The sequence below is a fragment of the Idiotropiscis lumnitzeri genome, chromosome 6 (assembly GCF_059441095.1).
Source record: "Idiotropiscis lumnitzeri isolate Australia: NSW breed Sydney's pygmy pipehorse chromosome 6, RoL_Ilum_1.0, whole genome shotgun sequence".
NCBI classification, from domain to species: domain Eukaryota; kingdom Metazoa; phylum Chordata; class Actinopteri; order Syngnathiformes; family Syngnathidae; genus Idiotropiscis; species Idiotropiscis lumnitzeri.
The window spans coordinates 18,593,849-18,738,027 of NC_142396.1; the positions used below are offsets into that span (position 1 = coordinate 18,593,849).

At 39.7% G+C, this 144,179-nt stretch overlaps 6 protein-coding genes across 11 annotated transcripts in view; 2 read left to right on the plus strand and 4 right to left on the minus strand.

Annotated features, from left to right (window-relative positions):
• Window positions 1-1,803: 1,803 nt before the first annotated feature.
• On the minus strand, window positions 1,804-5,094 carry LOC148335498 (uncharacterized). Its single transcript, XM_088297412.1, has 3 exons — window positions 4,994-5,094; window positions 3,822-4,012; window positions 1,804-2,297 (listed from the first exon to the last, which is right to left on the minus strand). The coding sequence occupies exons 1-3, from the start codon at window positions 5,009-5,011 to the stop codon at window positions 2,189-2,191; spliced, it is 318 nt and encodes a 105-aa protein (XP_088153538.1). The 5' UTR covers window positions 5,012-5,094; the 3' UTR covers window positions 1,804-2,188.
• A 4,494-nt stretch (window positions 5,095-9,588) lies between these two features.
• Window positions 9,589-46,252, plus strand: fa2h (fatty acid 2-hydroxylase). The gene is made up of 7 exons (XM_088299449.1): window positions 9,589-10,039; window positions 37,290-37,409; window positions 40,957-41,099; window positions 41,262-41,362; window positions 42,414-42,586; window positions 44,002-44,254; window positions 45,560-46,252. The coding sequence occupies exons 1-7, from the start codon at window positions 9,752-9,754 to the stop codon at window positions 45,625-45,627; spliced, it is 1,146 nt and encodes a 381-aa protein (XP_088155575.1). The 5' UTR covers window positions 9,589-9,751; the 3' UTR covers window positions 45,628-46,252.
• A 4,295-nt stretch (window positions 46,253-50,547) lies between these two features.
• On the plus strand, window positions 50,548-65,466 carry ano10b (anoctamin 10b). Its single transcript, XM_088298159.1, has 16 exons — window positions 50,548-50,671; window positions 50,760-50,837; window positions 53,274-53,521; window positions 53,713-53,886; window positions 54,175-54,312; window positions 55,693-55,809; window positions 57,621-57,737; window positions 58,264-58,602; window positions 58,805-58,987; window positions 59,143-59,198; window positions 59,276-59,350; window positions 59,480-59,644; window positions 60,046-60,237; window positions 60,303-60,440; window positions 63,442-63,558; window positions 64,526-65,466. The coding sequence occupies exons 1-16, from the start codon at window positions 50,595-50,597 to the stop codon at window positions 64,547-64,549; spliced, it is 2,238 nt and encodes a 745-aa protein (XP_088154285.1). The 5' UTR covers window positions 50,548-50,594; the 3' UTR covers window positions 64,550-65,466.
• A 664-nt stretch (window positions 65,467-66,130) lies between these two features.
• Window positions 66,131-83,148, minus strand: snrkb (SNF related kinase b). The gene is made up of 5 exons (XM_088298160.1): window positions 82,953-83,148; window positions 80,719-81,035; window positions 79,946-80,340; window positions 70,467-70,608; window positions 66,131-68,284 (listed from the first exon to the last, which is right to left on the minus strand). Exons 2-5 carry the CDS (start codon window positions 80,937-80,939, stop codon window positions 67,270-67,272), a joined length of 1,773 nt encoding a protein of 590 aa, XP_088154286.1. The 5' UTR covers window positions 80,940-81,035; window positions 82,953-83,148; the 3' UTR covers window positions 66,131-67,269.
• Window positions 83,149-89,969: 6,821 nt separating this feature from the next.
• On the minus strand, window positions 89,970-110,701 carry wt1a (WT1 transcription factor a). Of its 5 annotated transcripts, none has more exons than XM_088298762.1 (9): window positions 110,191-110,701; window positions 107,588-107,710; window positions 105,047-105,149; window positions 101,957-102,040; window positions 97,331-97,430; window positions 95,023-95,167; window positions 94,278-94,367; window positions 92,223-92,306; window positions 89,970-92,021 (listed from the first exon to the last, which is right to left on the minus strand). In XM_088298762.1, the coding sequence occupies exons 1-9, from the start codon at window positions 110,663-110,665 to the stop codon at window positions 91,900-91,902; spliced, it is 1,326 nt and encodes a 441-aa protein (XP_088154888.1). In that variant the 5' UTR covers window positions 110,666-110,701; the 3' UTR covers window positions 89,970-91,899. The 5 variants fall into 5 exon arrangements, with proteins under 5 accessions (XP_088154888.1, XP_088154887.1, XP_088154890.1 ...); XM_088298761.1 differs by having other exon boundaries at window positions 92,214-92,306; XM_088298764.1 differs by lacking the exon at window positions 101,957-102,040.
• A 19,321-nt stretch (window positions 110,702-130,022) lies between these two features.
• Window positions 130,023-144,179, minus strand: part of ccdc73 (coiled-coil domain containing 73) — a 51,619-nt gene continuing 37,462 nt past the window's right edge. The window contains exons 5-22 of one of the 2 annotated variants that reach the window (XM_088299490.1): window positions 143,243-143,314; window positions 143,087-143,158; window positions 142,266-142,301; window positions 142,029-142,103; window positions 141,116-141,154; window positions 140,308-140,443; window positions 139,656-139,735; window positions 139,378-139,500; window positions 139,190-139,249; window positions 138,897-139,001; window positions 138,200-138,259; window positions 137,944-138,048; window positions 137,116-137,287; window positions 135,353-136,875; window positions 133,478-133,568; window positions 133,234-133,370; window positions 131,587-131,669; window positions 130,023-130,489 (exon numbers count right to left, since the gene is read on the minus strand). In XM_088299490.1, the coding sequence (XP_088155616.1) occupies window positions 130,327-130,489; window positions 131,587-131,669; window positions 133,234-133,370; window positions 133,478-133,568; window positions 135,353-136,875; window positions 137,116-137,287; window positions 137,944-138,048; window positions 138,200-138,259; window positions 138,897-139,001; window positions 139,190-139,249; window positions 139,378-139,500; window positions 139,656-139,735; window positions 140,308-140,443; window positions 141,116-141,154; window positions 142,029-142,103; window positions 142,266-142,301; window positions 143,087-143,158; window positions 143,243-143,314 (3,132 nt within the window). In that variant the 3' untranslated portion in view covers window positions 130,023-130,326. Of the gene's footprint in view, window positions 130,490-131,586; window positions 131,670-133,233; window positions 133,371-133,477; window positions 133,569-135,352; window positions 136,876-137,115; window positions 137,288-137,943; window positions 138,049-138,199; window positions 138,272-138,896; window positions 139,002-139,189; window positions 139,250-139,377; window positions 139,501-139,655; window positions 139,736-140,307; window positions 140,444-141,115; window positions 141,155-142,028; window positions 142,104-142,265; window positions 142,302-143,086; window positions 143,159-143,242; window positions 143,315-144,179 lie in introns of both variants that reach the window. The other variant, XM_088299489.1, reaches the window with a different exon arrangement.

A 144,179-nucleotide genomic window follows, 5' to 3' on the forward strand; every position in this document is an offset into this window, starting at 1 on the left:
AGAGTAGCCATGGACATCTGTGAATTTAAACAACATAACTACCTTGTAATCTCGGATTACTACTCAAGGTTTATTGAAATATTACACCTGCCATCTACAACGAGTGCACAATTAATAAAAAGTTTGAAAACCGTTTTCGCGAGATTCGGCATTCCAAGTGAGATTGTGAGCGACAATGGTCCCCAGTTTACAAGTGCTGAATTCAAGGAGTTCGCTAAACAGCTCGACTTCCAACACTACACGTCCAGCCCTCATCATCCACAAGGAAATGGACATGCAGAAAGAGCAGTGCAAATAGCTAAAAGGATCCTGAAGCAGGAGGACCCTGTCATGGCTCTCATGTGTCATCGAGCTACTCCTTGTTCCACGACAGGCTACAGCCCAGCTGAGCTGTTGATGGGGAGAAAAATTAGAACAACACTTCCAACACTGGAGGAGAACCTCAAACCTAAGTGGCCCAGCAGGACAGATGTGGAGGAGACAGATAAGAAGGAAAAGGCTAAACAGGCTCACTACTTCAACCGTCGCCATGGAGCCAGAACTTTGCCTTCTTTACGTCCAGGTGACCAGGTGCTTTCCAAATTGGATCACGAGAAGTCATGGTGTTTGCCGGCTGTGGTTTCATGCGAGAGTACAACACCTAGGTCCTTCATCATCCGGACGCCACAAGGAGCAGAACTGAGGCGGAACCGCCGTCACCTCAAACCTGGGCCAGTTCCCCAGCCAGTCCCAGCAGCATCCGAAGACTACAAGCCGACGGACGTCCACCCTGTCAACACCGGCATAGACGACAACGTTCCTGTATGCCGGAGCGAGTCGACATCCTCGACTTCCCCACCTACTCGGGTGGTGACCCGTTCTGGACGAGTGTGCAAACCAGTCGACAGGCTTGACCTGTGAGACTGAGACTCATGGTCTTTGGGGGGGAGAAAAAAAAGAAAAGAAAAGAGAGAGAAAAAAGGGAAAGAAAATAAAATGGAAAAATGAAAAGAAAATTGCTCATGCTGTTGGGATTTGTTTGATTGATGCATATTTCAGGTTAACTTGTTTTCTGAGAGGCATCTTTACTTTTTTGCATTTTGCAGCCCAGTTGGGGAAAATGTGTGCTTGTTTGATGTTATTGAAAATATTTGATGTTATTGAAAATAACACAAAAGAGGGGAGATGTCATGTAATGGTACTAATTTTGTATTTGCGACGGTGTTGCACCTTTACGGTAACTGAGTGTCACAGTTGTCTCGCAGGGGGTCTCGCGAGATTGTTCATGCAAGTGCGGGCAGTTGTTGCAGTGGTATCGCCATTAAAAACGTGTTACTAGACAAGAGCCTCGTTGCCATCATTTACACAAACAAAACAAAGCTCTGTACTATGAGACAAAATTTGAGGTAATTTGTACAAGTGAGTTTCAAATATGCCGCTGCTTGACTGAAGGGAAAGATGCCCACACTGCCGGGCAACCGGACTGATTCCACGCCCCTGTCGTTACTCAATAGACTGCGTCACTTTAAGACTTAACATTAGCAGCACACAATAAAACCAGTCTATTTCTTTACATTTTCCATTTAAAAAAATATTTTTTATATTAATATTTTACAATACAGTGCTATTTTCATGATTAAAACATAGTTCTTAAAAAATGCATTGTTTTGATTTGGGTCGGGAACAGCTGGTATTTCAATTAATTTCAATTGAGAATATTGATTTACTCTCCAAGCAGATTGAGTTAAAGAAACTCATAAGTAAAGGAACCATTGTATTTGAAAGATTTTTATACATAAAAAATGTGCGACTGACTGCAGTCAATTTGTCAATCAATGTTGTTTATTTCACACACTTTTTTTTTGTTTTTTTACACAATCAACACTGCATCCAACAACAACAAATGATTGCCACTAAATTAGCTTATTAGTTCACCCTAAGACCAGCAGATCCATTTATGTTTAGAACATTAGTGTATCTGATCGGATGATGGTTTGCAAACAAAACAAAGTCATTACAAATGTGACCACATCACTGGCATGCTTGGTACAACAGGGAAGTTGATTTTAAATTGGCTGTACTTGAACAGTTTACCATGCTGTTGCTGCATGGACATTTTCAAAATGCCTTTTTGCGATTACATTCAGTAGGATTTAAAAAAATAAAAGGTTTCTGCAGACGGAAAATGCGGTCATCGAGGGCTAGTGGATCAGCAGGCACGTTTAACATTGCGCTTGTGTCTGACACAGTTCGGGATGCATTTCCTCTCTGACTTGGTGCCGCAGGAGACCGCTGCCGGGGCTGTGCATGCCTGTTTCCTGTAAAGGAAGAGAAACCGGACACAGAGGCTGAGAAATGAGAGTACCAAGTGTGATTGAATGTTTGTTGTGGTGACATGACATTGTTCAATTATTTACTTCACACTCCCTTGGCTTCAACCAAATACACACATGTGTGTATATGCTGTATGAAGGTGTGATCACAGTGCAGTTTGGGGAAGTCTGAACCAACACAACTATGCAGTTTATTACACATAGAGAAAGGTCATAATGCATTTCCACTCAGAATATGGTATAGTTGTCTGAAAAGTTAATTTTAATTCTTTATGTAGGAAATTGCTACCCCTGAACATAGATACACTCACACAAATGGCACTCTAACTAACCCTAAGCTGCCCAACACTTGGCATGACGAGTCTTACCGAGCCCAAATGACCACTTAACAGGGCCTCTTGCTTATCACCAACTCAATACAAGATTCTATTTTGTTTGGCATAGGCCAGCCGCCAGAGGTGTGAAACTCATGGGCCCACATTCATCCCAGTTAGATTTCAAATGTATGTGTATATATTCATGGCTTAAAAAGATTTTTCAAAATAGTATTAATAAATAAATGAATCCACCCATCCGTTATCTGATCTGTTTCATCTCACTAGGGCCGCAGGGTAAATAAATAAATAAATTAATTAATTTAAAAAAAAAAAGATAATTCCAAACGAAGGCGGCACAGTGGTAGCTCGTCGGCCTCACAGGTCACCGGTTTGAACTGCATTAACTATGCATATGGAAACGCTTTGTGCTTTGTGTAAAGTAGGCTGCGGTATGCACTAAATAGCTGTAATCCGTCAATGAACCAAGAAGAAGGAGGATCATTATTGTATTTAAAGGTATGTGGGCAGTTGTACAAGTATGCGCAGAACATGAGGAGAAACTCATCATCTCCAGAATGAGATTTGGGCATTCTGGCTTAAATAATGTGTTATTTTTAAATGAAGAAAAATACCGCTGGCTGTGTAATGAATATTTGCCACCGACATTACAGACAAAAGAGCATGTACTAGAATCACGTGTTGAGCATAATTAGGCAAGACAACAACTAATCCATGAGCTAAGAGGTCAGAAAGTAGCTTTGAATAGAGACGATATACTGCGTAGTTCTTGTATGTTAAGTTTTACATTTCTTTTTTTATTTTTTGGAAAGAATAGGGTTAAATATTAGTCTATGAAATAGTTTTATCCAGAGTGCGAGCAATTTAGATTGGATTCTATCCTTGGCAATAATGCAACACGGGATCGTGGTTGAAGTAAGACATTTTAAACTTTACTAATTAGTTCTATCGCTATGGACCGGATTGGATTACCTGAATGGCCAGTTCTGGCCCGTGCCGCATGTTTGACACCACTGGCATAGTCAGTGAAAATTTGGCACAATCAAGCGTTATCCACCATTCAGTTACTTAGAGTACATATTGTTATGCATCATAAATGTGTTTTAAATCATAATCTCTGTAACATTGTTGTTACCATTCATAATTGATTTCACTGACTTGAAGCGTTCCTAACCTGGCAGCAGCAGCCTCTCTTTTCCTGACCTGTCTCATCAGCTTCAGCATGTGACAGATCTGCCGCAGCGTCATGTTTGGAGCGTGGCGAGGCAGGCGGGGTCGTGGGGCACAGCGAGGACCCCGGTAAGTCAAGAGTGACAGATAGTTGCTCCGGGGCTGAACGCTGCTGTGCGCATAGCAAGATGCACACTGGCAGAACAGAAGAAAGTGCAAAGTGTTAAAGGGGAAATTTTTCTCAAAATATCATCCAATACATTTGTCATCCTGCATTGTTTGCACAAGAAACTCTGCTCGTGGTACATAGAGCGTAAGTACTCGATTTCAAAGAATATTAAAGACCATGCAGCTGTCACTTCATTTGTTCATAAATGAATAAAATAACAAAAACTTATTTTTGTTCACCTAATTTTAAGAACATATAATTCATCCCCAACAATATAAAATCATTGAGGTTATATTTACATAGTCAGATTTGAAATTTGCTAGCCTACTCACAAAAAAACAAATGTCTTACATTTTTCTCATCTTAGTAGATAAATACTGATTCTTAAATGCTCCATTTGATGTATGGGGCACAGCTGTTTTTTTTTGTGCGTTTTTGCATAATATTCATGGTTTTGATAATTGTGATGTGATCTCAGTGCTATTAAGTGTTGAAAGTCCCGACTGAAGCATCAGTTACCAGATACGTGACGGCCTGCCACTCATGGTTGTAAATGAAGTTAGTAAATTGGAACCACAAAAGAAAACAAACAAATGTGGTGTCGCCCTTTTTTTTCTAATTACTTCATTCTGTGATAAATGAGTAAACTACTCCAATAGCAAGTTATATAATGCACTAATATGGCCCTCCCTTTTGCGTGCATAGCGTGAATGGCCCTAGACTTAACCACCTGATCCAATAGAAACTTAAACCGCCACTCTTTTACAGGACCGACACCTGATCATGTTGCGCACTAACAATTGCTTAAACATTCATACAGTACAATTACATACACGGCAAAGATGTGTTCGAAAACAGATTATTCCACACTTGACTAAATAAGACCAAATAACTTGTTCTGACTTTAACAAACATGAAACAGGAAGAAAAAAAAAACACCCCCCGTAACATCCGAATCATATTAAAAAAAGGTTTTACATCAGCTGATTGATAGCACGCCTACTTACATGGACGACAGTAGTCATGATGATGATGATGAGTTAAGGCTTGAGTAAATAAAATGCATGCTCTTTTATACATAAACACATGAGCAGGAGAGAAAATCAGCCAATCACCCTTTGAAACAAAAGTCCACCTACCTCTGACATCACCACACACACACACACACACACACACACACGCACACACGCACACGCACGCGCACGCTCACACGCACACACACTTTAGATTTCTTCAGGTTACAGCCACTGACACAAACTGTGATGGAGAGGTCTTTTGTTGTGAGGTGTACTTTTAGAAGCAGCTGTAATTTAGAGGATCAGGCAAAAGAAGGAATGGATAGCAGAGAGGAAAGGAGATGGTAAAAATGCGCTAATGGGAGATGACAGCAAGGAAGGAATTTCAGAATGGAGGTAAAGAGGACAGCTGAGCTGGAGAACACGGGGGAGTGTTGCTGAGGCAAGGCAGCGTCACTCAGTGTCAGGTGTCATCACTGAACAAAGTGATGCATCAGGGCGTTACACATTGTTTGTGTTACTATCAAAAGATCATTGATCAGTAGATACCAGAAGAACAGCGACAGTCTCATGTTGAGTCGAAAGCCAAAGAATAGAAACGTGTCTTCAAACGTCTTGATGCCTTGAACGCTGCAGTTAGATCCAACAAGTAGTCTCCAGTGTCATTTGCCAGGACGATATCTTTCAAAACTTGTAGCTGGGCTGACTCTGTGCTATGCATCTTCCGACTGGATCATCTCCTTGACATTGTGTTCAGCCAAGAAAGATCTTAACTGCTTGTGCACCACCTTTTCCAGAATTTTAGAAATAAAAGGCATTTTGGAAATGAGTCTAAAATTTGACAGCACACCTTAATCAAGGCCAGGTCTCTTCAGCAGGGATTGCACCGCGGCATGTTGGGGGACGACAACGCAAGACAGGCAGCTGTTGTTAATGGCCAAAACCGATTCGCCAATACTTGGGAGAACCTCCTTCCTTTCTTTGTGTGTTCTGATTGTGTTGTTACATGATACAAAACACATGATTATTGTTTTCAGCAACAGTTTTATTCTTGTCAATTTCAAGATAAACGGCCTGCCATAAATCTATCCAGCCCTCAACCCATTATCCCAGCTGCGTCTCCTCACAAGGGCCATGGGCGTGCTGGAGCCTATCCCAGCTATCATCGGGCAGTGAACAGGTGGCCGGCCAATCGCAGGTCACTCATGGACAAACCCATGCAGGCACGGGGAGAACAAACTCTTCACAGGACGTCCAAAGCTCAGAAACAAACCTTGCACGAGGTGGAGTGCTAACCAGTCGGCTGTCACAAATCACATTTTGCAAACATTTGTTTAAAAAAACTGTCATTATTTTTGCATTCATTTCAAAATCTGAATTGACAAACTGAAAGACATGCGTGCGTATAGACTTTAAATATATCTTTAATATAAAAGTCTAATATACTTAATGTTGTTTCTACAAAAAAGTCATTGAAGTGCCTTTATAAAGTTGTAATAATGCATTTAGTAATATTGATGCACAAAAAGGTTGTTATGTCCGAGATGATCGTTGGCATACTTTTGCAGAAATATAACAAGACAAGGGTACAGTGGGGGCAACTTTCTCATGAAGTGATACATTTACAGTTTCACAGAATAAAACATTATATTTGGTATTTGTTGTTTAAATTAATCACGTTCTCGAGACTCGTGAACACACAACATTGCGTATGCATATCCTTTCAGAAAAAGGCAGAGGCTTATTTTGAAGTGTCTCAATATTAAAACAGCTTGCCTGGAATTTAGTTCTTCAGATCATTCAAAAAGGATTTCACTTCAACACAAAGTTTAACAAGGAGGCCTTTACAACAGATGCCTTTAGAGCCACGCACCTGTCTCTCCTCAACCCACTAATTACGTCACTATTTAAGCCTCCTTCACTGACTACTTGTCGTCGGTGCATTACCCTTTTTGATGTCACTGTTGCCCTTTTTGGATTTCACTGTCGCTCTTGGTTCATCGTTCATGCTTCATGCTTCATGTCTCCTCGTCACGGTCGCTTATCCCCGGTTCCTGTCCCTGTGTCATAGCCCTGTTTAGTTCTGCCCAGCCGCGTTTCGTTCGTCTTCATTGTTTTGCAGTTTGTCACGTTTGTTTATTCCAAGTACCTTGTTTGCCTTTCGCTTTTGTTTTGTTAATTAAATTCCCTTTAAGTTACCCTTGCCTTGGCTTCCCTGCATTTTGGGTCCTCTCCTACCTCCTCCACCCGCTGAGCGTAACATGTCATTTTGTATTACATTGTGTTATTGCTCTAAAAATGTTCCTCTTTCCTTAAGCTGTATCGAATATTTTTCTTGCTATTCTTTGTGTATGTTTATGTTTATATTAATGCTTAGTGCATTGTTCGTGTGCCGTTACCAACATTTTGAGTGTATTTGCTTACCCAGCTTTAATACTATGATCACGTTCTCCTTTATGGTATTTGATGTATATACTTATATTACACATTCATGTGCATTCATTGACTTACTGATAAAAATCTAATAATATCTAATATATAGTTAAAGCAACTGATCGTGTAGTCACCACACTGTAGTGGTACACCCGCCTGTCTTGTGTGAGGGCAGCATGGGATTTCCGCTCAGTGATGTTATCTGTGTGTGCCCTGTGACTGGCTGGCGACCAGTTCAGGGTGCAGAGTATCTTTTTCCTGAAGTCAGCTGGGATACGCTCCAACGACCTCTTGCGGAGCTGTATAGGATGAAGTGGTGTTGAAGATGACATGACACTTTAGTTAAATAGACAGTGTGTAGAATGTATGGATTATATATATATATACATATATATATACATATATATATATAAAATTAATTTCAGTGATATGCAAAATAATATGTTGTATCACATTAAAAAATATTTAAAAAAAATATATATAAAAAATATATATAAATATGTATAATTGCTTATAATATTAAATAGAACGTGCATCCCCTACAATACAAGAGGCAGCCATGTTTTGTCCCCATTTTTTCTGCTACGCAAACATCAAAGAGAAATTCACCAATCACAAAATTTAAAAGAATTAAATCTATCCATCCGTCCATTATCTGCTTCGCTTCTCCTCACAAGGGTTGCGGGCGTGCTGGAGCCAATTCCATCTGACATCTGCAGGAGGCGAGGTACTCCCTGGACTGGTTGCCAGCCAATCGCAGGGCACACATTGACAAACGCTCACACTCACACCGAGAGGCAATTTAGAGTGTCCAATCAACCTACTATTCATGTTTTTGGAATGTGGGAGGAAACCGGAGTACCCGAAGAAAACCCACGCAGGCACAGGGAGAACATGCAACCTCCTCACAAGAAGGCTGGAGCCGTAATCGAACCCTACACCTCTGCGCTGTTTAAATACAGCTTAAAAAATAAATTCAAAGGTTCAGTTTATGTAAGTATTTGCGTATCAATACTCGGGATCAGTATCAGTGCGTACTCAAGAGTTAATAACTAGTACTGGGGAAAAAGTGGCGTCGAACATTCCTATATCTTCTTCCACAATTAACTGTATACGATCACTTTCACCAAAAGTCGCAAGGAGGCGCTGTTGGACCGAATACCGGACCCAAAATTATATATAGATATGAAGCGCCAAAGCGAAACAATATATTACGACACTATTCACGTTGGTTTGTAGGGTACAGCGATGTATTTTAATGTTGAAAAGTCTTCCACGGGGTTCTCGTGGAAAGGAATTCCCACAGAGACAGGAAGTCAGCTTCCAAAGGCTGGATGGAGATGAAGCTGACAGATGTGGAAACAATAAATTGGACAGAGCCCCCACGGGTGATACTGCTAGGGAACGTAAAAGTTTTCCCCCCTTCCATACGAAAACTCGGCCACTATTTACACCAAAAAATGTATTGTAAAGAATAATTTGCGCACTTTGGCTCTGTCGATATAACAACTGCGAGGACGCTAACGGTGAAAAGTGCACAACGTAACCATTGCTCATCTTATTTTCGAAATATATCTACATTTCAGTTGATTTTATAAATACAACGACGCTTACTAGTACAATATGTTTTTATTTGCTTCTCCATAACTAGGGCAATACAGTAGAGTGATAATGGTTAAAAGAGAATTTTCAGACCAGTTGGATGCATAGGTTGAAAATCTGAGGGCATTTTCCTAAAGCCTCGTTCGCTTATAAAGTAGAGCATAATACACTCCATGACTGACGCCATTTCCATTGTCGGCGCTTCGATCCCGTCTAACTCGACGAGCTGCTGTGTGACTGGCTCCGCCGCTGCCTCCTGAGCAACAGGTGCGGTTCGATGTCATGCTGCATTCAAGTACTGCAGGGAATCACTAGTTTCTTTTAAATTGTATTACTTAAAGACGCACAGACGTCCCTTTAATACCTAGTAAAAACAGCATTAAAAACAACCAAACAAAAATATGAAGGTGGCAAATTGAATGGATATTCGAATTCAAGTGGTCGTAAGTTGACAAGCCGCGCATTTTCCGGTGTACTAAGTCTTGACCTGACATTTGTCCGATCCACTGAACGCCTCCCAGACCCCGCCTGCCAACTTTATCCTGTGTGCGTTTGTCTTGGAGCGTCTGGGTGTTAACTGCCAAGTTGAACTCTTTAAAAAACAACAGGCCTTCGGTCAGCCGTGGAGGTCTTTTTCTTTTCTTTTTTCCCTTTTTTTACCCTACATACTCCCTTTTTTTCGGTACAGGTGGATTCTGCATCCGCACTGGCAGCATGTCTCCTTCCACATCCCCCCGGTTCTTCACGGAGAGGGAGGTGACCCGCCACTGTACTAAGGACTCATGTTGGGTGCTCCTCGGGTCGCGGGTGTACGACGTGACCGCCTTCTTGCGGATGCACCCGGGAGGGGAAGCGTTGATACTCAGTAGGTCGGGTAAAGACGTGAGCGGGGAGCTGGAGGGACCCCCGCATCGACACTCGGAGAACGCCCGACGGTGGATGGAGCAATACTACATCGGAGAGTTGGACCGAAACAGCGACAACGACGCAGACGAGCTTCAGGTAAGCAGCAGCTGTTTCCTTAGAGCGCGCTTGGCTGACATGAGCTGGCCTCAGAAAAGCAAACCAACTTGACATTACAAGCCTGACAGGTGCATTGCACATTTTCAGCCATGTTTCCAGCAGTGAACGTCATTAATTCCCCGACCTTTTACCTGCTTCCTCCATGCTCCATTCGGGCGTACTGGTTTCGAGTACAATCGAAACCAGTATTCCCCAACCATTATTGACCCAAGACGCACATTTTACATTAGTTTAAAACATTGTGGTGAAAACTGATTAATTAATGCTGAAGTTTCGGTCTAATATTTTACTTAATATGTTGCTTAAAAATGTCAAAAATTTTAGACCAATTTCTAGTGATACACGTGATGAATTTCCAAGGCATCAGGGACGGCTCTAGGATTTTTTTCTCTCTCCCTGGGCTAAAGGGGGGCTTGACTAATACATTGGTAATCTGAGAAAATAATGGAAATATATTTTAGAATATCAAATAAGAATACTGGAGGGGCTTAACTGGAGCTACACCGTTTGCTGAGAGGACGATAGGCTCCCCTAGCCGTGGTGTAGTGCTATCCCTACATGGCACAATGGTTGGGAATCACTGCCGGATATCAATTGGACCTGTCATTTACAAAATGCATCACTTTCCCCAAATAGAAATGTTACCCCTTGACAAGTGCGACACCGCCTACCAGGATGTTAGATGACGAGCATTAACATGCACTCACCTGTGCTGGCTCCCTTTTTGGCAAAGTCATCCATACGAGGCCAAAAGTTCCCTCTTGAGACAATGTCCACTCCTTCTTGTGTAATAAGAACTACTGGATTCTCTACAAGACATGTGTGTCCATGTGAGTGTACAGTCACAGGCTGCTAGTTTCATGACAAAGCCAGACAAATAACAAGGTCTCTGTGGATGCATAAAAAGTCTTAAAAAGCATTGAACCCATGAATCTAAAAACAAGGCCTTCGTTTGCATTAAATTTTCTTAAATGAAGCCTTCAAAAGTCTTAACAGATCTTAACAACCGATGAGTAGGATTTTGTTATTGTAAATGGTCTCAACTCTCCAAATGAATTAATATTCTAAAAAAGAAAATACAAAATGAGTCTCATAGTAGGCTGACACAATCACAAACCAACCAAACAAATTATGTTCTTTTCGTTGAAACTCTTAAGGGCAGAGGCACTTGTATATTTTATAGACTCAAGAAACTTTGGACGAAACTGGACATTGGGAATATTGTGAAGCTGGTCTTAAATTACATTTCAAATGGAATTTAAAAGTATTAAAAAGTCTTGAATTTAACTTGCCTGTAGTTTGAAGGAAGGACTTCAATTTTGGAAGACTATGTTGGAATGTAGTTAACATCCAGCCACTAATATATAAATCCTTCAACAACATCAAAGTTAGTGAGTTATTTCGAAATATAATGTTAAGTTACAAATACTACAGTAAACGTTACTGTCTAATAGTATAGCACTTAAGTACTAGTACTAAAATTTAGTTTCGGCGGTAACTTGCATTATTTAAATAGTTGTACGGGTGTTTAATGCAGATGATTTCACATTATGGACTTAGTGGGTTTGAATCAGGAAGAAGCTTCGTGTTCGTAAATATACTTCAGTTAGCAATATTTCTTTCAGTTTTAAGCAATTTTACTTTTTATGGGCAATCGTCACTAAATGCAATACAAAGGGGTATTTGTGGACATCAAATTAGTAAAAGTAATATGGGGCAAGTAGGATGACAGGGCACAATAACACCTTCATAAAAGATGTTACAGATTTGCCAAATATCATCTTGAATAGGCAAGGCTTAAGGACCTTTTTTCTTTTTTAATATCATTTACTTTGGACACATGACTTTTGTGGGCGTTTCAGTAAGGCATCAGGGATGGCGTACCTGTTCTCCTCCTTTTCTCTGCTTTTATTGATTGTAGGGGAGGGGACGAGATGTTGGCGAAAGGATACGCACAGGGAAGGATCTGGTTTAAAACGGACATAACGTCAATGAGGAGCAGGGAGGGGCGCTTAGGTGATACCAAAGGTTGGGGGATGGGTGCTTGGATGTTTGGGGGGCAGCGGTGTATGTAAATGATTCAGGTGGGGTGTGTGTCATTGTGGGAGAGAGATAAAGAGCAAAGTGGAGGAAAAAAAACTGGTTTGTCTTGTCCCAATGAGACGAGGACAAAAAGCCAGAAACCCATAGTGTGCTCCTCAATATGGCCGTACCTTAACAGTTTGTTTGAGAAAGGACACCAGGAAGTTTGCATGTACAGGGTGACTAGAAATTGGACATTGTTGTTAGAATTGTTGTTATTGATGAAGTCATTAGGGAGGAATGTTTTAAACAACCTTAATGGGGAGTTTAGTTCTTATTTCATATGTTCCTGATGGTCTCTTGACTCTTCAGGAATGAGTTAAGATTCTTTCTTTCTGTCTGTCTTTCTTTCTTTTTTTTCTTTCTTTCTTTCTTTCTTGCATTTTCCCATTTGTTTCTATAAATATGGAGTGTGTCTAGTCTTGTGTTGCACTGGCATTTACGTGACTTGCCAAACTGTGATTGGGGTGCTTTTTGTGCGTTCCCCGCCAGTTTCAAATAATGGCAGCGTTTATGTTCCGCCTTTGAGTCTGAGCAGCACACTGCCTCTGTCACTGCGAAGTCATGTCAATAACGGTTGAACTTTTGAAGTAGAACAAAGTGTGTAGTCAATGCTGTTGCGCCATGTGTCACACACATATTTTGGATGTTGTGAGTGTGAGATATTTGTGGCATTGTGTCATCCCCATCATGTTTTACACTCGTAACAGTCAGTGGTTACAAAACGTCTACTCGTCTACGTTCAAATGGCAGGTTTTTGTGATATAAAAAAAAAACTAAAGATTGTTATTTCCTAACCATTAATGTGAGTTGTAATCTGTACAACTCTATTGAGAAAAAAACATTTTATGGAGCAGAAGTACAAAATAAGCAACAGAGATGTGGTTACGTGGGTGTGGCTATGACGTGAGATTTGTGCCACAATTATAAGCTCTTAAAACAGTTTGTCAATTGCAATGCATGCACTCCAAGAGAGTATTAGTTCCCTATACTTGCATTGTATGATCATTACAACAAACGGAGGTTAATGTTACTGCATCGACGATACTATTTTGGAGTAGCATCATCCACAAATAAGCATTTACAGTGCACTGCTGGAAGAGCATGAACGATAACATTACACTACATTGCAACGTACAACAACAATGTACATTCTTTGAAAACAATCTTCACTCCCATATGTTTTTAATGGTATTTTTCCTCTTACGAGTTGTTTTTTAAATTTTTTTCTTTAATCATTTGAATTATTTTAATTTGATTTTTAATTAAAATTTATTGTTTTTACTTTTTGTAAATAGGTAAAAAAAAAAAAACAATAATTATGAATAGGCTGACATGAAATTCATACATAGTAATTTGCCCAGCCCTTCCCAACACTTACATGGTTGTATTGACCTCATATTAAAGGTTAAATATTGTATATTTAAAATAACCATATTGCATGTTTTTCCAATATCGAGCAGCCCTAATATGGACTGATATGAAATGACTGATATCGAGATACACTTTTCAACCATGCCGCCTATAAATATACCCTGGAAGACAATGAAACAAGACCCCATTTTTGATTAATTTTTTTTGGGAGTGTAGAAAATATTGCACAACAGTGAGTACCGAACGTCCCTCCAAAAGTAAAAGGATCAGATGAAAAGTGGTCAGGGAGGCTGCCCAGAGCAACAATGACAACAACACTGAAGGAGCTGCAGAAATTTCTGACAAGTACTGGCGGTTTAGAACTGGTGACAGCAATCTCCCGTCTTCTCCAATGGGCAAGGGTGGCAAAAACAAGGCCGTGTCTTAAACATCCATGCCTGGGTTGATTTAGCAAAAACACACTTGAAATTTGTTGCAGTCCAAAGAAACCAAGGTAGAATGTTCTAACCATAATTCCAATTCCACTTATAACTATTGTTTCCTTCTCACAACGATGAGCTCCTCGTGATGCTCCAGAAGCGCTCTCTGAAGAGCACGGCTTGTGCTGTTACATGTGACTGCAAAAATGTCCGTAAGACATGCTGGAAGGAACACCTGAACTTTATTCAAGTTCAATAAGAGGTACTTTCAAGGCTGCAGGTGTGTGTTGATTCTCATTCAACGTGAATTTGAATGTTATTGGTTAATTCTGATCACAGCCACATCCTAGTTTTACTGATAGAAAGTGTGCACAAGAGGTGGAGTGCGATGCCAGAGATTGCATTAGAGAAGGACTAGAGTTATTTTAGTAAAATACGATTCAGGTAAAAGTAAAAAGTTGTCCTCAAAATTGAGTAAGATTATGTAAGTGTTTAATGAAAAAAAGAAAACTCAAGTACTAAAGGTTGAATGACTTCACATCATTTATAGTAGATTGATGATAGCTGATCGATGTCGATTAATCGATAACAGCATAGATGTTTTGTTTTGTTGTCAACTCGTTTTGCTTGCCCTTTGTGTCTCTTTTGTGATTAAGGCCTACATTAATACATAGCCAACCTATCGAAATTCATTTCTTGAACAGCTTGACTGAATTTCCATTTTCTTAATAGAGGACAAGATCTAAGGAAACTGAAATTTGTTATCGTTTACTTTTTATCTATTCATTTGGGATAAATTAGTTCATAGGTGACAACTTGGAAAAACGCCTACTTTTAATGAAGAATATGGCCACGCCCCCCCCCCCTCCGTTCTCTCCATATTCCACTCAGAGTCATTGAAGGGACCAATTACAAACTCTCCTTTGGAAATCATTGTACTTTCATTGCTTATAACATCCAAAAACGGTGATCAATTGGCACCAAAATTCATGTGGACATCCCTCTAATCTCTCCGTGGTTGATTTACATGAGAATGAGGAACTGTGGAAGTGAGCAGAGATACATGCTGGGAGGGCACTGGCGCACTGCTTCTTAGCTGATCATGGTGAGGATGCACAGCATAAAAGCACCAGTCGGGATATTTACAGAGACTGAAGTGGGAATGAATAGACGTGCACATTTAGTTGGATGAGGATTGGCTCTAGTTTTTCGACTGTAGGCTACAACATGCCTTCTTATTCTTTGGACGCGAACATGCTTGACTTAACTTTGGCCTCCAAACACCAGATCGCTCACTTCACTTTCCTCAGTTACGCAGGCTCCACCACCAACTTGTTCGTCCAATCACATTCTGACACATTTATATATTTAAAAAAAAGAGTGAAGATTCTTTGAAATAATGAATTGTTCAAAACTTATTGCCTAACATTGAGTTTTGATTTGATTTGATTTGATTTTGAAGATTTTGATAAGCTCTGACTCACAGACAGTCAAGTTGTCTGAGTGTGATTTGTGATTGAATGTCGTGGGCGGGGCAACAGGAAGGAGGAAAAATAGTTTGTCATGTGTTTACAAAATGAAGGCTTGGGTGAAATGCTAGTAACTGGCAACACAAACCATTAATTTTCACTATAAGGATTAATATAATAAAACCAATTGAAAAAATCGAATCATAATTAAACAATAATTTATCGGCCACACCAGTTCTTGGTTTTGTCATCTAAGCAGATGCTGCAGTATTTTGGTTGTCTTTTCACTGTTACAGGAAGGCGTTTTGTGAATTTGTTGAAATCTTATCTGAGGATTTAAAGCCTTTTCGCACTGCACTTGGCAATATGACGTCAAACAACCCATTCACTTTCGGTTGCAGGGTCAAAATGCCGTAGCCGTAGCATATTTATGCCGTCCTCCATAAAAGCAAACTGATTATCTTTGTGTTGAATCACAATAAAACATTTACTCTCAGTTTTGAATGCAACAATTTTCAACAGAGGATTTAAAGCCTTTTCGCACTGCACTTGGCAATATGACGTCAAACAACCCATTCACTTTCGGTTGCAGGGTCAAAATGCCGTAGCCGAGCCATATTTATGCCGTCCTCCATAAAAGCAAACTGATTATCTTTGTGTTGAATCACAATAAAACATTTACTCTCAGTTTTGAATGCAACAATTTTCAACAGAGGATTTAAAGCCTTTTCGCACTGCACTTGGCAATATGACGTCAAACAACCCATTCACTTTCGGTTGCAGGGTCAAAATGCCGTAGCCGAGCCATATTTATGCCGTCCTCCATAAAAGCAAACTGATTATCTTTGTGTTGAATCACAATAAAACATTTACTCTCAGTTTTGAATGCAACAATTTTCAACATTTTTCCCCATTATCTGCCATGTTGCAACCTGAACCAATTACTAAACCATAATGTATTCTGTTTGTGCATTTTCTGCACTTTTAATTTGATATAATGCCGTTTTTGAATGAAGGAATTGAAATTAAAACAAACATCCATTCATGCATCCATCCTTTGTGCTCATCCAGAGTTGGGTCACGGAGGCAGCAGCTTTAGGAGCTTTAGCCCTCTTCCCCTCTCCCCAGCCACTTTGTCCACCTTTTCCAGCCAGGGCCATCTCAAGGCGTTTCCAGGTCAGCCGGGAGACTAAATCTCTCCAGCGTGTCCTTGGTGGTACCTGGGGCCTCCTCCCACTGGGACGTACCTGGAACGCCTCACCGGGGAGGTATCTTGAACAGATGCACAAGCCTTAATTGAATCATTGGAGATGGGGCGCCGTGGCTCAGTGGTGGATTGGTCGTTTCCCAACCGAGAGGTTGTGGGTTCGATCCCTGGCTGTTGTCATCATGTCGAAGTACCCTTGAGCAAGCAATGAACCCTAAGTTGCTCCTGATGGTATATCATCAGTGGGTCAAGTAAGGCAATTGTCTGAAGTGCTTTGAGTACCAACGGTAAAAATGCGCGATACAAGTGACAGACCATTTTATTTGCTTCTGTCGGTTGTTATAAAAAAAGTATGTTTAAGGGACTTGCACATGTGCAAGGAAGGTTGGGCACATCAATGTAGGCAATGCAGCAAACTGGACTACAGTACAAAGTAAAACAATATAATACATCCATCCATCTTCTGTACCGTTTCTCCTCACTACGGTCGCGGGGGCTGCTGGAGCCTATCCCAGCTATCTTCCGGCAGTAGGCGGGGGACACCCTGAACTGGTTGCCAGTCAATTGCAGGGCACACAGAGACGAACAACCATCCGCACTCACACTCATACCTCGGGGCAATTTAGAGTGTTCAATCGGCCTACAATGCATGTTTTTGGAATGTGGGAGGAAACCGGAATACCCGGAGGAAACCCACGCAAGCACGGGGAGAACATGCAAACTCCACACATGATGGCTGAAGCGGGGATCAAACCCACGCCCGATGCTGTCTCTCACTGTGAGGCCATCGTGCTAACCAGTCAACCACCGTGCCGCCCATAATATAATACAATACAATTTTATTTTTATAGCGCATTTCACAACAGATGGAGCTGTAACAGAGCGCCTCCCATATGGTGTAATATAAATCAGCAGGTAATAAGAACACATATATAATAAGAACTCCACTTCGTCCTCGGTTCCACCAGTAGCGTCTGGTCCACAGACTTGAGGCAGCGGGCAGGCGCGTAGGGGTGGAGGATATCAGAGAGGTACGCTGGGGAGAGGCCATTTAAAACTATAAAGACGAACAGAAGTATTTTAAAGCGAACTCTGGAGTGCACTGGGAGCCAGTGAAAAGAAGCCAACATTGGGGTGATGTGATCTTCCGAGCGACAGTTAAAAGGCGAGCGGCAGCATTTTGGACTAGTTGGAGGCGCTTGAGCGAGGACCGGGTGACTCCAAAGTAAAGTGCATTGCAGTAATCTAGTCTAGATGTAACAAATGCATGGATTACTATTTCTAAGTGCTGTTGGGAAAGAAAGGGCTTTACTTAAGAGCCGCAACAGTTGAATTCAGTCATAAAAACGGTCCTGCTTATACTAATCTCAGCCGCGGACATGAGATCTTTGCCAAGAAAGATGTCACATATATATTTTTACAAAAACATTTTGGGCATAGATAGATGAACAAAGATACCCTTTTGTATAAACTGAACAATTTTTGGAGCAATCAAGTGAATTTGAACAATTCCTTGTGGCACACCTTATGATCTCATGGCACATTAATGTGCTGCTGCAGACTGGTTGTTAATCGCCAAGCAAAACAAATGGGTGATGCTAATTAGTCGACGCGTCTTCCATTTAACGTGGCCAAAGCATGACATTAAATTGCAATGTTAATTTTGGGTGTGATTATTCACTGTTTCATTTCATGGTTGTATGCGAACTGCAGAATCTGTAGCCCAAGTAGCTCATGCATTTTGCTGAGAACAGCATGATGTGGCTCGCAATTTTGATTAAAGGATGACAAAGATGCATTGAACATGAGGCTCTCCCATGATCAGCTGATGCATAGCTGATGGCTTAATGTTGGTCATGACGGTGAGTCACTGAAACATTCCAATGTTGACTTTCCGTAATTGAAGTGTTCTACAATTGACAAAGTAGTACCATTTTAACAATGTCATATATAATAATACTGTATATAATAATCATTTTTTTACAATAGTCATTTTTGTAATCAAGTGTAACAATCTTAATCATAATTAAATTTCGATTAATTGCACAGCCCGACAAATATGTAATTAATTTTCCAATGGGGCCATGCGAAAATCACGTATGGTTGTCGATGGCCACACCAACATGCTCATCTTAATTGTGTTCCATCTTAAGTTAATTGATAAAATAAATATATATCATTACATTGTGTTGTTTTAGTAAGTTGCTACCTGTGTAATCATGATATGTTGTTATGATTATAGAATCAAATGTTTAAAAAAAATTAAAAGTCATCGTGAATCGATGGGTGGACATTAAAACTATATATCGAGACGTGAGAAACCAATTGTACGTTTTTGGAGATCTGAGCCATCATCCACAGGATTTTTTTTTTTGTTGCTTTGCCTTGCAAGTAAATGTCAGATAAAGATGTCTCGGTCAGATATGTATAGATGAGTGTTCATACTGCAGATGTATTGCATGCATATCCGATTTATAACCTCATACAAAAGATGCCCAGGTCGGTTTTGAAAAAAAAAAATAAAAAATCTGATTGTTACTGTTCACACTACATGAGAATAATCTATGTGTTGAATATGGGCAAAAAAAAATCTGAATTGAGCTGCACTGCAAACATATCTTAATTGCTCATGGTCGTAACCACGCATAAAATCAAGCTCTTGTCACCATCTCCCCTTTCATCCCTCTCTCTCTCACACACACACACACGCACACACACACAAGTATCTCGTGGGCGAATGTGGGGGTGGTTCGTGTCTGTTACATTACATAGAGGAGGGATTACAGTCTTATTGCCAGGAGGAAGAAATTGTCCCTTCATCTGCACATCCGGCCTTGGATACAGTGGAACTTCCTGACAGAAGGCAGCATAGATAGCGGTCTGTAGTTGGGGTGGGTGGGGTCTGCATAGATTATGCACCTGAGCTCAATTTTGGAACACACACTTTGAGTGCCCAGCACACTCCTTGCAAAGTTATACACATTTCAAGTCACACTATTCTGCTAACTGTCTGGCCACACTGTCACAGGCAAAAACTGTTTTACAAAACGAGCTCACTTTGCAGTCATCCTGAGCGCTAAAAATAAGCCACAAGTAAGCTGTTGGCAAGGGCGTGGTGGCCATCGGTAATTTCGTGAGGTTGCCCCGACGGTCAAAAAACCCCTCCCAACACCTACTCATGAGGCCGCGAAACAGGGCTGAATTATGGTCCCAGGCCCTGGTTGTCGGTGTTGCGTAAAATGGAAGGAGCAGGAAGAGTGAGAGCGGTTAGAATTTGGTTTCTCTTTATCTCTTAGTGAAATTATACTTTTTCTGGTGTGTGTGTGTTTTGAAATGGAAAATCACAATTTATTTTGTTTTGATGTTTACTGTAAACACCTTGCAATTTAACATGTTGAAATGTGGATTTGTGTGTTTACAACACTTTGACAAAAGTAGCACCTCAAGCTGACATAGCCTACCTTTTGCACAGACAAACGCAAAAGCCAGATGTGGTTTTAATTTTTCCCATCAGCGTGTTACTAATATGTTAATTGTTTGAAACACAAAAATAATTTTTTGTGAGTTAAAGTTAAAGGTTAGTTGAAGTTAAAGGCTTCTTTAGTTAAGCAGGAGAACTTTTTTTTTTTTTCAATTTGATGAAAGTTTTTTTTTTTTTTTTGTGAAGAGTTTGTCCAAAACAGCCAATATACTTACAATAATCTGCTAAGGCTGTCATAAAAAAATGTAAGTGAAAGTTGAGACACCAGTCCCCCATTGTTGCTATCACGATCGAACTGAATAACAACACACGCATATTTATTATTCTGGAGCAATATTGTTTTTATTGTTTCCCACAACTGAGGTTGGGCCTTCCACAATGTGTGTGTGCGTGCCTGTACCTGAGGGCAGGTTTACAATCAAAAGGGGGATCTGTTTACACTGCCAACAACATAGAACTGCTTTATAATAAACAATGATCGTTTACATTCAAAACCAGAAAAACTTAGTTTGTAATGAAAATAAATCAAGGATGGTAAAGTTTATCCATTTAATTGTTCATCTTCTCTTTTAAATTACATACTTTCTTTGTCATTTATGGTATTGGTCATTCTAATTGTAGCCAAAGCCGAGTGTCCAAGAGTTTTTTATTTTTCCCTCCCCAAACTGCTCAGAAAATAGTTTGGGCTGACTGGTTAAAATGATAATCTTATTAAAATAAAAAAAATCCCGTGCTCACTGCTGACTTGGGACGAGCCATGATTGTGACGTAAAAGGAACAATAGCCGATTAGGAAGTAACCTGAGACTCACGCGATTGTCAGACACAAATAAAGGAGCAACAGATTGTGTTGAGTGTTGGCATAACGTGTCTCCATGCATGTCATTCGCCACACTAAAAATGCCAAGGAGAAAGCTTTTGGAACTACACTTTAGTTTTCACCTCATATAACAGTTTTGTTTTATTTTCTGGCAGTCTGGATAGCATGTGGTAGCATTGCACCTCTTAGATTTCAATCTTTGTGGGGGCAGGCTCTTGATTGTGAGCAGTGACGTCATTATGTGTGTGCTGGTGTGCTGTATTGGTGTGAAGTACACCACACGTTAAAGCCGTTGCATGCACTAATTTTCCTCAGATCAGAACGTGTGTACCCTACTTGGTCACTCCAATTGTAAGCGAGTTTGTTTTACTCCTCCAACACCTATGAACACAGCACAGAAATGTATGCTGCTCATTTCTGTGTTATGACAACAACTGCCTATAACATATGTTAATAAAACGCTGCACTGCTTGTATAGAAGAAGAAAGTTGCCAACTGTTACGAAAAGCCTCTCACTGTGGGCGTGCCTCATTTCTTTTTTGCATCAAGTAGAACCAACAGTGGAGCACCAAGCTTCGGAAATGCGCACAGTAGCTGCATAAGTAGGTCAGTCCTTCTCAAATATGTGGCCGTGCCTCTTTTGGGTGGGCATGGTGCGATGCCAGTGGAGTGGGGTTGCTTGTTACCATGGGGAACATGCTTTAAAAAAAACAAAAAAAAATCATTGTGTTCAGAATTACGACTGGTTATACATTAAAAGAAAATGACACCTTTTGACACATTATGTCCTTGTACTGCTGTGCATTTTGTCATGGCTGTCAGATGTGATTGTTTCCCTAATCCTTGTGTCAATTGCAGTCACACCTTTTTGTTTGTGGTGTGTCCCCTTTTGAGTTGAAGGAATCGAGCGAGTCAAGCATATCTACAGATCCTCAGGTGACAATGTTGAAATTACAATCCTCAACATTCCTTGACACATTCTTCCATCTGTATTGAACTTCATTTTTGTCTTATCTGTCGTTTGTGTGCTTAGCAATTAGGAAATTGAGCAGTGACAAGTTGGTCTTAACTCATTCACGACCAGCCCAGTAAAAAAAAAATGGATTTTGACGTATTTATCCGTCAATGGTATTGAATGAGTTAACATGATGGGCATGAATGTTATATTACTTTTGGGCTTTTAGTGTTTGATTTGAACCCTTCTTTGTTATTTCTAAGATTTAAAAAAATGGGCGAACTTGAAGAATTTTGTGGCTGTCCTTTCTTCGGTTTGGGTGTCCAGTAAAAACTCAAGCCTGCCATGAACTGTGAGCTTCATTGCCACTGTCAACATTGAGGCAAGTTTTACATTGCCAATGCCTGAGCGCTTGCCATCCAAGAAAGATGTCTCAGCTTCAACATTTTTATTTTTATTGCGCTCATTTTTAACAAATGATATGTGCAATCACACAGTCCAGACAACAGATCACTTTCAAGGCACTCTCTCTTCCCCGTTATCCGCCTGATCTAAAATTTTTTTCAGTACTCGTTCTAATCAGTCAACTTTAGACTTGTGGGTTGATGTTTAGGATGCGGAAATAAAAATATAAGGTTAATTTAATCATAGCAGCAAGGCCAACTAATTTGAGTCGGAAAATCTGCATTGATTTTAAAGATGTGAATGTCTTGGTTCACGATCTCATGAATCTCAATGTAGCTTGAAAAGGTTTGATGTTGTTGATATTTTGTTCTTCTTATTAAACATAACAGAAGCTGCAAAAACACTTCGTCTTTGATAAAATGCGACATTTTTCAATACTGACAAGCTAATTCATATTGTAAAATGATTATCTACTTTAAACAAGAATACCATATCATAACCCTAACCTCTTGAACTAAGCCGTGCCTCGTCGAGTGGAATCGCAATCCAACTGAATCGAAGCAAATTGAACCGTTCTTCAATCTTGCTGTACCCCGTGTATTGAGATATATATTTCAAATGGACTTTTTATTGGAGAGATGCACATACCTAAAGCAGCCCAAATCATGATCATGATTAAATTGGACTAATTGTGCTACCCACCCATGGCAGACAGCATATAGATGCGCTGGACCACTGGTAGCTGTGACGCGCATTTGAAGTGTTGATCAGTGCTTCCTGCAATTTGCGTTCGACGTCATCGACGCGCGTGCCCGATGGTTGCTGTGCTATTCACTTGTATTTTTATTTTATTCTCTATTTACAAGTCGACATACAGATTTAATATGGCATCTCTATACAATATCTACAGTAGTTTCATGTCCTTGCAACTCTTAATTTCTTATCTATGTACTCTTTTTAAATGTTGTCCCTAGTGTTCAGATGGAGACACCACAGTCGGGTGAACCAGAGTTTACGGAACAAGTTGACAAGCTTGGGTTACAAAAACGTAACCTTTCAAAACGCTTATTTAGGGCCACTATTATATATATGTTTATTTTTTTTTTTTAATTACCGACTCCTTTATTCAGATGAAATCATTTGTCCATGTTGCACAGCATTATCTCATTATGTAGCGCAGGGGTAGGGAACTCCGGTTCCAGGGGAGCTCTCCCTACTCCCTAAACACCAGATTCAAACGTGGGGTACATCAACAAGCCCTGTGGAAGCCTGAAATGATTATTTGCATCAGGTGTGTTTGGAGTAGGGTGAGGTCTCAAACAGGTACGATATGGCTCTCCAGGAACTGGAGTTCCCTACCCCTGAAGTGTGTCAGCAATCTAAGCAATGGAAATGAAATGTACCAATTTTTTCAGGACGAGTGGTCGAATACCTTGTCAGAATTTTGCCAAAAGATTTTTGATGACTTAAAAAAAATATTTGGTCCTCTTTGGATAGAAGGAAATTCAAAACAAATTTAATCTTGGGCACCAAAGTCTTGTCTTTGAAACTCAATGAAAATATACTGTATCTATAATAGTGATCAACAATTTTTCATCTGACCCGATTTAACTGGAATTCTGGTCCTTGGCCAATTTTTCAACATCCAATCAGTCAGCCACAGTCAGTGATCAGTGAAAAAAATGTGTTCTTTTGAAATTTGAAGTTCTATTGTGGTACCTCACACTATTTGGTTTTTAGCCAAAAACAATGACAGTAACGATTGAGAAGTGAAACATTCGAATTTTAAAAGTGTGACATTTTGTTAAAGAAATACATCAATTTTCTTAGGTTGATAACAATGTTTTACAGTTCTGAAAAGTGACATCCTTAAAGGGATTTAAACAAAGTCAAGCGTTTGATTTACTCAAAATTGTAACATCTGTGTTTTTCACTTTTATTGCAGACAAATGATGGCTTCAAATATTGGTTTATCGTCTCCCTTGACTACTAATAATTGGTGTCGGTATATAGGCCCTGAAAAAACTCTATTGGTCTCTCACTAATCTGTAACCACTCCAACTTGGAAAAAGAAGTTTGAAACATTTCATAAATGCTGCAAAATAATGCAAAAGTCATGATTGAAGGTAAACGATTTAACGGAAGTCTACCTGTAATTACTATTTCCGCTTGACAGTCAAAATATTTCTGCAGTTAGTGCAGCAAGACAGTGCCGACATTGTGAACCAACCGGAATCACAAATGGCTGACTGTGTGAATGACTGAACAAATGACATAGTATGGAGCGTTCCGTAAGCATGTGATGCGAATGATTTCAGTACAGCACAAAAGAGATTTCCTTTCACTCCATATTCAAATATCATAAAAATGAACAACAAGCTTTGCAACAGATGAAATAGTGTCATACATACACAGGGTCGAGCATTGGGTTGGTGATGTGGGTGTTAATATATTAATTGGATGGAATGTTGGCAGGCAAGCAAGTCATGGAATGGAATGCGTAGATTTCTGGTCAATCATGCAATTGTCCTTCGCCACAATGCATTGACAAGGGAAACTGCTGGGTGTGTTAATATCCGAGTTGAAGAATTTTACAATTAGTGTCAATCAACTGCCCCAACTTTTATTTGTACCGTTATTGGCCACTACAATAGTCGATTTAATTTCAGCCATCCCCAAAATCACCAAATGGAAGAAGATGATTGGCTGTTGGCTGTAACCCTTCATTAGGGTTACATCGAAAGGCAAAGAAGACTGCAAACTGGATCATGTCTTCAGCATTCATATTTTTCCCAATAGTGTGAATTGTCTCCTTCAAGTCTGAAAAGCAGCTCTGAGTTTGCTCCATGGTGATACATTACCCAAGGTATTGTTTTCCTTTGCTACCATAGAGACTGCCGACATGACACTTAGCGCTCAGATGAAGGCCTCAGGTGGCTTAACTCCTCGCCACAGTTAACACCTGATCAAGGGAGGGACGCTGATAACTGGGGAAAGTCAGAAAGAAAGATTTGGGTTTCTGTATTTATTTATTTGTAATATGTGATTTCGGGGGTTATTTGCCTCACAGGAAGATTCCAATATTTTATCCTTTCCCTGTCATTGATTGAACATCGTTTTGACTGCAGCTTGCATTGCATCCTGATGCGTATTTTTGTACATTTTTTGTCAGATGCTGGGTTGTTTCACAGGGAACTGTTTGACATTACATTGATACTACCTTAAAAATATGCTTTCTTTATAACAAGCATATTGTTTTACAATTGGAATCCTTCACCTTTCTGTAACGTCTACATCTTCCATCTTAATTAAATGATGAAGATCAGCAATTTATTTGTTGTAAAGGAATTGGGTGAAATGACTGTAAAATGATGCGCTTGATGGTACTGCCTCACTTGTTAGTGTCCCGGTAACTTGACACTGTGTGCTCAAGTTGGCTAGCTACAGACAGCCTCTGATTCTTGTGTGTACACATGCAAACACACGCAGCCAGGCTTTGAATCTGGAATACTGGCCATTCAGGTCCGTTCGGTTCTTTTAGGTATGTGACACAAGCACATTTATCTTCAACTCACGTGTAAACTAAACCACATGCTCTTTGTCCGCCCACATTTGAGTAACTGTGACACATTTCCGATGCTCAAATGGATCTCAGTCAGTCATTTAAAAAATGGACTAAATCCAAACACAAACACCTCCGCACAATCCTAAAATAATCGATATATTCATTGTAAGGTATTAAAATGAGTGAGTTACTTTGGAGGCTTTCATTCCTATTATCCATTATGCGTTCAATATTATAACTGAAAACATTTTCATTATATTGCTGATAAATGAATGCAGAAACATCCATGTTTTCATTTCACATTTTATTGTGCAAAAAGTTATATGGCTGAAATAATAAAATATTAAGGTTCAGTCCGCCAGTACATTATTATGAGCAAATTTTGCACAGAAATTTCTCTCTCTCTCTCTCTCGCTTGCTTGCTTTCTCTAGATGTTTTTATTTTTATTTTTATTTTTATTTTTATTTTTATTTTTATTTTTATTTTTAGATTTAAAAGGTCACTTTAAGTCATATTCAGGTGACAGTGCATGTCCAGTTCAGCTGTGCAGTGAATTGGGCAAACAGGCGGAGGGAGTTCGGTAACCAATAGTTGGTTGGCATCCAAGCAGTGCTTATGCACACTTTTCAGTTGTGAGGCAACAATTGAAACCCCACACACGGGTGTCCCATTGTCTTTATTAGAAATGACGACAACCATTGTCATATGTTTCTTACTCTGTCCTTACCAATCAAAGGTTTGACTTTAGATTTTTTTTTTAACCTTGACTGCATTCCTCTGCGTGTTGTGTGTGATGTTTGGTTAATATGTGACTTATAACTGAACACCACATGCCGCTTTGCCTTAAAATATACGGTATGCTTCAAAGTTGAGGGAAATAATGAATAATCTGATAATGTTACAGAACAAGGTCAATGAGAAGGACTCGTTGGGGGTGGGTGGGCGTCGCCCGAAACAACACTGGTTTTCTGTGTCTGAGAAGGAATATAAAAGAGAACAAAGGAACTAGTTACTGGAGAAAAAGTGTGGCGATGAGGCCTCGTACCATCACAACACTGACACTGGAGTGGGCTAACAAGGGCAGAGGAGGAGAGAATTTGGATGGATTAATTTCATCAATAAGTTTTGGGAACGGAAAGAGTGTAAATAATGATCCAAAATCGCCAAATGAAAATTTGCACAACTAATTTTACACTACAAAGTCTATATGAATTTAGATCACCATTCAAGGCTTATGCCACATTGCCCCGAATTTACGTTCTTGGTGCCATCCATCCATCCATCTGCAGAGTAAACTCATTTCAGCCGCTTGTATCCGAGATCTCGTTCTTTCGGTCACGACCCACAGCTCGTGACCATAGTTGAGTGTAGGAACGGAGATCGACCAGTAAATCGAGAGCTTCGCTTTTCGGCTTAGCTCCTTCTTCACCACGACAACCCGATACAGTGTCCGCATCACAGCAGACGCTACACCGATCCACCTGTCGACCTTGCTCTATCCTACCCTCACTCATGAACAAGACCCCAAGATAATTGAAGTCCTCTACTCTGGGAAGGATCTTGTCCCCGACCCGGAGAGGGCACTCCACCCTTTTCTGACTGAGGACTATGGTCTCAAATTTGGATGTGCTGATCTCAATCCCAACCTATTAACACTCAGCTGTGAACCGCTCCTGTGAGAGTTGGGGATCACAGCTTGAAGACAACAGTACCAGATCATCTACAAAAAGCAGAGATGCAATAGTGAGACCACCAAACCGGACCCCTTACTTGCCTCGGCTGCGGCTAAAAAGTCTGTCCATAAAAGTTATTAACAGAATCTGTGACAAAGGGCAGCCTTGGCAGAGTCAATTCCTCATAGGAAATTAATCCAATTTACTGCCGGCTATGCTCTGACATTGGTGGTACAGGACCGAACAACCTGCTTTAGGGGGCTCTGTAACACATCCGACCGAAGTACAACCCACAGAACTCCCCAAGGCACACGGCCGAACGCCTTCTCCAAGGCCACAAAACTCCTGTAAATTGGTTGGGTGAACCCCCATGCACCCTCGTGGACTCTGCCGAGAGTGTAGAGCTGGTCCACTTTTCTGCAGCTGGGACGAAAACCGCACTGCTCCTCCTGAATCTGAGCTTCGACGTCCCAATCGACCCTCCTCTCCAGGACTCCTGAATAGCCCTTACCAGGGAGGCTGAGGAGTGTGATTCCTCTGTAATTGTAACCCTCTGGACCCCCTTCTTAAAGAGGGGGAACACCACCCCGGTCTGCCAATCCAGAGGCACTGTCCCCGATGTCCACGGAATGTTATAGAGGCGAGTCAACCATGACAGCCCCTCAACATCCAGAGCCTTTAGGAACTCCGGTCGGATCGCGTCCACCCCGGGCTTTGCCACAGAGGTGTTTGTTAACGTCCTCGTTTCCTTTTTGGGCAAATTAACAGTAATTCTTGTTCAAGGCCACATTTCTTCGGCACCACAGCATGTTTAAAATGTTGGGGGACTACAACACTAGACAGACTGCCGTTAATAATGTCCAAAACTGAAATCTGAAATATTCTAAAATCATAATGTCATTCAAAAGTGAAATTCTCTATAAAGATAAAAACAAACTTTTTTTTTTTTTTTTCATCTGATATTAATGCGAGAAGTCATTTCAAACGGAATGATTCTCTTTTATTATTTCTATGTGTGGGCGGCACGGTGAGCGACTGGTTAGCACGCTGGCCTCACAGTGCAAAGGTCGTGGGATTCCGGTTCCGTCCTTCCTGTGCATGTTCTCCCCCTGCCTGCGTGGGTTTCCTCTGGGTACTCCAGTTTTCTCCCACATTCCAAACAGAATGAAATTGCTCCACGTAAACACTTCAATCACAATAAAAAAGGCCAAATACAAATAGAAATTGATTCGGATTCACAGTCTCGTTCGAACAAACGTTGTGTAAACGGTTCAATCCGAATAGGCAGGCGTAAATGTGTAATTAACCATCCCTACTACTGTGCTAAATAGACTTATGAACTCAAGTCTTGTTTACATTGATCTGCACCTCAGGTGGCTATAAAACTGCGGTTTTGATTAATGTCATGGCACAAGTACACGGAAGATGGTAATAGATCACGTAACATGTAAACAGTTGACTACAGAGATCTTCAATCATAATGACCAAAAAGTCCCCAAACCCATCTGATGATGATGAGTCATGGCCTATGATAGAAAATAATGATTTTGCTTCCTGCTGGTACAGTTTATCACACCTCATGAAAATGGGTGAGGCAATGCCATTGAGAAGAGATTTTGGTGATTTATTTTTGAAAAGTACCACATAGGATGGCCGAGTGGTCTAAGGCGCCGCGTTCAGGACCCAGTCTCCCCAGGAGGCCTGGGTTCGAATCTCGAATTTCCCCATTGTGGGACTAATAAAGGGAATATTATTATTATTATTATTATTATTATTATAAGCAAATTATCTGAAAATGATCCCAAGTCACACAGAGCCGTAAAGCACCTTAAGACACTCACATTTGCATACCATGCTCATATTTCACACGACAACTGTTTGTCCTCACTCTTTTCAAACTATGTATTTAAATGTGATTTATGCTGGTTTTGTGCGTTTGGGTTATGAGAGGAATGTCTCGCTGCTGGTCACAGCACACATGCAACAACAGTCCTGTTGTTGCAGTCATTCATAAATTAACCTGACGCACTTGCACATTCCCATTTGTAGAAACGTCGCAGCTTTCACAGGGATGAGAAAGGATTGAAAGAGAACATTGAATTTGTCTAAATAATGCAAATACACGCTCTTCTTATCTGATGCACAACTGTTTTGGGGTTGGAGGCAATGGTGAGCTCAGCAACAGTAAACTTGTTTTTCTTTTTTTTTTCTTAATTAAATCAAGGGTCACTCCGAGAGTTGCTCATCCCTGAATTAGAGCGTTGCTGTCTCAGCAATGCATATCTGTGAATTTTTCACATTTTGCTGCATCTCAAATAAGATTCTTCAATTTCTTTGCACTCTTTTTCATTTTTGGTTCTCAGTTTGCAATGTGTGTCCAATACATGCTCTGCATTTTCACATTTGTGAAAGTAGCAGTGGTAGTGGCACTGACCAAACTATATCCTGATGAGCTCAGTGTAATGTCTATCTTTAAATTGGACCAATGGGGTGAAGAGGCCGAGCATGTTTCATAGGCTTCTATATGTCGACTGGTTCCGTTTATTGACTGTACTGCAAATGGATTAATTCATTAATTATTGGGATTGATTGTGTGCATAATCAAAAGGGGATGCGATTGATTTCTGGTGTGTCCCGGGTAATGTACAGCTAGTTAGCAGTGGCTAATGATATATCGTCAGCCTGAGCAAACTGAGCTCACTAATTGTCATACGTTCTACATAATCACTTAGGTGCTACTTGGTGAAATGATTCTGCAGGATTGTTGTGTTGCCTTTTTGGTGGACTTAACTTGCACAGCGGCTTCATTTACACTCATGTAATGTGTGTGTGTGTGGGGGGGGTGCGTGCGTGTGTGTGTGTGGTGTGCACCAGGTTCAAAGTGTGTGCTGAGAGAATGAAATTATGACATAATAAAAATGGTCACCGTTAAGTATTGTTCTCAAACACAACGGATATACTGTTGCTGTCCGTTGGACATCTTGTATATCCAAATACGGTCAAATTATTTAGTTTCAAAAATTTATACTAACGTCCCCACTTGGTCTGTATTTTTTAGGCAGTTTTAGCCGTAAAGTGGTGAAAATAGCTTGATAACAAATAAAAACACACTTCCGATTTTGTTACGCAACTTAAAAAAAAAAAAGCTGTGTGGCGTAATTGTCGCCTCTCTTTAAAATCTGAGTGTTTTTTTTTTTTTTAACAAATGAAAATCGTAAGTTTCTCCGGCTTAATTTGGCCGGTTTGTTTAAAATCCATCCCTGTGACGCTTCGTTGCAGAAGGACCCTCGTGTGTCACGGAGGTAAGTCTCCGTTTCATATTAATATCCACTTAATAGACAAGGTTAGCTGACTCATTGTTTTATTTATTGCGTCACTTATGGCTTTAGACCTTTAGGAAGGCATTTGTGAAGTTGTCGGGCAGTTTGCTTTTGTGAATTTTCACAGGCCTTCAGTACGGTGTGTGCATCATGTGATTGCGGACTTGGAAGTAGTCTTTATCAATGCCAGCGTTAATTTAGGCAATTGGATGTAATTTTTTTTAGGTATGATTACGATTACATTGACATGAGTGTCCAATATCAATATTATATATAAAACAACTCAAAAAAGCAGTGCCTGAGAACTCAAAACGTTTTTTTCTACCTCCTGTAAAGTTGTTATTTTGATAGTGCAGCGACGATATACACATAACGACGGTAAATTTGGTGGGAAAAGATGGACCTGTCGGTGTCGAGCAGAGGCAGACGACACTGGCCGTACTCCCCGCATGGATGAAATGAAGGACACCATCGGCATATCCCTCCACACCGATTGCAGGCACCTGGGCACATTGCCAGTCATCAAGTTTACCCACCACGCTCAACCAATGCATGCTAGGAAGTGTGAGGCTACATGTATATTGACATGTAGAGCCAGCACTAACAAACTAATTTAGAATATTGCCCAGTGTGAGATTAATGAATTATTTTGGACACACATAGAAGGTGTGATACTGAAGTTACTTAGACATTGTTTGTGCTTTATCTGGAAACCTAATCTGAGTGTATTTTGCAAGAGGAATGTTGTTTGTATAGATATTGTAGTGTTTTCTTAGACCACAGAAAGCCATGCTTAATCGTGTGATATGCATACATGAACAGAAGCTCATGGAAAGCAAATGAGTCAAGTTGGGGTTTGTGCTTATGCTCCAAAGGCAGAAGACAAAAATGATTAAATTAAAAAGACATTAAGTCAATTGGTTAATATTTCCTGTATGAGCCGTTTCTGTGTTGATTTATGTTTTGGATTTAAAACTCCCACTACTTGGGAAAGGTGTGGTGTCAATTAGCCACAGGTCTCCATAATCAATGGGATGATGAGACCCAGGTGTTGCAAGTGGGAAAAGCAAAAGGATGTGATGTAGTATGGCTGTGTCCGTGAACGTGGACCAGGTTGGCATCAAGTTTGACTTGATTATGGAAATTGGAGAAAGGACAAAAGTGGGCATTTGGTACTGTTTCGTTTTACATTCACATTGAAGCAGTTAAGAAAATCGCAATTAATCGCAAGTAATACATCTTTATTGTTTAACTGAAAATAGTGGAGCGGACATTTTAGTCATTTAATCACCCGTCAAACCGAGACACCATGACCGTTTTTGATGGGTAAGAGGGTCACTCCATTTCCTTTGTCTCTTTTGTTGTCCATCAGTTTTAACACAGTGACAAAGAAAACTTTGCTTGCATTGCAGGGCATAATGTTAGGATTTATTTATTATTTTTTTTTTTTTGTAGCAGATCACATTACCAAAACAAATGTGACTTTATGTGAACAGAATGTGTCCATTAAGAGACACACATGTTGTGTGACGCAGTATTTATGGAAATCATTTTCGGTCCTGATGCATTTGTGGCATTTTCATGGAATTTTGTGCTTGAACTGAAAAAAAAAATGGTTGAATTCTATTCTATAAATAAATTATATGTGACCTTTGAAATTTCTGTATTCTCCATGAAGTGACCCTAAATTATGATCTGCTCTTTATCTCAGCTATAATTTTGGTGTTTTGTGACAGTATAAGAAATGTACAATAGCTTAACAATTAGCATGGCTTTGCTGTCTTTCTCCTGTTACTACCACTCGTCCTCCTTTTGTGATAAGTAGCATTTACTTACATAAGAGTGGCCTTTGCAATTATTTATGACTTATGTTATGTTGAGCGCGGCACGGTGGCCCGATTGGTTAGCACAATGGCCTCACAATGTGGTGGTCGTGGGTTTGATCCCGGCTCCAGCCTTCCTGTGTGGAGTTTGCATGTTCTCCCCGTGCCTGCATGGGTTTCCTCCGGGTCCTCTCCGTTACTTTCCTCCCACATGCCAAAACATGCGTGACAGGTTGATTGGACACTCGAAATTGACCCTATGTATGAGTATGAGCGCGGATGGTTGTTTGTCTATTTGTGCCCTGCGATTGGCTGGCAACCAGCTCAGGGTGTACCCCGCCTACTGCCCGAAGATAGCTGGGATAGGCTCCAGCAACCCCCGCGAACCTAGTGAGGAGAAGCGGTACAGATAATGGATGGATGTTTTGTTTACACCATAACAATGTTGACCAGCCAGCCATAGATCGTAGGAAGCTGGGGCGCAGCAAAATAGTGGGCTCCAAGCATTGTCTGATACAAACAAACAAAGTGATGGCCAACTATTCAATTTGGGTGGACCTTTTTTTCTCCTGGACTTCATTCATGAAATTCTTACTAGCCAGCATCTGATTCACTTATTGGTCTTTCACCGTGGCGGACTGGCCTGGAGCTTACCATTCAATGTCGGAATTTATTTTTTTGCATTAAATATCCTGAACAATCAGCGTTAAAGGCTTAATGTTCACTGATGTCCCCAGAAAAATATGAACTATCTCTAAACTTTCACAGTTTTCTATAATACAAATGACTATTTTCACGACCATAAGGCGCACTTTAAAGGCCCAAAGCTGCCTTTCTCAAAACGTATGCTAGCATGCATGCTAGCTATTGTTTTAGCGCTGCGGCAATGACTTGATGTATCTTCGTCCAATCTTACTTCGTCCTTTGTTTGCGCTTAATACAGTAAAAGCACATGCAACTGAGAAAGTATTAGGTATTGTGCGCGCTATGGACGTGAAAATACGGTAGGCCAAATGATGTCCATGTTGATGCCCAGCATGGGCTGATTACCAGTTTGAAGGTTTACTGTGGTTTTATAAAGTCAAACTTTCAATAAGCGCTCATACTAGCCGTCACCGGTAATCAGTTTTTCAATAAATTTCTCCTCTTCAGCGCATAATGAAGCAGAAGGAGGGAACAAGGAGGGTGCTGCAAACACAGATGCCTTTTTGCGCTCTTTTGTTCTTATTGTGCATTGCACTCAAAAAGAAAAACTAAAACAAAAGTGTGCCAGCAGGTACAAGTTAGCCCAAAGGACAACCCGAGTAACCCGTGGGCTTGTTCTAGAAATAGCTCACCAGTGATGAGTCACTATAACTTGCTAAAAATAATCGAACCACAAGATCAATGTTAACATTATTTCAATGTAACATGATACATATTTCTCATGTACTTTATATTTTAGATTTTGTGAAAATAAATTGTGTTCACTGGCAAAAATGCAGTTTTTATTCATCCAAATATTTTTAAACAAGGTCATTTTGGAGCTGTAAGTTTTAATATATTGCAGCCTTTTTACTCACAGTTATCATAGAGTCACCCCATGTACACAACAGCTCCATTGTCTCCAGTGCTAGATCAAGAGTGGCGATCCATGGTCTGATCACCCCCCGCTGGGTTGCTCAGGTGGGGGTGTCTGACGATCTGCGACCAGAAAAACCCGTTGACCCTCGGTTCTTCACCGAGGACGTGACCAGGTTCACCATACAAACGGATGGTGAATGACAGGAGCCTGGTGGAAGGCAATTGTGGAAATGAAATGAAACCAAATAATCCAAAAAGATCATTTCACAAAAGCACGTAGCAGAATGTTTTGCATCCCAACCTCATTTTCCTGTCCACATCCAGAATTGCATTGCAGAGTTCATTGTTTACATTGTGATGTCAGTCATCTTCTATGGAGTGGTCTCCTGGGTAGGAGGCATCTCGGGCCGGGACAAAAAGAGACTGGACAAACTAGTGAGGAGGTCCAGCTCTGTCCTGGGCTGCTCCCTGGACTCTGTGGACTCAGTGGGGGACAGGGGGATGACGGCAAAACTGTCATCAATGCTGGACAACCTAGCCCACCCACTCAATGACATTCTGAGAACACTCCACAGCTCCTTCAGTGACAGACTTTTACACCCTCGCTGTACCAGAGAGAGATTTCGCCGCTCCTTCCTGCCAACTGCTGTCAGACTTTTTAACAAGAACATTGGGTCAGGCCTACAAACGGGAGGGCATTAGTGCAATTGTGCAGTCCTAGGATGCAATATATACTACTACTGTACTTTCAGCCAATGGTGTACTTAAATATTGACCAATGATGTATTTTGTTTACCATTACAGTATTCTTATAACAGTACTTCTATCACTGCAGTATTTCTACCATTGCAGGACGTTCACTATTACAGTACTTTTATCATTGCAGTATTTCCTATCATTGCGGTACTTTTACTATTACAGTACTTTTACCATTGCAGTGCTTTTACCATTGCAGTACTTTCATCATTGCAGTATTTTTCTATCGTTGCAGTACTTTTACTATTACAGTACTTTTACCATTACAGTATATTTTATCATTGCAGTACTTTTTACCATTACAGTACTTTTATCATTGCAGTATTTTTTATCATGCAGTACTTTTCTATCATTTCAGTACTCTTACCATTACAGTACTTTTATCATTGCAATATTTTTATCATTGCAGTATTTTCAATCATTCACTAGTTTTTATCTTTACAGCGTTTCCCCCTCTGTATAATGGACAGGCATTAGGAGTGTTTCCTTACACTTAGATACGTTTATACTGTGTATATTTGCATGCTTTTTATGAATGTCTGCTGCTGATGTTATACATAAACGGCTACTTTACGCCGCCGACTCTGTGTGATCTATATCTTTGCTGCTGTAACACCTCAAATTTCCCCATTGTGGGACTAATAAAGGACATCTTATCTTATCTTATCTTATGTGTAAACATAATTCTGGCTCAGATCAGCCAATGGAGTGTACACAACCTTCTCAGAATTGGACGAAATATGGTTTATTTGTTCATCATGATCTTACAACACAGAATCCCTAATTTTACGGACCCCACTCCAGCGGTTTGGGGGATGTGGCCCACCAATTTTTTTTTAGATTTCAGCAAAACGGGATTGGATGCAAACCTTTACACATCAATATCTCGTCATTTTCTAGGGCAATTTTTAAAAGAAAGATATTGTTCAAATGGGAATTCAATAGGTATTCTCAATATTATATGTTATATTATTTTAATTTTTTTATTTTCTTTTATGATTGTGGTATGTTAAGGTCCCTTGACCTTTTGACCTTTGCTTGGACCTAAATCTCACCTTGCTGACCACACAACCTTGAGATAAACTTTCCCTGAAATTCAACCCCCAAAAATTGGTTTTAAAAAAATACCCATGCCAAAAACATTTTGAAATAAATACATTTTTAAAAAACAAAGTAATATTATATGTATGAATGTTTTATATTTTTTTAGTCCAATTATTGTAATGAAATATTTCATGGTTTTTATTCTATCAATGTCATGCTTTTTCAAATAATTATATTGTAGTTTTTCCCCAAGATTTTATAAAATAAGAAACCTTTTTTTAAGCAACCATGTCTATAGTGATTTTTTTCCCCTGACGATTTCTTTTTGAATAGCCTTTGGGGATTCTGTGACGCTCTCCCAACTACATTCAGGTCACTGCAAGTAAAAGGCACTTGAAGCTACTTGAAACACTATATAAAGTTTAAGCTTGATAAAGTTTGTAATATTGTGTAATCCAGTTATAATGTTGCATAAAGGTACATGTAATCACCATACCATAGCATACAGACTATAAGAGTGGTCCCCATCCACAGTACTGGGCCACTTTGGACGGGAGTGTGGCGAGCTGCACAGAAAAAAGAAAAAAAAATTGCAGTACTTTCAATTTATTTATTATTCGAGGCTGATTAATATTTTCTTTTGAAAAGTGACCGGCTTTTCTCAGTTCCATGCATCCATGATGTACTCATATTAAAATGCTAAACGTCTCAGTCGCATTACGCTAATATTAAACCCAGAATCGAGCAAAATGAGTAACAAACAGACCACGTACGAAGCCCGCTCTGCACAATATGCGGTGAGCGGTTCTTTATTAAGTGTTATGCTGAGTTATACCGCAACCTTCATGAGAATAATCGGCTTGGATAATGGCTGAATGAACGGTTCTCACACACTTGTCCGGTGGTGCTTTATGTTGGCGCATTTTAGGTTGACGCTGCTAATATAGTTATAGAAATATGTAACTTCACATTTCTTGTTATATCGACAAAATAGCCCAATTTTTGTATTGCTCGTTCATGTACGTTATTTTTTTTCTGGTGTGTCTGTTGCATTACCGTAGTGACCATATTAAGGTACATAAAAATACACAGTTGATTTCCATTTGTTGTGGTAGCATTTTATTAGTGAGAGAGTGGACAGGTGAGAATATGCCAGTTGATCCTAGTCTTTGGCGAAACTGAAAATGTGTTTTTGGAAAGTTCCTAATGCGCACTTTCTTCTCTTATTTTAACTCTCTCTTAATCAGCTTTTGCTCTTCTTTATTTGCTCCAGAATCTGAGGGAGAGGAAGAACTCCAGTAAACCGACAGAAGAAAAAACGACTGTAGCAACAGAGAAAGATGACGACCAGAATGCTCCATACAATCTCTGCAGCTCCGTGGACCTTGAAAACGTATGAGAACTATTTTCTTTTCAGTTCTTCATTCTGTCCCATTAATGAATGACTCCTGACCTCATGGGTAGCTGGCATAGAAATGTACAAAAAAGTATGAATATCTTACTGCGGCAACTCAAACTATATTACTTCACCTTCCACCTGACATTTTTAATATCAAAACACTGGACTGCATGCCGTTGAACAAAGTGGCCAGTGACGGATTTAAGTGGACAAAGGGGAAATGGCCATCAGGTCATTCACCTTGCCTTTCTTCATCACTGTCCCTGTTTGTTTTTTTGTACACTCTGGATTCTGTCTCCCTCCCTTACTCTTTCCCAACCTTTATTAAGCCAAGCACATATTATTTGACATATTAACAGAAATGTCACGGCACACCAACAAACCAAACTGTCATGCATGTAACCTTCTGCCAAATAGTGAAAAACAATGTAATTGTCCTCCTTTCACTGTATGTTGCTGGCATGAAAGTCCAACAAAAATATATTTTTTTTATCCTAAATAAGTGTTTTTGTAATCCAGTGAAATTGGATAATTTCCAAACAGCACACCAAATGCTTTTTCATCGCACACTAATGTGCCAGGACACACTGGTTAGTAATCAACATAATAGCAAATGTCATTTACACAATTTATTCGATAATGGAACGGGTGACCAATTTAATGGTACAGAAATTACAAACAAAGCCAAAGTGGGTCATCCAGTAGTACTTTGCACATACAAAACCAAGAGAACTAAGAGTATGCAAAAAAGATGGCGGTAGATGCACGGCTAATTAGTAGTGACTTAACTGCTTAAAAAGTGCACCCCGCGCAAACTCCTCGTGCATTGTCATGCGTTCCACATCATCGCTTGGTGCTACCGGTTGAAATGATTCGACATTGCTTTAAATCCGAAATGGTGACATTAGTATGCCTCCTGTAAGATTGCAACGGAACCTCTGGGAAACCCTGACCTTGTACAAACACCCTACTCTTACGCTTACAAAAGCAGCTCTTCGCATCATATAAAACACTCACTTTTGCAGTGTGACGAAAAGAAAACCAGTTTGTCTGGTCACCAGGCATGACTATTTGGCAAGAGCTTGCATCACCTTAGTTTTTGTTTAATTCTTTCATACAGTATGTAGATGATGGCCTCTTATTGTTTGTTTTTAAATGTTCAAATAAGCACTGAAGATGACAGTTTTCCTTCTGCTTGAAATAATAACGGAAGAGTGGCCCGGCCGCTGACGAATGACGGATCGGCAAAATTTATTGACTTGCCCAACCTTGTGTAAAAGTGTCACATCCTGGCAGACTTTCCATGAGTATCATTTATTATTTACTTACCCAGTTAAACTACAATAACTGTAAGTTATAATTGTATTGCAAGCATGCCGTGCTCCTTTAATTTACTTGCGGAAATTAACAGGTGCTGGCAATTTCGAAATTGTACTTGTAGCCAGTTAAAACAGGGGAAAGAGAACACGTTTTAGTATTGTGTGTATGTTTGGTGCACTGAGTATGGAGAAAAGGAAAAACAGAAAGGAATTGGGATAGGATTTGAAACCCCCCAAATTGTTGAGAAGCTTGGACAAGTCCAACTACGGAGAGCAAAATGTTCCGGTGTCTAGTGCGCACAGCATCGTCAAGAAGTTCCCATGGCACTGGAGCCAACCTCCTTGGACAAAAGAGAAAAGTTGATGAAATATTGTAACAAAGAATTTTTCGAAAGGTGGATAAAGAACCGGGATCCACTTCCAAGCAAATTCAAGCTCCCCTGCAGGCGACAGTTACAACAGTCAGTCAGTGTGCACTATCCATAACCATTGAAGTTCAGTTTGCCAACACTTACCTGGAGAAGCAAAAGCCGACAGAGACGCAAACTACTCTCGACCTTCTGCGTATGCGTGAGCGATCTTTCACGAATTAGAGTCATTACTTGGTCTTGGCACTCTTCTGTCCAGCCAACCAGGTCCAAAAAGAAGATGTGAAAACGAGCGACTTGTTGTTCACTTGTTGAGAATTAGCTTCAATTTTCACTTCTGGTTCTTGCCTAGTGCAGTGATTCGCTAGCCAACAGCCAACCACAGTGCTCATCTAACGTGACAGCTCGACCCGATTGTACATGTTGATTTGGCCGAACACGCCCCCCCCAGACACCCCAACAATGGCTCAGATGTTACGATGTTGCGCACTACACCAAACAGACGGCATGTACCGACTGTCGCATTGGTTCGTTGAGGCCTTAATGAGAATGTACATTGGGCAGGTGAGACCAAAAAATATGTTTTTGGTAAAGCACATCACTGCAAAGCAAGGATCATATCAAAACACCTTCGGGGAGGCGTTGCTATGGAGAATTTCATATTGAACTTTTTGATCAGTGGGCCACAACGGGCTCTAAAATTTGACAGAGGGGTTGGACCAGGAACAGATGGATGGAGTGTTTTGGTAACCTCACCTCCTCAAAGAAAAAAAATACATTTAATTTTAAATGAAAATGAACAAAAGCATTACAACAAAATAAAACATTATCATAGTTTATTCATTTAATTATTTTTCAAGTTTGGCGGGCCGAATTAAAACGTTTAACGCCGTAGTTTTCCCACGCCTGCTCTAGAGGAATACATTCGAAGGTCCTTGTAGGCTAAATGGTTAAACCATAGCATTTCTCCCATGATGCCATGAGGTATTGACTTACAAATGTGCAAGTAAAAAAAAAAAACCCAGAAAAAAAGCATTTTTTAGCATTTGGCTTACATTACACCAACACGTTTGAAGGTAAAGCAAACATTGTTTATTTATAGTTTTTAGATTTAATTTTTATTTTAGTGCATGCGCATACCCCGTGCCACATTATGGGAAAAAATGCCAAAGGGAAATCATGCTGTGTGGACGGCTTTGGTGTTTGTGGAAGGCTCAATCGCCATCTCGCACTGATTCCAAATTGGTGGCCGTTACCCGTATTGGGTCCACCTGTGTGGTTCTAGCCCAAGGCCACACAGTAATGCACTATTTTTTGTTGACTATCACATATATCTAATCAAAACAAAATGTTTTTAAACATGTGGTTCTCTTGCACTTTTACTTTCAGTCCAAATTAAGTTTTGTCATTCAAACACTGTAGTTCTACGATGATTTGAATCAACCATTCGCCCTTGTGGACATCACGTTCCCGATGACCCGTGTTTCCTTTGAACTGCAGGCCCCCTTGAATGTCATTTTGAAATCAGTCATGTTTTATGTGGTCACCAGTTCATAGCTGACTCAATCCACTAACCTGAAACATTTACGTTGGCATTGCAAAAGCACTACTGATGAGATTCTGCTGAACGATTTGCTATGTCCCAACTGTGCCTGTGGAATGGGTAAAGAGCTGAGTAAAAATAGTCAATTATTGCCAGAAGCAAATCCGTTTCAATGAAACAAGTTTGGACAAACCACTTGTAATTCCACACAAAGTCGCAGGGTTTGTCCTGCAACAATTCCTAATGTTCTAGTGCCACCTGCTGGTTTCTAAGGGGAATAACGCCCTCTTGCCATGGTCTGCTCCTGTCAGGATTTGGTGGACTGGAGGAAGCCCCTGGCGTGGCAGGTAGGCCACTTAGGAGAGAAATACGATGCCTGGGTTCACCAGCCAGTCGACAGGCCTATCAGACTGTTTGGAAACCCTTTCCTGGAGGCCAGCACAAAAACTTCCTGGTAAGACCGGCTGCTCCTACGTTTGTGTAATCCTTTTGTAATGAGAATTAGTCATGATTGGATGGTTTCCATTTTTAACTTGGTTCCCATTTTCCTTTTTTTTTTTTTTTTTTTAAGAAAATGACTAAGATTATACCTGATGATCACATTTTATCGTGACAGGTACTGGGTGCCAGTGGTGTGGCTTCCTATTGTGTGTTATTTCAGTTGGTCTTGCTTCACCACCTTGGCAAAGGGTGCCACCAGAATACCCATCACCTCAGGTAACAGAGATGCACATGGGAGTTCATTTATCAAATGCCACACAGGCTTGAAATGTTTTTTTCCCCACTTTGTGGAACAGTATTGTGACCTAATGGGTGTAATTTTGAGATTTGTTTATTTTTAAAATATATACATTGCAGGTTGATCCCACGATCCTGAAGCAAGGGTTTTGTTAAACAATAAGATATGACGATATAATGAAAGAACTTTTTTTTAATATAGAATCAATTATTATTTCTTAAATTCACATTTTCTATGGCAACGAACTTTAGTTTCTTGTCTAGAATGGTGCAAGCCTCACAAGTCACAGTTAAAACTCGTGACTCTATCGTGATGGCAAAAAAAAAAAAACATTACTGATGAATTATATATATTTCATACTATATTCATATTCTTTTAACCTTAAAGGCTACTCCGCCCGGCTGACGTACACGGTATCGAAAGTTGCTTCAAATCAGTGTGTATGATTTTCTCTCCAGAATCCAGACACTTATTAATTATCCTGCTATGTTGCTGCTCAAAGTTGGATGTTCTCCCCTTTAATACGGGCCCAGCCAAGCATCTGTCAAAGAACAACAAAAATCACCCAAGTCCTTCATGTGGGGGGGTTAAAAATGCTAGCCATGTCAATATTAGGTTAGCTGAGTATTTACCATGACTTTTCCATCAGAAATGTTGCTTAGTCGCTGCCACGTAGGCGATGATAACCGACTTACCAGGAACTCTGCAAGGTGTTTAGCCGCACTAGTAGCCAGCCAAAGCTCTTGCTAGCTAGCTGCTTCTGCGTGAGTCCCGCAGAGCTTCTTTGACCTCCAACTACTCGCGGGAGGTAACGTGAGCCCAGCGAAGTGTTTTGGGACGGCTTTGCTTTTCAATGCGTTTTAATGAGGCGCAAAAATATTACCTCACAAACTGCGAAACCACTTATTTCAAGCGTTGCATTCTCTAATACTAACATGCTAGTTTATCTCGAATTGTACATGTTCATTGTGGTTTTTTTTTGTTTTTTTTTAACATTGTGTGTGTTTGTGTGTGTGTGGGTCTTCACAGACTTCTCTGTCATGGTCCATAAGTACACGTTCCCACTGCTCTTCATCATGGGCTGGTTCTTGTGGTCATTCATCGAGTACTGCATCCATCGCTTTGTCTTTCACATGAAACCACCAGCTCATAACTACTACCTCATCACGCTACACTTTCTCCTGCATGGACAGCATCACAAGGTACAAGCAATCTAAGGCATCAAAACACGAAATCAAAAGTGAAGTCAAGTCCAAAAAGTTCTTGACAATAATATGGTCTCTGCGCCACCACCTAGTGTAGGCCATTTTGCCACGTGCCGTCGACTCAAACTGACATCACAGCTTGCAAACATCACTTGACCCAACTAGTGTTGCACCAAGCATCATACCATGAACTTCGTCAGCAAAAATGACACAATACCCTATTTCCCAGATACTGGTACCTTTTAGGGCCCCCCAAAAAACGTGAAGGCACTCCAACTCTGTTGTCAGACCTGCGCAGCGGTTCTGCCGTTGCACAGAATGAGGATGCTCAGCCAGTTAAATGCTTCTCATGTTAATGAATAACTAGCTGACGGTTGAAAAAAGTCCGCCGGATGTCCACGGATGAGTGTTCATAATGCAGACACACCGCATACATATCCTCGCCAAAATGTATGAAAGAGGTCCAGGTCGGATTTGAAAAAAGAAAAAAATTCCAACATAGTGTTCACACTGCATTTTGAGCGCGTTCCAGTACTCGCGTAACAGACAAGACGACGGCGAGATTGTATTTTAACCATATAAAACCATGATCACAAAACCGAGACACGAACAGTGGATTTAGTGAACTGTTCCGCCCCTAACATTAACCTTTATCCTGTTATAATTGTCATAATTTAACAATCCGAGCAGTTTGTGTTCTTATTTATTCTAATGATGAATTAAATGATTCAGAACCAAAACTCAGTATAAACGAGTAAACATTTTAAAGTACGATTACGATGACGTCACTACAGCTGCAACTGCAGCTTGGCCATTCCCATTGAATTGTCTACATGATTGTTTGATTAGCAAAAGAAATATACCACCCATGTGAATCTGAATAATATTCTATCCTTTTTATTCCAATTGAGGCGTGTATGTGGAGCATTTTCATTCCGTTTGGTCATTCAGATTCTTTCTTAATCGGAATACATGCCTCCATGTAAACTCGGCTAGTGTGTCACCTTTTAAAATGTTGAAACTGACTTGTGAAAAGCCACATATTTGTTGCTCTCTGCTTTTAACACTAGATAGCAAAGTAAAACGACATGCTTACACAAAGATCATGATGTCATCGAAGCACCTCGTATTTTATATTGACTTCAACAGAATTCCTAATTTTCTGACTTGTTTAATTCATTTTGTGTACTTAATCCCAAATTTGAAACACTCTCTGAATCTGGTACCTGTCTGTAAATAAGGTTAATGTGCTATGTTTGTTTCCATTTGGTTTATTGACGCATAGTAACGATATTGCAACTGCACACTTGGGCACATCAGTGAGCGTTTAGACATTTTTAGAAGTTAGCAAGTACATCAGCGACTTTTTAACCCTGTCTCCATCTTTAATCATCTCTGACCTGTCTCCGCAGTCTCCATTTGACGGATCTCGGCTGGTCTTTCCACCCGGCTTGGCTTCCTTCATAGTTGGGACGTTCTACACCATCCTCAATAACCTGCTGCCGGAAGTTGTGGGCATGTCCATGTTTGTCGGAGGACTGTGCGGCTATGTCGTGTACGATATGATCCACTACTACCTTCACTATGGGTCACCCAAGAAAGGCTCTTACATGTACAGCTTGAAGGCCTACCATGTTAAACACCACTTTGAGCACCAGAGATCAGGTGGGCACCACACAACAAAGTCACATTTGCATTGATTATTAAAGAAGTTTTATTTTGGAATATTTTTTATTGTAATGACGAACACAGTATTTCAGACCAGTGATATAACACAGTGCTAAATGGCACACCCAATTCAGGTTGTTCTGGTGTTGTGCTGGTGCATTCACACCAAGCAGCTAACTATAATGCAGCAACAAAAAAAAAGGTTGAAAAAATAAGATATTCGCTATAAGAGAAAAACAAGATTTGTTCATGCAGAAGAAGGCTTCAGTTTTCAATCAAGGCCTTTAATATGTGACTTAATAGACAATAAAGTCAGTAAATGGTGTCTATTTGAATTTTAGCACCTTCCACAGTTTCTATCTTAAGGGAAATTGAGGCGAACTACAGTTGTTGTACTTTCATCAAATGAGAATGCAAACATGAAAGGCAGACTGTAAAATATTAAAAGCTTGTGCAATTGCAGTAGAGGAACAAAAAAATGACCTAGTCATCTGCATAAAAAAACAGGTATTGACAGGTCATTGATATAAACAGAAAAAAACAGTGGACCGACAACAGATCCCTGAGGCACCCCTTTAGAAATATGAAGAAAGGAGGAAGACAACCCAGCAAAGTGTTTACATTGCATTCTCCCTTATAATTAATTTGCAGCCGGCAGCAGAATCATAAAGACCAATTTTACGGAGTCTCCTGAGCAAGGTGCCATGATTGAATGTATCGAAGGCCGACAAGTCAATAACGAGTGCCATACAATGTTTTTTTCTAACAGTCGCCAATCTCAGCCAGATTGATAATGTGATAAATATGCCATAAACTTCAAGGTGTTCAGCAACTAATTTTTCAAGGACTTTTGCCACAATGCAGATTTTCCATATTGGCCTACAATTATGGAGGACGAAAGCATCACCTCCTTGTAATATAGGAAGAATGAATGTGGTTTTCCACACCAAATGGAAGGACATTATTTGAGAGAGAGAAATTCAAAAGATATGTCTGATATTCTGTAATCAAATCAACTAATGATTTAAGAAAATAGGCATCAAGCTTATCAGGACCTGAAGATTTGCACCATTTTAATTGTTTTAAGGCTTACCTTTACATGCAGTTTCATTGTTCAAGATGTACATAATGATGCAGTGACTTACAATATGAAAAAACTGTCACACTTTTTGATGCCCACAAAGGACGGTGATGAATTTAGTGTATAATGGGTGTTACATGGATAGGCATTTTTTTTTCATGTGATACTTGTTTTAAAAAGTTTGAGAAGCACTGCTTTAATCCAAATGTTTGTCTCACCAGGTTTCGGAATCAGCACGGCATTCTGGGACCACCCCTTCAACACAGTCATCCCTGATGAGAAATTCTAATCCTGAAGCTCTCCTCTAGAGGGGCCAAAGTACTGATCAAGCACATCTTCCGGTTATGTCTCAAACAAACCAGACAGCCCCGTTTCAGCCAAAATGGAGGATACAGCTTTGCCTCTCAATGTTTCATCATGTCTTCCTATTCCTGTCAGCGCCGCATTCCTTCCTTTTGTGTGTGTGTTGGTGTGTGCATTACCTCACTGTTACAAACCAAATCACCCGCCATCGCTGCTCTTTTAACCACATTGACCTCCCTTGTCAGATCATTTGTGAGTTAGATCGCCATGAGATGCTTCTGGGAGGTGATTGGAACGCAATTTGAACGCAGGATTACTCCAACACTGAGGGCGGTTATAAACAAATCGATTATTGCATCGATTGCTCAACCACACCAACTCCCCCACCCCTGGTAAAATATTTGACAGCGATAAGCAGGCATCTACAGATAATGCTTACCGAGATTGAGGTAAATTAACAATATTCACTTAAAAGTGAACAATATTTTGAGATAAACTTTTGTACAAGTCATTATTTGCTGTTGTCTCGCCGGGTCAAGTGCGTCTCCTCCGATGGCCCGCTGGGCATGTGAGAACCTACTAAAAAATAAGTAAATCAAATGCAAAACAACAATAGACGTCACGCTTGCCTGCTTTCTGTTTAGTTTTCGTTCAAATTTTCCGCGATAGTCACATCATTTTACACTCACACTCATCGATGCTCAGCACGGAGCGATGAGACACAGGCCGGAAGCTATGCTAAGCTAAATTAGCAGGAGAGGCTTTAAAACGTACTGGGCGGTTACGACCATTCAGTGGAAGATACTTGGCCCCTGTAAAATAGTAATGGGGCGTACTAAGGCGAAGATTACGTTTGTTCAGTGTTAATTCACCTGATAACAACGATTTAAAGCTGTTTTGTTGTCGGAACAACCGCCGGCAGGTCACCTTCTGTGTTTAAGTCTCCAATCTCAGTCAGCTCCAATTTGCAGTCAACATGAATCCATATTTTTCTCCCTTGTCAGTCTGGAGATACCACAAACTGTTTGCATCTTAATCTTCATGTATGTATGTTGCGGGAAGAGAATGTCCGCAGTTACAAATGTCTTTGCGGAAACACAAAAGTGGCCAAACATTGAATCCAATTGAATGCAAATATGGATTTAAAAAGTTGCAAAGGCATGCATTTTTGTTTTGACCCATTTTTGTGGTCGACCGAGTTGGTTGAATTAAATTTTTTTATACTTTACAGCACTACAGATACATCTATTGTTGTAGAATACCACGGCTCAGAGTTCATTTAATCAAAAATAACCACGGGGGATAAAATAACAACAACAAAGAATCAAATGCTTTCATTGTTCTCATTCTTAATACATGTTTCCCTAAAATTATGCTTTGAGTGCCTCAGATCAGAGAAGGAGACTAAGGAAGTGATGGAAAGTGCGTGAATGTGCAATGCAGGTGGCGAAAGGCAGGATGGTGGGAAACATTGCATGTGTCGCCTGGTGCAGTGGTCCCCAACCTTTTTTCTGCCAGGGACCGGTTCATACAAGTCCATAACTTTTGCGGACTGGCAACCGGGGATAGATTCCATACAAAAGGAGGTGGGGTGTGCAGAGCGTTCATCGTACGACGTACATGGCTGGTTTTAACTCATTTTGTAAGATTGTGGTTTTAATATTATTGTAATGTGACCAAGACAATTAGCAGCTTGACATGCAAGAACAGAGAAAATCCAGTGACTCGCCAAAATTAAATATTTTTCAGCGTCGAATAATAACTAGACCGGATGTACTGCAAGTGCGGCCCGGTCCAAAGTGACCCATGGCTCGGTACCAATGGTTGGGGACCACTCACCTATTCTCCCAATGGTAGAAGTTTTATCCACAAGTTTGGATTAAATGCAAGTAACTTTATTCTATTGAGTACAAAGTTTATTCATAATGTTGGCTCGAAATGTTGGAAATATCAATGGATATGCACTGTATTTTTTGTAAGTCTATTAATTTCCCCCATTTTCTTTCTTCTTTTGTCAATAACGATGCTACAACAATGTAAAAAAAAAGTATGTTTTATAAGATGCGTTGTACAGCAAATTCTTAGATAACTCCAGCTTTCCATCATCCTATAGATACGAGCAGTTTTTACAAAATGTAGAAAACGATGGATGATGATGTCACCATACGTGCCAGAACAAGTGTGACGTGAAGGAATGAGGTCAGCTTGTCAGTCTTCCGGCTGTGGGGACTTTGGGGTCCAAGCTGTCTGTTTGCATCTTTTTTACATGTTGAATTGGGTCATCTGAAAAAAAACTGCATTGAGCGACTGCTTGCGATGACTTCACAGTTCCCAGGAGGATGACGATGGAGCGACCATCTGACTGGGCAGCAGGAAGTTTCGACAGCTGACGGAGCCTCAAAGCGTCCCTTCTGGGCACCATTGATAAGCAATGCAGAACAAACCATTGACGCTTAATATATTTTGACTTAAGAGAAAATTGACTTCAAGGAAATCCACTAGTTTGCAGAGTGACTCACATTTTACAAAATATTTGCATAAAATGGAAAATGTCATGCACATTATATTTACACTTTGTACCATTTTAAAGATGTCAATAATTGTGGACTAACAGCTTTGTACTCGGAACCGATTCAGTGCAGCAATAACTCTTAAGTGTGTAGTACCACCTGTGTTCACACTGTGGATGGCAACTTATTAGCTCTCCTTCATATCATGTGTTGGTACTATAATAGAAATTTGATCATGTTCACGAATGTCCAATACATGATGAAAGCCTTTATATGAATTTCAAACCCATCTGTAAACCATCTAGACGGCGGCGATGACAACGATGAGTGTAAAAATGGAGGTTGTGCACGGATCATGCCTGTTGGAATAAAGTATTTACACCAATCTTTATATTTATTTGAGCAACATGAAAACAACAGCTTGATTCTGGCAATGGATATTGTACTTACTATTTACAAAATTGTGCATAGTTCCCTAATTTGTTTAACATCTCATATATTTTATGTTGCAATTTAAAAATTCTATGCAAATATATTTGTAAATAAATGTCTACATTTCTGATGTTAGTGTTTTTATTTTTTTCCATTTTCTATAGGCGGCACGGTGGAATACCGGTTAGCACATTGAGCTTGAAGTTCTAAAGTTGTCTGGGCTAGGGGTTTAACCTCAGTGCTAATAAGTAATTTTAGAAAAAAAGGTACACCCTGAACTGGTTGCCAGCCAATCAGAGGGCTAACATAGACGAACACCCATTTACACGCAATCACATCTATGGACAATTTAGAGTCTTACCTACCTGAAGACAACTGGGATAGGCTCCAGCATGCACGCTCGTGACCCAAGTGAGTACAAGCAGTTTGGAAAATAGACGGACGACTGCTACAAATCAAATGGACACAGTTACCTTGTCAGGATGAATGTTTTACTAAACCCAACAAATCAACAAGCATTTTTCAGTTTCTAATTGAATTGCGATATGACGCACACCTTATACCCTTATTAAAAAACTTTTTTGTTTACATGCTAGCACTTTCCACCAGAAATTTCCGAGGAGATTGAGCGAGAAATGTTTTGGGATAAAAATTCGCCATAATTTAACGATGATATAAGATGACGTTAAGTAATTGATGCGTGTCACAAATGCATCGTCCATTCATAAATTATTTTCTCAGCACCCTTTAGCCCCAGGAGACAAAAAAAAAATCCGAGAGCTGTCCCTGCTCTGTTCCGATAGCGTGTCTTTCCAAGCCTCTCCAACCACCAATGTGTACAGCGCATTTTTAGACTGACTTGTAAAAATGTAAAAAATAATAATAATAAAAATGTGGATGGCTATGTTGCTTATGTATTACGTTGAATGTGAAAAACTGAACCATAAAGTAGTTTTTATTTTTGTTTAGTAGCCAAATGCATTTTAAAAATAGCAGCTACATTCATATCTTATATCAAATTTGTCCTTCCAAGGCTTGCGATCCCGCACTTGACAACATCAGCATTCTCCGTTCTTGGATTCATTGTTCAGAGAAAGGCAAGTTCAACTTTCAAAATATCCGTGTACCTATCTGTACGTCGTTCACTGGGGAAAAAGGGGGTTGAATTTACTCAATTGTATTTTGTCAAGTCGTTGAACAAAATAATAACATCGGGATCCAGATACATTTTTGGAAGTAGATTTCATGTCTACTTAGAACATCTGGATTCAAATGACTTCATTTTTTGCACTTGATGAAATAAAATTGATTAAATTCAACCACCATTTTTTCAGTGTAATCCATTTTCATAATCAACATCTCAAGAGTGTCTAATGGATTTTCTAAATCATCCCGACTGACTTTGGGCAAGAGGCACGGTACATCATGGAGTGATCAGCTATCTCAGCACTGACAGGACAGATCAAATTAACAACTTCTTGTGCAAGAGGAAGCGGCTGCCAAAGGCAAGCACATAACAAGCAGAACAGGAAACAGGAAGGAAACACATTTTGTGACAATTGCAATTCGTAACCAACGTTTGGAATGGTTTGGTCTGTATTATTTTAAACTGGAATTACCCACAGCTTCAAGTTTTTGGTTGAAATGGAGACTGAATTTGTTAAGGCAGTGGTTGTCAATCTTTTTGGGCTTGTGCTCCCCGGAACATTTTGTCATACGAGTACCCCCACAAGTAGAATGTAACACAACATATTTAATCGTGAATTTTAAAAAAAAATATATATATATATACACACAAACACACACATCCATGTTGTGTGCGTGAGTGTCTTTGAGAGGGAGACACGGACACTGAAAACCATCTAAGAGACCGGGAGAGCAGTAGGACCCAGGGTTGCAAGAACAGCAGCAGCAATGCGCGAGCAGGCCTTGAGGGAGGAGCCTGAATATAAACCAAACAAGCCTCCACACCCTGCAGTCTCGGGAAGTTCCTCTGCATTCCTACCATTACATGCACACACACACACACACACACACACCCACAAACACACACATAGGCAAGAAAGCTGTGAGGACTCTGTGGGCTGAGTAAGTGTGTGCAGAGTATTCGAGTGTTATTTCTGCTCTTTTTTCAACAAAGCTGACTAGATGAAGCTTTCCGCATGTTCCTCAATAGGAGGGGGTGTGGTGGGCCTGCCGGAGGCCTGCTGGAAGACTGGAGACCAGATACTCATCATCACCCAGGCCCTGCCAGGTGTTGTATTTCTTAATTCATCCTCTTTGTCACTTCACGTCACTTTCTCTTCCTCCTGGCTGTCCATATAATCATCGCTCAAGCTGAATGCACGGCTACCGCAGTCTGTTTTGACTCTCCTTTTTTTGCCTGTCAGTATGTCATTGCATTTCAGTTGGACACATTTCAAGAAACAACTTTCTGTCTATAAATGCATAGCGCTGCACATGCTGCCAAACAATAAAATCCCCAAGTTGTGTTGTGTTGTGTTATTATCATGTAATATACTCACATTGTTGTGTTATTATCATGTAATACACTAACAGGACAGTTAATGTGGCACACTAGCCAAATCAAATGAGCTCCAATGCAATATCAAAGCTCCTGCTTTTTATTGCAAGAAATAATGCCCCAAATTTGTGTTTCTGTAATTACTGCAGTTGTTGCTGTGGTACACATCTGCGCTGCATCATACTGAATGTTCTGCTGAGATGTCAGCCTTTACATGGAGCTAAATAAGCGCACCAATATACCATAACCACTGGATGTGGGACAAACTACGACATCAGTAACGTTATTGGTTAGTTTTCTCCTGTTGTACAGGGATGATGCGAAAAAGCCCAAGTAGGACATTTTTGATAGATAAATTGAGTGGTAATCGCGGTGCAAATGCAATGACCGATGTCTCATAAATCATTATATTGTAATACATAATGTGATTGCCTCGCATTAAAAAAATGGCATGTTAGGTACATTGAAAACTTGAAGTTGTATTTGAGTGCTCTGTGACTGGCTAATGACCAGTCCAGGGTAACTCCCCTCTCTCTCAAATGGGATAGGGTTCAGCTCACCCATACATTAATGCAGGTTTCTACAGTAACAATGGAATGTGTCGGACCAGGGCGGCACGGTGGCCCGACTGGTTAGCACGATGGCCTCACAGTGAGAGACAGCATCGGTCATGGGTTCAATCCGGCTTCGGCCTTCCTGTGTGGAGTTTGCAAGTTCTCCCCGTGCCTGCATGGGTTTCCTCTGGGTACTGCGGTTTCCTCCCACATTCCAAAAACATGCACGGCAGGACGATTGAACACTCTAAATTGTCCCCAGGTATGAGTGCGAGCGCAAATGGTTGTTTGTCTCTGTGTGCCCTGCAATTGGCTGGCAACCAGTTCAGGGTGTCCCCCGCCTACCGCCCGAAGATAGCTGGGATAGGCTCCAGCACCCCCCGCGACCCTAGTGAGGAGAAGCGGTAAAGATAATGGATGGATTTGTCGGACACCTGAAGGTCACTCAACCTTTGATTGACTTCCGAGCCTAAAACATGGATGTTCAAGTTAATTGAAGACTATTAGAAATATGAAACTTTGTTTGTTGGCTGGTGACCCCAGTGTACTTCACCGTCACTCAAAGTCAGCTGGGATTGGCCCACGGTCTTAGCGATGATTCAGTAAAGTTGGATAGGTCTTGGATGGAGACATGTTAAAATGTAACTTGACCTGTTCAGTGGTTTTTGATGGAAATCATTTTTGATTTCAGTAAAATGCCTATTTTTAGTCTTTTCATACAGTGTTTTGAAACACTGGCGTGCATAATAATTTGGAAGTGTGGATCTTAACTTTTCTATTTCCCCAAAAAATCAGTCGGGGGGCTTTTTCCAAAATTGTTTAATAGTGATGGTTGACGGCTTAAAAGATAAAGATAAAAAAGATAAAGATGTCCTTTATTAGTCCCACAATGGGGAAATTTGAGGTGTTACAGCAGCAAAGATATAGATGAAAAATTATGCTAATAGTCATTTGCATCAACTATTTATGAAAATGAGAGAAAAATATCATTTGCATGATTTGGAATGTTGAGCAGACGAGCGGAATTGGTTGGAAAGTATTCAAACACAGCTTTTGTCATGTTTTCACTTTGTGCTCTAATGAAATGAGAGATTTGTATTTTCACTCAATCCACACGCATGATGACAAAATCAAGATAGCACATTTTGTTCTAATTCCCTATAATCTTGAGGTGATAAAAATCAATATTTTTATATGAATGCTACAATGTGGTTGCACTATTTCAAACCACCATCAAACCCCCAAATGACTGCCGTCGTGCTCCTGAGTCCAATCACGAGTCAGAAGTGAAAACAATCGACTTTTGTTGGTCACAAGATTATGACTAACTAGAAAATCATATCCACAGTCTGTTTTTTTTGGGGGGGGGGGGGTTTATGTGCAAAGTCATGATTAAGGACGGCACGGTGGATGACTGATAAGCAAGATTGCCTCACAGTGCAGAGGTCGTGGGTTCGATTCCTGCTTCCCTGTGTGGAGTTTGCACGTTCTCCCTGTGCCTGCGTGGGTTTTTTGATTTTTATGTCAAGTAATTTTGTGAAAGAAGAAATCTGGCACGTCAACTTATGTTTAAAGACTGCTGTTGCTTGTTTCCCCACATTGTTCTTCTCAGTGCCATCATGAGTAAGGCAGGACGTGATGAAGGTGGAGGAAGCATCTCCGAGGAGCACCCTGAGAAGTCACCAAGTGACAAGGCCTCGGGTGCTGTGGCAACGGGGTCAGGATGGACAAAGGTCAGCTGCCCTTGTTGCGTGTCAGAACGGGTTGAGCCCCTGGTTCTGGTGAAACTTGGCAAGAAGGTCCGTCCTGAGACCAAAAGGTGGCTCATTAGACTGATTGGAACGCCTCAGAAAGACGGAGGTGAGGTACTTCATGCACTCAATACATTTGTTTACACAAACATGATATTTCATTTGAAGAGCTTGCCCATTTGTAGAAAGACATTTTTAAAAAAGAATATAAAGTGGAACCTTCAATAAGGCACACATCATTTTGTTTTTGGCCGTAGATTTCAAAATGAGAGTTTGCATAACTGTCTTCCACTCTCCCAGGTGCAGCATTGCTGGCCCACCCAGGTGAGGATGCCACTGGCGACATCATCATGGTCTCTGCGCCGCGGTGCACATTGCTGCAAGCCACCGAGGAGTTGGGTCTGTGTAAGACGTATGACAACGGGGAAATGGAGACGTTCTCGTATGATGACAGAGACAACTTTAGACACTCAGGTAAACCAGTAGAGTGACGCGTAGAGGAATGACGACATAATAAGTGATAGCAAGAAATAGAACTGCACACTTGACATGCTTAGTAATGAAATAATTCATAATGTGAGTAATTGATTGGAGAAACAATTTCAACTTGGTTGGCTTGGTTTTATCGTCTTCAAGTTTTCTGGACATGGTTTTCTGCTTGATATGAACTTGAATGCAGGACTATATCTCTTCAGCATAATGGGATACTTCACAGTTGGAGTTTTCTCTACATTTTTGCCTTTTTCCATTCCTGTTTGACAGACAACATGGAGCTCTTCCTGACGCTGGCTGAGAGACAGTACGTCATCAAGTATGAGCTGGAGAGTCTGCGTGCACGGAGAGATGTGAGGATACCTGGTTTGGATGACAAACACACCCTACAGCACCGAGACAACATCTGTGAGTCCTGCAGGAGAATAAAAAAGAAATCATTGTGGACAATAAACAGTATTTATTCATCGCTTTCAAACACATCACTTTCTTCATGTTTCAAGTCAGGACTTTAAAGTCAGAATTCTGAAAAGAAGTGAAAGCAATGATGTAATGTGCATAAAACACACACACACACACACACACACAAAGCATGCAAACAGTTCGTAAAATGGAAATTGTTATACAAGTGAATATTGGTAAATACATTATATTGCCAAAAAAGCACTTTTTCAAGGTTGTTGTTGCTATTTTATCGAATAAAAGGACTATTCAGATGTTTGAGGCGTCACTGAAGGAAGAATAATTAGTATAATAGTTCCTGTTCAGAAAAATCTGTCAGGCTGCCAATGAAAGTGTTAATATAGCATACAACATCACCACAAGTTAAAACGAATTGTAAACCCTTCGCAGGTGGTCAAGGACAGACATAGCCGCGAGTGCACTTTCAATCACATGAATAAACAAATGAAAAGAAAACAATCAAATAATACGACATTTCACTCACTCAGCATGCAGACTTGCTTAGGGTTAGCCATTTAACAAACCTGAGCCAACATGGCCAACCCTGCACTCTCATATGATGACTGATGCCACTCAACAGGGAAGGTCCCCTCGTTTGGGGCAACACATATGCAAAGTCGCAGATACTACAGTGAAAAAAAACGTAAGGATGGCGACCCCAAGTGGACAAAAATGATCGCTGTACAACACATTTGTATTTGGAGTTTATATAAAGCTTTAAAGTACATATAAAAATTCACAGCCACTACTTTGTGGATTTTTGCCTACTTTACTTTTGTCAGTTGCTGTACCTGTCATTTAATTATATCCATCCATCCATTAACTTAGCTGATTCTCCTCACAAGGGTCGCAGGTGTACACCCCAGACTAGTTGTCAGCCAATCGCAGGGCACAAAAAGACAAACAGCCATCTGCGCTCACACACACACACACACACACCAGTCGCTCCCTGTGTGTAATAATCTATTTGTATTCATTTGAATGTGCTGGGGGATCAATGGCCTCCTTTACAATTTCATCATATTTGAAAAAAGGCTGGAATTCCCCACCCCCAAAAAGCAATAAATGAGTTTCAACTGTCATGACGGGTATGTTGTGCTTTTGCTGTTAAATTTCGGCCAATATCCAGCTGTACAATGCGTCTATGAGTTGCTGATCTCAGCTCTTCTTGGCTTCTCATATTAAATCATGAAAATGCTTCCCTCAGCATCTCTGTCAGCGTGTACCATATGTGACTGTCTACTGTATGTTACTGCACGGTTCAAAATCTTCACTGTGAATGTGTCGTTTTGATGAAATGTGTAATCCTGAGTGGTGGTTTTGCAGGGCAGAAGATGACCTCCGCTGGCGTGATTGTGGACACGTTCCCTCTTCATAACAAGGCAAAACTGAAAGAGCTCAGTAAATGCTGGTACGCTGGGAACCAGCTGTCACAACCACTGGGTAGGTGGGATGTGCATGACTGACACACACACACACACACACACACACAACTGCATTATTTTATTTGTGTGCAATCTAAAGGAACAGGAATGGTGTTTGGTGATATTTTCCACTTTTGTTTACCACAAGATCTTTTTAGTCTTTTGTGCATCTTGATAGTGATCATAAGGTCACAACAGAAGTGGCTAAATATGTTCTTCCATATTGTCTAGAGGTTATCGCTCCTTCTTCTTTTTTAAGTGGAATCATTTGAGGTAGTTGGCCTCCTCTGCTCAGCCAATTACTGTGACGACAAGTCTGGATAAGTAGTAGAAAATGGTTGAACAAGTGGATGCATTCCATTGCCCCCACTAGTAAGATCACAGTGGGGGGGGGGTGCATTGTCCTTGCAGAAGACGGCCGGTCTGTGTGGGAACACTGACGGCTGTGTTTAGTCTTCAGCAGTAGAAACTATAAAAGTGTTTCCTAATGTTCACTTATTGGACGCAACATCAGTTAAAGCTGCACAATTCAATACAGGAGTAAGATCCATCCATATCAAGATTTTGCTTTTAGAAAAAAAAAATCTGCTTTGATTGATGTTGTCAGAGGGGTTACAATTTAACAGTATGTATATCATTGTGGTTTCGCTTTGTAGTGATTTAAGACTGCACAGCTTCATACTTTGAGCTTTGTGTTAAAAAATTAAACAGGGATAGAATGTCAAAAACAGCAGTGCAGCACGATATACTCAATGCCACAGCACCACATGTCTGGATGGTAAGAAGCTGATTTTGTTTTGATAATTGATGCCTTGAGCAAGGCCGTTACATTTAACACCACCGCATTGGCTATTGTCGGGACTGCCAGCTGCCTCCTGAGACTTTACAAAACTTTAGCGTAGCAAAATGTCTGAAAACTACAACTTGTCGCCCCGGGGTTTGTGTGCTCATTCATGCGCTTCTCCGCTTTGGCCTGTGTAAGTGAAGAAGCGACTGGCACCGTGTTTTTGATCTTGTGGAGTTCATCATGGTTTTTGCTCATATGAGCTTTTAAATTTTCACAGATTTAACCACACAAGAGTAGTAATATGCTTTTGAATTTTGGTCGCCGTTTCAGATAACGGAACTGACAAACCAAGCAAGGTTACGACACTTGCCACCCTGCTGTGACGTAGGGAAAAATAGTTGCTAAAGGGGTATGGAAAGTCACTAAATCTAGCAAAAATGTTGCTATATTGGCAACACTTCAGGCTCAAGTCTCCTCTTGCTCATTATCTCGCTCGTACTAGCATCCACGTGTGTGCACATAAAAAACGGAACTTTCAAAATAAACGTAGCGAATATTACTTACATATTAGTCACGACACAATCAATTTTGAAGCGTACATTTTACTCTAAAAAGACTGGATTAGTTAGAGTAAAATGTGATAAATAATACATTTTACTCTGTTTACTGGGACTGTATGTAGTCTGTAGTGGGTTGGATGGGTGAGGCCTGCGGGCTGTACATTGCCCAGGTGTACAATCAAGCTTGCATTTCACCTCCAGGAGAGGAGAATGAAGGGAGAACCCTCCAGAAACAAACAAGAAGGAGGCCGCAGTAAAAGACAGGAAAAGTATTTCAAATGACGAAAGCAACAATCTGGTGAAGTCAATGGCTTTGCAGGCTTGATGCAATTATTGCAAGTAAGGCTTATGCCACCAAATATTAAATGTATTATTATTATTTAATTATTTATTCACTTTAATATCCTTTACTAATGACCGTTCCAATACTCACTTGAAAAGTTGGTGGCTTCATACGTCTTCTTTTCTCTACTTCACCATCAGATTCAGTAAATGCATATTTTGGAAGCGGAGTGGGATTCTACTTCAGCTTCCTTGATTTCTACACTTGGTCTCTGTTGCCACCGGCTGTTCTGGGTCTGTCCATTACTTATTTCTCCAGTAAGTATGTGCAAAACATTTGTTAATCATTATTCATAGTGTTGAGATAGACACATAACACTGAAGTAAATCCCCTCAAATTATTTGTAATAAAAGCTTCTCTGCGCCTCCACTTGTCTAAACATGGCATTCTGATTAATCTACTCCAGGGGTGGACAAACTTTTTGATTGGTGGGCCACAATGGGTTCTAAAATTTGACAGAGGGGCCAGACCAGGTGCCGATGGATGCAGTGTTTTGGTAACCTCTTCTCATCAGAGAAAAAAAAATACATTTAATTTTAAATGAAAATGAACAAAATCATTACAACAATATATCTGTCTTTGAAAAACCACAGTATTTAGGAAATAAAATATTAACAAGGTTTATTCATTTCATTTTCTTCAAGTTTGGCGGGCCTGATTAAAATGTTTAACGGGCCGAATGTAGCCCCCGGGCCATAGTTTGCCTACGCCTGATCTAATCACAGCTCACCTGTTTTCTGATGCTAAGCCATGATTGGTCACTACACTTTGTCTTGTTCTCAGGTGAGGTTCAGAAGGAAGCGGTGGAGGCAGTGGCCGGCTCACAGGCCGAGATCCATGAGGAGGACCACAGACTCACCGTTAGTGGTCACATGTTCCAGGCTGTGTTCAGCATGCTCTGGTCCACCGTGTTCATGGAGCTGTGGAAGCGTCGCAGTTCCTCCACGTCCTACCGTTGGGGCACCCTTCACCTCGCCGAGCGCTTTGCGGAGCCCCGACCCGGTTTCCATGGCAATCTTGGAATGAACCCTGTCACTGGTCGTATGGAGCCGCTGTTTCCTGAATGGCAGCGGGATCTGCGGATGGCACTGGTCTCTATCCCGGTGGTCGGACTGTTTCTGGGTATGACTTGACTTGACGCCTGACTGAGTTGAACATTTTTCAAAATGCTTTTTCAATGAGTTATTATTGCATTTGTTTACGGTTCCCAAGTTACTGTATGTCAAAGTCGTACAGATAGAAACACAATTAGAGAAAAGAATGTGAGGCTCATTCGGGACAAATGAGCATTCATTAATCAGTGAAATTTCACGTGTGTGTGCAGGAATGGTGCTCCTTGGCATGCTGTGTTTCTACTGGGGGGAGAACCAAGTGATTTGGCTCCACGAGGAATGGGACTCAATGGTGTCTCAGACGTTACTCTACGCACCTTCTGTGCTTCACATTGTCTACACGAATGTGCTGGCTACTGTTTACAAAACAGTGGCCCAGTCGCTGACTGAATTCGGTGAGTGAGCAACAAGACTCTTGTAACCATATTTAAAAACCAATTTGAGCCCTCTGGGACCACTTTTTAAACAAGAAGATGTTCACCACTCCGTGTCCAGACAACAAGTTGTTCAGTCACTACTGGCTTATTTAAGCAAAAACCTGTTCTTTCAGAGAACCACCGAGAAGAGTCTGCCTTCCAAACCCACCTGACAGCCAAAGTGTTGGTGGTGAGTTTCCCCCTTTTCTCTTGGACATTATTTCATTACACTGTCTGATGACTCAGCTGTTTTTTTTCTTTCATCAGTTCACATTCTTCAACTACTTTGCAGTCCTCTTCCATATTGCATTCGTCAAGCATGATGTGCCGTTGCTTCGTAAGGTGACGAATGAGCTCCACATTACTGCACTCATCAGCCACATATGTCCAACAAATGAAAATCTTTTGTGAAAAATTGAAAAAAAAAATGTAGTCCGTTGGCCCACGTGAATCCTTTCTGTCTGTGTGTAGCGCCTGGCATCTTTGCTGATCGTGACCCAGTTGGTGAACCAGGTGACAGAAGTGGTGGTCCCCTTCCTCGTGGACCGCTTCGTTAGCGCCCCCCACAGGACCGAGAGTGAAGATGACCCAGAGGAGGACAAATTTAGGAACCAAATCACGCTGCCAGTGTTCCCTGTGAGTGCCCTTTTTAAATATGAAATCATGTTGGTGACAGAAATTACTGAATGGGGACATCATATATAATGAAAAATTAACTTGACTAGTATACAAATAGTTGAGTGTGTAAATTCGAACGGAGTAAAACAAATTCAGGGGTAGTAGGGTGTCGCAGTCAGAAACACAATGTCCCCCATGGTTGTGATGCCGCTGCTATCATGCAAAAGCCAAAAGGTAAGCAGATAACAGTTTTGGAGTTCCGTTGGCTGACGCATAACCGACGTGAACTAAAATATTTGATTTTCTTGTGGTAAAGTTGTCAGTCGGGTTTGCTGAGTTTGCCTTGGGGGTGTGTAGGCATAAGGTGGCCCCATGCACGGGAAAGTAGACAAAGAATCTGACGTCATGTTTTTCACCAGGGTCTATTTGCAGAGTACATTGAGCTCCTGGTGCAGTTTGGCTATTTGAGTCTTTTCTCGTGCGTCTATCCTCTGACGGCCGTGCTCCTGCTCATCAACAACGTAACGGAGATCCGCTCCGACGCCTACAAGATCTGCAAACTCTTCCGCAAGCCATTCTCCGCCCCCGTGGCCAACATGGGCGTATGGCAGGTCAGCAGATAAGACAACATACGCACTTGGGACTAGACAACTGGTCTCATTGTCTTGTCCTGCAGATTGCGTTTGAGATCTTGAGTTTCGTCGCGGTGGTGTCGAACTGCTGGCTGCTGACACTGTCGCCACAATTCCAAAGGATGCATCGGGAAAGCGAGATGAGCAGCACCAACGTTATGCTGATGGCCATTTTGGCTGAGGTATGAAGGCTCCTCATACACAAAGCCACACAACGTCCATCCATCCATCCATTGTCTATGACGCATGTCCTCACAAGGGTCGCAGAGGGTGGAGCCTATCCCAGCTATCCTAACTGGTTGCCAGCCAATTGCAGGGCACACTTAGACGAACAACCATCCACGCTCACACTCATACCTAGGGGCAATTTAGAGTGTCCGATCAACCTGCCACGCATGTTTTTTGGAATGTGGGAGGAAACCGGAGTACCCAGAGGAAACCCACGCAGGCAGGGGGAGAACATGCAAACTCCACACAGGGAGGGTTGGAGCCAGAATCAAAATCAAACCCACGACCTCTGCACTGTGAGGCCATCGTGCTAACTGACTTGTGAGTGGGCAGCGTGGGATCGGTTCCCACTCAGTGATGGTATGTTTGTGTGCCTTGCAACTGGCGGGTGACCAGTTCAGAGTGTAGTGTGCCTTTCGCCCGTAGTCAGCTAGGATAGGATCATATATATATATATATATATATATATATATATATATATATATACATATATATTGGATTCGACTTACACAAAAAATGTCACACAAAACAGCATCTCAACAGCCTTTCTAAAGGATCAAATTGGAGTAATATAAAAAATATAAAATGCCAACAAAGTGTAAATGGAATGGGTCAAAATAATGGCCTGTCACACCAATGTCGTTATGGTTACTGAGAGAAGTCCAGCAACTGGCGACTGCTTCCGCGTTCTCCGCTTCCTGCAAGTCTTGAGTGCGGGTTGCAATTGATTTTGCGTCATTTTTACCAATTATTATGATGCTTTTAGTTCTGTAAACCGGCGAAAAAACTCCACACAGCAAGTGCAGGCGTGTCCTAAATTTCGAGTACTTGGCGTCTGCGCTATGTCATAGGACTACATTGTTTAGTATGCCAAGATGAGTCTTAATTGCTCGTTAAAAAAATTGGCGGCGTTAAAAGGGGGTTGGATTAATCCCATTAATAACGCGTTTTTCTGACACCTCTAATTAATATATATGCTCCGAACATTAGTGGCACCCATTGGCCTTTGCCCTCCACATTTTCTCTAGTTCTTCCTTCAGCCCTTGGTATTTCTGTAGTTTTTTGCGTTCCTTTTTTGCAGATGTTGCTATTATTCAGGACTGCTACATCTATCAAAACTGCTATCTTCTGATGTTTATCCACAACCACTATCTCAGGCTCCTTGGCTACCGTTAGCTACAGTTTGTCAGTCTGAATCTGGAAGTCCCACATGATCTTGGCCTGGTTGTTCTCAACCACCTTTAGAGTTGTCTACTATCTTGATTCTGGGACTTCTAATCTATATTTGGTACAGATGTTCTGGTACAATATTCCTGCTACCAGATTATGCTGCACCATGCATGTTTTGCCTGCCAGCATTTTAGACCCTGTTGGGATGTGCTGCAGTCTCTGGAGCTTCTTTGCACAGCCTACATTTATTGGTCTTGTTTTTAGGGCCTGTTGTTATACTGCAATTACTAATCTTAAATTTATTTTTGAGTCACCCAATCCTCCATCAAGCATCTCCAGTTGGTCCAACCAAAATGCTGCTGCTTGCTTCTTGACTAATACTTGGAAGAGGGAGCACATAACTCCTACTCTGACGTCCCTTCACTGGCTCCCTGTACATTTGAAAATTATTTTTAAGATTCTATTATTTGTTTTCAAATCTTTAATTGGTCTCTCCCCAGCGTACCTCTCTGTGCTCTCCTCCTTTACGCACCTGCCCGGTGCCTCAGGTCCGCGGACCAGACGCTATTAGTGGTACCGAGAACGAAGCGAAGGCTCAGAGGGGTTCGAGCCTTTTCCGTTGCCGGTCCCTTTCTTTAGAATGACGTCCCGCTAAATGTTAGGCAAGCCCCCTCGCTTAACATCTTTAAAACTCATTTTTATTCTTTGGCTTTCGACTCAAATTAGACATGGTTTTTGATTTAACCCTTTTTGTGCTTTTTACTTTCTTTCTTCATTATTAATTTATTTTATTGTTTGCTTTTCTAGGACTTACTTTAGCACTTTGGATACAGCGGTAGTTGTCTTAAAGTACTTTATAAATACAGTAGAGTTGAGTATTTTTAGAGGCCTGTTGTTTTCTCCTGGATAGTGCCCATGACGCTCACTAGTTCACGACCCTCCTGTTTCCGCTTTGTGTACAGCCTGAGAATGCTGGATTTAAGGTTTGAACTCTCTGCATTGTAAGGAGCGTTCTTATCTTGCTGTCAGTCGCTTGCAGCAGCCAGGGAATTATGCCAGAAGGGTGTCTGATTACTGGCAAGGTATAGGTGTTAAATGGCCTGCATCCCATTCTTGCCATTCAAGAGCCTCACCCTCCTTAGGTATTTGGCGGTGGCCGCCCTACGAGCTGCCTCTTCATGATTGCTATTTGCCTGTGGAATTCTAAGGTATTTGTAGCGTCCTGCACATCTGATACGCTTGCCTTCAGACTTTTGATTGTGATCATCTTCCCTTCCTTAGATATCATTCGCCCACTCTTAACTAGTCCGAATTAAATTCCAATGTCATTGTGAGATGAATCAGGGAGTTGATGTCGAACTCTTTCTTAGCATTCAGCTTGATGTCATCCATGTAGAGGAGGTGGCTGATTGGTGTTTGATATTTCTATCAAAAGCCACTCTTGGTTACAACCTGACAGAGTGGGTTCAACCTAATAGAGGGTATCCTGCATATGCAGAACAGCAGCAGGGACAGAGCATCTCCTTGGAAAAATGCCACATTTGATGTTCACCTGGCTTTGTGTTGGCCTCCAGAATTGTAGTCGACAGCTTTATTGAGTTCTTGATGGAGGTTCTTGTCCTGAATCTTGTTGATGTTACCAGTTCCAAGCATTTCAGTATATATATATATATATATATATATATATATAAATATATATATATATATAAATATATATATATATATATATATATATGAGGGGTGTTTTGAGTGTATGTTCAACTGTGTTATCCAATGTTTTTGCAGCATGTTCTCATCATAGTCAAGGTGATTGTGGCAGCCCTGATTCCAGACGAACCAGGCTGGATCCGAAAAAAGAGAGCCCGCAAGCAGTACACATCCATGCAGGCTTTACGGCAGCAGGTCAGCACAATTGTGGTCTATTCCGTTGTTACTTCAAAACAAATGATCCTGATAGAAGTAGTCTGGAGTTGATATCGTTGATCACACCGTAAACATTAAATTACTGGCAGCAAGGACACCAATCCAATAATGTTCTGTTTTATGTTACAATCCACCCACTGTAATTTGTTTTAACAGTATAGTACTGTAGTTTGAATTAAACTATATCAACACAAGATGAGAGTGGGTGGTGTGGTAATTTTAAACCACATCTACCTCTATTTATTTTTTACAGTATATTACTGTAGTTTGGATTACAGGACATATCAGTAGGATAACCGTGTTCAGGTATTTTTACAGTAAATGCCATGCAGTTTAGATATTAACATTGATACTCTAGAGGCAATAAACTACGTATGTAGCCACAACTGCCCAGATGCAGGCTGACGTAAGTGTGGCCACCGATAAGATCACCACCAAACATTCACACCCAACCGTACACCAATGTGCGTGACAATGAAGATAAGGTTGTCTTGCCCAAGGACACGACGACACATGACTCAAACAAACCAACAGCGGCCCCTTTGGTTATTGGACGACACGCTCTATCTCCTGAGCTACGGCCGAATCGGAGTTTGTATTTAATTGGGAACATCCATGTGGGGCCGCTGCCTTACAGGATAGTCGACTGGGAAAAATAGCTATTGCGACTGTTACGCAATGGTATTTGTTGATAATGTAACAGAGAGAGACCCAGAAAATAGAAGTACCCTGCATAAAATCTCTGTTATTCCAAAATGCCATATTTTTGGGAAACCTCTTAAATTCAAGATGGACATCTTAATTTCTATTACATCTTAATTGTGTTATATTAGATTGTATCATGGGGTTGTATAAAGACCAAATCAAAGTTGTCAATGGTCTTCAATGTTTAGCTTTTTGAGGTTTAAGTTTAGCCTGTAAAATGTATTCTTGCTTTCTCTTTCAGAAGCTGCCTTCTGAGGAGTCCTAAATCGCTTTCAAAATGTGGGGCTCAACCAGATCAGAATCTCTGAGCTTCAATTGTGCGATGTTGTGCCAGCATACTCATAACATAAACCTTTAAAGGTGCCATTTTATACTTTGGAGACAAAATTATTCAATTAAAAAATGAATTCATTACAAATTCACAACACTAAAATGTCTGACCCCAGTTTTAGATGAGGAAAAAGCTATTCAATTGAAAAAAAAAATCCATCAGATTTGTTTTGTTTTGCAGTGAGGAGTTGAGTAAGGCCTATTATAAAAGTTCAATAATATGAAGGGCCTTTTGAAATTTTATCTATTTTCTTCCTTATATATGTGTGTGTGGGTGTGAGAGTGTATCAAACCGAACTGTGGATTTTATGAACTATATACATACATATATATACATACATATATATATATATATATATATATATACATACATATATATATATATATATATATATATATATATACACCCCGTGTTGGTTGGTTGTCTAAACGGCAGTATCTTTGTCTCCAAAGTTCCAATTGGCAGCTTTAAATCCACCAAGCTTGCAATCAAGACGCACGGTGCTTCTACAACATACAGTATGCGCTCTAAGTTGCACATTCATATCACATGTATGGTATGCTCACGCAGAATTTAGAATGTTCCTTATTTGTCTATTTGTCTCAGTACATGCAAACCGAAAGTATACATATTGGTTGTTGTTCTGGAGTTGCCTTGAACAGTCAAGGGCTTGAGTGAGGTGGTTAAAAGTGAGTGTAAGTCAGGGAGATACAAAAATAATATATTGGTGCATATATATTAGGACACGGTATTATTGATAAGATTTCTGTTCTTTTCTCGTTCAAGTTGACTACCAATAGATAAGATAGTCAATTGGTCAATAAATATCTTAGTCAACAGTAAACTGTTGTTTAAAAAAATTCTATCTGAGATAGTACTACAAACTATTTGTGATTTTTCTGCTTTGGTTATAACAACAACAACAGAATGAGATTCTGTGTTTTGGTACTGATGTTGAAATCTCGCCCTAAAAAAAGGGGGCGAAAAACAACTGCTGAAATGGCCACAAATATTACAAAAAGTTGATCATGTTGTTGTCACATAAAAAAACATTCTTGGTTAAATGTTAATAAGCTAATGGCAATGAGGAAAAACCAAAAGACCACTTGAGCTCTGCTATTCTAAACGTTATTTTATTTTATGTGAAGTGTGCTGTCAAATGCATATAAATTCTGTATTGTGCCTCTAATGACTGCTTGAGTGAGCAGTATTACCACTAATTTGCCTTCTAGGACATTGTGCAATTCACCCTTCAGTGCTGACAGATGGACCACCATTGCTCATGGCACCTCACTGTTTACAAAAAAAAAAAAAAAAGTTGTAGTAGTTGTTCCACATCCAGCCACCGTTGGGCATCGACAATATCAAGTGTCCTTCATCTGCATGTGTTGATTTGAGATGGCAATGAGCAATGTAGTCAGGCTGTCTGGCCGTGTGACCACAGACTGCATCACAATAAAGACACAAATCAAGAAGACTGTTTTTCTTCTTCACAAACGACACTGAGCACATCGGTTACATTGATTTAATAAATTTTAATAAATAAATACAGAAAAATAAGTACATGGCTCCAAGGAGACTAATCCAAAGCAGTAGACAGAACACACCAAAGATGGGGCAGGCTGCAACTGTACAGGAATAAACTCTTCTATATTTAATCTGGTCTTGATAGAAATTTCACGCTTTCAGTGCTGCTGAAATAAGGATAATCAGATTCCACGCTTATTCTATAAGCGGGGGGGGCGTATGATCTCTGGTTGGATACCCAATTTAGCCGTTAAACTAGAAGTGAACACAAATAAGCTGCTCTGCAGGCTACAGGGACATTATATATCTACTGTACAGTAGCTTATTCTACAGCTTTGGCCCTTGTCACTGTACAAAATGTATCTACATTAATCATCGTCGCCTCAAATAAGACATGAGTGGATGTGAATATACACCAAATATACATGTAGTGACTCCTCTACCAATATGTAACCCAGTTCATATTCCTAGATGTACAGTAGGAAGCTACCAAGTACTGTACTGTGTGCAACCAAGGTAACAAGACAACAGCAGTGTCCCGCAAACGCCAAGACACGATATGGAGGTATATGGTGATAAATAACAGTAACAGCATGCACAGCAAGTCACATGGTTCCCATGACGATGAGTGGCAAACGTGCGCATCCCAACCACTCCAAAGTGTTGGTCGCGTCCTAGTTGTAACAACGAAAACTAATACGGCGAGTGATCAACGGATGGAACATTAAAAGGACAGAGAATGATACAATCATCTCAGTCTGAGGCATATTAGAGCGTATAGCATATATTGGAACATATTGTAACAGTCTCTCAGCTTATAATAAGAGGTTTGTAACCAGAGAAGCGGGTTGTGCAAAGGGAAAAGGAACAAGTGCTTTTTTTTTTTTTTTAACTTCCATGAAGCCTTCATTGTAGGCAGCTCATGAGGACAGTCTTCTTCTCTTCCTCAGCGTGGGTGCAGTGTGCTTGCTACACTTACAAAGCCACAAAGTGGCTGCTGATGGACTACACGCAAGCCAATGTGCTGGAGACAAACTGGAGCTTAACGTTGGGTTTGCTGCTCAAGTGTGCACTCGAAAGTCCTCTGTAGTCACACTCAGTCAGCTGCGAGTGTGTGTGTGCGTCATTCAGAGCACATGGCAACAGTTGTATTGAGCCAGTGGGAGGATCTTGGCTTTGTTGTTTGTGGGGATGTTGAAGGCCAACGCTTTCTCACACAGGGGCAGCTGGAAGAGGCGCTCGCGCAGCTTGATGCTATGGCGTTTCCCCGCGGGCTCCATCCTGGCGGCGGCGGCATTGGCGGCTTCGTCCCAGGACCCCGTCGCATTACGCGACTGGGATCTGTCCGTCACAAAGTCGTCCCTGGCGCCCGCGTCCGTCCTCTGCTCTCGTTTCCCTCCGCGGCTTGTCTTTTGTTTCTTGGCTGTTGTGGAGGTGGCGGCTTTGTTGAAGTTGTTGTTTGGTTCCGTCTCTTGGTGGGGGGCTTTCTCGCTCCACCCCTGGCAGCATGGCACGCTCAATGTGGCCTCAGCCTCACACGAGGCGGGGGGCTCCGGTGCGTTACTCACGAGATTGTCTAAGTGACCTACCGGTTGGTATGAAATCACACCTGCGCTTTGCATGCGCTCTATTTCCATGTCTGGTCCATCCTCCTCTTCCTCCAACTTCTCCTCCAGACTAACTCGCTCTTCCTCCCTTTCCTCTTGATCATCCGCACCTTCCAGTGCGATCTCAGTCTCCTTCTGTGGCTCAGTTACAGACAAAGACAACAGTCCTTCACACTCTTTGGCCAGGTTGCTCTCCTCTTCTTCTTCCTCCTCCTCCTCCTCTTCCTCACAGATCTGCAGGAGAGCCGGGAGGTTCTTAGCGACGCGAGGTTCCTCAACCGGTGGCGGGTGAAGCGAGTAGCTTAAGTTGACCTGACGAGGCGCTGGTAAGGACTGCGGCTTGGCAGCGAGCAGGTCGCCGCACTCGACCATTCGGGAGAGCGGCGAGGTCGAGGAGAGGGCCCCCGAGAGCCAGTGGGGAGGGGCCTCTGGGCTGAGCAGCACATTGTCCAGTCCCTGCAACCAGTGGTGAGCCTCAATCTCCTGCAAAGACGCTCGGACGGATGGATCCTTCTGGAGCATCCTGGAGATCAGACTGACAAAGAAAACACAATCAGTCAGAAGGGTGAAAAAAGTGAATAGCTGGTGTCATTCATCCAAAGTGCAGTTTTGCGGGGGCCTGACCAGTTTTTCCAATTAAACAGCAATCTATTCTTGTTTTGTCATGAAACAGTAAATCCTGTCCAGTGTTGGAGTGATTTAGAATGACGTCCTTGCGCTTTTTGTCCACTAGAGAGAGCTCAGAGTCCCTTTAATCCAGTACGTGCAGGGGTCATAATATATACTACAACAATTACTGGGTTATACATTCCCAGTTTCCATTTTGCTCCATCTACTCTAAACTTGATAAAGTAATAAAAATTGCTTAGGGGTAAGCAAAGAATTTCCATACAGAGTGAGAGAGGTATTCATTTTTTTGTTTCGGTTCCGTGGCTGGCAGGCTGTCTTGGACTTCCTGCAGAGTGGGCAGGCTGAGGGAAAGTGAGGGACTTGCTCTGGCATACACTTGCGACTTCCCCGGCGCAAGAGAATGGGAGGGACAGAGGGGCTGTCCACCCGAACACCGGCGCAACACCCGTAGGCATGTCGTGGCTGCCGGTTGGTGTGGTGGTGGGGTTGCTGGTTGGGACATCCTTCTGCCTGCAGTGGCCTGAGGGGGCTTTTTTTCAAAGGTTGTTTTGTTTTTTTGAGCGTGTTTTATGGTGAGCGTTTTATATAGGTCAGTTCATTAGTTATTTTTCATTTTATTTTTTTTAATCAATATCTGTTTATTTTCATGGAAACATGGCTTATTTTTATGATTAATTTGAGTTAAAAAAACAATGGCTGAAATTTTAATTCAGATTAAGGAGACAAAATAATATGATTTTCATAACGTATTTTCCAGACTATAAGCCGCTACTTTTCCCCTAGATTTCGAACCATGCGGCTAATACAAGGGTGCGGCTTTTCTGTGGATTTTTCTTTCACCGGTAGGGGCGCTCTGTCGTTCAGAAAATATGCGAAATAAATCTCCATTTTTTTTCTCTTGGGTCTGCTGTTTTAAAGTTGGCAAAGTTGTTGCCGTGTTAAAAGGCACTGTTTTAACAATCTGATTATGTACCTTTAAGTGCATTCACAGTACATACTCGTTCTGTACATCCAGTAAACAACTATTTTTTTTCAACATAGAAAACTGCGGCTTATAGCCTGGTGCGGCTTGTATATCGTATATTGTGTTCATGTGTCGTGAACTCAAATGAATGTCATTCACATTTGTGGGTGGTCCACACAAGCTCATGAGATCTGTTACGTATATCCTCAAGGTTGTTCTGTTCTACTGAGACGTGCCATCATGTGACCATGTGAGCGCAGATTGTGTTGGATCAGATCTATCCCGCAGTGTTTGTGGTCAAACAACCAACCACTGGGCTGAAAACATTTATACTTACTCAAGTGGAAAATAAATGAAAAGAAGCTTACGTATGCACATCAGTGCTGTATGTCAACAATGTACAGTACTGGACATTCTCATTTCGCTCCTCCCGAAGGGGCATTTGTGAAAACACCACAAATGACAGTTATTGGACCCATTTTAGCAATGTGTATCTTTGCACAGCCTTCACTCTGTTGAACACATGTCTTTTATGTCGCCGACTTATAGGAGAAGAATGTCCATGTCCGAAGGAGGACACAATGTCTTTCACATACATTTGGATTCCCGCATGGTAAATAAGTAATTGATTCATTTAACTTAGGTCTTGTCTTTCTCATGGTTTGTAATCAGAAATGAACACATCTTCACATTGAGGCACAAAAATACTGTCTACATACTGTTACAGGAAAAAAAATATTTGGGTTAATAAAACAATCATTCATTTAGGACCACTTTGGAATAAAACTTTGTTATACATTTGTCATTTGCACTGTACAAACTGCAATGAGTCATGGAAAAACTAAAACTTGTGTTGCTGCCTATTCAAGGCAAGCGACTGCTGAGTGTTTAATGAAGCATGTTTGTGTGCAGCCCAGTTGGAGCTCTAAAATTATTTGCTGAAACTGATGAGATGATTTTACGGTCACTAGCTATTTAACACAGGGTGGCACATATATTCGTTAGAACCTCAGAAGCCATCACTTAAACATGAATACATGTAGTACAAAGATGAGACAGGGTCATTTTTCTTTGGTAGCGGAGAAAGACGACAGTTGACGACATGTTGTGCATGTGTACTCACTGCCTGCAGTGGCCTGAGACATGGTCAGGGATGGAGTAACGACAATCCAGAATCATCACGAGAGTCTCACTGTCGTTGGCCTCTTGGAAGGGAGGAACCCCGCACACTAACATATATAAAATGACGCCAAGAGACCAGATATCTGCAAAACACAAAACCGAATCAATTGGCAGGATGTCACGCAGAAGACAAGGCAAGGCAGCTTTTTTTTTTTTTATATATAGTACATTTCATGCAACAAGTAATTCAATGTGCTGCACATAACATTGAAAAGCATTTACAAACAGAAACAAAAGAATTAAAAACATTTAAAAGCAAAGTATAGACATAATAAGTAGCTTCCTACTATGAATTTACTCTGAAAAAATGAGAAAGGTGAACTTAACATGTGGGTTTAAGATTTTTGGCATACTTGTGACACACCCACAGACAAACATGCATACACACACGCTTTCTGGTGCGGGCAGTGTATGCATTTCCTCTTGTGGTCTCCCTCCCTTTCCTTCCTTTTAACATCCGCATCGTATACACATAGACACACACAAAAACACACACACGCACGCACACGCACACGCACGCAAACACTAACGGCCAGAAAAGAACACTAAGAATGACTTACAGACACACACGCAAACATGCACACACGTCTGCTATGATGTGCTATTTTGAGAATGATCTTTCTTTTTGCTCTTTGTTTTGGTCCTTCCTTCTGCAAATAAGAGTTCATTGCACATGTCCTGCTTGATAGACTTTATGTAGATGATCGGAGTAAAACAGGCAGAATTTTTTTAAAAAGCAGTGATATAATGTGAGTTGTCATGACATTGCCCTTTCAAGGTTACTTTATATGAACCGGAAAATGCAGGAACCAGTCGAGCGTGTCCTTTCCGGTGCAGAGGCTCAGCTTATGAAAGGCTTATAAAAATCATGGTTGGATTTGCTGGTACAGATCAGATCAGATAAAAGTGAATACCTTTCTCCCTTGAGGCGTGTACAAAATAAAATGTTTAATTTCAGCATCTTTAAATATGCAAAAGGGAGGAAAATGATGACGCTCTATGTGGCTGACCGTCACTATCTTTTGTGTCTTCAAGTTTATACAATGAGCCATCAAGGACCATGAACTGTCATAACAACATGATGTAAGAACAGGAATGCACAGAATTGGGTTGTGTCCAAAACTGTGTTTGCAAACAATTCTTCACCTTCAAGAACGAAACGCAGAATGATTTCTGCCGCTGTCCAATACATATTGGCTTACAAGCATGTCGGGCAGGAGATAATAAAAACTAAGGATGAGCGACTACCGATACCAGCGTTAATTTAAGGTGTTTGTGGAGGTTGCCAATACCAGCCAGCAAGACTTGGAAAAAAAAAATACAAAAAGCAAATCTGACATCAAGTAAGTCCTCCTCGGTAGTAGTTGGTCCTATACCGCGGCCAGGGTTGCAGACTGCCCCTAAATGATTACAATATGCCACAAAAATTTAGGACAGTGCAACTAAAATGTTCATCTACCAGTGCAACCAAATGAATTTACAGATTTATTTATACATTTTTTAGAATTACTATTCTTGAATACTTTTTGTTGCTGACAAACATCTGTGTCACACTTCAGTCCATTTCTCAGTAATATTGTGAAAATGAGGAGGACAAACACCATATATCCGGATGGTAAACTGCTATTTTTTTTTCCCACGCTTTGAACCCCAGGGCGATGAATTTGACGTGGTTTATTTATATTTTTTTTACTGATGAGCTTCAAGCAATGTATGTACCCATAGTCAAAGAAATTCCCAAAGATGTCACTGTTTTGAGTTCGCCCTCATGCTAAATATGAAGGCTGTTAGAGACTATTAGCAAAGTGTTGTGTGTGCGAAGTATAACACAACTGTGTAGGAGCAAATATGGAGGGTAAATAAGAAGAAAATAAGCATCTTGAGTTTAATGTGTGCCACCAATGCTGGCAACGGACAACATCACCTGAGTCTTGCCAATATGTAACAAACGGCTTTCCAAAGGCTACACTGCCACGGGCTTCTGTGCACTGCTGCCTGATGAAGCTTGTCAGCGAAATGGCCTCATATGACAAGACAACAAGAGAGAGACTGAGAGCTTCTGGGATGCTATTGTGTAACTAACTACATTTGACATTGTTTGGGGTGGAGGGAATCCCCTACTAGTGTTCAGGTAAATACCTTTTCTTTTTTTTTGTGACCTCTTTTTTCGCAAAAACCCCACGTGAAACATGTGGCTATTAATATATGTACAAATGTGTGTTATGGCTAAATGTAGCTGTTGCAGTTTTTAATCAAGTGTGTTTTATAGTCCGGGAATTACGGCAGTTAGTTTGCAAGTCAATTGTGAGTTTTGGCCCATAAATCTTCTAATTGTGCCCCTAAAATTTAAGTCTGGGGCTCCCCTTACTGCACTTCTAGTATAAAAGTTAGTTTTGAGTTTGTCACGTCAGTGAATCATCATCAGCGTAATAAAGGTCTTTGTTCACATTTTATTTAGTCATTGTGTTCAGTGAACGTTTATAAATCAAAAGAGCTAGAGGCGTCAGTCCTCGGTTTTAGTGAGTACTCAAGAGTGAAATTTGTGCTCGTTTTGGTAAAAAAAAAAATGGTATGGAACATCCCTAACCAAAATACCATGTAGCGGCCGTGTTCCTAATCAACGACCTGCACTCAAATTCACAGTCAACGATACATTCATTTGATTTTAATGTACTGATATGAAAATAGAAAACACAGTGGGTGACTCATTTCCACACACCAGCACACTGAACACTCCCGTGTGCAATAAAAACACAGCCATTGTCTGCCATTACTGTCCAAACAAGCATGCTCAGTCATCGGCGCACAATGTACACAGTCACGCTCGTCTCTGTTTAGAGAACACTTATGCAACAGGGAGGAGAAGCCACCGAGTACTGTCCTTTTCCCAGCTCGCAAGGAAATATCACGCATACACACTGCCGCCGCCATTAGTGGCCTGCTGACTACTCACACAACGAATAAACTGATAGGATCCTTATTTTCAATAGTACAAATAGCTATCAATACTCGGATTGGACTGTGTTTCAGTGCCCATTGGCTTATCTACAAATCATGTTTACCGCATTATGCAGTATTTCTGCCATAGTGCAACTTGCCATTGATAGACACTGCCTAATAATAGTCCCTTGTCTTTCAACTTTTGAGCATATCTGTCCGAGACAGACTTGCACACTAAGTTACAAATTTTGCACCACGAGATCAACTTGAGGACATTCAGCTACACAGTAGGTGCTAGAATTACAACGCTATGAAAGGCAAATTTGTTGGGATTTCTTGCGGGCAATTGCTGTCACAAAAAAGACTGAATGAGAATCGTCGAATTTAACTCATTTACGACCAGCCCGGGGGAAACGAATGCACTTTTTGACTTCTATATCCGTCAATGGCAGTGAATGAGTTCATTGGAAAAAAACATCGGACCGCTGAAAAGAATCCAGGGTAAAGTCAGAGAACAAAACGCTGAGCAGGATATTATTTTCCTTCACTGCATCTTTCATCCAAGGACTTACTGTGTCTGTCTGTATCACAGCTATAACATGTGGATCTAGTCGTAAAACTTGACAACTTTCTACCAGCAAGGAAGCTTAATCATCGTCAGATCATTACGTTCTTGGTGGAACGCAATGCGGATCACCAGGTCCTACTTTACCATTCTCATAACCGCTGGTTAAGTTTGGGAAAAGTGTTTCAGTGGATCTTAAAATCCAAGATGATGTTATTCTCCAGACAAATGTCAAACAAATCTTTTGCTCATTTTCCCACATTAGAATGAGGCCACCCAAAACACGATTAAAAACTGCAAATCACTGCAAAACCTGCACACTGCTGTTGGTTCGCTGATTTAAGAAAATAAAATGACAATTCACTTTAGCTGGTGTACGGGCTCCTGTCACAAGACCCTAAAAAAGCACCAGAGGAGCTGCAAGTGGAACAGATTGATCTCCAGGCCGACTCTGCCTCAAAGGAGAAGTTAGTCTCTTAAACTCAATTGACTTTTATGCTTCAATTAACAAAGAAACATTTTCGAAGCTCCGGAGGACACCACAGAAGATGCTGATGTTGCTCGGCTCAACCTTTTGTGTGTGGGCAGACACTCAGCATCATGAACATCAACAAGGACCGTCACAGATTCGAGTTAACTAACCAACACCTCAGATCTACAGATCTAGCGAGAATTGTCATAATTCTAACTCCAGACTTTGACGCAGATTTTTATTATGTTATGAAAAAAAATGTAAGTTAAGTGTCAAAGTGCTCTTTTAATTAATTTACGCACAGCAGCGGGAACAGAAAATGAGGAGTGAACAAATGTTCAACGTGTATTTTGTTAGGTAAATTAGGTCTTTGAAACAATGTGACTTTCGCAAATATGGATGCCGACATGGCTGTATTTTCAATTCATTTTTTGGGGGCGGGGCGTGAATATTGTGGAAAAACCCGCAGAACACTGAAGCGCAAAATGTCGAGAGAACACTGTTTAGGGTATTAAGATGAAGGCAAATGAAGCATTAATTAACACGAAAGAGTTTATTTCTCTTCTACAATTACAGGTTTACATTTACTAAATACAACATAATCCTGCCACACATATGTGGCGTAAACATATATGAATGTAATACTATACTGTCGAACAACCTGAAGCGCAGATTAGAAATCGAAAGGAAACAAATAGGTCATGTTTCATTTTGCATGAAACATGAAAAGTAAACAAGTGGTCTGCGCTTCCTAAACACTAAATTTATCCACTGTAAATCGATAAATACGATATACAAAATAAAAAATAAAATGTAGCCAACTCCAGTCAGTAACGTCAATGTGGTAAAGTGTGGGGAAATTAAGATTATACCTGATTGTATCACAAAACATTTTCCCATTTTCAAAACCCTGTAGCAAGCGGTGGAGGCGAGACTTCATCGATTAAATGACGAGTAATGATAAGCAATAATCATTTTGTATATCTATTGCAGCTTTTGCGATGAGTAAATTGTGTTTCATCAACTCACAATGATATTGCAAATGTAATTCATCTGAAAGGCTGACAGCGATGGAGCAAGGAACTCTGCCGCACACGCTCGTTTGTTAATTTTAGTGCTGTGTTTTAGTGTTTGGGGCCAATGGAAAAGCAGCAACTATATCACTTTCCATTCACTGACAGATTTAGTGCTTATATTACTAACAGCCTCAGTATCATAACAATGACAACACAATAATGGAAATTAAAAAAAGATCAAAGGCATCGACTACGGCACAACCATTTTAGGCTACACTTACTCTGTGGACAGTACTGGGCAAAGCAATGTTTATCTTTGTCAATGACAGAAAGCCTTGTTCACTAACTTGCGTCTTTTGCTCATCATCATCATCACCTGTTTTCTTTAGCGCTTACATACAGGGACAAAGATGGCACGAGTCCAAGGTAGGATACGTACCGGACTGATTCCATGTCAATCACACATTCTCACTCACATTCACAATATTCAAGTGGAAATGTTTTTTTTTTTACTTTTTGCTGTGAGGCAACCATGCTAAAAGCTCATTCCTCTGCTATTACAAGCGCACAAGATATTTAAACGAGTGCTCTCAAGCTGCCAAGCATGTTTTTGGAATGTGGGAGGAAACCGGAGTACCCGGAGAAAACCCATGCAGGCATGGGGAGAACATGCAAACTCCACACAGGGAGGGTTGGAGCCAGAATCAAACCCACGGCCTCTGCACTGTGAGGCCATCGTGCTAACTGACTTGTGAGCGGGCAGCATGGGATCGGTTCCCACTCACTGATGGTGTCTGTGTGCCTTTCGCCCGTAGTCAGCTAGGATAGGATCCAGCACCCCTGCGACCCAATGCAGGATGAGTGGTGTGGATGGTGAAATTATAAATATATATATATATATATATATATATATATATATATATATTTATATTTAATCATAATTAATCACATTTTTTCATTGTTAACTCGTAGTTATTCGCACATTTTATTCATTGTAAAAAAAAAATCCCTATATCTTTTGTCCCAATATTTTATTGAATTGTAATACCTTTAAAATATGAGAATTGATTTTTTTTTGTTTTTATGCAAATACCTCTTTTTTTATTGAAAAAATAAAGCATTGGATTCGACTCACACAAACAAAGCCACACAAAACAGCATCTCAACAACCTTTCTAAGGGATCAAATTGGAGTAATATAAAAAATGTAAAATACCAACACAGTGCAATGCAAACACGCAGTGGCCACCCACTTAGCTATGGCTGCGGCGAGTCTCTTTTTAGTTGATCCACCGGTTTCTGTCGCGAATTATCCATGGATGCCTGGGTTTGACAAGGGGCTGGAGAATTGGCATCAGCGGTGTGCTTGGCCATCAAATGGTATTTTAAACTGAACGTGCTCCGACGGGGAGTTCAGTTCACAATGGCAAGACACACAAATGACTTCACTCTTATCAATGACACCATTAGGTAACTTTTTTTAAAAAAAATTGCCGTTCAGAATTGAATTTGTGTCATTTTTACCGCTGGCCATAATGATTTAGTTCTATAAAACGGCCAAAACTCCGCACAATCCTAAATTTCACGTGCTTGATGTTTTTTCCGGTCTCGCAAGATCCGGTAAGGTGTTGGAGTTTTTCCAGCGTCAGCGCTACGTCATAGGACTACGTTGTTTATTAGGCCAAGATGAGTCTTAATTGCTCATTAAAAAAATTGACGCCATTAAAAGGGAGTTGGATTAATCCCATCAATAACGCGTTTTTTCTCACACCTCTAACACAGATGACAGGACTACATTCGTAAAGATATGTTCTGAATTAAACAGCACCCCTTTGAATATGTGCGTAAAGACTGCTTTAACAGTCATCTCAGAGGAAATCATTGGTAGAGCTCTCACTTGTGATTAGCATTTAAGGTATGCATTTTGATAAAAGGGACCATTGCGGCTCGCCCTGAGGACCTAGCAATTGAATGTACAGGTGGACAATATGTGATGCAAGTCGCGTCTGCTCGCAAAAGTCACTCATTTCGATGTTCAAATAGTGGCGTGAAAACTCAAAGATGCACGACTTTTGGGATATTACCAGTTGTTTTTACACTTGCATGACAGTGGAAAATGCGACTGGAAAAAAATGCCTGTTGTTTATAAAAGTTTAATAATGGCTGGAATGCATTCTTGTTTGAGTCATTGATAGTGTAGTGGTTTTTGAGTACCTGCCTGACAGGCACCGTGGTTTCAGTTCCCAATAGGTGACAGTGTGGAAGTGTGTGTGAATAGTTGTCTGTCTCTACATGAAGGCTGTGATTGACAGTGAGCTCATTCTAAGGTGCAGTCTACCTCATGCCTGAAACTCAGTGGAATATTTTACAGCTCCCCAAATAAGCATTAATAAAAATGGATGAATGGATTGTTTCCTATTAAAAAAATGTGTTTCTAAATCTAAAGAAACTACTAGCGTCAGATTGTGTTTGACTTCACACATTTTAAGTATCTGCAACAGGTTTATAATAGCGTTTAATTCTAATTTTTAAATTAATTATTATATTTCATATATACACATATATACACATATATATATATATATATATACACACACATATATATATACACACACACATATATATATATATATATATATATATATATATATATATATATATATATATATATATATGTGTGTGTGTAAGATTTTAGAACAAGTTCGTGGGTTTTTATTTTTTGGAAAATGCTTTGTTCAGGTTTAGTTTTTAAATACACCGGTATATATTAAGTATTTGAGTCCAACATAAAAGGTCACAGTAAGTATTGTGTAATAAAGTAAACTACAATTATCAAACAACTGTTCAACCTTCCTTCTTCTATAATAATAAACCCCAAAAGCTCGAGTATAAAATTAACTGACAGATGAAAACAAAGGACATTTTATCGATGATTACAATTAGTTTTATTTAGTTTTCATTATTTTTAGAAGCAATATACCGCTTCTATTTTAAATCCTTGTCAACAATATTTGTTAAATTTTAATTTCAGTTATTTCATTAACTACAATAATCCTGATGTGCAAATGGTTGTAGACCATTACGCAGGAAAACATCACCTTCCTATCTGAAGCAGACTTATTTCGGTTCTGTCTGCAGCTTCTACGATATATACATATCTTGGAGTCAATGAATGTTGTAATGTACATCCATCTATCCATTTTCGACCATGGGTGAGGCTTGAGAACAACTTCCACAGCAGACACACGACATAGAAGAAAGGCGCAACCTTCAGATTTGAACCTAAAACCTGATTAATTCGCTTCAGAGGACATTATACCAAAAAACATCAAGGACATCCATTTCCTGTTCCCAAAATGTGCCAACGAGTACAATAAAATCCTTCCACAAATGAGAAACACAGAGAAAGCACACACTCACACTTCCTGCAGTGTTTGGCTCTACTGCAGAACGTGCCCAGTTGACTGGCTTGCTTAGACTGACCCAGATACGCACGCTAATCCCTTGCAGAGACACACACACACACACACTCACCCCAGACATGTTACACACAACCACACAAGCAGATGAATGTGAAAGGACAAATAGTACGAGGACTCCCGATTTAGGACATGAGGCATTGAGAAGGAACACGTCGACGCAAGGTCAAGGGAGCGTTAAAAAACACTCTTACAGACACAGTGACCGAGAGGAAGTGTGACATGCTCATGTTAACATAAAAAAAATGAAATTGAAATCCATCCTATTCTTGACCAACACATCACCAAATTCTCTATTATCTATTTTCCTGGAGCGAATGTTGCACCCTTCTGCTGTATCACATTCACACAGTAGTGCTAAAATTCTACTTAGTGATCAGCAGGCAGTCTCTGTGATGTGTGATTTTTCAGTTCTTTGTTCAAAAAAAAAAAAAATACATTGACTATTAATTAAAGGTCTTAGAAATATGTCAGTCAAAATACAAAAAGGATCACAAATTATAGCACACTTAACATTTTTGAAACACCGGTTCAAGTTGCATTGTTATGTGGGGCTGTGATTCAGTCGAATGCAAAGTGACAACTTCTCTGTCACCTCATCAGTGCAGCACTAATATTTGTTGTTCAAAGCGCAAGATAAAGAATACATGACTGAGTACTGTTTTATTGTCTGTTTACATCTATTGCTGCGCTGTTTGTGTTCGAGCCACTGCTTGACGAAGGGTCAGTGCATCGCAACATAGATGCTATTCAATGATAATATTAAGCTCACACACTAAAATAATATACAATGTGTAATTCTCAGTTTCATGTTGAGTTTGAAAGTTAACCTCAACTTGGTGTGCCAATAAACACCTTGAAGACTCTTTTTGGAATAATTTTTCACTCGTATCTGCCAAGCTGCAAAACAAAAAATGAAAAGAGTATGGTATCCTCAAATGAGTCTTACCCACAGCTGGAGCATCATACTCTTCTCCCAGCAGAATCTCAGGTGCAGAATACGCCAGGGAGCCACAGCTGGTGGCCAACATGGTCCCAGGTTTGAATAAGTTACTGAAGCCAAAGTCTGTCAGTTTTACTGCCCCTTGTTGTGGAAAGAAGACCACATTCTCTGGCTTTAGGTCTCGGTGCACCACGTGGAGTTCGTGGCAGTACGCCACGGCGCGCACAATCTGGGCAAAATGGCGTTTGGCAGTGCCCTCAGCAACACCTGTCTCATGGCGAAGGATGTAGTCGTACAGATCGCCTCCCTCTGCCAGCTCCATGACCAGGTAAAGGGTGGTGGGTGTGTCGATGACCTCATAAAGCCGAACCACGTTGGGATGTTGCACCCGCCTCATACATCTGAAAAGAATAAAGATAACACTTTGAGCTCATCTCATGTCTCTTAATTGCAAGGTTCCGAGCTCCGAGCTCCTCAAAATATCGGAAAGGAAAAAGGAAAAGAAAAATTGATTGAAATCGATCAGAGCATAAAGTGCACATTTGTGGTGATGGTAAAACATATGATGTGCAGATGCTGTATTTGTGACACGCACATTTGTGACACGCATAAATGACATGACATCATCTTTAGTAGACGTCTAAATGAAATGGCAGCGAGGCGTGATCGTCTCATTAATCCAAAACATTTATAACTCTTCGATGGAAACTCTGGTGGGAGGTGCTAACACGTTAACAGGCATCCACGGTTTATATGAAGATAGCAGAAGCTTTCTCTACCTGACTTCCTGTAAGAGGTGGCTTGTTGCCATGACATCAAGTTTGGTCTTGTCAATCATTTTGATAGCAACCAGCTGCCCAGTGTTGACATGCCGAGCCAGTTTGACCACTGCATAGTGGCCCCTTCCCAAGGTCCGACCCACATGGTACAGTCCGTTGAGATTCAAGCGGTCTGATTTGAGATGTTCTTCTTGGGCCGGGACGTTTTCGCCACACTCCATGTTGACATCAAAAAGGGTTAAATGGATGTAGCACCTTGGAGGTTGTAGGGAGAGGGGCTTGCTTGGTAAAAATCCTCCTTACTGCAAGGGGGTTGCCTAGTAAAGCAAAAAAAAAAAGATGATGAAAAACTTTGTTTTTCCAATTTTGCAATAAGACACGGCATATTTAACAAAGAGTTTAAAACCAAATGTCAGAAATTTTAAGTTATCTTTATGGTCCAAAGCCAGGCAACCACATTTACACCATCACTGAGTGGAAACTTAACCACTGCTGATGAAAATTACACATTCAAATGTTGGCATCGCCTTTTCTTAAACAGTGAAGATCTGAAGGAATTAAAATGTTTTTTTTTTTTAAATATAGTGCATTACAATAAAAAGTATTTAAACAAGGATTCAATAGATTTTGCTGGAAACTAATCCAATAATACTTAGACTGCTTGCTAGGTCCCTTTTTTTTCCCCAATTCGCAAGGATTTCTTTTTTTTTTTTTTTTTTTTAATAATCACTTAGAACAGGGGTCACCAAATCTGGACCTCGAGAGGACCTATCCCTAAGTGTTTTAGATGTTCCCCTTCTCCAACACACATTTTTCAAACTATCAGCTCATCAGCAAGTAGTGCAGAAGCCTGATAACAATCCTGATCATTTGAATCAGGTGTGCTCTAAGAAGGTGAAAAATCTAAAACGTGTTATAGGGGCCCTCTTAGACTGGAGTTGCTGACCTCTGACGCAGAATATGTGCTGTCTATGTGATTCAGTATTCATATATCAGACATGGGTAACTGTAGTTTTGTGGTTTGCCCCAATGTTTTTTGTCATTATGTCAAAAAAAGAAAATACTTACATGGTGCCATGTATTTAATAATATTCCACTGAACACAATTCAAATAAGAGTTGACATAATGAACAGTAGTAAATAGGCTGCACTTTAGGGGGAAAATAATTAATTTACAGATTGTATTGATAATTAAATGCAATAAATGTTTACATATTGTTTCATGAAACATGACGTGATAAAGCCACAATTATGTTTGAATTATTGTTATAATTTGACTTCCCACACTTTGTGAAGTTGTTGTAGTGAAGGCTTAAAAGACTACAAATCAAAATGTTTAGCCAGATCACAACTCTGAGCTAGGTTAAAAACTAAATGCCTTTCATATTAATTCATGCTAAGCAAATTATTTCAACATGAGCCTAATCTATAAAACCAAAACATCTCTGTATCTGGTAATGTTTATCGTAATACAAAATAATGTATTACTTATGTTTGTTCAAAAAAAGATAGGCAGAGAGGACCTTGAGAAAATGATCACATAAGAAATCGCAATCGGAAAATTGAGGGGAAAGGGTCGCAGTTTGATTATTTTTTTTGTCGGAAACATGTCTTGCTATTGAGTCCAACATTTTCCATTGTCTCGTGTGGAATGACGGAACAATGTTGCGCTTTCTCAAATTACACTCACCCAGCACAAATGGCACTCCTGATCAATATTGTAAGAGGAAACCTTAATGTATGCTTGCCCGAGCGTCTGCGTGAACTCCCATGTCAGTTCGACCAAAAATGTTTACGCGGATGATGTCATCATCAGATCTTCCCAAGGGTAGCGAGTCCATCTGACATCACCATCCGTCATTCTTCTGTTCAGCGCTATTTTCTTTCACACGCAAACCTCTCATCATCGCTCTCCATCCTCCTCATCACCAGCACATCACAACCCGGCAGCTTCACTCTTGTTTACATGTGGCGAAAGCTGCCAACAGGCTCAATGGAGGCCTCGTCGCGTTAATAGGCGCAGTATTAATCGTGTCTGGTCGTGGTGTCGCCGAGGGAGCTGCCAACTGTGGTGTCGCGGCCAGCTGTTCGTTTACTTGGCCGGCCCACAACTGCAGTCCCGACTTGGCACATCCGCCATCCTGCTAGCTGGCTCCCTTTCCGCCTGACCAACGAACGCGGCACTAGCGAAAGACGCCACGACTGAATTTACAGAACGACACTGTCAAACTTACCGTCGGCGTTAACATCTCGGGACACACAACCCGCGGGGGGTCCGACTCGCTGTCACCGCCGAACTTAAAAACGAAGAACGTCGTCGACGACGGTTCCTCCGCTTCCTTCCCTCAGCTCCATGTTGTCTTCGCGTGCACACTAAACACTCCCCTCCTCACTGGAATGGAGAACCAAAGTGAAGGCGAGAGAGAGAGAAAGGAGGAGGGGGTAGAGCGAGAGAAATCTAAAACCTTTTCAACAATTATTTGATATCCACCTCGTAATACGTTCTCTGTCCTCTGTAAGACAATTCCATGCGCTAAATCAACTACCCCCACTGGTATAGTGCCACTTTGGCCGACTTGTTCCCAACAACTAGTATGCTACTGTGCTTCACAAATAACTGTATTTGAACTGACGACGACGCATATTTTCGGAACTCTGGGTGACACTTTTTTTTATCATCGTTATCCGATAAATACTAATGAATGAACACTCATTTGAGCATGTATTCAAAATGCCTGATAGCCACCTAAAAGTATCAAGCCGGATGGTCTACTTTTTCAAAAAGCTCAGTTTATGTATTTTTTTTTTATCAGGCAAATCATTTTAGCTTGCATTTTAAATTCGACCAATTTGTTGTAGAGAAATCAATACATGTCTGACATGTCTTGTCTGCTTTCTTTAATAAGTCACCAAGATATAGACATGCAATGCTTTCTGCGAGGCTTTTCATTAGATAAATAATTCGTTGATCATTATATATTATATTTGAATCCATAAGCGCTAGCTTGACTGGCTTTTTCTCAACAAGGCCATTCAGCGGTTACGCCTATACCACACATCCAAAAATTGACACGTCCAGTGCGGCTACACCCAGCTGTGGCGTGTGCCTCCTCGCTGGAGCTTTGGTGCTCTGAATTTTTCAAAATCTGTCCATCCATCCATTTTCTGCACTGCATATCCTCACTACGGTCATGCGCCGGAAAGGTAGATTTTTCAAGTCCAGCGAATTTCAACAAGGCACGGCAACCCGAGTTGTCCTGAAGCTAGCACCTCCAGTTTGCGCATGATGTATGTGCTCATCCGAATTTGACGCCCTCGTCCATCGTGACGTTGACGGCTTTAAGCAGTGGCATAGGCAAACATACTTCGTATGTCTGCACGGGAAGAACTCAAGAAGCAGATTTTGTTCTACGAACCTTGTCAGTTCCGTGACCAAAAGCTGATTTCTGCCTTGAGTAGTGCTGTTACTTCTAACACCATCGCAGTGGCGACTGTCAACCGTGGTGGGGAAACATCCATGCCTGGCTGACCGACGGCTGCCTCCTGAGACTTAGCAAGACTTTACCGTAGCAAAATGTCCGAAAAGTATAAGCAGTCACCATTTGGGTTCATGTACGTATTCATGCTCTTGTCCGCTTCCGCTTGAGTAAGTGGGGAAGCAACTGGTATGTTTTTTTTTTTTTTTTTTTTTAATTTTGTTGAGTTGATCATGGTTTTTGCTCAAATGAGTTTATGTTTGATGCAGAATATTTAGCAGAACGCTTTTATAAGAATAGTAATGTGCATTTGAATTGCTGTGGTGATCGGCTGCCATTTCAGACGACAGAATTGACAAAGCAAACAATATTACAACGCTTACTTCCTTGCTGTGATGTAGACAACTGAGACGGGAAATTTAACAAGCCGAGCTCCAAAAGGGGGCATGCCAATTTGTCATAAATCTCCTCTCCAAAAAGCCCTCAAATGATTTTAGGGTGTGAATTTTAAACTGATGTCATTTTTATATGCATGCCTATGTGCCAATGTTCAACCGGATCGAGTCTCCCTTGAGGGTCATGTATTAGTAATCCTCACTAGTAAGCACGCTAGGCTGCCAGTGTCCCACGAGTAACATTTTTCCTCTACGATTGACGTCTTTGGCCTACTAGTCAGGGACATGCTGTCAAGGTAGGCAGTGCCGCCCGCCAATGCCAATTCTTTGCATGAGTCATCATCATCAACACAGCTTGTCCTGTACAGTCAATGAATAAAAATGATTAGATTCAATTATGCTCCATGTTAGTTCTATGGTCCATGCGTTACATTGATTTGCTTTTTCTTTCCAATAAATATCAATGACTTCATCATAAAAATAACTGAATGTGCATATTTCCTGTTCAAATACATGGGCAGGAAGTGAAGTGAAGCATTGCACGTTCAGTGTCTCCTGTTCCCACGCTACATTGTTTGCAACTCAAGCGTGCACACATACGAGATGTAGCTGTCTGTCTAATACATTTAATGAATGCATCTGATACACACACACGCACATGTATGTATATGTATATGTATATATATATATATATATGCATGTTCAAAAACCCGTCGTGGGATAAAAAAAAAACTACCGGAAAAAGACGTACTGCAGTCTTTCTACTTTTTTTGTGTTGTCTTATTTGTAAGGGCAAAGGTGCATACTAGTTCACGGAACTTAAACTGGATTCGAAGGATCTGGAATAAATGCTTAAAAGGCTTTCCATATTAGATATGGGGGAGCGAGGGTACAAGAAAAAAAAAAGAGAGCCCTTCCTTCCTTCCTCCCTCGTGACGTCAATGCATTCCGTCTCGCTCCCGCAGGCTCAATGAAGTGGTTATGTAACGTGTCTCTGTGTTTTCTCTCCAAATAGCAAAACAGAACACGGACCCAAGTTGAGCCACGATCCCAATACACTTCTCTAGAAAAGCCTGACACAGCCACAAGATTCAAGGGTTTAGGAAGAGGAAAGTGTATCCATTTATAACCTTAAATAGTTGGAAACTTTTAAATTAAAAAATAAAATCATAACATTTGGTAATGAAGTCTGGTGTCCCGAGTAAACGACTTCATCTTTCCATCCGTTATCCAAACTGCTTCTCTTCACTGGGGTCGCGGGGGCGCGATGAAGCCTCTTCCAGCGGTCACCGGGCTGCAGCAGGCGGGGGAAACCCTGAATTGGTTGCCAGTCAATCGCAGAAAACAAACACAGACAAACAAACATTCACACGATCGATTCACTTCTCCATGTCGACCAGTACTAGTACTCTTGTACATGCGGGATTGGCAATTATCAAGTTGATCTATGTTATAAAATTGTGAAAAATATAAGCGAGGACATATACATTTACTGTGGAAAACTGTTTAATGACGTCAAATGCAGCGTATCATGTGATTCACTGCTTTCTTCTTTTTCTCCCACTGTGCTAAAAAAAGAGAGAGAAAAGGGTAACGCTAACAGGGTTGCGTGCATAGGGGAAACATGTTACATAAATGATAATAATAATTTGAAATATTGCGTTTATTAAAACAAACACACATTCCCACTGTTTCAAGAGACATCAACGAAACCAATAATACAAAAAAAGAAATTGAAATTTCATTTTATTAAATTGAAATTTCATTTTAACTATTTTACTTAAGATTCAAGAGGAAATTAGTATTTTAGGGGCTATACAGACCTTCTAGGTATTTTTAAAACTATTTTCAAACATTCTTTTCCCTAAGTTTAGTATTATTATTATTATTATTATTATTATTATTATTATTATTATTATTATTATTATATTTGGTCTCAGGGCAAGTTACTCAGAAACTGCATACTTTAGTATTTTGTATGTGGATTTTTTGGGATGAATGGATGGGACGTAAAATGTCCGCCAATTCTGGAATGACCCACTGTATGAGACAAAAGATGGACTAGACACAATAAACAGCACAGGAGAAGTTTTTTTTTTTCATAGATATTTTTCTAAAACTGAAAATCAGATCTAATGCAAGATACATTTCTCAGCAGACATTCTTTCCTGTGTAAAGACAAATATGTTATAAATAAGGTATATCGGAATTACATTTTTTTTCCACAAAAGTTATGAATACCTTACAAGCAAACACTGTACGTATTTATAAAATGATTAAAATGTGGGCCGGAATGTTGATGCCTGAAAGACAAAAGGCTCCGGCTCAAGCCCTCCTGCGTGCCGTCTGTAAGTTATTTCTCTCTTAGCAAGATTCCTTCCATATTCCCCAAATAAGCACATACTTGATAACTGTGAATTGCTCACAGGTGAGATTGTAAGTGTGAATGGTTGGTTTGAGATGAATGGCGCCAAACATGGCAGTCTTCCCCACACTGGGGTTGCCATGACGACCGCATACATCAGCCACACGGTGGCGGTAGAGACTAAATGACGGACCAGCCTGCATGGTCAAGCTGTCACTTCCCCAGCTTGGACCTTTTTCATGCATTGGGAGTGTTCAGAACACTAAAAGAATTGGGAGTGTTTATTGAAAGTGATACTACTAACCCTTGAAAAGTATCAGTCAGCATATTCTTATTCAGGATCATTGTATTGCATTCAGCACATCGTCAACAAATGTTACCTGTGCGTACATTTCAAATTACAAATTGTCTCATGATCAAATAACTTAAATATAGTTATATAGTTTAAACTAAAATGATAGCTTTTAGGGCAATTGTTTTGTGTGTATTTCAGAATTATGATATTTTATTAAAGACATATTGATTTAAAAGATAAACCTTTTTGTCACAAACATGATGCTGTCATCCATCCATTATCTGAACTCCTTATTTTTTGGTTACTTTGTTGTTGCATTCATTGATACTTTTATGATGCTTTACTAACGCAAAAAGGTGACTTTGCCAGAAATGCTCAAATTTGTCTTCAACATACTTTTTTGCATTGCATAGTGCATTATCAGTTTGTGTCATACAATAAGAAAACATGAGCATCACCAATTAAGACCAGAAAGGAAAAATAATTTCTGGCAGAGAATTCATCATTCATAAAATGAGCACATTTTATCAATATGTGGTTGTTGTATTAATAATAATAAAAAAAAAATCCTTATTATCCTTTTACCGAATGTTGTTGTGTGTTTCTGTCATTTTCAGCGTTTTCTGATAAAGCAGCCAAAAGTACAATACAATCAATAAGTGAAGGAGGAGTGTGTGTGTCCATGTGTTGTATTGATCTTTCTATTGAAATATTTTCAATTTGAGGAATATTATTACTCAAACTAAAACACGATGAAAATAACTAAATAAAATAAAATAAAATAAAAAAAATATATTTGTGGTGTTTCTGTGACTGCATTTTTGTGCCGCTCCTCATATCTGCATATTCAATAAAAAGCCCCGTGAGTTTCCACCCAAAGTGTTTGAGCCTAAAACATGACGTACAATGGGCCTCTTTCACACTCGAATCCCCACAGAAATAAAACGAAAGGATCTGCATATGCACAACATGCAGCAATTGTAGTCATGAATGAATCACACTTCTTAATACTATTTGATCAGGCAGCAATACATGCAACTATTAAAAAAAAATCCGATGGACTCAAAATTTCAAGGTAATAAACTTTGATCAACTTTTGAGTTGGGTAATCTAATCAAATCGTTTTTAATGTTGCTTTTTAGAAGTTGTCTTTTCCACATTTCAGAGCAGTGTTTGTTGTTTTATGTTTTAGTACTCAGTAGTTAGTTTCATGTTTTTCTTTGTATTCCTTTGTGTGTCTTTCGTCATGTTATTGTGTTTGTTGACTCGATCCCTTATGTTGACCAATCAGCTCCCTCCAACCCTTTGTGTCTTATCCAGGTGTTCCTTGTTGTCTCGTCAATTTGTTTGTATTTAGTTTCCTGGTTCCTTTCAACCCTTATCTGTTCAATTTTCTATTGTGTTTAGTTGATTTTGTATTTGAGATCCACTATAGTATCCATCAGTATTTATGTATTTTGTTTGGTAGTGTGCTTTGAAATTAAATTGTTGATTGTGATTGATGTGTTTTGGTTCAATAAAGGACTTCATATTTTGGGTTCAGATCTCGGCTTGTTACACAGGCCGCGCATGTGTTTTTCCTGTGGGGGCCTTAGATTTTGTCAACACATGAATTGTACATCAATTAAAAGATTTCTCGCAGGTGTGAATGGTTGCTTGTATGTGCCACGGTGACGAGTCCATGCTTTTCCTTGTCCCTCACCCAAAGTCAGCTGCTCCAGCTTATCCGGGACACCAGTGAGGACAAGTAGGGTAGAAAATGGATGGAAGGATGGGGAAAAATATTTCCAGAACGTGGAGTCAATCAATGGATATTACAGTGAATTAGGTTTACATACAAGTCTGTAGTCTGCAGCTTTATAAATATATCTAAGAAAGCACTTAATACTTTTTGTAAGTACTTGTTTATGTTAAAGACTTCCCTAAATAAGCTCTCCCAAATGTACAGTACAATATTCTGGATTTTCACATGCGTTAATGACATTCTCTTGGTAATTCTTTTTTTTTTAATATATCCCCCCCCCCCCCCCCAATTGAGAAATTGGATGTAAAAGTGGCCAAAGTCACAGTTACACTGAGCAGCTACCTGGCTTCAAAGGCCTTGAGCACTGAGACTGGACCAAGATGAAAGAGTGACTCTCACACATAAACACACACATAGCAGAGAGAGAGATGGGAGATAGAGGCCTTGTCCGACAGCTGAGATATAGCACAAAGGCCCTGGGGAGTTTCAGGGGAATTCCACTGAGGGAATTGGACATGTCTGATTTACACTAACACTTTGGCTAAACTTGCGATAAAAGTTCACAAAAGAAACATTGCTGGATGTGTCTTTATCCATCTTGCCCTCCATCGATCGCTCTTTGCTGCTTTGTTACTTTCTCTGCAAAACTTGCAAAGATCACATTACTATTGTGAAGCTGAGCCTCAAAAATTTATGGCGCTATAGGAAATGAAAAAATAAGTTCCGTACAAGCAAGGACAGAGTGGGAGAGGAGAGGAAGAAACACAAGGGGAGTAAAAGAGTTGAGAGACGCTGAAAGAAAACATGTTCATTTTTTATCAGCCCTTTTCACCCAATGGGGAGTCAAGGAATGCAATGAAGAATCTGGCCAGAGATAAAGAGAGGCAAGTGGTTGGTACTGTACTGTACTATGTATTCATGTGTGATAATGTATCCGACAATATTTTCAGGAAAAAAAATTCAGGACAGCCACAGAGAGAATACACTCACCGGACACTTTATTAGGTACACCAAAACAGTTCATTGAGATCCATTTGGAGCTGCATCAATACAATACACATAATGCTGTTTTTGTCAACACTGTCAAGTTTTTTTTCATGATTAATCTTGCAATGATACAACGGCATCAGCCTAACACCATGTATTTTTTTTAAATTTTTATTGTAGCACTTTAAAGGGGCAAAATATTACGAAGAGCTACACCAATATAGCGCTTATCTGAATGTCAGTAAAAATGTGTTATCGTAGGAAAGATGGAATGTTTGTTTCAGCAAGTGTACCTAATGTAGTGTCCAGTTTGGGTAAATTAGATGCGGAAAAAATAAGTTTGTTGTCCTGTAGACAGAGTTGAAAAGTTTGACAGAGATGTTCAGCAGTTTGTGTTTGTGCACATTAGTTATGCGTGCGAAGACAAGTTACCGACACAGATTTCATTATTCGCTAATAGAATGACTTAAACCTGAATAAATAAGGACACCAGAGACAAACTGCCCTGGTGTTTACAAGCCAATAGAAAACATTTACATAGAGAGATCATCCTTCTGAGTATAATATTTCACTGGTATTGGCTTTTTACAGCTTAATTGTTATTACATGTCAGGGAAGAAACAAAAATAGTTCCAGGATACATTCAAAGCCACCCCCCCCCCAACCCCAAAAAGTCACATGTCTCCCTCATGGAAAGCTCAGTTCCCATGCAGAATTATTTACATCTTGACCAAGTCATGGTCACAGAGCCAGTGTGACACAACCGACATTTGAGAACATGCACTGTGTAAAACAAAAGCCAAGTCCATTAATATTTACACCCCTACACACAACAGGCAATGTATTGTTGCCCTAAGAGAGTTGAATTGAAAAAAATACTAAATGTTTACATCACAAAAATGACTGCACACCTAACTACAATTTTTGTTTACATTGTGCGACCCAGAAGAAACATTAAAATAGTCTGCTGAGTCAGATGCAAATTCATGACATTTCGGCTGTTTGCCTTTGATACACATCTTTGATGACCTTTTTTTTTTACAGCATTGGAAAAGGTAAACGCATATATCTCTCTCCCTTAAACGTGTTCCAGTGAATCAATCCTTAAAATGAAAATAAATAAGTCGTTTAACAGGAGATATTTACAACAGCGTGACACGAACTGACACTAAACTGAGGGGCATACAATTTATTATTCTATCTGATCCTGACCTTTGACATCACGTGTGAAGAGGGTGTGTATATATATTAGTGGCGTTGTTTCAAAACACTTTGGGGAGACTTAACCATCACCTTCTAGTTACTACAGAGTATTTTTTGTGTGAGCATTTTATTGCGCAAAAAGGTGCATCTTAAAAAAATATTCACTGCTCCATTTCGACTTATATGAGTATGAACTGATCTACTTATTGAGTTGTTCCACTATTAATCAATTGGATTAGCACTGAGCCAGCAAAAAAAAGTTGCCAAAATGTGAGATGACAAAGATGAGTTACCCCATTTTGGTAACTATCGCACTGGACTCTTCAGGTGATGGAAATCTCCTAGCTCAGGTTTAAATTATTTCCATGAGGTGCAACTTTTTCCACAATCATTAAATCACATTTAATGCTCTCGGGGAATACTTGGGTGAAAGTGTGCTTTTATGGCTCACACGTTTTTTTCCTGATTAATTTCTACGAATGAGTCATGTTTATGTTCAGACAGGACTGAGAGCTAATAATTTGAACCTTCACCATAGAGCAGTCGGATTATTGAACGCCCAAAAGGAATGAATTTCACAAGAGAACCCCTTTGTGAGAGGGAAATCCTAAAATGTCCTTGGGAAACCTCAGTATCTCCGGCATTGATTTTGATGAATAAAAGTATAAAAAAATCATCCCAAAGCTCCCGTTTTGCGACAGTGGGTGAACACAGACTCAGATGGCCAGTTGGAGCTTGGTGAGGTTCCTCTGGTGCATGTTGTGGTGCCGCACCAATTCATCACTGCGGGCAAACTTTTTCTGACAGTTTGGCCAACGGCAGTTGAACGGCTTCTCACCTGAAGTGGCAGTGGGAGACGTGTACATGGAAATAAAGGGGAGGGTTAGGAAATAAAAGAATTATTATTACAACATTTTTGCCTTTTTTTTTATCAATGTTGTAGGCATGCATTATCTTCAAATAATATTTTATTGCATAGTGAAAACATGAATATGATGAGGTATAAAAGAAAAAATAAAAGTTTACGCACTTGTTTTACCTGTATGAGTCCGGGTGTGTGTCTTAAGGTGGTCAGACCGAGAGAACTTTCTCTGACACGTCTCGCATTGGAAGGGTTTAACACCTAAACACATGTACAATTTGCATGCACACGGTTGGGAGGTTCACACACACACAAAAGAAATATTCATCGCACACACACACACACACACACACACACACACACACACAGAGGGAGAAAGAAAAATAAAGTAGAGCAGAGACTTGCAGGAAAGCCAATCCAAAGCTTTTTTGCAACGTCATTAAATAGCAGGGGTGTCCACACTTTTCCAACAATCAGAAAAGTCCAAGGATGCAGTGGCTACTTTGACATTACGCATCTTTAGTTTATTGACCATGTGTGTGCAAAGGCATATATATATATATATATGTATATATATATATTATATATATATATATATATATTAATTATATTATATATTACTTATTTTGCACCTTCTACCGTTCTGTCATCTCTAACTAACAATAAAATTAATATGCTCGTCTAAGATGAACAGCACAAAGAAGTGGACTCGCTGGTTAAAAACAAACTAACTGAACCAGAACATTTATTGCTCTCCTATATAATATGAATATAAATTTTGTGACTCAGTGCTTGACCATTTTTCTAAACGTGTTAAAACATTTGACTTAGATTTCAGTCACAGTAATGAGAGCCTCACATTTAAAATTCAGATCGTCTTCTTCAGTGATTTCTTTTTCCCCGCATTTATGGAACATTACTAACTTGGTATTGTTTTATTTCTGAATTCTTAAACCATTAACAGTGATTCTTATAGCACAATTTCCAAAACTATTAATATGTAAAACACTCTTAGATTAGGCAAAATTAAAAGCGCGGACACTGCTTTAGGTTCAACCTCCAAATGATCATTTTAACACACTCCTTGCAAAACTATAAACATTCCTGGCTATTATTAACTCTATTCTGCCAACTGATGGGCCACACTGTCACAGGAGAAAACAGTTTCAGAAAATGATTTCACTTTGCAATCCGCCTGAGCAGTGGAAAAAAGCCTGAGGTACACTAATTAGAATGGAGGGAGTGAGAAGAGTGAAAATTAGACGAGGCCGAGGAACAGGACGTGGGGGTGAAGAAGCAAGAGGGAGAGGAGGTGGACAAGAAGGCGAAGGAGGAAGGAAAGTAAGAGTTAGAATTACAAATGACATCAGAGCTAATAGTGGATCATGTCATCAACCATGGAATGACCTAGAGCACAGGTGCACTTTATGTGGCCTATGAAGCCAAATCATGGGCGTCGACTTCATATTACTTGCAACTATTATTCATTTTTAACAACACTGTGATATAACATGTGAAGTATTTTGTTTTGGTTACCAGTACCTCTTTAAAATTGAACATTGAAAAAAAATTGCTAAACATATATTTACTGACTTCTGATTTCAAAACTATTTATCCATAAATTTGTTGCGTAAATGTGATAATATAATGTGTTCATATATTTATATGGGGTCACAGCTACATCACTCAGTGAATTATTTTTTTTGCAGTCTGTTTTTGGACATGGAACAAAAGTATGACCTCAACCTGACATAACCTATCTTGTGCACAAAGTTTTCATTCTTCCCATCAGTGTGTATTTGGCGCATTGTACGCTTTTATGATTGGTATGATAAAAAAGTCATATATGTATGATATAAAAACATTTTTTATGACTGTTACTATGATGTTATGCCAATTTGGTGAAAAGCTTTTCCTATTTGTTAGAAGAGTTTTGAAAAAATGTACAAACTCACAAAAAAAAGTGCTTTTATGCCTCTCCCTCGAGTGATTGCTGCTGCCTATGTTATGACAGGTCTACCCAGTTTCAAAAACAAGGAGGTTGAAGGAAGATACGCAAGCTTAGGACTGGCCATATAAAATGCCACTTTGGACATGCGTGATCTTCAGAGACCACTTACAAAAAACTGCAATTTACACATAATGGCAGTCACGCAAACAGGCAGGCTGGAGCAAATGGAGAGAGCAAAGAGAAGGAACAAGTAAACTAATAAAGTCGGGCAATAATCAAACCTGTGTGCCTCCTCTGGTGTCTTTTGAGCTGGTCAGAGCGAGAGAAGCCCCGACCACATTCTGCAACGTCACAGTGGTAAGGTTTCTCCCCTGGACAGACAAAGAGATGGTACTGAATGAGGGGATCTCAGAAACTGCTACTAAAAATATTGCAAGTAAACTTTGGTATCAGGAGATGATTAAAAAAAAATCTTTTGATCTTTGTTATTTTAATAGTAGTATTAGTATTTTAATTTGGAATTTTAAAATACATATAAACGAATTAGAGTGTGTCCAGCATCCTGGAACAGATTGTGCTCAACCTTCAACTGCAAGTCAATAATTAGATAAGAACGCAAAAAGTATCTATAAGAAAGCAAATAGTATCGTCCACAAGTGATAATTAAAGGATTGAATATACGGTTAGATTCAATTTTTGATGACAAATGTGTTTTAGGAATATAAAACCAACCCAAAACAGAATACGTATAAAGATGGGGTCTGTAATATAAATTACGATCAGTTACCATGTAAATTCATAGTTTTCAGATTGCGCTTACAAATTTTCAAATTTGAGTATTTTTTTAAACCTTAAACAAATAATAATAAAGTTGCAATGAAAAATAAACACAAAACATGGTTAGCACTTGCTCTAATAAAGTGTGTGTGTGTAGGGGGGGGGGGGGGAGTGAAGGTCTGATAAAACTGACTGAAAAAGGCATAAACAGTTCTTGCATGTGCTAACTTTCAAAGCCCTCAAATTCACCTGTGTGTTTGCGACCGTGCATCTGCAGATGAGAAAGCTTAAAGTAGCGCTTGTTGCAACCTGGGTGTGGACACATGAATGGACGCTTCTCGCTGCTCTCTGATCGAACTATTCCTGGAGCAATGCTGGGCACCCGCCTTACATCCTGCACAGACACACACGCACACACACACACGTGCACACACATGCACATGAACAAAACAAATGAAATGCCTCATACCTGTCAAATGTCGACAATATGATTCATATCATTGGTAAGACTAATCATGTAATTTAATCAGCCTTGCACTCTTGGGATCATTAAAATAAAATGGTCATATTCTTTCTTTATTTTCATTAGATAATAATTAGCTGTAAGGTGACCCCGATTTGACTGCAGCCCAGCGGGAGCTGTTAGTCACGCATTTTAAACAGACGCCTCTCCCAGAGCGCCCCATTAGAACCCTGCTGCTCTCTTCAAATCTCCCGTGGAGGAAATCCACAGGAAATGACACGAAGAACGCAATAGTAGTTGAACAAAAAAAAAATCACAAATTTTTGCTTTTCTGGAGAATAAAGCAAGGCCTTGTCATTATACAGAACCATATGGTTTTCTTCTAGAAAATCTAGTTTAGCTCAGCCCCTTATCAGAGGTTCAAGCAGGCCTTGTCAGTCCAGTTTCTAAACCATGCTAGTAAAGCTCCTGATTCTGATGAGGGTTGATAATCAGTCATCACTATAACAAGGCTGCACATAACATGATGGAACAGAATTCCTTCCAAAATCTGGCGATGAACAAGAATGTGACGAAACGTGGGAACGTCCAACATTCCAGACAGCAGAACCTCAGCCATCGTTTTGGTAGAAAGACTTGTTGAGAAATAAGAGTGAAATAAAAAGTCCTACCTCGGTGTCAAGGGAATTCTATCAAATGTTTTATTCGATTTAAATGTTCATGATCATCAAGGAATGGGAATCATTCGGAACAGTACTAAGAAGGCAAAAACAAAACACCCTTTTGTGATTCTTCACAAGATCCATGAAACGTGGGGTACAAAACAAGTCAGTGCAAGAATCAGACTACGACAGAGTTGGACAGGAACCAGTCAAACCAGTAGAACCGTCACACTGTTTGCACCATCTTCACAAGATTTTATCTGATGAAAGTCTATTTTTCACTTTCAGGATGGCAGAACCAGATGATGTAGTCACTCCAAACAAAAAAAGGCCTGCTCAGCTCCCTGAACTAGTTTTATTTCCAGACGTAACCAATTCAACTTGGTAAAAAAAAAAAAAAATAATAAAGGCTCCTAAGCCAGGCAAGAAAGCCCAATGACAAGGAAACATTCTTTTTGCTGTGGTCACCAGACAGATACAGTCCTAACCTGCAACTCGGATGGGCGACGACCAGATCAACATTCTTGACGTTCCTGCAACTACTTTGTCTGTGCTGTGCATGATAAAGATGATGTCCAATTTTGTCATGGCAAATTCACTAACTCGACCTGTTAAAGTGGCAATTGCGACTTTCACAAAGTCCAGAGAGGAAGTCAGCGGTCTTGGTCAAGCAGCAAATATATGAATCAAGAAAGAATGGGGTGGAAGGTGACGGAATCCCAGGATATTTTTCACCATAGTAAATCCAAAAGATTAAGACACCAGATCACGACTTACGGTTAACGCCGCTTCTAAAGTAGGACTCTTCGGGTGATGATCTTTCGTAGACTTAACATTCATATTCACCTTCACTGAGGGAAGAAATTCCCCTTGATCCTCAAACTCAATAGGAAGAGATGACAAACTTAATCCTGTTACGCAAAGTGCAATTGTCGTGCATTTGGCGCAGCAAAGAGCTGACCTAAATCAGATGGATCGTTCATATTGAGATTGTATGGCAGCAGTTTTTATAAAACACAGTCTCCCAACATTCTGATACAGTCCGCTACTCAACTGCACAAAGACAGTGATGAAAGTTGTAGTCTAAACCGGGTGGAATTCTTGAGAGAAGAAATGACGGCAACAACCTTGAGTCTAAACAGCGGATTGGCAAATATCTCAAAGCATAGTTTCGAGCTCATCACAAAGTCAAAAATATAAACATCATAAAGCACAGTTATGCGTGATGTTCATCACAAGCATCACAAGGTCAACAGTTAAGCAGGAGCACATAATCTGTGCACTGTACGTGTATATTTTCCAACTAAATTCCCACGTCTTACGCTATCCTGATTTGATAGTTTTCGTATACTTAGACTTTGTTCTCACTGAGCATTCACATGTGACATTTAGTGCAATGAAAAGATGCAATGCTGAGTCAGATATACAGTACCTGTATTCCCCTGAAGACGCCATGTGTGTGTATGCGGTACTGCGTGCTGCAGCTGTACACCATGGGCGCGCTGGGGTCACTGTCGTAGCCTCCCGTATGACTGACAACACAAAGAGAAGCGATAAGACTTGAGTTGGGACAAAATCACTTTTTGGGGAAAAAAAAAACGACTACCGTATACTTTCAAATATTGCACAGAGATGACAAAACAATTATGTAACATAATGTACTCACAATGAGTACTTCACACATTTGATTTCTTAGGAGCGTACAAATGGTCTTTTCAAGTTGTTTCTATGTTCCATTGTGTTGACTTCTCAGCAGTTGAATGGCTTATCACCAAAGCACGTCACACGTGAAAGAGTAGACACTTTCATTATGAGACACATCTGCAAGAGTAACCTTCAAGGTCTTCTTGTGATAACATCCACTGAGAGAGCTCTTGCCTTTGAAATGTGTCTATTTCTATCTCTCAAGCAAGAAGATGAACAGTGAATGTCAACAGCATAACAATTAATTATCCACTGTGATCAGATCTTTTTCTAAATGTCTTGATTCCCAGTCATGCTTGTGAGAACAGCTGTGATCGTTGAATGTTCCCTCTAATCAACCAAAAATATTACAAACAACACTCCGTGTATGATGTATTGCAGTCCAACACTACTGCAAACACGCATATTGCAAATAAAATGCCATGATGAGCACTGTCTTTGTAAAAATGGAACCTTGGATGTATCTCTTGAGCAGCCTTGTGTCAACCATCTGAACCAATTCCATCCCAAATCAATGATAATTCTGTAATCCGTTACAGCAGGTAGATTCATCACACAACAGCCTGCTGTTTGCGTTCACACGTTCCCAAAATGACATGCAGCTTGCGTGTGTTTGTGTGACCTAAACTAAAAGTGTGCTCAACTCCCCGATGCTTCCTCTTCCTCCTTCGCCCCATCCAGTTTCTCTTTATCTCATTCTCCTCCATCGACTCCCACCTCTTCCTCCCTCTCATCTCTTCCTCTCACTCCCTCATGCCTCGCTGTATCCCCTATTGATAGAACAGAACAAATGAAAAGCCCGATACGGGACATTTTAATAAACCTTTCATCGCTATATGAAACGGACACACCGATACACTGAAAGTAGACCACCGTAAAAGAACCAATTACTTATTTATACTAACCCATCATGCTCATACACAACTTTATAAATGACATGCACACCCCCACGCTTGTTCATCTGCTATGATGAAGGCCTGCTGACGACGGCATTTGGAGGTCATCATGACTCTAGAACAGTACAGTGTGGGTGCACCTTTGAACTGTATTTTGTTATATATATTTTTTCTTTTTTTTTTTTTTTTTTACAAATGTTGTTTCTACTTGCTGAGTTGGGCTTCAATTTAACCATGAAAGGAGAGGGTGGATGCAGAAGCCTTTCAAAAACTGGACATCAGGATTCTTATCTAGCAAATTAAAGTTTTAGTTTGTCTGTCAGTTTACTTAATGATATTAGCTGTATTTTTAATAATCATTATCTTTTAGTGGCACCCAATCACCATTGCAGGATGGGGGATGGGGTCAGACATAGATGCATGATCTAAGGTGCAAGGCGGTCTTTAATTCCCTCGTCACATGTGCAGCCGACGGCATCATCCGCAAGGGAGGAGCTTGCAGTTTAACTGCCAATATCATGCATTGACCCCAGTGAGTCCATCTTTTCCCACAAGGTCAAGAACGGCGGTCTCAGTTGTACTTTGCCAGCCTGCCTGGATTTGGGTGCAAATGAAAGATGTCGCTAGGATTGACAGAGAAAAGACTTTCCATCACAAAGGTGCAAACGCCCCGTCCCGCCCAATTCAACCAGTGCAAGGTCTAAAAAATACTAAACAAAAGGAAACTCAAACCTTGTTTAAAGTTAGACTCTGCTCTGCACTATACTTATGCTCGACATGAAAGTAGAGTCCTGAGTGTGAAATTAATGCGACTCAGCTCCAAGGTACACACAGTAATATTGTAATAAATAATTTATACATTGTATTACTGTGATGAAGAATGTTACAGAGGTGCAATCCATGAAGTTAACTCACCTTCCACAATCCCCTCACTTGACTTCCCTGCCTTCGCCGGCTAAATCAGGACGCATAGCCAACACCTTAACTGGATTTTTCAAATATTAGCGACCTTACCCACATAACCCTGTGAGGATGAAATTTAAAGGGTGATCTTACCCACTCGTCATGTGTCATGTACTCAAGATGACCAACACAAACAGTGGTGCTTGTAGACTGCCAGATAAATAAAAATAAGAAGAAACAGTTGCAAAAGATGCAAGGATGCAGGATGGCCGAGTGGTCTAAGGCGCCGCGTTCAGGACCCAGTCTCCCCAGGAGGCCAGGGTTCGAATCTCGAATTTCCCCATTGTGGGACTAATAAAGGCAATATTATTATTATTATTATTATTACTAACCATTAGCTGGTAACTAGCTTGCGATTGCAAACGTTTCCCTCTGTCTCTATCCTTGTCATTTTTATTCTGGTGATTGACTTGGGAGCCCCAACATATGCAAGCAATTCCAACTGCAGCATTTGAGTCAGATAACAGCACAATCTTAAGGCCACGTCCTCATTGGCTATCAATCCGTTTTCACGCCACAGTGACAAAGTCCTTGCCTCAGCCAATTATTTTCTATTATCGTGTGCGTTGAAGAGGTTTGATAGATAGTTACAATTGTGAGGTTTTCTGAGCCGAAATTGAAAAAAAAAAAGACGTGACCCAGAGGATAAATTAGTTTGCTGCTCTACTCACCTGCTGAATCGTTGAAGCTGACCAGCAAATCAGAGTAGTTGGAAGCAAAAAAGACAAGTGCAGTTCGGTGGCAAAATACAGGACATGCTACAAAAATGAGGTCAACAGACATTGGCGTCCAAATTAGAATGAAAATCATTGTGGTACCCAGTGGATGATTCACAATTGTTTTAAAGTGCTCCAGACAAAAGCATTTTGCTTTTTTGCTATTTTACACGAAACAACATGATGTAATTGTTATCAAGTAAATCAACACTCATTGTGAGACAGCTTTAAAAAATAGAACTCAATTCACAGATTCCCTGCAGGGTGACAGTCCATATGCCACAGTACATTATCTTGGATGCTTGCTTGTTTTTCACACTCCAGGCTGTGTTTTTGTAAGTGGAAGCCAAGATCGGGCCGCAGTCGGACACTGCCGTTGAGCTACGCAAAGAGGAGTTATTCAAAGGAAGACGGATTTGGCAGTGGCCCAGAAGTATATGCGGCGGGATGAGGGCGGGCTCACTGCATGAGAAACTTGCATCCCAAAAATGAGTGAAGTTAACCATGGCAAATAATATAAACTAAGCCGTGGGTTACTTTGACAAATGCATGTCATAGATATGTTGCTCTGGTGCTGGGAATTGTTTTAAAATTATGTCCAAAATACGTAATGTCGACTGCACAAGCCTGGATCGTTGCTTCAGCCTTCATTAAACAAAAGTCACAAATAGGGTCAACAGATAACAAGATTTTCAGATTCCCAAAATCGGTTTAATTCGATTCACAAGCACCCAATTATATTTGAATTACGAATCACTTTTCACAGATTTGATTTAGTTAAGGTTTTCACTCTGTGCCAATTGTAATTTCATATAGAAGAAGCAATGCTGCAAATAGTAGAGTAAAAATGTGAATATTAATCATGTGCGTTTTATTGAACATGACCTGATCAAAATAATAGTTTTAATAAGTTTTCATTATTAATTAGATTCCAACCTCAGGGCAGGTTATGTAAATAAATGAGCAAAAACACATTGTACTCTCATGGCATTCACATTCTTGTGACTGTCTCGCAAAGATTCAGTTCATTGTTGTCCTTCTGTTTTTTAAAAAAACAAAAACCTCCGGACTTCTGCCGTCAAACTTTTGCCAAATTGCTTTGAAACTTTGCATGGTGTTGAGGTCTCATTTTGGGATAAGATATCGCATGACGCGAGGTGTCAAATTAAATTATGGAAAAAAGTCGATATATTGTTTTTTGAATAAAGATCGGCTCATGAAAAGGAAAATCAATTAGATACGATTTGGCGATTTTTTCATTTCAAAATGCACATTTCATAGTAAGTACAAGTTCTTATATAAAAAAAAACAAAAATGATGCAACACAAATATGAATATGTGTGATATTAGATAATGAATATCTGTCAATCCATTTTCCTCACTATATGTACTTGCAATTGAGTTGAAGCCTATCTCAGCTGACTTTGGGCGAGACGTTGGGTACACCATGACAGCCAATTGCAACAAAATATATTGACAAGAAACTATCCACACTCATATTGAGTCCAAATATGAGTCTTCCCTTACATGCAAGCCCCACAAAGGAAGGATTCAAACTCCCATCCTTCAAACTGTTAGCCAGATGTGCTAACCACTCAGCCACCCTACCACATATGCAAAAACATCGACATGTGCACTTTACCTTCCTGCAGACACCATTTCACTGGATAACATCACATAGTTTTCCCCTCTTGTTTCTGCACTGCGCTATAGATTCTATTTCCCAAAAATGCACCCAATTGGCTGCTGCTTCGTAAAGAGCGATGGATGAGATCCTACCTCTTCAAAGTGGATGCCAGTGTATTGACAGGGTTCCAAATCCCACACTCCAACTGAGAGGTCATTTGAAATAAATTTTCACCACTGTGGAGGACAGACAAGATATAGAAAAAATTCAATCTGTCAATTGCCAGGACTGGAGGAGAGTGAGTGACGCTTTGAGCAGCTTCGTGTTGTCCCAGAAGGAAGCACTCTGGTGACAAATGGCACATACACAGACAGTCGCACTGAGTCACAGTTAAAAGTTAAAGATGATAATCATGTAATCACTCCTCAAGACATTTGAATACACCAACAATATAAACGTGACAAAGCCAAGAGGAATTGAGTGACCTTCAGTGTTCACATTTCTGTACACTGACTCGTGCTGGAATTTCACATGACCCATACACACCACCTGCAGCATGCAAACAATCTGGATAGACGAGTAGAAGCGATACCAAAAGACTGAATAATCAAAATTAATAAAACAGCATGCCCTTTTGATAGCACAAAGCTTGATGTGTAAGCTAAATCATATTAGCCTTTAACCTCGTTCTTGCTGTTCAATGGAATGCAACCCAAAAGCAAGCTGACGTTGTTTACTGAGCTCAAAGTTAACGAAATCTTACAGTACACTACCAAAAAAAAAAAAATTACAAAAAGGTTATGTCCTGATTTTTTTCTTGATTTACTCCCAATATAATATATTTAGTGTGAAACTTGGGTCTTTTTAGTTGAAAAAAAAAAAACAAGGACACTGTTGTATGAATGGCAACAGATTAATTGCAACTTCTGCCATCTTGTGGATGAATATTTAATTTCGCTTACTTTTACTGTACGTCACTGGCATAAATGGTTGAACAAAATATTGGTGGTAAATAAAATCAAAATGCTCCCATCATTTAAAAGGAATCACTTCCCACAGCAGACTCAGTGATCTTTCACAGCACAATAATATAACACTGTACCGTTCCTGGGAATTACAGCATTATACAATAACTGGATGCAATAACTAGTATCCGGTGCCCATGCTAGTCATAAAAAAAAAAAAAAAAATCATATATAAATGCAAAGCTTTCGAGAAGATGATTTTTTTTTTCTTTTAGCACTTGGTCGCTGAGTATGGACTGCACAAAAGTCGTGTGGAAAAAGCAGTGCACCAACGCATGGGGCTCTGTCTCAGAATAAATGATATTAACAACACTTATTATTTACAGCCTCATATTAAATGACACTAATACAACATTAGCAGGTGTTATTTCACATGGAAGGAGTGGGACAATTTGACAAGATGCTGATTAAACAGTACACAGTCCAACTAGTACCAGGCTATGAGATTTGACAAGCACTTCAACTCATGTGTGTGCGTGCGTGTGTCTATGAAAGAGGAACCGGGGTGAACATGAACTACTTGGAGGTCTGTTGGTCGTCTTTGTCATAAACATAAACCATATCTTGTCAGCAAACACACGCACATCCCACTGTGGCAGTCACAGAGGCTCTGCTGCTGTTAGATTGAAGGAAAACACGGTCATGGTATGTGAAGGATTTTTAATGAGAAAATTCAGAAATCAGTGCGAGAGGACCAACACTTGCCTCTACGAACAAACGTACTCTCAGAGAAGTGCACGGGTGACAGTGTGAATTCCTGAGACCTTAGATAAATGACACAGCTTATTGGTTTTGGAGCCAGAAAAAAAAAGAAGATTTTAAATGCGCTATAGTCTGGAACTACTGAATAAAATATGCCTCACGGGTAAAGTCTAGCAAGTGTGTTCAGGCGAAATAAAGACAAAGCCAAGTGTCTTTCCCAACCTCACTCCTGTTCCCTTCTTTTATAAATTTAGTACACTTTGGTTGCTGGGTGCTAACTGCTAACCAGCGGTCCAAGCTTCCTAGTTCATGAAAGTGGCCTCAAATCAGCAAAAGCAGCAGAATTGACAGTTTACTCAAGTAAATATCGGTTCCGAGCTTTGTGAAAAATTGTAATTGAATAACAAGATTAATCGCGATCGATTACGTAAATGTTAACAATTAATTAGTTAAAATTTTAATCACTTGGCAGCACTTATATATATATATATATATATATATATATATATATATATATATATATATATATATAGATCTTAAAATCGTTTGGGGGTTATCGTTATATTTTTTAGCAATTAGATTCCCGCTATTACATTTTACATGTTGCTATATTGTTGTAATCTTTCCAAGTCCTTCAGACGCAGGAATGTAGCCAACAGACAATTGAAACAATGTTTTTTTTTCAAATAACTTTTTATATTCAGAGGATGTGCACTATTATATTGCAGTGTTTGGAGTTGAACATTTTAAAGGATCCACTGATAGTGTGGTGGTACATTCACCTGGCGTTGTTAAATTCAGGTTAAGTGGGTTCACTTCTCACTCAATGATGTCCTAAAAGTGAGTGTGAATTATTGCTTTTCTCAATGTGTACCCTGCACTGACTGGCAACAAGTTTCGGGCACTCGAATCCTGAACTGGAGAAGTGATTTAGCGTATGGATGGATGTTGTAATGGAGGAAAAACAGTTGAAGTTTTTCGTCATCAGGCACCATGGCTATTAAGTATCAAGTCATTTTGACGGGATTTGGGACAGGGTGTGTGAGTGTGTGTGTCTGTGTGGGGGTGTGCGTGGGTGTGTATGCATGGGTGAGGTTGGGTTGCTTATTGAAGGCCTACGTTTTTTTTTTTGTTTTTTATTTTCGAATACAACTCCAAATTCCTAAACATCTGTAAGAAGTTTAAATCCAGACATCAGAAGACTTTTCGAACTAATCTATCATATGTCTTGGCTTGCACACACAAGCGACAGGAAAGGAAATTGAACAACACCGAGAGGAAAGCTGCAATGGCACAGAGACCTGTCCTGAAGGTGAACATCCTGTTCAAACTGCATCCTGCCACCATTCACTGACTTACCGCCTCCTTGTATGAAACAATAGTTACAAAGCATTCCCCTTTTAATTGCTGCTGACTCGTAAAAATAGATTTTGAATGTTAGGTAAGCTTCATGATGCTGAATGTGATCAATGTGTATACAAGGAGGCTGGACAAGTGTATGCGTGAGTGTATTACCTGTTGTAAGGGTTCCTCAGCAGCAGAGCCTGACTGCCTGCACAGCTGTCTGAAGGGGTGTGACATCCATACATAGAAGGGGGCACAGGATACTGCTGCTCTGCTGCACATGTACACAAGCACGCATAATGAGACACAGGCAGAAATATACTGCATGCATTTGTTTCTGTCATCCCGTTTTCAAGTATATATAATTGTTAAATTATGGATCTGTTAAGCATTTACTTTAAATGACAGTGAACCCAAAGCGTTACTTTTCCCAGTCAAGTAATCTGAATTAAAATGAATCCTCCAAATCGCATAATGTTACTAAGTCTTATTTATTTCCTTTGATAAGAAGGTGATGACCTTCCTTCAGCAAAGGCAGTTATCATTTATTGGCTCGAGATCACAGAAGTGAGAAAAATTTGAAAAGACTCAAATAAACAGCACGGTCAGTCACGCATGTATTGTGCATAAAACAAAACAGAAAAATTACCATCAATATTATTATTATTATTATTATTATTATTATTATTATTATTATTATTATTATTATTAATAATAATAATAATAATAATAATTATACATTTTTGAAGGACACTGGATGGAAGAGCATATTAGTCAGTAAAGTCACGCAACAAACAAGTTTACATTGTAGAACACATACGTATGCTGGTATTTACAGCTCGAAGTGAGGCATCGTGTGAGCCTTCAACCTCACATTCATGTCTGGGAGTACTGATGTCACGTACGTGCGATTCACATTTTAGTGCGTTAATAACGCACGCGTCCGTACTGTATCACATAAACCACAACAGAGGACTGGGAGAGATTCATGTTTTCACATTGGAAATATTCATTTGTGATCATCCCCAAATCTACAGCATACATTATAAATGTTCAGTTTTGCAATTACAATATCAATAGTCAATTAGTTTGGGTTAAAAAAAAATCAACTTTTAATTTATATTGATTTTAAAAAATATAAAAGTATCGTCTGGACAGATTATCTTTATTTTATTTTATTTTTTAAAAAACGATACTAAATTGTCTTTTTTTGTGCATTTTAATAACAACAAATATTGATGTTCATTGTTAAAAATGCACTTTCAGTTATGTAAGGAAGGTTTTTCTGACTGTAAGTTTGAAATAAAAAAAAAGCTTCTGCTGAAGTAACTAATAAGTAACTTGTAACATAACATAACATATTTACTTTCAAAATCAAGTAATCAGTAAGGTAACTAAATTATTTTTAAAAGCAAGTAATCAGTAAAGTTATTTTTTCAAGTGTGGCAACACTGTTAGCAATGCAAAAAAAAAAAAAACACACACAGAGGGAAGGCTCATAACTCCCCAAACATTTTGAATGAGAAATTAGTAAATCAAAAATGGTGTGCTGAATTGACAAAATTTCATTTCTCCGAGTGGTTGCATGAAATAATGTCATCTGGATCCAGATACATTTGATAAGTAGACTGCGACTCAACGTAGAAAATGCATTTGGATCCAGGTTTTATTTTGGGAAACTCCTTGTGATGAAATGAAATTGAGTAATCCGACACACGACTTTTCTTTCATTGTACATGCAGCCATAAAAAAAGAAAAAAAGTTTGTGCATTTGATTTCTCTATTTCTTTGGCTTTGTGTAACTTTTGTGGCAATTGTTCCTCAATAAAAGCTAGCCTCAACAAATGTATTGGGGGAAAAACATTAGATAGCAAGCAGAAAAAAAGTAAGCTAAACAAATTTGAAGTAAGTATACATCATATACATGTCAATACGCAGCTACATTTCTGTTCCTCCAGTGGTGGCATAACCTGAATTTTTATGGACGTCTTGATTACAGTATATTGAACAAGTAAAAAATGCCTATCCAATTTAATAAAGCATTTATGATAGGAACTTTTTGACCCAGGAAGGGATTATTTTTTTCTTTCCATTGGGGAATTTGATTCAAAATGCACCCAAATAATGGGAAAAGTTGCATTACGGACTGCATTCAACCACGGATCTTGCCGAGTCAATGGAACGTAGTATTATGTATCAAGTTCCACCTCTTCGAGGCCTTTTCAATTCATCTCCTTTTTTTTCATTTTTTTTAACCTCCAATTTTTTTTCTGTGTCTGCTACCCATCTCGTGAACTGCTCCCTCGACAATTGCTCTCCTAGCTCCAAAAGTGCTGCTTATTTCTGCTGCAAAAATGCCGCGAAATTTATTGGAACGATTAGACTACACAGACATCAAACTATTTTCACTTATCACCAATAACATACGGCAAAGATTTTTAATGGGACGGGTGGGTGGATGAAAGAGTAGATGAGAAGAGAAGCCGAGGGAGTTTGTGAGTCAGGATGTGGCTGATTTATTCTCCTGACAGGCCAAGTCATTGCGGAGACGTCACACGACGTCCCCACGGTGAGGTCAGCGGTCGTACAGATGCACTTGTGCACCCGCTCGCTAGACATAAATACAAATTCATCTCAATCTGATTTACACTCCTGAGGCTGTGACGCATTGATTCTGTGTGACATCGTTACATCTTATCAAATCAAACATACCGATGGCGTTCTGATGACTTAAAGTGTCTTCATGCTTGAAGGAGTGGTTGGAGAACTGCGAGCTGGCGTGAGATGGAGTGTGACTGTAATTGCTGGCACCATCAAATGCAACTGCGCTGTAACCTGCAACACACAAACACAAAATTCAAGTTGACTGGACACGCGGATAATAAGTCCGTCTGAGTTCCGCGACAAATGAGGTCATTTCCAGACACAACTGTACATGTTATGTTATGCAATATTTGTGAATATTCTAAACACGGTATTAAATCACCATTAATGTTAAACCTTGTGTTTCAACCGAAATTAGTTACACCTCAAAATAATATTATTTGTATTGCCAGCATTGTTTTGTTTTCAGTAAATTTCAGTTTTCTGGAATAAAATAAACACACACACTAAATCGGTCTCTGACACTCAGATGTGATTCATGACATGACCGACTAAATGGCAGAACTCATTCCCATAAATCACTCTTGTACACACACACACACACACACGCACGCTCACACGGTCAGTTAAGTTTAAATGCAACACATTGCAGTGCAACGCAGCTTGGTAAATTGAGCGGAAATGAAAAAACAAAAATAATGACATCTTTTCATTTTCTACTCGCTTCTATGTTGCGCGGTGTGTGTGTGTTTTTTTCCCCCATGCAGAATTCAATGATTGTGTATAATTACTCCCAAAATGTGACGACCAAAACCTTGAATGACACCTATTTTGTCCAGCCGGAGCTAGGCACTTTCATGGGTGCCTCTTGACAAGGGTGCGGGTAGGATGTTTTTGCGCTGGTCCCTGAGTGACCCTGCGCCCCTATCAGCTCTACTGTCTCAACTGAGCCCTGCTGTTAGTTTGTTTGCGTGTGCTCGTCCAGCCACAGGAGGGACCAGATAAAACAGGTTAGAGGTCAGCTCAGTGCTTTGATTATAATGTTATTCCTAAATTATCTGCTTGATAAGCATGTTATTACTAATTAATCTACTGGGCATGGATAAACAGATCCATCATCCCGCATGAAGTATGTGATCCTCATTGCTGACATTTTACAAGTAGTCTCTTGTAACACAATTTGAAAATCATAAAATTAAATCCAGTTGATTTAGTGTCGAATAAGGCAAAAAGAAAATTCAAGTCAATAATTTTAATCAATCAAAACATTTATATTGTTGTAATAAGCCACAAAAAGTGTCAAATAATAGGCATTTTGCTTAAATGGAAACCTTTCTTTAAAACAAGCTTTCCGTGCTTGTACAGAAGAATCACATTGAAAACAACATGTTGACTTTTTTTCATTAAGAGTATTTTAATTGCTTGCATTTATCTCATAAAATATATTTTATTGTTGGTAGAAACGTAGCAAATTAGAAATCTCAAGTTGTTAATCACTGCATTTTGGTTTAGAAATCTCAAGTTGTTAATCACTGCATTTTGGTTTATACTCTGGAAAATATCTGTGTAGCGAGAATTCATTCTTAAAGTAAATGCAAGGTTTCTTGTCATCTTTTGAACTTCAAAATTACAATTTTGGATCGTCTGCATTCAAGGCACAGTCAGTTGATAGGATACATCAGAAGCAACATTATTTTTAGCGCATAATAAAACTCTGGACTAAATGCGGTTGTATTTTTAAATATTAAAAGACAAGGAGTCTCCCATGAAGCTTGTGGGGGTTAGCGGCTTGGATAATGGATGGATATGGAATAAGAAATCGAAAATTATTCTTCTTGAAGAAGAAATCTTGCGAGAAAATGTACATTCCTGAAGGGTAAAGAAGTTTGGGGCCAAAATAATGTCAAAAACATATTTAGATGCAGTTGTTCAATGTTTGTTTAATTCTTGGTGCTGACCTTTAATAACTTTTTAATATCAATGAAATCTCTACATTAATAAGTACACATATTCAGCCGGAATTACAAAATAACGCTCAGTGTTTATTGACATTATCAGAGACATACTTATTTAAAAAATGTTTCTATAACGGTACTAATTTCTATTAAATTATATTCTTACATGCTGTATCTTAATAAAGTCACACATAAAAGTAACTTTTCAGCATGATGGAGTGCGGCTTGCCACCAATGTTAAAGAGCACTAGAACTATATTATTCAATCAATACTACGGACAAATAAATGAAAGCTAAGCATTAACACAACTTTTACTGATATGATTGTGCAGGTAGGTGTGTACCTAATATTGTGCTTTTACTTACATGCATTCGTCCCACATAAAAAGAAATAAAAGCCCGTTTCTTCAATTCAATCATGCAATGTGGTAATCTTACATACTGTATGCTCCTGTACTGTAAATGTTTTTTTTCTTTTAACTTGTGCTGCTTTATTGCGAATGAAGTCCGACGATCGCAATGTGGCTGTCAAAAGCTATATCTACAGATGTGTTCATTTTATCGTATTTCTTTGGAATCTTGTTTATTATATGTCTCTAAAGTCGGTGACGCATTGGGAGATTGGGATTGGAGGCCCTGAAGGCAACATCTAGACATAGGTCATAGGTCACTCAGATGTGATGTTCAGAGAATGAACTACACATGTAGACAATTTATGTGGATAACACACACGCACACACCGTACAGCGCATATACCTGTCTGGTTGCGGGCGGCAGGCTGTGCATCCATGCAGTTGGTCAGGTATGGTGGGTTGGTAAACATCCGGCTGGGGGGTTGGTGATGATGCGGGGCGCCGACTGAAGGTGGCTGGCTGGAGGGGGCCGGCGCAGGAGGGGGCGCCCCGAAGGCAGTCCCGTACCGACAGGCCCCCGTGCCCGTGAACTGTCCCGAGAAGTGGACGGTGAAGGCGCTGAGGCCGCAGTGAGGATCCGACTCCAGGTGGTGGGGGTCGCCCGTACCGCCCCAGCTGGGCTCCTGCTTGATAAAGGAGTGCGGCCCAAGAGATGTGTGAGGGGCTCCCAGAGACGAGTAAGGGGAGGTGGCAGTGTGGAAGTCCAGAACGGGAGCCCACTGAGGAGCCGTGCTGACTGGTAGGGCCGGGCAGCTTGGACCTGGCCCGGCAGGGACTGGCGGGAGCAGCGAGTTCAGGTCACGTACATCTGAACCCATTGTGCTCCAGGACCAAAAGCAAAACACACACGCACACACACACACTCACACAAAAAGATGGAAGTTGCCTCCTTATCAATTGAAACGCCTCACTGACCTCTTGCCCCCAAAGATTCACCTTGTTGCTAAAAAGTCTTGCCAAACGACTGGCTCAGTTGATGCCCATGAGTTTTTTGAAAATAGCACACACTCTGCAGAAACTCCACAAATTCATGGTGATGCAGCTGTCAACTTTACTATGTTAAAAAGAAAAATGCAAGAGAGCAACCGGCTGTGGTCTTCGCTTTGGTGTGGAGGAGTGTTTGGTCCATTCAAGGAGCACGGAGGTTGTCTTCAGTTAAAGTGATCTCTGTGGATGGAGGAAGAGGAGTGGACCAGTGAGTAGGAGTAGCCCTCTTTACCCCCTATGCTCTCCATCTACGTGTAGGCGGAGTCAAGAGGTGACACTATATTTACACACCGATGTATTTTCATTTATAGTCATTCATTTCATACATACAATCATAAAAAAGCAACATAGTGAGTTGGTTATATTTATCGTAAAAAAGAAATCACATCTACATTACATCAGCAGCCGGAGAACCACAAAATACATCCAATTAGATTTTGAAGCAGTCGACCAAAAATGTTTCGTACAATTCAGAATATAGTTTATAATATATTGACTTATGTAATAAAACATGACATTCTAATTTGCATCTATTCATTTATTTGCGAACTTCCCCGTTGTGGGACAAATAAAGGTTATTGCATGTAATCTTGTTTTTATATTTTGTTCAATTATTATTTGAATCATGTTAATTAAGAGGGAAGGGGCCTCTCAAAAATGAATGTCACCATGATCGAGTAATAAAATGAAATTACATTTTACTTGGGGGGGGAAAACCGGGATGAGGTTCATATTTTCATGGTTCTGACTGTCAATATATTTTTTAACACAAAAGCATAATTATTTAAAAAAACTTTCCACATGAATACTAAAATTAGAACTACAGAACTGCCATTATTTTGCCCATAACTGTGCACTTTTCATCCTCATGCGATACTCACTTGAAATTTTGAAAGAGCAACCTTCATTCAAACTTTCCATACACCGATCCATCCTATTTTAAACCAGCTGCATTTGAGGTTTGTGTAAAATAAATAAATAGATTAATTAATTAATTAATTAATTACAACACTTGGAAAACAGCATACTACTGTCATTGGGTTTCAGTATTTTTCTTTCATTCTTTCTATACAGCTTTTTAAAATATAACAATGAAGCACAATCCCAGATTGCATATCCAAAATAAAATGTTAAATGAGGAGGCGTGCAGCGCTTCAGCGGGCCTTATCAGGCCGGAAAAATGTATCACATTCATAGTGACACATGCATGTGCTGAAGCATATAAACTGTAAACTGATGAGACCAATGTGCAACCCAGCACAACTGCAACATTCAAAGTAAGAAATTAAAAACAACACCAGAAGTGGATAGCAGACCCTTGATAATGACTGGAGGAAAAAAAGGGATGTGTGTGTACTTCCGTGCATGATGTCCTTGAGTGGAGTAGCCTTCCACTGCTCCCAATGTGGGCCTTTGGAAAGCCTGTTTAAAGCGTCACGTTTTTCTGCGTTGTGCAAAGTTGAAAAAAAAAAAAAGAATTCTCATTTGACAATAATTTGTTGTTTGGAGAGGTGGAATGTGCTCCACTGTCTGCAGTATTACCATCAATCTTCAACATTATTGGTTGACCAGTCAGATGCATGAGCGCACTTCTGGGATGGCCAGCTATGTTAATATTGAGAATGGAGGCGTGCATGCACGCACGAAAACGACATCAAGAGAAAAGTGTGTGATGTGAGTATGTGCGTTTGGTGCTGCTGGTTTATTTCTTAGTTTGAAACCTATCACAGATCACAAGGCTTATCATGATGGATCAGTGGATCATTTATCAGCAAAACACACAGCAAAAAGAGACAAACATGTCTTTGTGTCCAAATGTCACCTCAGTTGAAAACAAATTATGTGTTCAACTCTGGACTAATGACAGATATTCAACGTAGCATTGTGTGTGGGAAACATTATACAGTTGCATAACTATTAAAAAAAAGTCATTCGACTCTGTCGGAGAATTATTATTTAAACAATGCAATTATTATTGTTGAAGTTTACAATGCTGTACAATTGTGCTGTACCGTTTCAAATATTTCAGTTAATCTCACTGACTTAAATTAGCGACTTTCATAATTGTGACAACGTCAATCAAGCCTTAGCTTTATTGTCTTTGTAAAAGCAGAGGAGTTGATACAAAATTGAACAAGTAAAGGATCACGTTGACGCCTCCACAATCTTGAACAGGGTCAGCAACAGTTAATACTCAAAGGAGCCATTTTGACTGTCTCCTGCAGGGAAAAAAAAACAGGAGCCATAAAAACTTTTGACATCTAAAGTAGGGATATCGCTGTACTTGAGAAAATGATCAAATGTCTATTTACATAATCCACTTCTTCATGAAATTACATACACATTTAGATTATCCACCTGCAGCCATCCAAAAATGACATCTGTTTTGACATCACTTTATTAAATATGGATCATTAAATATCATTAAATATACTCTCAGATGTCAAATTGAATTCAGGTCTATTTCACACAATGCAAAATATATATTTGCAAAAATAATAGCCAATTAAAATATTTTTTTGCTAATGTGATTTTTGCTCCAGGACCTCATGATGTAGCGTCGGCACATCAGGGCTGTATCATTTGAGAGGCTATGTGAGCGATTTTTGTTTTCAAAAGAGTTCATGTAGCATGGACATTAAGTATTTTGTTTTCTTCCCAAAATTTTCTTTCCTTGGATTTATAGTTTACCTACTGGGTTCAAATTTGTCTTAAATCTTGGCACTAGCTGTTACACATCAGATTTTGTGGTAAACATCTAATAATCATATTTACAATTGCATTTCGAAAACCAACAAGATAAAAATCAGATGAGGGACTCAGTATGTTCCAAAGTCACAGAGAGCCACAGGAAAAGGATGAAAGAGCCACATGTGAAAAAGTGATGATGTTGAAAGAAGAACTGTAGTCTGATTACTTGGAACTGGACATTGTATCACGTTAATTGAAAATGTGCGCATTTTGGAATATTAACGTATTAACGCATCATCTTCTGGTACAATTAATAACAGGTGTCTTTTAATATTTTTTTTCATTAATGGAGCGTTACCAACAACTTTGTATGTATTATGTATTGAGCAGTGATTATTTGACATTCCACTTGAGGGATCCAACATGGATTTTGAGCGTTCATGCTCGATTTTAGCACAATGCTGTAAGGCACATACAATAGTCGCTTTGTGCTTTGCATACAAGAATTATTCTAAAGCATATTAGGAGCCAGAATAAAGCTTTTAGAACGGGAGTTATATGTTCTGATCTCCTTGTTCTGGTCAGAACTCAAGCTGCTGCATTCTGAATGAGCTACAAATGTTTGATGCTCTTTTGAGGGAGTCCAAAAAGAAGACCGTTAACAATCATCAAGTCTACTGGAGATAAAAGCATGAGTATGTTTCTCCTAGTCTGCTTGGCGCATGCAAACCTTCAGTTTGGATATGTTTTTCACCTGGTAAAAGGCTTTCTTAGTGATTGATGATTTTGGGACATGGACAAATATAGCTATATGAGTCATCTGCATGCAGAATCATGACAGCCAACATTGGCGTTCTTAACTTAAGCGTTTGATCCAAAGCTAACAGACAAACTGAACAGATGAAAGAATATATATATATATATATATGTATATATATATATAATAAATGGTTTATTTATTATCCAAGCCTGAGAACGCCGGATTCTCAATTATGAAGCCCGAAAGAATGAACTAAAACTTTGATGAATATAATGTGTCCATTAAATTGCAAAATATGGTAATATTATTATTAAATGTGTTTTATTATTTGAGATTATTTCATTATTTCCTTGTGCACAATGCCATTTTTATTTCCTTTTTTTTTCAGCAGAATAACTTGGTCCGTCAGTCAAATTTAATATGGTTGCACTTCTGAATGTGGGCACCAGCATTTGATCGCGTCGATGCTGGACTGTTATGTCAAGTTCCAGACACCACCTCATCAAAAACACCCTGCTGCGAAGACAATCCTCTCTCAGGCTGAGGTCAAGGCCTTACGTTATTATCCAAACGATTTGCAACTTCTCTGAGTAACTCTGAAACGTACTTCTCTCCTGCCGCCATTCTGTCTCGAGACCCTCCCTCAGGCAACTCGGCTTTAGTGATAAGTCATATGTCATGTGTCATTTTCAACACCACTTATCCTGTACAGGGTCGCGGGAGGGTGCCAGAGCCTATCCCAGCTGACGTTAGGTGAAAGGCAGACCACACCCTGAACTAACTGGTCACCAGGCAGTCACAGGGCACACTTTTTCACCGTCACTGAGCAGGAACCGATCCTATGAGGCGCCCGTAAACAAGGCAGGCAAGTGTACCACAACACCATCAGCAACCTAGTGATAAGTCGCAACCCCTAAATTGATACTGGCAGTGCGGCTGCTCATGTCTGTAAAGGATTAGCCAATCACTTCATAGGCTCCGCTGGATTTGATTGACACACTTTGCCATTGTGCTGAAAAATGGCATTGGGAAATAATAAGGCCAATGTGGAAAAGAAAAAATGTTAATTAAAAATGTACTTTGAAATGGTATTTTTTAATTATAAAAACTAATAATAAATTAAAAGTGATTGTTTAAAAAAGTATGACATTGCTAAAACAATCATTATGAAATATTTCATTTTAATAATTAGATGTTAAATAGTAACATATTTCAAAATTACCGGATTTAACAATTTAATGAAGGTAATTATTTATGTGTCATCAAAATGGTCTTTATTTCAAAATGTTGTTATAATTTAATTAATTTTGACTCTTTTGGTCTTCCATAGCGTTGCGTTGTTGACAAATCAACTGGCAGGCGAATACCTCAATAAATCTCGGGAGCTAGGGGTTGCTGAACACCAAGCACCTGTTAATTGTTAGAAATTCATACCATGCTTATGTTTTTTCTCTGGGTACTCCAACTTCTTCCCAACTTCCAAAAACATGTTTGTTTGCGTCACAAAAACTTGAATGTTTGTTTTTGACATTATATAATAATGTACATTCTATAGGTGCTCTGCATTTGGCTGGTGACCCGTTCAACAACTGAATCAGATCATCTGTGACCTTCTTGAAGATAAACCGTACAGAAATTGGATGGATGTTTTGTCAAAATCTCATCCTAAACAAAAATATTATTCAATAATTTCATATAATATTGAATCAGATTTCCAACGAGGTCAGTCATTCACCTCGCATCCTTACATTAGCCTCAGTCAGACTCAACTTCAACATGTACTGTATATTTTCCATTTTGAGCACTTTAATTGACAGTTCAACAATTCCATTTAACACACAGATTCTTCTCCGCATGACAAGCACTTTTAGTGCCATGTGCCTCCCCCCTCATTCGCTCTCTCTCTGTTCCTCCTCGAGTTGAATCATGGGTCAGTAATTCTTTGCAAAGAGAGAACGCGAGACTGGATTTCCAGATGGTGAAGTCATCATTTATCTCTGCTCATCTGTGCACTCACACACTATTGGGATTACTTTCAACCAGTGAAACGCAGAGCCACAGTCCACATCCACTCATCATCATCACAATCGGCTTCTTCTCCTACCGGATATGTTTCTTCAGAAGAGCTCAAAGCAAATTGAGACATGACAGTGCTGTAATTAGTTCCAGAGAGAGGAGAAGGGTGCTGAGTGGACATTTCCATTAAGAGAAAACGCACTTTCACTTGGACAATAAAATGTGATTGTTAAAATGTCCCATTTTGAAATGTTCACCTATAAAGAAAACAATATAGAAACGCTAGTAGCTTTATTATTATTATACTTGCTGAAAAACTTCTTGGCAATAATAATACATGTCCAATCAGTTATCAAGAACTGTAAAACAAAACAGACTTGTAAAAAGTTAATTTCTTTTAATGAAACCTTCATGTCCACTGACTGGAGAGGAACTCCCGGCCAACAGGTGCGTAACTGGAATGCACACTTAAGCACCGGATCTCTAAGAAGACTTTTCGAGTAAACACATGCCACATGCAACATTATATAAATGGGAACATTTTATTGCTTCGAATCAGCAGATGTGGGATTCAATCTCAAAGAAATTGTGAAAGATACTTGCGGCCTTGTGCAAGAACTCACAGAGTACTTTCACTCACATGATGGGAATGTATGGCTTCATTTCAAATAAAATGTGGGAACAGAAAGAAAACAAACCAATGAGCAGCGTTTTGTGCTTACTAAAGGTGCGTAATGAACTATTTTGGTCTCGTATCAGTGTGCGGGCCAACGGCAGGAAAAAAAATCTAGGGAATTGTTCTCTTCTTTTGCTACTGACTAATGAATGCCTAATGAAGAAAATAGGGTTAGGTTGATGTCATAGGAATGCATCTCTGTTGTTAATCAATGTATTATATTGCTTGAAAGGTAAATAAAAACGTGAATTTGAAACTGGAACATACCAACAGCTCACCCCAAACTCAGTAATACGAGTCATAAAGTGAAGCATTTTACAAGAGAATAAAAAAAAAAGTGGAGGGAGAAATGCACAGAGTTGTCTTGCTATCAGCACTGTGTGCACTGAGTTATGTTCTGGCTGCTAAACAGAATTCTTCAGAGATAGTATCTCTGACTGTTAGTGGAGAAGGCAGAGCATTCAACTGAGTGTTCAGTACACAAAAGTACATTTTCAGACACGGAGCAACAAATCACAGCTCTTTCCTCAATATGGTCCCAAATCTTCTCATTGAGACAATGTAAAGCCCCAGACAGGAGGTGAGCATTCGATACCTGTAAATATCCAAACCTCTTGACCTACTTGAGATGCCTGTGATTCAAGTACCTGATGTTAAATCCATCAAATCAAGTCAGACCTAAATATATTTATCAAATATAACATTCTAGTGGTAACAGTTGATTATATGAAGGGAAAAAGAGACGCCAATTTGCGATAAAAGCATTCTATACTAATTTTATAAACGGGCCGAGATGTGCATGCCTTCACGCGCGATTGGCGGTTCATTCGGTGATACAGACACAGTGATGGATTTATATATGTTAAAAACATTAGACACAGATATTTTTTTGTAGACGCGGCATGCGGAAATGCTTGCACGTCCTGATTTTCAAGGCGGCGCAACGCTCACTGAACTTGTTGGGGGATTTGGCTGACCTATATTGTCGTAGCAAGATTGCGTCCTTTGACATGAACTCAGTGCTTGATGGCAGGAAGTCATCTAATCTATACGCCGGCACCAACCATGTCTAAATTAAAAACCTGGCGCCGTAACATGATTTCGGTGAATTTGATCGGAGCACAGGCAGTCAGAACACCCGGTCGAACATGCACAATGACACCGCTGGCCAATTCCAAAGAGGTAGTAAAACATGTTGACGGTGAAACACAGTCAAAGCTGTGGCACATACATGGGTGCACCCAGATATGAAGGAATCATGCTTTACTCTTGGCAGAGGTAATAACTGTGGGACATCTATTTTCAAAAAAAGTCATACTCGTCCAGGAAAACATAAACCATGAAACCTCCTTACAGATAACCACTGTCAGAATAAATCACAATCGTAATTATGATAAAGTCATACTAAAACTAAAGTAAATCTTAGATAAAAGGCCTCGGTAATCTAACATTGAGTTCAGTCTTCAACTCATCCTTGTCACCTCCACATATTGAGCGAGCCAGTCATTCAAACAGCAACTGTAACCAACAATGAGTACGATATGACGAGGCTGGCAAGAGAACTAAGGGACAATATCAGACAGAGGAAGGACAAAATGTGTGAGTGTGAAGTTCAACAGATCGCCAATTGAAAGTATACATCCCAAAATAAAGGAAACATTCTTCAGTTGTCCTCACATAATAAAGGAGTTTCACAGGGTGAAAGAGTTCATCACTTTAACATTTGGTTTTAGAAATGGCCCATTATTTTATTCTCCATGAGGTTTTGCATGTGGAAAGTGCTGTCTCAACGGAGTTTGGAAGTACGAATTGTCATCTGTTCTTGTGCACTCGTCATGTTTTCGAGTCATTATTAGTGGACGTGCTTAACAAGGGAAGTCAACACCAAAATGTTCTTTACAACAACATGTTCTAAGCAGTCCCACTAGTCTAAACACGGTATTCTGAATAATAATGTTTTTCTGTGATATTAAACAGCAAAATCCATCCGTTTTCATCTATCTCAGGGGGCGGCCATATTCTGTTTTTTAGTTACTAAGGCAGCTCCCATGATGCTTTGATTCACAGTGATTAGCAAAAATTATTCACGTAAATTTGTAACAATAGAGAATTAAATATCTTAAAATAAAAGTACTTTTTTTTTTCACATCAATCCGTACCCAAGAAGAAGTCTTTTATATTTTCAGGTAATACATGTTGCCCTCCTGTGCTGTTTTACACGAGTTGATATTGTGCCATGGCACATTACTGTTCCGTGATGTAAAGTTATTTTATTTCACTTAAATGATTGAAAAATATTTTATTTTATCCAAATATGACATGTTTGTTCCACATAGTGCCCTGAGGTGTTTTTTTCAAATAAAATATATGCCGTGGCTCAATAAAGGTTGGGGAAACACTGTTCTAGGAGCCGAAGGGGGACGTGCTGAAAATGTACTTTTAACCTGATTTACTGAAGATCATTGGCAGCCAGTAAATAGAAGGCACAGGGGACCGGCGTCTACCAACTTGTCACTATAATTGTTGTGACAATGTATCCGTTGCTACACACACAGTTGCTATGGTCCTTTTATGCGCTGTTCTTTTATGATGTCATATAGGCTTGATGCTTTGAGTATTTAAGATCGAGTCACTCAGTGACACATCGTCAGTACGTCAAGCTTTCGTCGCGTGAGGATGTCAGCCATCTTCCACGTGTTCTGAATCCAGAGCTGCTTGTTATTACTTGGAATTTTTGTATATAAAGACTTTTACGTCGCCACTTCCGTCTCCTGTCTGTTTCTGGGTCCAAACTCCACTTCTCACGTGACAATTATCTTCCTTGAAGACAAACAAATAAATAAATACAAATATTGTTGCTAAAATAATAACAGCACTCAGAATTTTTTTTTAAAAATTATGAGTGGGATAAATAGTGCATGGATAATGATGTCCATTAAACTATAAATGACTAAAAGTCCTGCTACATTTGAAAATAAATTGGCAGATGTCCTGTTAAGTTTACCATTAGGTTCCGAGAGACTTTTTTTTTTCAGGTCTTGGGCTGTTAGATACAGTGAACTTCCAAGTTTGAATGGATCTTGGTGAAACATACCCGAGGCTTTAAAATGTGTAGGGTAAAAAACGTCTCGGTCTGATGTGTGGGCAGTTTCATGATTATTTGTGTATATATTTAGACCCTCAAAATCAGTGTTGTTTTCTTCACCAACGACGTTATATAGTATGACAAATACATTTTTGTGATTTTTATCCCTGTTAATGTCCCACTGAGCTCACATGTAACAGAGCAAGTTTGAAGTCAACCCGATTAAATCTTTAGAGAAGTGTGCAAAAGAATGTCTGCCCCCTGTGAATTTGTAAAAATGGGCCAAAAGTGGACATTCCCCCCCAAAAAATCATAGTTTATAGTTCCTGTTCATCACAAAAAATATTTTCTGTTTGGAAAAAAAAAGTTAGAATAAAAGCCTTCAGAATGTGCAGACACCCTGGAAACACTACAGCGAGGACGTGTGAATTTAGTGTTTGGCCATCATCACCTTTGTGTGTGTTTTCTTATAGTGAGTGTGTGTGTAAGTACGTACCTGTGTTTTTTTGGCTGGCCGTTTGTTGAAAAGGGTGAAAATGATTATCTTGCTGCCGGCTAACCACTTTCCATGATAAAGTACCAGACACATTCCAGCACTTTAATAACAAATGGGCTGACAAGGAATAATGATGGCAAGGTGTGGGTTCAGTCGTCAAAAGCTGATCTCGGGATGATGTGCTGCTTAGTTTTAAAAAAAGTATCTCAAACACAGACATGTGTCTTATTAACTGGTTTTGTCAAAAATCAGATTAAACATTCATTGAGCCGTACCCAGATAAAATTTGCGGCCTGAACAGCAAAGAAGGAGAATTTTTTTGACATTTGCATCGTCCGTTTTGTTTGAATCAGAACTCCCTTGTTAGTCTAAAGCATCTATTTTCGAGGTCCACTTGTTGCTTTTGGAGGGCAGCCTGATTCAATTCCGAGATGAAAAAGCACATGATAAAAACAAACAGAAAAAGAGATGACCACAGTGGCAGTGGGCAGCGGTGGGGTAAGCTGGTCAGAATCAGATGACCTGCGACCTCATTTTTCCTACCGACTGACAGGTCATTAAAGGCTGGACTGAACACCATCAATCACCAGCAAACTGATTACCATCAACTCGTTTTATTACCTCCCTCCAAATAGTTATTTGAAAGTAAAAACACTTAATCCATCATTTTATCACAACCAAGTGTTGTAACCCGAATGATTATTTTAAGGAGAACACAACTACTTCGAAATAGTAGTAGTAGGATTAGCAGTAGTGTTCGATCCCGGGATCCGGCCTTCCTGTGGGGGTTTTTTATGTTCTCCCCTTGCCTGTGTGGATTTTGTCCCGGTATTACGGTTTCCTCCCACGCTCTAAAAATATGCTTCGGAGGTTGATTGAACGCTCAAAATAGTTTCTCGGCGTGATCGTGAGCCCGGATGCTTGTTTGTCTTTGTGTGCCCTGCGATTGGCTGCTCACCTGCTCAGGGTGTACCCCGAGACATTTAGGAAAGGCGCTCACAAACCAGCGACCCACGTGAGGAGAAGTGGATCAGAAAAGGGATGGATTATTATTGTTATTTAAATAAAGATCTGATGATGAATTAATGATTGTTATTGCATAATCCAGCATTGGGACTTATTTCAAAGCAAAAAATGGCTAAAACAAAAAGGTTTCCTCAGAAATATTCATGCCAGGAAATATGTACACATTTACCTGCACAAACACGCACACACACGCAGAGACCTACACTTTGTTGTTTTTACGTACTTCATCAACGTGTGTGTTGGTCTGTGCCACTATGTCCGTGCATTTGGCTTTAGTGCTAAGGCATACAAAAAATATCATACAGTTAACTTTTCACCAAGCAATGAGAATCGGCCAGCCTGGATTGTGTGTTTAATATTGCATTGTATTCTGACTTTTATTAATCCACAGAAAGATAGTGGCAATCAAAATAGGACATGACTGATAGTCATGAGGGAAGTCTGTATATTTTGAAAAGCGAGACCACTTGGAATGCTTGTGCGCTTCACTATTTTTATCCCAAATACTAAATGTGAAATATTACTATGGCCACGTCATAATAATAATAAGAAGAAGAATAAAAAAAAAAATCATAATAATATTTTCAGCCTGATTTACATAAACGGACAGTTTATTTAAGCAGACCTCTGGTGTTGGGGGGGTTTGTTCCACAGGAGTGGAGCAAATCATTCAAAAGTGCAAATTCTCAGATTTGATTCTGAGCTGCATAAAATCGTTAAAAATCTTCTGGAAAATTATTATGTAACAAGTGAATTATCTAAGCACTTTACCTGAACTATCCAATTTGATGTACATTTCAACAGTTTCCTCTCATGGTTTCTTCATTTTAGGCCGTTTCACACTTCCAAAACTTGCATTATTGAATATCAGTTCTAATCCTTGTTTGTTGGTTTAAGTAAGAGCTCATAAACGCACAGCCAAGAACTACCTGTAATATTTCTTTTGGAATTTAATACATTATATTTTTGTTACAAGAGACACAAAGTTTGTTAAAATTTCGATTTGTTTGAAATTGCCCAACTAGTCTGTAAAATACAGTTTGTTGCTTTGCACAAAAGAAATACAATCTGTAGACTATCTGAAATAGAAAAAAAAGAAACAAATTGCTTGTTCTCTATAAAGTGAGATGTTGTAAGCAAATATCCTGTACTGGAATAAATGCAGAAAAGGGAAAATTTACTTTTTTTTGGAGTATGGATTATTGTGTGGGCCTGTGGCGACACCCCAAAGATAAAAAATGCAGTGCTGTGTTGATTGGCACGCAACCATAACAACTCACAGTATGAGTCTTAAGCGAGTAACTCCAAAGAGATTAAACAATGAAAAATGAATGTAGGCACAATAGGAGTTGAGGTCAACCTGACTTTTATACTCAAGTCAAGCTTGGGTGGAAAAATGTTGATCAACTAGTGGTCATTAATCCAATGTTGTGAGAATGCTGTAAAATGGGCACGCGACCACAACTAAAAAGATCCGTGTCACTGCTCACCACGCCCTCTGACGAATCTAGGAGATGGGTTAATTTTTAAAATATATCCAGTACTTCATATATAATGCAGAGTAATAATTGTCTGAATACTGTATTGGCCATCTTAGTGTGTTTGCCGTGTAACCCTCAAATGAAAAGCCCCAGCGTACATTTTAAATGGGTCTTTTCATTTTGTTACAAATCTACATTTAATTTGGCTACACTATAAGACTATTTTTAAAGAAAATTTTGTCTTGGAAAATGCATCATTTCTGAAAAATATACCTCTATATTCATATAGTTCACATACTCGGAATGATATGTCCATGTTGAGACGTGAACATTTCTAGAAGACTAGGAGTACTTAACAGTTAGAGATGGAACACGTCACGGAGGTGACATTAAAAACCAACCCTGGGCAAATTATTTTTAGGACAAGAGGTGGTAGAGGATCTAAACAGCCCAATGAATGATTTGTGCGTCCTCTCAAAGCTCCGCCACGCCGGCGTAGATGATGGCTTCTTATGTCCATAATGCGGGAGGAGTCCGCGCTCGTAAATTAAGCCGCTGAGACACCAGACCATATCGGAACTCTGTTGAGTGTAAGGTAAGATATTGACAGACATCGTCCATACGTGTGCGGCTTGCAAAAGAGTATCTTGTCTGCTGCACTTTCTTATCCACTTGTTCGAAAAATCAACATTCAATACGTTGGCAAAAATTCGCTGTTCAGAGTGCTTTACTGGTAGGCCTACCGATGCTGTCAAGTAATTTGAGCATTTTCAGGTATTAATGGTGCTATTTAAAATGTGCTACATAAAGTATGTATTGATCGATAGACGTATTTCATAAACATTTGCTTCTTATGGCCAGTCAAGTACTTATCCATTATATTACATTTGTTGTAAAACAATCATAAATGGGCGTTCCACTGGTATACAGAATACTCAAAGTGCTTCATTACTGACTCCTCATTTAGCTACTGATGATGAAGCATCAGTGAACAACTGGGGGTTCTTTAGCTTGCTCAACAACATTTTGACATCATCTCAAGGGCTGGGGGAACAAGCAAACTAGTAGAATGTTCAAAACAAGACTATTGAATTTTAGTTGGACCCTTTAACCAATCTTTTCATTTTTCCCAAACTACCAAGGGTCGTCCAAATATTTAGAATGACCTCAATAGGCAGAGGGCTGCGGGTCTCTGGTCATGTAGAAGCTGCAAATGCAGTAACAATGGAAAAATACATTTAACAGTGTTGTGGGGCGAATTTGTGTAAACCTGCTTGATATTTGCATCGAGTCATTGATAACGTTTACTTGCTGTAAGCATGTCCTGATTCTGCTGCGATTAAAAAAAATTGGACTATAATACACATAAACCATGAATGATTAAGTATTGAACTCATGATAATAATAACTCGGTTAAAGCACCTGTGTCCAGCTCATACAGTCAATTATTCTACCCAATATATTTATTAACTTTCATGACACTCTCTTTCCTTTGTGAAAGCTCCGTGCTTGAGAAAGGCTAAAATGTGTCTTTGTCACTTGTTTCCAGAGCCATTATTAAGCTGTGCACAATCTATAGGTAAACTAGAGACCCCAACCTGACCTGAAGTCTGTGTTTGTTATCTAATATTTCAAACACTTGGGTTGCTCCCATTTGAAACAAAATGTAAGAAATAAGACCAATCACTGCAGCCGTTATCTGTGAGTTCAAAGCCATGATTCAACGTTAGAAACAGATCATAAATGTGTTGCTACAGAGTAAAGGTCTCAAGTCTTTGACATTTCAAAAGCAATAACTAATTCTGTTTTATAGCAGACATAGAGCTTGACGTGTTGTTTTGGGTCAGCGATTAAGAGGGCAGTCAACGTGCATGTGTGAGGTCTTGATCTCAGTAAATTTGAAGGGATAGAAATATTGACATGTAGGAATATGTGCAGTGAGCAAGGATCAACGAGTTAATAAATTCTGCTTTGAATGAAAGAGCTCGATACACACGTAACAAGGCAGACATGTGGATTGACACTTCTACTGAGCGTGTGTGTGCATGCATGTGGAGGTGACCTTGGCCCGAGAGTTTAGGCCTCTCTGCCATCAATAACCATAGGCTTTCATTCTCAGGAGAAACTACACACGCATGCTACACTGCACACACACACATTCCTGGACCTGTGTAGGTATCAGTGTCCATCTGTGGGAGGACCATGTACCCATAAGAAGTAAAAGCCTTCCCAGGAAATCAGAAACGTATGTTTGCCATCATGGTGGTCCTACTGGGAGGATAATTTAAAGTCAATGACACGATACTGACTGGTACAGGTTTTTTTTTTTTCCATCTGAGTCACTTATTATGTTATTGTAAACACGCATTTGAAAATCAATTACAAGTTCAATACTATGCATGCAAAGTATTTACTATCTTTATGAAATGTATTCTATCAATGATCTGAAAATTCTAAGCTGGCTCATAAAGAATTGGATTAAAACTATCATTTACTTTTGCGGCTGTGGTACGCACAATTTATCTGTATTATGAAATCACAATTTTTTTGCATGAGCATTTTAGTGTGTAGAAGCTAAATAAAATACATCTTACTCATCAGAGAGTATCTAAGTATCTAAACCAATCAGAGGACGGAAAAGTGCTGACATCTCCGACGCCTGAAAGAAGGCCCTGTATATTAAATATGAAATTAGAAAAATGAAGAAAATAAAAATTATCGCAATAAGCTAATTAATCGCAAACATTTACATAAGTGATCGCGATTAATCGTGTTATTCAATTTCAATTTTTTATAAAGCATGCAACCGATATTCATTTGAGTAAAATCCTGGAATTAATGAGGAAAAAATATAAAAGTATATTTCTACTCAGACTGGTATAATAGGTTTCTTTGATCTTCGAATACAATTATTTTCCTGTACATCACAGGAAAAACTGTTGAATGCTAAACCAAAAATTTACTAATATGGTATTTGAATTTGGCTGTGCAAAGTTTGCAAATTATTTTGGATTTCTCCAATGAGCCGTCGACCAAATTTTTAAAGTAGTTATAGGCTCTGAGTTAATTATTTTTAGTGCGTTAAAAAAATTTAATTAATCTAAATCCTACATCTTGGGGAGTTTATACCGATACACAGTAGAAAACACATGGTAATTGAAATCTGATTGGACAAAAAATAAATAAATAATGGTAACCCACAAATGAACGTAAGCTGTGCAATCAAGACACTCTATTAGACAAAGTCAAAACACAGTTGGAAATAAAATTATACAGTATTTTACAAATGTATACACAGATTTGAATGCAGGTCTGTGCTATTGATCATGTTCAAGCCAGCAGAGAAGGATTTGAGAAGGCACGCCACTTAATATGTTAATTAGATGACAATGTGTACAGTTATTGAAGTGAACGTTCCGGCCACTCGTCATGTAGTTGTTCATAGCTACCGAACATACTCATACTAACTGCTTGTGAGATACAGTGTTTCAACTGCCAATGCACAGGTTCACAAACATCTTGGTCGTACAAAGGAACAAATGACTTCAAATGTTTGAATAATTAACAGTGTCAGATGGTTATTAAGAAACTAGATAGGACAAAAGATATAACAAGATTCAACACTCCCTAACTATAATCTTCTAATTCAAGTATTTTACAAGGCCAAAGGAGCAGCTGCACTTCTTCAATTTAAGACTCTTGAGTACACTCAGAGTGCCAGGATTGCACTCCGTCTACTGCGCCATTTAATACGACTTCCCCATTTGATTTACTGTGATGTATTTTGCGGCAAGAGGTATAATATGACAAAACACGGCCCTATAACCCCAGGATATTCAACTATGTTTAGTGCTGAGACCCATTTAACTGGAGGATTGACAAATATACTGCTTCACTCCCTTCTTATGTACAGAATTTCAATAAAATGGTCCAGTAAATCAGAAGTGAAGTTTAACTGCTCTATTTCTGTACAGGCATCTGTATGAAAGGGGCATGTTTATGTGTCTGGAATGAAATCACTATATAGCTCTGAGGACCAAAGATTTGACGTGGCAATGACTATCAAGTGTGGTTTAAACTGGGCTGGGGGATGGTTAAAGTTATGTCATGATTTGATGTTTTACTAGGGAAAAGTTAAACCTAACCATTGATCCACTCGTCTAAAACGTACTGTACCAACCATAACATTGTGACCACTTGCATCAAACGCAGGAGTAGTATCAAAGATTCTGTCCTTAAGAAAGAAGCTCGTTATCATTTGATAATGAATCATTTGATATTTTCAAGGGCAACATCAGTGCCTTGTGAGAAAGAGAAAAAAATGGCAATGTCAATCAGGACATTGTCATCTTTAAATATGAATATTTTTTCTTTCACCTATAGCTTCGGAGCAATATGCATGCTATGTCAATTCCCGTGGTGCCCCTTTGCAGTATGCAACACACAATATGGCCAAGCACCGCCACGTAAGTACACAAAGCCGAGTGTGTGCTTGGGGACACATTGATGGAATGTGAATGTCAGTGATCTCCTTATTTACTCTTCATATAAAACACTGAGTAGTAATTAACTGCAGGTATCCTCCACAGCTAGAGGGTAATTGACTGTTTCAAAGCATCACAACTTCAAAATCCATGCGGTGTGTGTGTGTGTGTGCGCGTGTGCACCGCTGCGTGCACATGTCTGTGTATGACAAAGGGATATAAAGAAATTTGATGTGAGAGCAAACTGTATGTGAAAATATTAACTCCTTAACATTCCACACCTCCCCCACCATCCACCCACCCTCCCCCAAGCAGCCAATACGATAAGGGTCAGCAGTGGTAGACAAAGCCACTCAAATGCACCAGATGTCTTTATGAGAGCATTAACATTCAGATGTATTCATTAGCAGTAAGTGCAGGAAGACGTTGTGCTAACCATCAAAATATGCACCATTAATTTTAATGAGGTAGCAGAATGAGTCTCACGTGGACAGGAGCAACTTTGGTTCTGGTAGCCGATACACTGGCAGCCAGAAACTTCACCAAACACAGTAAGCAACAAATTTGCTGTTCATATGCAGGATAAGCATAGCCAATCTCAATTGTTGACCAATGACTGTACTTTATTTTTCTCAAATAAGGTCAGTGAACTTCCCGCATTTGCTAGCAACGGACCCGAAAGTCTATTATCGTCATGATTTCAACTTGGCCCAGTCTGTCACTCCATCGTTATTTTCAAAGGTGGGCATTCGTCAGTGCTTTAGTTTGTCTGCGGGTTCTCGTCAGTATGTCAGGCCCACCCAGTCGGTCCGTGTCAGCCAAACGGCATAAAGAACTGACTTAGCAGTCTATGTCACACACCGGTGCCGCACACCTGACACACAGCCAAATAAAAAAAAATATCACAGTGTTGTATACCTTTTGGTGCCACAGACCGCAATTCTGTGTCCTATTTTGTTTTTATCTCACAGATCCCCACACGAAGCGTGTGTGTGTGTGTGTCTGTTGTTTTTTTTTTTCTTGAGTAGACTGCATGTCTGATTGTGCAGTGCCTGCATGGGACATGGAAATTGAGACCTCAATGCCGATTAACCATCGCAGACATGGCTCAGCCTGAAATACTCAAAGCCTGAAATTGTCAAGGACTAACGATGACCTCTCTTGATAAATTTTAACATGCTTCCTTCATCACTAAATTACATTTCATCACCTCTATTTTAGGACCTTGGAAAACAAAAAAATGTTTTCAAGGGTAACGTCACACAATTTTATTAATTTAAAAAGAATTTAAAATTTTAAAACCAAAAATATACATTCTTATTATTGCTCCTTCTTATGCTTCTAATCCCTAAGAATTGACAAATTATAATTCTAATGTGATTTGTGAGATTTTGTTTGGGTTTATTGGTTATATTGTTAATTGACTTCCAGAATTGCTTTAGATTTTTAAAATTTGATGACAAACAATCCTTGTAATAATTTCCTTTTGCATTTCTGGTATTTGTTGTACATTTTTTCCTCAACTCATTGTACGCATTCAAGTCAGACCAATCATTTGTAAGACATTTTTTTTCCAAGCCTTATCTCTTGGTCACAATCAATATAAAAGATCTCCTTTCATCCAGGGTAAATATCGACCCATGATTTTTATTGTTGTCCAGGGAGCATACTTATTGCCTTGATAGGCTCAGTGTAAAAATAATTCAGTTGATATTAGTTGAAATATCGGGGCCTCCTGCCGATGGGACATGTCCAGGACACCTCACCAGGACACCACTAATCTACCCAAATAGAATTAAAATCACCGAAAATATTTTTTCAATATTGAAACCAAAGGAATTAATTGTAGACAGAGAAAAATTTAGATTCTATCTCTGATCTAACGAGAGACCCGATTACTCTACTTTATGATTTTTATTTGAATATTAGTTACGAGCTAAATCAAAATCTTAGCTAAGAAGGCATTACCAATCCTGCGCTACTGTATAGAGAGAGCAATTTGCCTGCAATTAGTGGCCAACTATCTGTGGTGAGATGGCTCATGAGAACATGGGGCCATATGTTACTGTCCTCTCTCTGGGAACATTAAGTTAACAAGGGGCTAATTAGAACGTTTAAATTTCACTTAATGTGCGTTAATTGATGTTTGTTAATCGTAACGAGATAAAATGAGCTAATTGCTACCTCTAAATCCATGTTAACAGGCATTTTTTTCCTCCTGACGGGCCATGTCCCATGTTGTAATTGCAGCAACAGAAACAGCAAGCCATTGACCGAAGGTGTGACTGGTTAGGGTGCCTCTGAGGCATGCAACCCCCATTTTCCATTAAAGGCTGAATGCTAATTAGCTATTAACACTGTTACAACAGACAACAAGGGTTGACATTTGCTGTTTATTAATCTGAGTAATTTGTATAAAAGTAAGGGCAATCTAAAACATACACACAAACAAACACACACAGAAAGCCTTACAAATATATTTTATAAAATCAAAAACACTGTTGTCCCTTTCATGGACTCAAAATATTGACCATATTTACAAATATGGAAGTGATAGTTTTACCTTGTCAGATGTGAATTAACAATAAATGTGGAGCAGACAAACTACTTGAGATGTAAAAAAAAAAAAAATAATGAAAAACATCAACGGTGAACATGAAATACTACAGCTGTGAACACTGTTGAGTTAATATAAATCTATCCATTAAGTATTTTTCAGTACTGAAAACATTACATTCAAAACAATGAAATCTGCAATACCAACATGTTATGTTGCTTTAGTTGTCTGTGCGCCTTCGCTTGGACAGGTGATTTCTTTCAGATTTCAAGAATTGTTCAATTTTCGAAATCTGGGCTCTGAATGATAACTGTTGGTCTTCCTGAGAGCATGGAGTTTCCAACTCAACATCGGATCTTGGCATTGAAGCGAGCATAGAGGTTCTAATTTACATGAAGAGAGGAAACAAAACAAGACATGAAAAAATGAGTTTAGCTTAATTGCTTTTAGGATATAATTTCAATTTAATACAAATTACAATTAACGGTCGAAGTATTTGGCTTTTACTTAGTAAATTTTATTTACATGGAGACTCTGATCTCTGGTCACCTGCTTACATGCGACTTGCTATTATCCAATCCGCTGTTTACATGCTACACCCTGTTAACAGGATCAGCCGTATTATGTTGTGTTTATCACGTCATCTATCAAGCTGGAGTTCACTCATCTATTTAGCTAAGTAATCGTGATTTTTTTATCACTTTTAATAACCCAGCACCTCGATAAAAACACAAGTTCTCCCGTCGCAGACGAGCTCTGGTAAGAAGCTGCCATTTTAAAGTGCGTATACGACAACGTCAATACACATTTATGTCACGACAAAGCATGTGCAGACCGGACGCAGCCTGGCTATTCCCATTGAACATGATGCTTGTTTGGCAAAAGCAATATACCACCCCTATGAATCTGAATAAAATTCCATTCAGATTCAGCCTTTTCATTACGATTGTTGCACGGACCATTTCCATTCCGTTTGGTCATTTGGATCCTTTATAATTGGAATACATGGCTCCATGTAAACCTGGCTAATGTTCATCATTTCTGTTCACACCACTAAATTAATCTTTATAAAACACATGCAGTGTTGAAAAATAAGAAAACATTTAAATTGAAAATAATTAACGGAAAAATGTGTTAATAAATTTTATATATATATATATATATATATATATATATATATATATATATATATATATGAAACTGTGGTAGGGTTTTTACTGGACCTGGATTTGCCAACAAAGGTTCTGAGATGTATGTCACTCTGTAACGTTTGGCATGGTTTGGTGGGAAAAAAGTATCTGCGAATGTTTAAGGTAAATACGTTTTTGTTTCAGTATATAACCACTGTCATTTGCCACAAAAACATGCGCATTCTAATATAAACTGACATTTTGGCATGAAATTGCACTCCAAGATGATTTTGCTGGATTAGATGTCAACTTGCTAATTATGTCAATGTATTGTATATGAATAGACATACCCAGAAGGAGTCGGCCATGTGCAGGAAGAGATCTCTTGCCCTGAGAGTGGACAAGAAGGGGCGGACAATGGAACGCTGGTATCCTACTCGCACATTCACACGGACACACATACACACACGCAAAAGAAAGATAATCGTGAATTCCCATGTGGTATTAAACAGTAGTCCCTGAAAAAAGACAACTCATTTAGGCCTCTTGAGGAACTTTAAATGGTGGACAAAGACTGGGCAGGCAATAACCATTGTAACAATATCCAGCTCGAAGAGAATATCCAGGCCCAGACTGAGCTCATGTGAAGTTCCCACCATTCCGAGTCCACACAGAATGAAGAATTTAGCCAGCTACATTTTTTTTACATTACTAGACCAGTTTGTTCCTCACACTTCCAGTGCCTTGCACTATATCTTCCTCCACAGCCTGCATCTGGATCTTATAAACCACAGTGACGATTTGCAGTGATGGTAACAAAAGAATAATTTGGAGCGTGTGAAATGCTTGCGGCATATTGTACAGAGCGGTTTTTTAATCATTTTGCAAGCTTATGGGTTCATTATGAGCATAATGGAACAGGCACAATTAGCATCTTAACCGGTGTCAAGAATCGGTCACAGATGGAAGAAAGCTTTCAAAATATTTTTCAGCCTCGAATAATAAATAGAACGGAAATATTGCAAGTTTTTTTTTTTCTTTCATCTATGCGGCACGCCTGAAAATGGTCCGGTGGTTGGAGATCACTGGTCTGTATCAGGACTGACACATAAATATCTGATTGAACATTCAACCCAACTGTTCCACTAAGTACTTCATATCTTCACTTGTTTGTAATGCTTTGGCCAGATGTAGGCTATTGTTACCGGCAGTTCTTCTGATCGCAAAAGTTGATAATCTACTGGTACTTCTCATTACTTATCACCATGTAATAGAAGAGGTGACAGGTGCTGGTTTCTGTCTGACTGTTGTACACGCAGTTTTGGATGGGAAAGAGGCTTCATGGATTGTATCTGAATTGATTGATCCATCTCTAACGATTCCTCATAATAACAATACCTTTTCTTAATGAGTGCTATACAAAAAAAAATTGTATTGTATTATTGAATTGTATTGTATCTTTCTTCTTTTTTCACAAAATTTTGATCAATATTCCATGTATTCTCAACGTAAATGATTTCCGGAGGGCATTCTGTTTGACCTGACTAATGGTGTGTCAGTCCGTCACTGACGCACGATTGATGAAAACATTGAAACACTAACCGTCCGTTACCCTAATCGCCACCAACCCCATTGGTGGGCAGTTGGTCAGTACCCATGGGAGGTCCGTCAGTCCGTCAATAATGGACTCCTGTTTTGTTGAAGATTGACGGAAATATGCACCGCAGTCTCACGTGTTTGCTCGCGGGGTGACTACACCAGGGTTGCTTTAAACGGAACAGAGGAGGGGCACATCATCCTCTGACGGAAATAAAAACTTACATAAACATTGCTAGTCAATCTGGTGACCTGTGTTTGTTGTCTGCTGTTAAATCTCGGTTACCATACTCCAAGGCTGCTCCTTTTTTAGGATGTCCCGGCCAGAAAAGGAAGCTGGCTGTGTTGTATACTTTTCACCATTTGAATAACTGCGACAAAATGAAACTTCTGGAACTAACATCTGTCGCTACTGCTTCTCTGAAGCGCTCTCCACAAACGTTCCGCTCGCCCAGTTTATGTTTCCTCCCAAATCCTGCGGATGCAGAGATGCTGGAGGCCTTCAACAAGTCGGACGCTCTGATAATCACCAATGGTTCTGATAGGAATGAATCGAGATGCATCAAAATCATAACAGTGAGATGTGCTCCGACAGACAGACGTACACAACAGTAATCATCTCTTTATCACAAAGCAGCGTTTCACCTTTACTGTGCTGGCTTTTAAGAAACGTGCAGGGAGACTGTGTGTGGAGCCCACGAGAAGCACTTGCATTTTGCTCAGAGACAGGGGAGTTCTGAAAACACACAAAGGTCAATTGTTTAATGAGACCAAAATCTAACATGTATCTCAACAATAAAAATATATTTAATGCCTAATTGGTATCCAGTCAATTATTTAATTGTTGTTTTCCGCCTTCAAGTACAATGGTCACATGTGAAGTTGGCACAAGAATGAAAAACATACCATATTTTCCGGACCATAGGGCGCACTTTAAAGCCCCAAAACAAACGAGGCACCTTGTAAAGCGACGCACCCATTATATGGACTAAGCATCACTCTCGACCATCGAACCTTTTACTCATTGGGCTGTTCGGAGTGCATGTTAGCACACCCTACTGGTCAAAGTCTGAGTCATCTATCCTTCGAATTGACTGTGACTTATACATTATGTGACTATGGTGTTTGGGTGATGGTGTAGGAGAAAGCTGGACAAAAAGGCAGCTGTCCACAATGTTGTAGTCTGTCTTATCATTTATGTTATTGCAAGCAAGAAACGTCCCAGGTTTAGACAACAGACTGCAAAAAGCCCAAAGCACAACATGCACATCTCTCCAAACAGCCATGTGATTGGCTGAGTCTGAGTGGCTCCCAAGAAGCCATTTCTGTAATTGGCGAAGGCTGAGTGGCTCCCAAGAAGCCATTGCTATAATCTTTTTGTGTTATTTTTATTTCTTTTGGGTATATAGATGGCATGAGAGATACATGTTTTGTGTTAATCTTATTTCTTTGTTTCATTGTTTGCTGAGTTTTTTTGGTTTTGATTTGAAACCGTGACTCTAAGGAGAGTGGGGACCAGTGAAGTCCCTCCCCTGACGTTGTCTAGTAGACGCATTGCCATGACTCCTCTTATTGGTTAAAGTCAGTGATTCCAGACAGTGATTCCTTGTAGATTAAGGACATCTGTCATTGACTTGGAGTGATACCTCTGGCAGCAATCCCTTAAGGGGTTGAATCCTGGTAAACTAGCACGCGCCGAGCAGTAGCGCGTGCCTTGTAGTGCGGCGCGCCTAGTATATGCTTTAAATTCGGAAATATCACCCTCAACTGGTGTTGCGCCCTTTGATGCAGCGCTTATGGCCGTTGGCCAATAAAATACGGTACTTCTTCATTTGACTGTACTTTATAAAAAAATATATATATATTTGTTTTATTTCTCCACTATTATTCAATAAACCATCTCCATGAGCTGTCATCTTATCATGGGGGAAGGGTTTGCGTATCCCAATGCCACATTGCCACCATAAAAAGTATGCAGTAGCTCAAATGACTCCCTATGATGAATAAAATAAATGGATGTTGTTTTCCCTCTCAGTGACGTTCACCCAGCCCTAAGAGGAAAAGTGGACCCCCTTTCCATGGGTTCCTTGGTTGCAGGGTCCTGGGAGGTGGGGGGAGTGGGTAGCAAAAAAGGGTGGATAATGGTTAGTGCACTGACTTGTACACAGCTGTTGAACTGTCAAAGAAGATAGTGTCGAGCATAAGCCAATGTAATAACAAAAGAACTGGTCGGCAAATCGACTCACACTGTTCATATTTTCTGTCTGGTCTGAACCTGTCATAAGAGCGCCAAATTGAACAAATAAACATATGGCCAAATTAGAATGAACTAATTAACACAAGTCTTTCACAAAGATAATGCGCTTTATGACCCGATGTGCTTTATGTATGAAAATAGATTAAAATACATGTGCCAGTTAATATGGTCCGAAAAAAATATGGTAAAATATTATTCTCTCTGAAGGGTTTGTTACGTACCACAAATTAATATAATCTTTTTACATATTCCGGGAAGAGTACCTGAACATTTGGCTGCAGGTTGGAGTCAGAGGTAGTCGTGGCTAGGCCAGTCTGTTTGATCGCACCACCCCAGTCAAATGATGGCCTATAAGTCTTCAAAATGGGCAAAGATAATTCTTTCACATCACCAAGGGTTTCTTTCACAACAGGCTGCTTCTGGCATTTCAATGTGTCAACCTCAGGCGATTCAACATTTCCACTTTTTGATTGATGAGAGCTTAACCAGACACTTTCAGAGTTCTTTGAATCCTCTGCAATGTCTGTGTTGGAAATGTAAATATTCAAATTCTCATCACAACTGAGAGGTTCCACCTGAGAGGTCGTTCTACAGGCCTCCTTGTTTGCATCACTTTTAAAACCCTCCATTATTCCATCTGCAGGCTCAGAGAAACCCATATTATGACATCCAACATTGGCGTCAACAATGTTTTTCTTGACCTTCAGATCGTTACTTGCAGTACTGATTTCATCTGTGGGAGTCATATTGGTGGTAATATTAATAGGTTGAGTCATTGTTTGATTTTTCACAAAGCCAGCTAACTGACTCAGAAGGTCAGAAAAGTTAGTTTGAAGATTAGCTGTTGATTCATTCAACGTCGTCACTTCTGTGGTTTTCTGGACGACTGGATGAGCTGCAATGGGTGAGGACTTGACTGTCTCTAAATTGGCTTGGTCGTTAACTTGAGCCTCTTGCACAATTGAAATGTCTCTATGATTGAGACTTTGTTCTGGAGGACCACTAAGGATGTGAAGTAGCTGACCTTCTCTCACGGTAACAGGACTGTGGTTTGCAACCTTCTTTGTGTCCTTCTGATAGCAGTCTACTGCACAGACGCTGCCTATTTTCTCACTGATATCCACAAAGTCAGTGTCCGGAAGGGTGTTGCTCTTTATATCACAAGTCATCTGGGCCTCCTGCTCTATTTCAGTTTTTCCTTCCTCTTTCTCTCCATCCTTGAAGTCTGCTGTTGTTTCTGCTTTGGACCTGTGTTGACCCATTTCGTTGTATTCTTGATTGTTTCCAATGTCTTCTGTTTGGGAAATAAGAATCTCTTCCAGCGCTCCAGGACATCTTTCTTCTCGGCCATCTTCAGCACTCCTCAGGTGACTTTCATTTCTGTGCTCTTGATCGCTATTGGTCGCCTCTCTCACTTTGTCCATCTCACGACAGTCTGCTCCACTTGGGCTCGTGCTTCCATGATCGCTGTTTCTGTCGTTGGTTAATAGATAATTGCTAAATATGTTGTCTGAGGTTGATATGTTTATTCCATCCACAAAGCTTTCAATGCTGGCCAACTCATTTGCAGACTGATGAGAAGTAGAGCAAGTCAGATCTGACACTTCATTGGAGGGTTTTTCACTTGTATTAGAGCTGTGTGTGTGTTTATTCAAAACGGTATCATCACTGTCCATTGTTTGTGAGAGTACCAGAATCCTTTTGGGTGAACTAATTGTTAAGGGCTCCTCAAATTGAACTTGTAGTTGAGTTTCAGACTTCCCATAGAGCTTTGGTGTTCCTTGACCTAGAAGAACAGTGTGTAAGTATATATATATAAAAAAAAAAAAACAAGGCTTTGAGTTATATTGAAACTGCACAGAAAAAATATGGCCTGTAGGAAAAAAAAGAATAAATGTTTCTGTATTTTATCTGTTTATTTCTTGCATGTCCCAAACCTACCTAAAATGTTTTACAGTACTAAATTCTTGAAAAAGAACAAATAATAAAGCATGCTCATCTCCTTGTTTAGATTATGTTGGCTGACCTCCCATTTCATCATCCAGTTTAGTCTTAGCGCTCGTATCTTCCAGACAGTCCAGGATTTTGCTCTGAGAAACGGCTGTGTTCTGAAGGCTGCCAAAGACCGGCAGTGTAAAGCTGGATTTGGGTTCATCGGGAGGTCTCGCTCTGGTTCCCTCTGTTTGACAGGGAAACATCTGAGTAGAAGGAGAAACATGTTGGAGTGCAATCTCTCGTGTGTAGAAAAAACAAACAAACATAATTTTATAATCCAATAATGCTTTTTGTAGACGATTGTCAATCGCAGCGGGAGGACTTGGAGACTGAAGATTTTATGCCATCAAAATGTTTTTTTTTACTCTCATACATCTTGGCCCACCTATGGCTCCGCCCCTGGACAAAAATATTATTTTTTTTCATTAATTTAGTTTAATGCATTAAAAAAAAATGCATTAATGTCAGTCTCTCTGTTTGGTGTCATTAATGCCTATACATCCATCCATCCATTATCTTAACCGCTTCTCCTCACAAGGGTCGCAGGGGGTGCAGGAGCCTATCCATGCTATCTTTGGGAAGGAGGCGGGGGACACCTTGAACTGGTTGCCAGCCAATTGCAGAGCACACAGAGACAAGCAGCCATCCACGCTCATACTCATACCTAGGGGCAATTTAGATGGTCCAATCAACCTGTCATGAATGCGGGAAGAAATCAGAGTACCCGGAGGAAACCCACGCAGGCATGGGGGGAACATGCAAACTCCACACAGGAAGGCCGAAGCCGGAATCGATCCCACGACCTCTGCTAATGCCTATACAAAATAACATTAAGGATACCTGTAAATCTCATGCATACCTCCAAATCCTGTGTTTTCTGGACTTGCACTTTGACCTGTGCAGACACTTCACTGTATTTCTGTTGAAGGTCAGCATGTACCTCTTTCAAATGTTGCTGCTCACTCTAAATATGTATAAAAGAAACATTTTATTTTGTGTACCAAACTATTATCACCTATATGTTTTCCTTTTAAACTACATACAATGTAACTTTTTGACTTTCTGTAGTGAAATGATATTTTGCTCTTTGTTCGAAATGGTATAGTGTAGCTCACCATCAATTGAGCAACTTTCTCTTCCAGTGCCTTCCTTTTCTCTTGCATCTCTTCATGTTCCTGTTTGAGGGCCTGTAGCAAAATTACTCACCCAAAGCATTTTTCATATAAAACAAACCTTTTATGAGTTTACTTTATATAACAGGAACAGAGGGTCTGAAACTGTACATTGAAGGTTAAAGGACATATATCAATTAATTTGTGCCACTTTAATGATGAGTTGAAGCCAACAAAAATAAAGACAAATGGTAGAGAAACATACACACAAACAACATTGACTATTGAGAACAAACCTTTTACCAAAATTGTGTTACACTCCCTGCACCAATAGTTAGACTTGGTTAAACTACTTTCAGCCACCCAACTGTCAGGTACGCAAGGGGTGTGTCAAAGGAAACACCCTTGATACGCCAAAACACTCAGCATTGCGCAGAGCCCTTTGCAAAAATCCCAAAAAGGCTAGATGCGGCTTTCACCAATTTTGACACTCATACGCACCTCCACTGTCTACGAATATACAGCTCTTTTGACAATGACACTGTCATATTCATACCCTGGGACAATTTAAAATCTTCAATTAGTCTAAAATAGGTGTGTATGGACTTTGGAAAGAAGAAAGGGAGCACTGAGAAAACCCAAGCAAGCAGAGGTGCAACATGCGATTGTAACACCACAGAATTGACATTCAAGTTCTGACCTTGTTCTGTTCCTCCTGTGTCTGCAGCTGCAGCTCTAGTCTGTTCACAGCCTGTGTCTGGTTCAAAAAGAGTTGCTGAGTGTGCTGCAGGGACATCATCACCTCCTTGACAGTCACACATACAAAATCAATACACTGTATATCTAGTTGAGCATTGCAGTAGATATATACCAGAGTAACATTTTTTTGCTTATCAAAATTGCTAAAAACAAACAGACCATACATTAATGGAAAGTTTGACAGAAATGACAGACTGTAAAATAAGTATTTTCATAATTAGTCAAATCACTCACTTGTTTCTCTGAAAGCAGAGTTGTATACTCTCCCTGTAATCTCTTGCTCATTTCTTTTTCCTTAACATATGAACATTAGTTAATAAACATTTGAAGACCTTGCCTCTTTCCATTTACTTGGTGTCACACATAATGAATAATAAACACGTGTGGTTGCAGTTCCAATTAGCTTATTAAGTTTTGGTTACCGTGCTCAGCTTGTAACTCAGCTGGTTTAGATGCTGCTCTTTGAGTGTCATTGTGCCGTAGGTGTCATGTCGGACTGATGATAACTTTGTCTTGATCAGTTTGGTGTTGACCTCCTCCAAATCCTGAAAAACATGATTGGTTCAAATTAACTGCCCGATAAATTAAGAAAATTACAATTTTGCTATGTCTCGGATGCCATATATACGTTGTACGATATGCAAGGATCTTTCAAGCGCATTGTTTATTTTTGTCTTAAAAAAAAAAATAATTCAAATACCTTCATTAGTTTCTGAATGGTTGCTTCACGTTTTTCATTTGCAGCTGTTAGTTTCTTATTTCTTTTCATAGCTTCTTCAACTGTCAAAAAAAAAAACACGCAACAGAACTTGGTGTCAGCAGGATAGACTGCGGGTATCAATGCACTAAGTTTGTTGCCCTGACTCAAATAAGGTTTTATAGAAATGCTCACTTACAAACATGTTGGCGTACTGAGAGATCTCATCTCCACAATATTTTTTGTCAGCATTACTGTTATGACAAACAAGCTTCTGACTTAAAAAAATATCATGGGAGGAGAGGTTATTTTTTTTAACAGTTTAAAAAGCATTACGATTCAGTAAAAAGCCTGAAAATAGTTTCCAGGATCTTGTTAATCTTACAAGTAAAGCAGTTACACATTGAATGTAATATAAGACTATTCCTTTGCCCCAATATTCAGTCGCTGTTATTAAATTTGTAAATTATGTTGATACCCCGACTACTGCCTGGAGACACCTTGTATAGGCTCCATCCTTGTGAGGATAAGTGGCTTAAATAATGGATGGATGATGTTGATGCGGTTTTAAGTTCAATTACACAACTTAACTGTTTAGCAGAAACCTAAACAAACTCTAAAGCTCAATTTCCATTTATGAAAAGCCTTCGGTTACCATTCTGCTCCAGTTGCTCGTGGGCCTTCTTGAGTGCGGCGCACTGCCGAGATAGAACGCCAAAGCGTTTCTCAACTTCTCCCATTTGGATCAAGTGGCTGTCTTTTGACCGATTCTGCAAAGCTTGCTTCTGTTCCTGTTGAAGAAATACAGCAGATAAAATAATGATCACGTAAAACAAACACTATCCTGTTGAAAGGTGTGGAAAATGCTAACAAATCCCGCCAGGGCTCCTATAGGTCAATACCACAATATGAAAAAAAAAAAAATAAATTCTAGGGCGGCGACCATTGATGAGCCCTTAGAATCCTTATCCCTGTAAGAAACAAAACAAAACAAGAAACAAGTACAAAGTGCAACTCCACTCTGAGATACAATACAGTCAAAACAGTTGAGGTTCATGCAGTTGCAGTGTTGTTATTGTGGCATGAAAGCATCAGCAAAGTCCATGCTTCACAGAGCTTTAACACTCTTCAAACTGCAATTACAGTTTGATTGTCTGTATCACTCGTTCTTCAATAATTCACTCCCTTCGCTTTCATTTCACTCCCTTCTACCCTAATACACCACCCTTCCTTCAACTCCCTGACCGTGCCACTAGCATAGGAAGAGGGTTCAACCAAGCGTGGTCCTGTTATAAAATATTTTAATATTGTCATGGCAGTTCAAGTGTCACACTCTCCCTATCCGTTAGTGTTGATGAGCTCCTCCATCTAAAAGCTGGTCCTCCCATTCCCCCGGTCATTTAATTTTTCTCACTCCCACCTATCCTCTGTCAACGATTGGAACAAGTTAAAAACCTCCTTACCAACTCATTGGATTTCTTTTCAAAGTTGTACTTCAGCAGCTGAAAGACAAGAATAAACTTGCACCAAAATCAACGACATAATATTTTTTAATCATAATGAATATTATATTCTTAAAAATTATAGTAAATTGCATTTGCGCTAGAAATTAAATACAAACTTGCCAATTTGTAAATGAGGAAGAGCTGCTCGGTATTAAAATGGCTAGGAAAAAAAAAACTATTTAACTTTTCCGGCTAAATATACAATTATTATTATTATTATTATTGTAAAATCATTAATAATCAAAAGGCCATTATTATAATGCTTTTTCATTTTTCATTTGTTCCAAAGAAAGATCTTATTTAAACAACTCTATATGAATCAATTTTACTGGAATTAAACTTAAAAAAAAACTACTATTTTATTAGGGATTAATTACTATTACAGATGAGTAAACATATAATTTAGCATAGTGTCAAGATATTAGTAATTGTAGCACTTTAATCACAACAACAGTGCATGTGAAAATGGAAAAAAAGGGAACCACTAGACCATGTTCTGAGAATTAAGACAAGGGCCTCAACTTAGCCAAACACAGCAGTTAATGTCTCCCGGATAGAATATCCCCCAAAACAAAACAAAATAAAACAAAACAAAAAAAGCCTCAATTGTCTCCATGCAAGACGGCTGGTCGTTAAAGTGCAGCGGTCCGTGGGGATGGCTGTTTGTCACCGCTGCGGCGTCGAGCCTGAGGACAAACACTTTGGAAGCCAAATTGGCTGGGACCTTCTGCCCTTGACTTAGGAGAGGACTTCTGTTTCGTAACAGATCTAAGGTAAATCATTGTTTTTTTTAAAGCATGAATGAGAAAAACAAGGTCATGAATGTGATGGTGCAAATTAGATAAATGGACAAGGAGCACAAGTTCAGTACCTGGAGGGACTTCAGCTCTTCTTTCAAGTTGCTAATCTCCTTCTCTTTTAACTCAGCAATGACCTGGTATTTCCCCTGCAATGTTACATTATTCGTCTGAGTGTCAAAAAAGTCATAAAACCCAAAGCTCAGTGCAAAAGAATACATTCCAATAGCCAAGAGGGTGCAAGTGACATGAGAAAATTTACTACTAAAACGGTAATTGAAGGAAATTCACTGAGACTGGGATGTTCATACCTTCTCCTCCTCGGTGCTTCTTATTTTGGCCTGGAACTTGAGAAGAATATCAAGATGTAAGATTTCAAGTGGTCATAGATCAAATTTAGATTTCTTTTTTTCTTTTCTTTTTTTTTAAGAAAAGCCTTACTATTTTCCTCCCTTGTGGACAGCATTGTGTGATGACAATACTAATACGGGAGACGTTTGAGTGATAAGCATATTTGGTTGACGTCTGTACATTGTCTTGTAAGCACAAAACAGAAGTGGAAGTTGAATTTGCCTTCAAGGAGAAGATTAAAGGTTATTCTTATAATGTAACTTTGAAGTGGTGAAGCGATGCAGTGTCGCGTGCAGGAGAGGCCTTTTTATACTGCGCATAACATTGACGGTCCAAACTACTCAAAAGCCACGGCCTTGAAGTAGCCAAATGAACTGCTGAAATGTAAATCAACGGGTAAACTGAATGGCTCACTTTCAGACCGTTCTATTTATCCAAGATGTTTGTAGTTCTCTGCTTTAGAGTGAAAGCTGCATTTGTTTAAGAAACCTTGGAACTGGAATGATGGGAAAACGCAAGTCTACTTGGTGCTTCAGGTACAAGCTGAATCCAATTAGATCTTGAATAATTGCAAACATGTTACGCCGACCAAACAAGATGTGAAATGTGCTTTTCCTGCCTAAGATCTTGCTGTCAAACGTTTTCTGGTTATCTGTTGATTAAATTAATAAATTAAGTCCTCAATTAACTCCGGTATGCCATCATTGAATTTTTCCAACAACAACAGTATTTTGTTTTCAACGTTAAAAGTAGCACAATTGAAACTGATAACGAGATGTACCTGCTTTTTAACATTGATGAGAGATTCCGCATGCTGTTTTGTAGCCGTTTCAATTTGGTGTTGTAATGAAGCCTGGGGGGAAATATGTCATCAAGTGATGAAAACAGTCATTTGTAATGACATAAAGCTTGAATACTGACAGAACCGCCGCCATACCTTCTCCCACTCTATCTCCTGTTTCTCCAGCACCAATTGACTGATCTGATTCTCAAATCGAGCTTCTGCCTCCTGAGCCATAGAGAGATTCATGAAACGAAGCAGAACGTCAACAAATCCAGCTAAATTGCATACAACGAAAGAAATTACAATAAATTGCATTTGTCCCAAAAATTGAATTTACAAAACATGGACGTTGTACTGGACATGTCCAGAATGTTATGAAAACACTGCTAAAACAGTACACAAATACATCACAATTCAGGCAAGGATTTTCTGGAAAGGATCAAAAAGTTTCACTTATTCAGTCTTCCGTTTCATTATAAGCACACGGTTGAGAGATTCACGTTAAAATGGGAGGAAGTATTTGTTGTAAGCTGTCCTTATCCTCCTCCTAAGCCCCCAGAAATCAGGTAAAATTCAATTTCTTTCGATGGCCGTGAGACTATTTACGTGCATGTGGGAGCATCTTAACTCTGTAAGTTTGTTTTATAAGCTCCCATTAAACTATGGTACCAGCCCAGAGCTGCAAAAGGAGGACGCAAGATAAAGTTATTTTCCATTTGAGAAATAATCATTACACCTTGAAGTGTGAAAAATACACTCATGCTTTACTGAGCATGTTTTTCCATCTTAATTCGAAGAGAACATATAACTGATTTATTAAGAGCTGATTACAAAACAATAATAATAATAATGTCCACATTATTTAGAAAATGATGTTGATCTCGCATCTCATTTCTTTTATTGCAGCTTTCAATAAAAGACTTTGATCCTTGCCCCTCGATTTAAAGATACAATTCTTTGTTGGCGATGAACTGAGACAGTTTTTTTTCTCCTCCATGTGTTTTTTGTTTATTTCAAACTCAAATGAAACCATATTACAAATGACATATGAGCATTCTTGTTGTATGTTTTTTTATGTAACGATTTTAAT

Excerpts from the sequence above, each read along its gene's own strand:
- LOC148335498 (XM_088297412.1), bottom strand. Across the intron at positions 2,298-3,821 it reads AGAGAGGCTGCTGCTGCCAG|GAAACAGGCATGCACAGCCC; the intron begins GTTAGGAACGCT and ends CTTCCTTTACAG.
- fa2h (XM_088299449.1), top strand. The coding sequence starts at position 9,752 with ATGTCTCCTTCCACATCCCCCCGGTTCTTCACGGAGAGGGAGGTGACC. Across the intron at positions 37,410-40,956 it reads GCTCCGTGGACCTTGAAAAC|GATTTGGTGGACTGGAGGAA; the intron begins GTATGAGAACTA and ends TGCTCCTGTCAG. Across the intron at positions 41,100-41,261 it reads GCCAGCACAAAAACTTCCTG|GTACTGGGTGCCAGTGGTGT; the intron begins GTAAGACCGGCT and ends TTATCGTGACAG.
- ano10b (XM_088298159.1), top strand. The coding sequence starts at position 50,595 with ATGCACACACACACACACACACACACACCCACAAACACACACATAGGC. Across the intron at positions 59,199-59,275 it reads TGACAGCCAAAGTGTTGGTG|TTCACATTCTTCAACTACTT; the intron begins GTGAGTTTCCCC and ends TTCTTTCATCAG. Across the intron at positions 63,559-64,525 it reads TGCAGGCTTTACGGCAGCAG|AAGCTGCCTTCTGAGGAGTC; the intron begins GTCAGCACAATT and ends TTTCTCTTTCAG.
- snrkb (XM_088298160.1), bottom strand. The coding sequence starts at position 80,939 with ATGGAGTGTGGCGAAAACGTCCCGGCCCAAGAAGAACATCTCAAATCA. Across the intron at positions 80,341-80,718 it reads CACCTCTTACAGGAAGTCAG|ATGTATGAGGCGGGTGCAAC; the intron begins GTAGAGAAAGCT and ends TATTCTTTTCAG. Across the intron at positions 68,285-70,466 it reads GTCTCAGGCCACTGCAGGCA|TCTGATCTCCAGGATGCTCC; the intron begins GTGAGTACACAT and ends TTTCTTTGTCAG.
- wt1a (XM_088298761.1), bottom strand. The coding sequence starts at position 110,665 with ATGGGTTCAGATGTACGTGACCTGAACTCGCTGCTCCCGCCAGTCCCT. Across the intron at positions 97,431-101,956 it reads CTGGCATCCACTTTGAAGAG|TCATACGGGAGGCTACGACA; the intron begins GTAGGATCTCAT and ends TTGTGTTGTCAG. Across the intron at positions 95,168-97,330 it reads GCGTCTTCAGGGGAATACAG|GATGTAAGGCGGGTGCCCAG; the intron begins GTACTGTATATC and ends GTGTCTGTGCAG.